This window comes from Notolepis coatsorum, assembly GCF_963971535.1.
Source record: "Notolepis coatsorum genome assembly, chromosome: 8".
Classification (NCBI taxonomy): Eukaryota; Metazoa; Chordata; class Actinopteri; order Aulopiformes; family Paralepididae; genus Notolepis; species Notolepis coatsorum.
The window spans coordinates 17,530,575-17,657,495 of record NC_140172.1 but is presented as its reverse complement, the minus strand read 5'-3'; the positions used below and the strand labels follow the sequence as shown (position 1 = coordinate 17,657,495).

The 126,921-nt window shown below is 44.4% G+C and overlaps 1 protein-coding gene across 1 annotated transcript; it reads right to left on the bottom strand.

Annotated features, from left to right (window-relative positions):
* Positions 1–26,574: 26,574 nt before the first annotated feature.
* On the bottom strand, positions 26,575–73,397 carry LOC311233004 (uncharacterized protein). The gene is made up of 3 exons (XM_084319857.1): positions 73,272–73,397; positions 63,961–64,028; positions 26,575–30,496 (listed from the first exon to the last, which is right to left on the bottom strand). Exon 3 carries the CDS (start codon positions 30,399–30,401, stop codon positions 28,998–29,000), a length of 1,404 nt encoding a protein of 467 aa, XP_084175983.1. The 5' UTR covers positions 30,402–30,496; positions 63,961–64,028; positions 73,272–73,397; the 3' UTR covers positions 26,575–28,997.
* Positions 73,398–126,921: the final 53,524 nt, after the last annotated feature.

Below are 126,921 nucleotides of genomic sequence, written 5' to 3'. Positions count from 1 at the left end.
AGAGAGAAAGAGAGAGAAGGAGAGATAGAGGGGGATACTAATTAATTCCGCCCCCCCCCCCCGTGAAGAATTCACGAGCCGCCACTGGTGGGTGCTGCAGTGGGTTGATTGTTTAAAGTGAGTGTGTGCATGTGGATGTGTGTGCTGTGGGTGCATTTGATGGTTGTTGCATAGTGTTATTGTTCGTTGAGCAACCTGATGGCCTGGGGGTAGCTAAGCTGATTTGGGATAATATTGTAATAAAAGTGGGTTACACCACAAGCAGGAGAAACTGCTAGTTAGCAGGGGAAGCTGCTGTTTGTCAAATTCCTTAAATAATCAAATGCACAACCGGGGTACAAAGGGTAACAATCTGATCTGGATGGTTAGCATAAATAATGAGACCAAAGTTCATATTCCTACCAGGGAGAACGGGGTTAACATGGGGGGCAACCAGCCACAGTAAGGCTTCCCCTGTGTTCAATAAAAGATTCCAGGGCACCCCTACATAAGATAGAGACTTTTCCGGTCCTGTCTTTTTTGCTACAATGATGACAAAAGTGCTTGCTATCAAAATAATGTTTATTTAAGAAACCGGGAAACACATTTGTGTGTATATGCAGGCTATATAATGCATTATTAACAGGTGTTTCAGGTCTAAATTGCTTAGTACTGTTGACATTACACTGCTTGTAGTAGTAAATCAAATAGCATATTTCTTTAAATAAAATTACAGAAAATTATCACTAAAGTGCTATCTGTTGCAGCTGCACACTTTTCCATAAAAATTGCATATTTGGATAAGTGTGACCATTTCTCAAAAACTGAAAATCATGTATTTTTTTTAAATACAGAAAAGTATCACTAAAGTGCTATCTGTGAGATCTTTGACAAGGCAATGAATGAATGAATGAATGAAAACTTTATTTAACAGATTGCAGAATGGGTACAATACAGTACGGCTCAATACACACAATTGTTAAGAGGATGCAGACCTGAGAAAGATGTTTGTCTTGTTTACATCAGGGTTCCCCATTTTCAATTCATATCGACATTTATGACATACATGACATTTATGGCATAGGGACATATAGGTATTTAGTACTGATACATTTGTGACATAAACGGTAATCAATTATACAGTACTGTTACCCATATATCCTGACAGAGTATATACATATGATGGGGAGGGGACTGTACATTAGGAGGTGGTGGGTGGGTGGGAGAGAAATATACATACGGTGGGGTGGGAATATATACATGCGGTGGGGACTCGGAGGAGACTGTCTATTAGGAGGTGGTGGGGGGTTTGGGCATTTATGGTGGCCAGTTTCGAATTGCAGCCTCCCGTAGGTGCTCTTTAAGAGCGGTTTTGAATGTGGGTAGGGATTCACATTCCTTTACAGCTTTGGGTAGGGCGTTCCACATTGATGTGGCATAATTGCGAAACGTGTTTAGTCCCTTGTTTGAGCCGAATCTGGGTTTAACATGATTTGTTGAGCTTCCTCTGGTGTAGTGGTTGTGGTATTCACTGACCTTTGGGAAGTATTTTGACATATACATGGGTACCTTAGTCGTATAGTGTATCTTGTAGACCAGGCCCATTGCAAGTTGCTGTACTCTGTCGTCTACTCTAAGCCATCCTAGGTTGTCAAAGTGGGCAGGGGTGAGGTGGGTTCTGGGGGTAAGGTCAAGTAGTAGTCTGACCAGTTTGTTTTGTGATGTTTGTAATCTTGTTTTTAGCGCCTTTGAGGTGCTTTGGTACCATGAGGTGCACACAACACGCATGTCATCCTCAAGGCTCAACTTGGCCCTACATTTTGTTTTCAGAGCTGTCATGGATGAAAAGCCAGCTTCACACAGATATGTGGTGCTGAACAGGGGCGGGGCTAGGGGGTGGCTACTTGGGCTCAAGCCCTGAATGTTTTCTGAAAAGCCCAGAATCTATTTAAAAATAAAAAAATTAATCATTGTTACATGAAAATATGTTTGCACCAGATTTAGCAGAAGCTAATTTCCATCTGTAGTCTATCCAGCTGCTAACTGTATTTGAGTGAGTTAAGTCTTGGTGTTATGGTAGACTCAGACCTAAGCTTTAAATCACAATCAACAAGTTGACAAAAACATAATTCTTCCACCTTAGAAACATAGCTAAAGTACGGCCATTTATAAATCAAAAGGACGCTGAAAACCAGATCCATGCCTTTATCTCAAGCCGACTCGACTACTGTAATGCACTCCTTACCGGCCTCCCAAAAAAATACGATGATAACTATTTTATTGCAATGCACTATTGCATTATTTTATTCTATTTTACTAACTATTTTATTGCACAGCACTATTTTACTTTGTATCAGTGATAATCAAACCGTAAACAAAGACGCATATTAACACTTTCAGCGCCAGATGGCGCTGTTTACTGTTACTGTTGAAAGGCCAGCGCCTTTTAACATGGGGATACGTGGCTGTGTTTGCAGGCCTAAAGCTATATTATATATTATAGCTATGGATCTAATAATATAGTCGATTGTCATTGAGTTTCTTCTGGTCAAGATGCAAAAAACAGATAATTTTTCCATCCATACATTTCCGTTTTATACCGTCGTGAATATGAGTGTAGTTTCAGGGTGGTCTGGTGTCATTTCCAAAATGAAAACATTGTTTCAAATGGAGTGCAATAGCGGCCGCAAGGTGTTAGGCGGCGGTATTGGACTTTTGAGATCTCAGACCCATCCCCAATGATAACACAGGCTGCCGGCATGTCTTTATGAATGGAAATATCGAATAAAAGAAACAACGATGAAAACCCGACTATACTCTGGTTTTCGGGGGTCCTGGCGCTCAACGTTCGGCGAGTTAACGCTAGATCTTAGATCCTAATATGAAAAACGATGTGATTTAATGTTCTATGTCTTACCTTGACTTTGTCTATTTTACTGCTATCTATTTTATGCTTTATGTCTGCACTTTATGCATTGCTCTTGATCTGCCAATGTTGTGCTCATTTTATGCCTGTCTTTTTGTACTGCTGTGAAGCACTTTGAGCTGCAATTCTTGTATGAAAGGTGCTATACAAACACAGTGTATTATTATTATTATTATTATTATTATTATTATTATTATTATTATTATTATTATTATTATTATTATTATTATTATTATTATTATTATTATTATTATTATTATTATTATTATTATTATTATTATTATTATTATTATTATTATTATTATAAATTATTATAGTTTGCTTCATTAATTAAAGGATGTGAATTTAAGTGTTCTCTAGTGCCTTTTGTCCGCTTTAAGGTGGTGGTATAAGTTAAAGGTTGTGGTGTCGAAGTAAAAAAAAATCTGGGCTAAGCCCCGGATCTCCTACAATCCTAAATCCGCCCCTGGTCTCGTGTATTCTTGGGTTTGGTCATTTATTGTACATTGGAGGGGGTTGGGTTAGGACATTACATTCACATCACTCAGCACTATAGGAAATGAACGACACACACACGCGCGTGCACACAGAGGCCAGGCCACAGCGGACCCACAGCCAATGAATCAGGGAACAAACTTAACTTTTTGACTTACCAGCCATTTGGCTGGTAGATTTTAAAAACTACCAGCCATCCAGATTTTTTACCAGCCAAAAATTATAAATAGCTTTTTAGTATATCGCCATGTGTTATTATTACTATATAATACTCTCGTATGCTATTTACAATTAATATCATAAACAACATAAGGAATATTAGCATAATTTTAAACAATATTAAGATACAAATGTACATACATTGGCCTTTATTGAATATTCAAATTATAGTTAATTGTAACATTTTCATATCAAGTTTGAATTACCATTCTAAATTAATTCTCTGATCATTTAATTGAGAAATGTTTTTGTCTTGGTGATCATGCATTCCACTGGGTAGGCCTTACAACCATAATTAGCTGAAAGTGAAAGCCGACACACCTACATGCTGGACTAACGTTATAAAAAAAACACAATAAACTTACTCGCACATCCAGGCGAAGTCCCTGTATGGTCTTGATTTTTTCGCTATAGCGTGGGCGTTACGGAATAGTATCCGCATTTTAGCCAGAGTCGACTCTGACAGCTTGGTCAACAGTCGTACAGTCGGAGCAGCCAGGAGCGGAGTAGACTGTGCTTTGTATCTAACAGAGCAGTCCCTGTGACAGCGTGACGTCTCGTGGCTTTTGATGGCTTCCAGTTTCATCACCGACGTCCCGATGACAAATGAATTTCGTTTTCTTTTATCCGTTGCTTTGGCACGACATGGTATACAAAACATTACCCCCCCCTCAAATTTAAGCCATTCTCGTGGTTTCCCGGAATCAGATGTGTACCATTTCTGGCAAAATTTGCTAACTACACCGACGCTAGTAGCAGGTGCAGTGTTATCGGTGGTGCTGGTGGTAGCAACGGACTCGTCAACGTTAATGTTGTCGCCTGTTTTTCTTAATTTTGAGGGGGGACCCGGGGGAGCTACTCCGGGAATATGCCTCCACATATTTGGTCAAATCAAATGCAAAATTAAATATCAGAGCACAATCAAAAACGCGATTGCAGGTTTTTTTTGTAGGCTAAAGAACGGATGAAGACAGACCTCATGTGCGTCTCATGTTACAAACTTGATCTCGTGAGCAGAGCGCATCTCATTTACATTTAAAGGTTCATTGTTTGTAAACATTAGAACGGACACGTGACACACACACACAGACACAGTTTCACTTTCGTTTCAACTCACCGCCCGCATCCAATAGGGTCCAGCTGCAGCCCCGGAGATTGTTCCAGATTGGGCAACTTCCGCCCGCTCCCACGACATTTCTCCCGCTCAGCTGGAGGCTACTCCCTGCATCATATTAATGCCGACCCATGCAGTGGATTTTGTTGGCCGCCAGATGGCGCCCAGGCCTTAATTTATGACGGCCAAACATTAAATCTACACGCCTGTGGCGCTGGGCGTGTAACTATTTTGTACCCTGCAATGAATTCATAATCAACACAGGCTCCAACTCAATATCAATAACCACGGCGTGCGTCGCCAACACACACTCACGTGTGCCGCGTGTCGCCAACACACACACACACACACACAAGGACGGGATGGGTTAGGCGCATAGACTCATCGGCGACTGAGGAAAGACAATGCATGTGTGTGTGTGTGTGTGTATCCCGGTGTGTGTGTGCCGCTCCAATTGCATGTCCAGTTTGTTGCATGCCGAATAAAGACCCCCTAAAGAGGTCCTGCATTACACACGCAAGGCCACAGCGGGCCAATTAATTCATAATCAACACAGGCCCGCCCCACACAGCTACTAAATATAAAAAAAAAGGTACACAGGTAAACACATGTTTCGCGAATCCTCCCCCAAACTCCTTATACTACCTCCGATTCCTGTACAAAGAGTCGTGTTGACGCTTCCGCCCTAGCCGTCTCATTAGCTGGCGCCAATCTCTGATTGGATCTTAAGTTTGTCAACACAATGTGGCACGGCGTGAACGCCAATCAATCAAGTGTGCCTAACCTCACTACCCGCCTTTTTTAAACTCAAATACCCTATTTTGATTGGATAATTATATTCTTAAGCCCAACCCGTGCAATCTTTTTGCAGTGACTGATTGACAGCTGGCCATTATGTGTTACTGTTATGGGATCAGGCCAAGTCAGAGAGCTCAGAGCTGTCACTTGGACATTTTTGAAGAAAAAAAAAATTCACTGGCATTGTTTTCTTCACAGAGGAAAACATTTCTGGTTGAATGGCGTAGTGGGCAAGGCGCTAGCCACTAACGCAGGAGATGCTGGTATCGAGCCCAGCTCTCGGCGTTGCTACTGGCTTGGCCGGCCGTCATACTAACACAATAGCAGTGTTAGAGGGTGGGAAAGCCGGTGGGTGGGGATTGGACGTTGTGGACAGCGACTCCTACACGTCGGTTGGGTGACGACTGTACAGCAGAAACAGGAAGTATCGGGGGCAGCGTGAGCCTCCCACGCGTTACTCCTCGCCACTGAGAGTTCGAGCTGTCTGGTGAAAAGATGCGACATGCTGCCTCCTTGTGTACCGGAGGGGACACGTGATGCAAGGCTTCTATCCTCACTACAGCCGACCAGTGGGAGGCATAGTCTAGCAACGTTCAAGACAGGGGAGGGAAGAATTGGAATCACGAAATTGGGATGGGAGAAAAATAGGAGAAAAAGTGGATAAAAATAAATAAAAAGATATGTGAAGGCCACCTACCCTAGGTATAAATATCTGTGTATTATTCTCATTCGGCAGCACTCCAGGAACAGACTGCCACTGTTGTACTCTGTAACTGTGTTTGCTCTTACTGGCCAGTAACTTCAAATACACTTCTAGTCTATCTCTGACCTCTGACCTCTGACCAACCATTAGTCTCAGCCGGACTCTTGGTTTCAACTTGGCTCCATCGACCGGCGGTTTGCCCTGTGAGCTTCACATGTGATTATCACTTATTGATGAGGTGGATAATCTTCCTGTCAGTCACCACTGGTCTCTTCACATGTAGATCTGTAGATAAAGATGATGTCATAGAAGCAGACAGCAATCTGAGTCCATTGAGCCTCCTGAACAGGCCATTACAGTTTGTTTTTATGAGCTTTAGCAGGTGTGAAAAGGAATTCAGTACCTGGCTTTCAATTCTACCTGTGGTCGGTTGCAGTACTGGTTGATTGTGTGCATTGTTTGATGTGCAGTGCCTCTAGAGCAGCGGTTCTCAACAGGGGTTCCGTGGCACCCTAGGGTGCCACAGAGAGCTGCCAGGGGTGCCTTGAGATTTAAAAAAGAAAAGATTTTTATTTTTATTTGTTTTAATTCTTTTTGGATTACAGAAAATTATCACTAAAGTGCTATCTGTTGCAGCTGCACTGTTTTCCATGAAAATACCATATTTGGATAAGTTTGACCATTTCTCAAAATCTGAAAGTAATTATTTAATAAAACACAGAAAAGGATCACCAAGTTACTCTGGATAAAAAAAAACTTTACAGACAACATTGAGACAAAGCTTCCTGACACATCTCCATCCAAACTCTTGGAAGAACTCATTGAAATGTCATCTGATACCACCTGGAGAGCTAGTTTCAGAGTGTGGTGCTGAGTACCAAGTATCTCATGATGCAGCAGTTAAAAAAAAAAATCTAACCCCGACTAACCTTAATGTCATGCACTTGTCCTAATAAACTAACCTACACTGTAACACGCAACACTTTGATGAACATTGTTACTCAGCTGATAGAGTTATACCCTTCTTGCTGTCTTGTCGCACAGAACTTGTAAGTCGCTTTGGATAAAAGCGTCAGCTAAATGACTAAATGTAAATGTAAATGTAAGGTGTTGATACCATTCAGCAGCACCACATATCTGTGTGAAGCTGGCTTTTCATCCATGACAGCTCTGAAAACAAAATGTAGGGCCAAGTTGAGCCTTGAGGATCATGATACCAAAGCACCTCAAAGGCACTAAAAACAAGATTACAAACATCACAAAACAAACTGGTCAGACTACTACTTGACCTTACCCCCAGAACCCACCTCACCCCTGCCCACTTTGACAACCTAGGATGGCTTAGAGTAGACGACAGAGTACAGCAACTTGCAATGGGCCTGGTCTACAAGATACACTATACGACTAAGGTACCCATGTATATGTCAAAATACTTCCCAAAGGTCAGTGAATACCACAACCACTACACCAGAGGAAGCTCAACAAATCATGTTAAACCCAGATTCGGCTCAAACAAGGGACTAAACATGTTTTGCAATTATGCCACATCAATGTGGAACGCCCTACCCAAAGCTGTAAAGGAATGTGAATCCCTACCCACATTCAAAACCGCTCTTAAAGAGCACCTACGGGAGGCTGCAATTCGAAACTGGCCACTGTAAATGCCCAAACCCCCCACCACCTCCTAATAGACAGTCTCCTCCCCACCGCATGTATATATTCCCACCCCACCGTATGTATATTTCTCTCCCACCCACCCACCACCTCCTAATGTACAGTCCCCTCCCCATCATATGTATATTGTAACTGAGGGGTACAATTCCCTGACTGTATTATATAAGTATGGTATCATTAAACCACTACTGTCTTATGTACATTACTACTGGCCATACAGTACACAGGTATCTTAGATGAACACTTCCCACAATGACACGGTTCCACACAAAACTGGGTTTAAGAATATTTATTAGCAGCAATAATAGTATATATAACAATACTTTACTTAGGGTGCGCTTATAAGGCAAAAGAATGTGCGTAAGCAAATCAATAACGTATGTCCATTCTCATATTACGCAGGAGATAATGAATACAACCTGAATCTTAGGAATTATATCTATGGTACACTAGTAAGGCAGCGGGAGATACTGGTAGGGTCCCTCCGGTTGTAAGCCAGCAAGGGGAGAGGATTTGTCGGTAGTAGAGTCTGGGTCAACGATGAATAGAGAGACTCCAAGTACAGGAGACGGTGCAATAATCTCTTGATCCGCAGACGAATAACAGCTGTTCTCCGTGGCATGCAGCTCCGCATGGAAGAAAGCTAGCCAGCCTCAGGCTTCTGAGAGGCGGGCTCGACGTTGCTCCTCACAGGGTAAATCCCACACAATTGTGGGTGTAGGCGATTCTCCGCTCCATCAATTACAGGACCAAAGCAAATATAATCCAGCCGAAAAGGGCTATGTAGTCGTCGGGTAGATTATCCAGTGTACATGTCCACACGGTCCTCGTCTAGGGCTCCTCGGGTGAAAGCGCCAGGGTAAGCAGCCCAGCCTGGATAAGCACACTAGCTGGTACGAGGAAACGTTGGTGATGCTGGTCACTGTAGAACGGTAGCCGCACGATACACTATACATAAATAGACTATTACTGAATTAATAGAATAGGTCGAACTCGACGGTACAGCGTTAAACTCTGATACTTCAGTTATTAATTCGCACGCGGTCTCAATGCTCTATTTGGGGCCAAACAGGCCATACTTCACCGCACGTTGTATCGTGGGTGAGGCTTCAACTTATTGGGTAACTTAACTTCTGTATTCACCTGCGCCGTATTTATAAGTTAGGTGAACAAACTAGTACCAGCCCTATTCCTGTCTCGTATCCTTGCGCAGAGCCGTTCATGTCCAGGCAAGTCTTTGGCGGTGACTTTGAACCAGACCTTGGGGGTATGGCAATGGCGCCTAAGGGACCGCTGTCCAATAGGAGAACGAAATATTATGGTCTGTACTAGGTTAAAGGGATATTCCGTGTATATGTACAAGGAATACACAAGGGATATCAAACGATATACAAATATTATGCAATATATATCAATCAATAAATATATATATTCGGTTTAATCTGATCCTTCGTAACATATATACTCTGTCAGGATATATGGGTAACAGTACTGTATAATTGAATACCGTTTGTCACAAATGTATCAGTACTAAATACCTATATGTCCCTATGCCATAAATGTCATGTATGTCATAAATGTCGATATGAATTGAAAATGGGGAACCCTGATGTAAACAAGACAAACGTCTTTCTCAGGTCTGCATCCTCTTAACAATTGTGTGTATTGAGCCGTACTGTATTGTACCCATTCTGCAATCTGTTAAATAAAGTTTTCATTCATTCATTCATTGCCTTGTCAAAGATCTCCCCACATATTGACCGTATTATTAGCCAGCAGCAGCAGACCTCGCATTGAGCTAGAAATGTCCACTGAGTGAACGAGTGCTTATTTTCTGTATTTATTTATATTTTTTGAGAAATGGTAACTTGGTGATCCTTTTCTGTATTTAAAAAACTACATGATTTTCTGTTTTTGAGAAATGGTCAAACTTATCCAAATATGCTATTTTTATGGAGAACAGTGCAGCTGCAACAGATAGCACTTTAGTGATCCTGTTCTGTATTTAAAAAAAATACATGATTTTCAGTTTTTGAGAAATGGTCACACTTATCCAAATATGCAATTTTTATGGAAAAGTGTGCAGCTGCAACAGATAGCACTTTAGTGATAATTTTCTGTAATTTTATTTAAAGAAATATGCTATTTGATTTACTACTACAAGCAGTGTAATGTCAACAGTACTAAGCCATTTAGACCTGAAACACCTGTTAATAATGCATTATATAGCCTGCATATACACACAAATGTGTTTCCCGGTTTCTTAAATAAACATTATTTTGAAAGCAAGCACTTTTGTCATCATTGTAGCAAAAAAGACAGGACCGGAAAAGTCTCTATCTTATGTAGGGGTGCCCTGGAATCTTTTATTGAACACAGGGGAAGCCTTACTGTGGCTGGTTGCCCCCCATGTTAACCCCGTTCTCCCTGGTAGGAATATGAACTTTGGTCTCATTATTTATGCTAACCATCCAGATCAGATTGTTACCCTTTGTACCCCGGTTGTGCATTTGATTATTTAAGGGCTTTGACAAACAGCAGCTTCCCCTGCTAACTAGCAGTTTCTCCTGCTTGTGGTGTAACCCACTTTTATTACAATATTATCCCAAATCAGCTTAGCTACCCCCAGGCCATCAGGTTGCTCAACGAACAATAACACTATGCAACAACCATCAAATGCACCCACAGCACACACATCCACATGCACACACTCACTTTAAACAATCAACCCACTGCAGCACCCACCAGTGGCGGCTCGTGAATTCTTCACGGGGGGGGGGGCGGAATTAATTAGTATCCCCCTCTATCTCTCCTTCTCTCTCTTTCTCTCTCTCACACACAGCGCGACGTGGAATCGATTCGTTACACAATCAGACCTAGTATATGTAGTATTATATACCAAGAATAACTTCAGTATGAGTACAGGGCTGTACACATATTTTGCATATTGTTAAACGAGCCAAGGCTAGCTATTAAACTATCGATATGAATCGAAAACGGGGGACCCTGATGTAAACAAGACAAACGTCTTTCTCTGGTCTGCATCCCCTTAACAATTGTGTTTATTGAGCCGTACTGTATTGTACCCATTCTGCAATCTGTTAAATAAAGTTTTCATTCATTCATTCATTCAAACATAGACGATATTGAACAAGCCATAATCCACTTATTTTCAATCCAAAAGAAACTCCACTCTCTCTCTGATCAGTACAATAATGAACACATTTGTATAACTTGTCATTTTAAACAAGTTACCATTCATTGTCTGGTTGATTATGATCCACCCACGACGAAATTAATGACTTAGTTCAACAAAAACACAGCATAAAGAGAGCGAGAGAGAGAGAGAGAGAGAGAGAGAGAGAGAGAGAGAGAGAGCGAGCGAGAGAGAGAGAGCGAGCGAGCGTTCTGATGTGCCATAGCAGCCCATAGTTTACCAGACCAGGATTTTGTCAATGTCAACACAGTTGGAACCTGGAAGCGATATAAAGAAACGAATTGCCAATAAATGTGAAGTTATCAACCTCTGTTGTCAAGCCTCCTCGGTATACCCCCCCCCTTTCCTCACTAATGGAACTGGTATCGCGGAATCACGTTAGTTAGTTCGTTTAGCATTAGCTGAGTGGCTAACAGCGGCTAATGTTAGCTGAGTGGCTAAGAGAGAGAGAGAGAGAGAGAGAGAGAGAGAGAGAGAGAGTGAGAGAGAGAGAGAGAGAGAGAGAGAATTAACTCACTTTGTTTAATTGAAACGTGGTCCAGCCGGAGGGCTTGATAAAGTGTATGTCCACTGACTGTCCCCCAGACTGTTGTCGATGTATATCCACTGCCCACTGTCCAGACTCGAGACTGCATCACAACACAACACACAGCATCGAACATCCTGCAAACTACCTGGCGTTCTATCGTCCACTTCTAAGCAAAACCGAGAAATGCGGCTACGGAAAAGTACTGTCGTCGCCGCGTCGGCCAATCAGAGAGCGTCTCCGAGAAATGCGGCTACGGAAAATACTGGCGCTGCTTGCTTAAATGATAATAGATCGCTTGGAAAAGCGCCCGACTTCCATCATAATACATCATATTTCAACGCACAGCGCGTTACGCACTGATTGGCTGCGACGGATACAGCAATGAAACCAGTGCACGGCATGCACGCCCACTGTAAGCGCTGTTGCGTCTAGCCCGAGAGAAATGCGGCCGAGAGAAATGCGGCGACGGAACGTATCTCTATAAGACAGTCACTTCCTGTTCATGGAAACAATTATTTATATTTGATATATTAACATTATATTGTGCATTGGAAACACAAACGTACTTAAAATGAGTAAATATTATTCATTTTAAACATGTTTATATTATTTATAGGGCTATAAAAAAAAATTTAAATAAAAATTCTTATTCTTCTCTCTTTTAACCAGGGTTAACCAGGGGGGGCGGCGCCCGAGCGCCCCTAGTGGCGAGCCGCCACTGGCACCCACTCTACACACTTTAGAACACCTAGACACACTTTATATTTATTGGCAAAGAATTTGCACTACAACACATACCTCAGGACACCTTACTGTAAATTTTACCTAAATTGTACCTCATCCCATTTCTCCCACTATATAGTATATTGTATATTAGTATATTGCATAGTATATTGTATGGTAACTCAGTTACTGCTATCCTGCACTGAACATTGTACATATGTATATACTGAACACTTGTGTCTACGTACGTGACTTCTATTTTTTATAGGGATGCTCGATATTGGCTTTTTTACCGATACCGATATTCCGATATTGTCCAACTCTTAATTTCCGATACCGATATCAACCGATACCGATATATGCAGGGTTTCCCACCCCAAAAAACGGAATAATTTCAGGTAACTAATAATTTCACTGGATATATATATAAGAAATATTGTTGTTGTTTTATTTATTTTTTAAACCGATACCGATATTTTCCGATATCACATTTTACTGCCGATATCGGCCGATAATATCGGTTGGCCGATAATATCGGACATCCCTAATTTTTTACTTTTACTTGCTATACTTATTTTATTTCACACTTATCTTTGTCTAGCACAGTCTCTGGAGCGTAACAGAAAGAAGCATTTTGTATAAAAGTATTCTGACTGTACTTCTGTATGACAACTATTAAAGAAACTTGAACTTGAAACAAACTGTTTCCATTTGCTTCATTGATTATGCCAATAAAAACAGATGCCTTTGCCTGTCTCAGTTCTTTGGTCACTTTATTTCTTAGGGTTGTATACGTTTGTTGTGTTCCTTGTTGGACTTAAGGGCTACTTTTAGGGCATGATCCCTTTCTTTAATTGACTTTCTTATATTTTCGTTTATCCAAGGGAGGGTGCTCTTTTGGACGCATTTGGATTTTATTTCTTTAAGAAAGCTGTCCATTGTAGATTTGATAGTGGAGAGGAAGTATTGCTGCTTCAAAGTGACCTTGGTCAGCCTTAGGGATTATGAGGTAGGTCTGCTTTTTGGTGGTAGTCAGATTAAATCCATTCTTAGACAGTTTTCTAGATACAATTGTTAAGGTCAGATAGGCCAGTGACTAAATGTAATGATTTAGTAATCCTCTCTGGCTTGTTAATAAACACTAGGTCAGGGGTCTCAAACTCGCGGCCCGCTGGATGATATTTTGCGGCCCCCCCAGATGATTTCAAAAAAAAAAAAAAAAATCCCCCAATTTTTTTTTCAGTCATGTCATCACAAACACTGGCATTTAAAGCGTACAAATAAAAAAGTCCTGCACCAGAATGCAGGAAATTAAGTCTTTGTAACACAAAATCTCCTGGTGGGGGACCCCCCGCTTAAAAAGTGGCCTGACTGGGGCTATATTTCGCACTATATTTCCTGGCCTGAATGATTTCCCCAGTCTGGCCCTGGTTAAAAGCCTCCAATGCTTATTAGTATGTGTGCGTTTGAAAGTTTGCATGTTTCAACCATACATTTCCATAAAAATAAATACTTGAAACCCTTTTTGTGTGGAATATTTGATGCAGCCCAGCCTCACCCAGACTCTACCTCCAGCGGCCCCCAGGTAAATTGAGTTTGAGACCCCTGCACTAGGTAGATTTGGGTCTTATCCTAGTTGGCCCTTTAATCATCTGAACAAAATCTAATTTAATTTGTAAGTTGTTTGAGGGCTTTTCTACCACGTTTATCTTCCAAGTTTATGTTGAAATCTCCCATCAAAAGTACTTCTTTGTCAAAGTTGCACTCTCCAAGTATGGTGTTCAGCTGGTCAGAAAATATAGCTTTGGAGTCTGATGGTCGGTACAGGCCTAGGAGGGTAAAGGACATTTGGGGAGACACTCTAATTCCTTATCTGAAAAGTGGATCTGTGTAAAGTGGATGTTATAACATATTATACAATGGCATGCACATTTCTTGATTCTGATTGGCTGAAACAGTGAAATTGCCGGTTGTTATTTAGTATAACACACTCCACGTGACCCCAGATCCCTCCCACAACCGAATTACTTAATTTTTTCTGTCTGAATCAATCCGCCATAGATAGAAAAATGGAAGTATGAATAGCTTTTAAACGAATCCTCCAAAAAAGATACACTCAACTGGAATATGTTAGTTTGTATACACATGGATTATGCAATTAATTTCTCATGACTCATTGTGAAACAAATGAAAAATCGCGGAGATAAAAAAAAAAAAAATGGCTGATGTTTTTTTTTGTTGTCAGATTTGATTGATTGAAAATTGTATTACCAGATTGCAGAATGGGTACAATATACAGTACAGCTCAATACACACAATTGTTAAGGGGATGCAGACCAGAGAAAGACTTTCGTCTAGTTTACATCAGGGTCCCCCATTTTCAATTCATAGTGAAATGTATCTTGTGTTATTAGGAGCCCTGCTACATTAACGTTAGCTAAAGTTGGTAGCTAACGTTATATTGATAATGTTTCAGATAGCAAGGTGGAGAGCTACATAATAATTAGTGTTGTGAATCGATTCAAATATTTAATCACGATTAATCGCATGATTGTCCATAGTTAACTCGCGATTAATCGCAAATGAATCGCATTTTTTACTTTTTATCTACCTTAAACGGATCTTTTTCAAGTTCCAAGTTTTAATACTCTTATCAACATGAGTCAACAAATGCTTGCTTTATGCAGCCATTTAACACAAAATGATGACCCTCATGCATTGTAAATTTGCATAATGTGATGCACAAAATAACTTAAAAGAAAATAATAATTTAAAACAATGAATAAAGTGTGCATGAAATAATAGGGGAAAGACGTTAGGAACTTGTTACATTCACCCACACAAGGGCTGAGTAATCACACACACCCCCCCCCTCTCTCTCTCACACTCTCCCAGCTCTTTCTCCCTTGCCCCTTCCTCATCTCTCTCACCCCCCTCTCTCTCTATCTCACACACACACACACACACACACACACACACACACACACACACACACACACACACACACACACACACACACACACACACACACACACACACACACACACACACACACACACACACACACACACACACACACACACACACACACACACACACACACACACACACACACACACACACACACACACACACACACACACACACACACACACACACACACACACACACACACACACACACACACACACACACACACACACACACACACACACACACACACACACACACACACACACACACACACACACACACACACACACACACACACACACACACACACACACACACACACACACACACACACACACACACACACACACACACACACACACACACACACACACACACACACACACACACACACACACACACACACACACACACACACACACACACACACACACACACACACACACACACACACACACACACACACACACACACACACACACACACACACACACACACACACACACACACACACACACACACACACACACACACACACACACACACACACACACACACACACACACACACACACACACACACACACACACACACACACACACACACACACACACACACACACACACACACACACACACACACACACACACACACACACACACACACACACACACACACACACACACACACACACACACACACACACACACACACACACACACACACACACACACACACACACACACACACACACACACACACACACACACACACACACACACACACACACACACACACACACACACACACACACACACACACACACACACACACACACACACACACACACACACACACACACACACACACACACACACACACACACACACACACACACTGAGAATGGGTTTTAACCAGAGCCCAATCGCTGAACACAGGAGAGGAGAATGGAGCGTTTCAGGTTGTTATAATGGTATTCCCAAGTAGGCAAGTATTACATCCAGAAATGTACAACAGATATGCATTGGGGGTAAAGGGAGCAGGTGCACTCCAGTGCTAATGCGGACGGAAGACATGGGTCCGTGTTGAGAGAGTGAGCAGGAACTCCTTGGTAAGCTCCAGGGGGTCCAGACAGGGGCACGCTGGCACGGAGGTCCTGGGCACAAGAGAGGAAAGTTAGAACAGGGAATAATCACACAGGGATGTCTAGCAGGTCTTCAGACTGAGGCGTTGTACCTAGGTAATGATACTAACACCACGACGACTTCTGGTCAGCGTCGTCCGGTAGAAGTAGGGTCTTCATCAACAGGGGATGGGATACAGCTGTGAGGAGTGAGGTGCCTGGCAGCGTGTGAATCAGGGGATGAGGTGCAGCTGGGTTGGGTGACGGGAGGTGAAGGGGTGCTGACCATATAAGGGCGTGAGGCTTCCGTGGTGGATGGAAGGGAGGATGAAGAGGAGTGCGTGGTGAATGTGAGGGGAGAAGGAGGGGGAGTGAAGTACGCGCTCGCTGTGATTATGACACACACACACACTTCAGAAACAAACATAGTATCAATGAGAGCATCAATAATACACCTGAGTGAAGTCTGAATAAAAAATAAATAAAAGAATTAATAAAATATTCGCAAAAGTTAATCTTGAGTTAAAAAAAATAGTGGCGTTAATAGAATCAGGCGGTAACGCGTTAATACCGCGTTAACTTTGACAGCCTTAATATTAGGTTGATAATGGTGTCAGTGTTTCAGATAGCAAGGTGGAGAGCTGCTCTTTGTTGACTAGTAGAGTTTTGGTTGAGAGCGATTACAGTGCTGTCTCTTAAAACTCATAAACAAGTATTGAGCAAGACGAGTTAGTCTGTTGTGTTGTGCGTATTGTATGGGAGGGATATGATGACTGTGTGTAACTAGGAGGGATATGAGGACTATGTGTATGTGGCACTATATGAATTGAAAATGGGGGACCCTGATGTAAACAAGACGAAAGTCTTTCTCTGGTCTGATGAAGCGTTAAACAATATGAGCCGTTTGTTTGTTGTGTACCTTGGGTAAGACATGGTCCTATAATCAAATGTGAAATCATGCTTATTTGTCTGAAAACTCAAATGTAATTTTTCCCCCGTTTTTTGCCATGGGTGCCGCCATTTTAGATTGAGCTGGATGGTGACGTCACGGTGATGGTTTGGGCTGGGTCCCGGTTTACAGTGCTGGTTAGATAGCTACGTAAATATGGAGTGTCGTGAAAGTCAGTCAGTAAATTGTCAACCAAATGTAACGTTACCTACAGAAAAAATATATATTATATAATTATACTATTGTATTATCTGCGAGACACCCCCCCCCCCCCCCCCCCCCCCAGAGTCAGAGCGATAGTTCAACTTGACTAACAGGGTGAAGTAGGTATCAGTTTCCTTTTTTTCCTCCCTCAATAATGTTATTTATGTACGTTATCATTATGTAAACAAATGCACATATGGATTGTTTGCTGCAACTTTTCTGAAAGAATTGAAGCATTAATAAATAAGCAGATAATTAAATTAGATGTTCATAACATTTGTGTTTTTAATTAGCATAGCCTAAATAAATATGAATTCAAGAAGTTAAATACTGAATTAACGACACATTTATTAACAGGCTGAAAGTTAAAATGAATAAAAAAAACAATTAGCCTATTTAATAGGCTAAACAGTACTGCGTAAAATATAGGCTAAGCGGTGGTAAAAGGCAACTTTTTTAGGCTATAGCCTAAAAAAACAGGCTAAACTTCGTTTTGGCTTCTTGAGTTCACATTTCTTTGGTTTGCAGTGGTGCATGTGCGGGCCAATGTTCCGAGACATATTACATTTGATTTGTTAGGCTATTTGAATACACCAGCCCTAAATGGTAGATTCAAATAGCCTAACAATTATACAAATATATAAATATGTCTCGAAAATTGGCGGGGACACTGGACAGCCAGCTGAAGTGCGTGGGGCATACATCCCAACTTTCATGCATTTGACCACGTTTCGGGCATTATCTCGGAGTATGACATGAATATTTTCTTTCGGAATATGCCACGTCTGGAACATATTCTTGAATGCTGTTGCCAGCGCTGCAGCAGTATGGGAGCCGGAGAACTCTTGGGAATGCAGGAGCGCTTTATGGAGTTGGAAGTCTGCATCAATCCACTGAGCTGTCAAACTCAGCATTGACATGGGGCTGACATCAGAGCTCCAAATATCATTGGTAAAGCTAATTGAAGAAATGTCTTCTTTCAGAAGGCTATCAATGTGCGAATACACTGCCTGGTAGAGCTCGGGTAGGGAAATGTCTGAAAAATACGTGCGACCTGGGAGAGTGTAACGCGGTCGTCGAGCCCCATTATTATTTTCTCTCTCTCTCTCTATATATATTGTTGTATTTGTAAGATATATATTTACTGTTGACCTGATAGTGTTTTATTGTTTTATTGTTCGCCCGTATATGCTCCTTGTATCGCTGCTGCTTACAGCGCGCATTGGAACGGAGACAAAGTTATACCGTTAGTTTTGTATACAGCCGAGCCACTCAACACATATTGAACGGAGAAAAAGATAACCGTTAGTTGGAGAATAAAAGTGAGGAGAGAGAGGTGTTTTGCTAGAGCGCTGTGTAACGTTGGTGTTGTGGTGTCGCCAAGGGAGAGGAGGGAGGGATATAACTACTCCCGCATCGATCTGCCGACGGCGATGGGCAGGGGATAACGGAGACAGAATAGACCTTTAGACTGAGTTCGGTTGAGGCTGAACTCATATAGCAACCAACGGAATTTAGGTGATAGCCTAATCTATACCTTTCTGTTGAACTCATTCTAATTATTAATCTGGACCTTCAGAACATGCAGTATTATTAATTTGCTCAAATGTCGTGGCCTCACACAGTGCCAACTGCAGGTCTCGCCATCTCAAAGATGACAGAGCATACATAATGCAGCATCCCCCTGTTGGGGTTGCTCAATGCTGTAAAATATTACATAAATGTGTTTTTATGAATAACGATATTTGAGGAGCCTAATAATATTGCTACAGCGTGCAATTCTCTCAGGTGGGAGGCTCTACCTCCGGGCGAAACCATCTCTGTGACGTCAGCAACAAAATGGCGGCGTCCATGTTGATTTATGCTACATAAATGGACATAACTCGTTTTTTCTTAGAAACACCTTATTTTTATAACGTGATTTTTTCTGTGGTTTATCTAAATACTAATTTGATGCTATGACTATGTTTATATCGCTATGCTTCATCTCCCCTTTAACAATTTTGTGTATTGAGCCATACTGTACCCATTCTGCAATCTGTTAAATAAAGTTTTCATTCATTCATGTGTAGAAAGAAGAACTATAACATTCTCATTCTCAAAGACCAGTCTTAAAAATATGCACACACAAAAGATACATGGACTATTGTTATTGGACACAAGCCACAGTGCACCTGCACCATAATACACCTGTGATTATAGTATACTTGTTATTACACACATACACACTCCCTGCACCTTAAGATTCATACACTTTCTTAAAAAATTAAGAAATAAACTTAACTTAACGTTACATCACAATGGATCACATGTGGTAAATAAGCTTTGAGCTCCAGGACCTTTTCAAATTCCATGTAGTTTGCAGCATCCTAAATGTCTCTATTTCTCTCTCACTCCCTCCCCCCCACACACACAAAGGCAGTACATGAAAGACACATCACAGCTGCCCTGGAGGGATTACACACACCTCCTCTTCTCATTGTTTTACCATTCTTTATATGATCCTTGCGTTTGTTTGATTGATTGATTGAAAACTTTATTAACAGATTGCAGAATGGGTACAATACAGTACGGCTCAATACACACAATTGTTAAGGGGATGCAGAACAGAGAAAGACTTTTGTCCTGTTTACATCCGGGTCCCCCATTTTCAATTCATCATAACATTTATGACATACACAACATACAGATATACAGTACTGTTACATCCAGACATTTATGACATACAAGATATACAAATATACAGTACCGTTTAAGAGACCGTTTCAGGGTGGGGGGTCAGACCTCCAACACCATCACCCTGAGCATCGGGTCCCCCCAGGGCTGTGTTCTAAGCCCCCTGCTGTACTCACTCTACACACACGACTGTGCGGCCAAGTTCAGCTCCAACTCCATTGTGAAGTTCGCGACGACACGGTGGTGGTGGGGCTGATCTCGGACAACGACGAGAAGGCCTACCGAGAGGAGGTTGAGGTACTGGAACGTTGGTGCCAGGACAACAGCCTGCTCCTGAACATTGGTAAAACCAAGGAGCTGATCGCGGATTATAGGAGAGGACAGCAGGAGACACACACACCACTGACGATTAACGGGGCTACCGTGGACAGGGTGAGCAGCTTCAAGTACCTGGGGTTCCACATCTCAGAGGACCTGACATGGTCAACACACATACACAGTAGTAAAGAAAGCGAAGCAGCGCCTCTACCACCTGAGACAGTTAAGGAAGTTCAGAGTATCGGGGAAGATACTCCAGTCCTTCTACTCAGGAGCTGTAGAGAGCATCTTGACCGGAAACATCACTGCCTGGTATGGGAACAGCACGGCACAGGACAAGAAGGCCCTACAGAGAGTGGTGCGCTCAGCCGAGCGTACCACCGGTATTGCGCTACCTCCCCTGCAGGCTCTATACAACAAGAGGTGCAAATCCAGAGCCTGCAGGATAATGAAAGACCCCCACCACCCCAATAACAGCCTGTTCCAGCTGCTGAGGTCAGGCAGACGCCTGCGAACTCCAGCTACTAGGACGGAGAGGCTTAGGCTAAGCTTCTTCCCCCAGGCCATCAGAGCCTTGAACAATGAACATTGAGAGACACAGAAACTGAACTATCCACACACAAGCACATACACGACACGCACGCTGAGCACGCTCACACACTAGCAGCCACTTTAACACTCATGCCGCACACACGCACACTTATGGCCAGAGGAAAGGCCACTTAAAGTAGTATAGCATCAGGAACAGTGTATTGCACTACTAAAGCTACCTAGCATGTCCTATATGCTCTGTAAATACTAATGTACAGATACCGAGATGGCACACCATGTACCTGTTTATTGCACTGTTTTATTGGATTCTATTAATATGTTGTACCACTGTATTTTATTGGATTCTATTATATGTTGTACCACTGTATTGCACATCGTCGCGGGCAAGACCAGCCGCATTTCATTGTATACCTGTATGCCGTGACAATTAAAACTCTTGACTTGACTTCTAAAAAGAGAATACATTTGAGGGGGAAGAAACTGTATATTGGAGGGGGTTGGGTGGGCGGGGGTTTGGCCATTTACCTGGGCCAGTTTTGAATTGCAGCCTCCCGTAGGTGCTCTTTGAGAGCGGTTTTTAAGGTGGGTAGGGATTCACATTATTTTACGGCTGTGGGTAGGGCGTTCCACATTGTTGTGGCATAATTGCGAAACGTGTTTAGTCCCTTGTTTGAGCCAAATCTGGGTTGAACATGATTTGTGGAACTCCCTCTGGTGTTGTGGTCATGGTATTCACTGACCTTTGGGAAATATTTTGACATGCAAATGGCTATCTTGGTGGTGTAGTGTATCTTGTAGACCAGGCCCATTTCAAGTTGCTGTACTCTGTCGTCTACTCTAAGCCATCCTATGTTGTCAAAATGGGCAGGGGTGAGGTGGGTTTTAGGAGTAAGGTCAAGCAGTAGTCTGACCAGTTTGTTTTGTGATGTTTGTAATCTTGTTTTTAGTGCCTTTGAGGTGCTTTGGTACCATGAGGTGCAAGCATAGTCATAGTACCCTTGAATGAGTGCTCCCGTTAGTCTTCAATGTATTCTTCAGAGAGGAGATCCGGTACAAGAATCTAGTTTGTTGGTTGACTTAGTTTTATTACATTGGATGCCATTTTGTCACGGGAAAGATTTGCCTCTAGGATGGAACCCAGGTAGGTAATTTCATCTTTCCTTTTCCTTGTCACCTTCACCTAATATGTTTTCATCTGGAAAGGTGCGATGTCACCCAATATGTTTTCATCTGGTCAGGTGCGCTGTCACCTAATGTTTCATCTGTGTTTGGTTAGGTGTGCCGTCACACGTCACCTAATATCATCTGTCTGGTCAGGTGCTCCGTCACCTAATATGTAATTTTTTGCATCTGTGTCTGGTCAGGAGCGCCGTCACCGAATATGTAATTTTTTGCATCCGTGTCTGGTCAGGTGCGCCGTCACCTAATGTTAATATGTTTTCATCTGTGTCCACTGACCACTGACACACACAGTGGGGGATGTTTTCAAAATATAATTTAATATATAATATAATAATTTGTGCTTCACCAAAAAATTTGGTCAGCAGCCACCACTGCATACATGACATACAGATAGACAGTACTGCTACATCTTGTTTAAGAAGCACAGTGAAGGGCGGTCAGGTGGCGTAGCGGAGATTGCGCTCGTCACCAATGCAAGAGGCTGCGGTCTCGACTCCCGGAGTCAGCATTGCCTTGGCTTGGGCTGATCGTCATACTAACTCGTTTGGCTGAGTTAGGGGGAGGGAAGTCATTGGTGGGAATCTGGCGTTGTGGACAGCGATGCCTACAGGTCAGGTCTGGGGGCTTGTTCAGCGGAGGCAGGACTTGATGAAGGCAGCGTGTTACGCTTCACCAATGAGAGTCCTCGCTGCCAGGTGAAAAGAGTCACTGGCTGTCGCCGCGTGTGTCGGCGGATGACTTCAGGGTTCCCTTGTACCGACCAGTAGGAGAACATGCTCACAACAACCAGGCAGGGGAGGGGGGGAATTGGCACAACGACTAAAATTGGGACGGGGAGAAAAACAGAGATAAATCGGAGAAAGAGAGGAGAAAAAAAAAGAAAAAAAAGCAGTGAAGTTACCGGTTGTTATGTGATTGATTGAACATTTTATGACCAGATTGCAGAATGGGTACAATACAGTACAGCTCAATATACACAATTGTCAAGGGGATGCAGATCAGAGAAAGACTTTCGTCTTGTTTACATCAGGGTGTCCCATTTTCAATGCATCATAACATATGACATACATGATATAGATACAGTACTGCTACATCTATACATTTATGACATACCAGATTTACAAATACAGTAGTTTGTGATATAAGAAGAGTCTAAAAAAGAGAGTATATACATTTGACGAAGAAACTGTACATTGGAGGAGGTTGGTAGGTAGGAGATTGGTAGGTGGGGTGGAGGGGTATTTCGTATAACACACTCCACGTGACCCCAGAACCTCAATGTAAATAAACCATAATCACCCTACAAAAACAGTACTGTATTTGTAAATCTGGTATGTCATAAATGTATAGATGTAGCAGTACTGTCTATCTGGGTTTGACATGGTCTACTAGTGGATCTACTATTGGATCTACTTTCTCTGTGGATGGTTTTGTGAATAAATCTCCATTATGCTTCAATTACTGTGCATTTATTCTATAGCAATAAGGTTGGGTGAATTCGGCCATTGTATAAAAGACATTATACAACTTTTAGTCGTGTTATAGGAATTAGATCATGCCTAGGGAGTAGGGGGGTCTAACGACCCTTCGCTGCATGTCGGGCCTAACAACCACCCCTAGGCATGATCTAATTCCTATAACACACTCCTGTGAATGAATGAATGAATGAAAATTTTATTTAACAGATTGCAGAATGGGTACAATACAGTACGGCTCAATACATACAATTGTTAAGGGGATGCAGACCTGAGAAAGACGTTTGTCTTGTTTCCATCAGGGTCCCCCATTTTCAATTCATATAGACATATATGACATACATGACATACAGATAGTCAGTACTGCTACATCTATACATTTATGACATACCAGATTTGCAAATACAGTACTGTTTGTGATACAGAAGGAGTCAAGAAAAGGGAGTATATACATTTGACGAAGAAACTGTACATTGGAGGAGGTTGGGTGGGGGGGGTTGGGTACATTGGGATATTGACAACCATACTGGGTAATTTACATTGGAGGTGGTTGGGGGGGGGGGGGGGCGGGGGGCACACTGTATAAACAAGTAACACTGTACATTGAGGGGGGGGGGGGAGGAGACACTGTACAAACAAACACAATTGTACATTGAACTATTGACAAAACCATACTAGGTAAATGACTGTACATTGGAGGGGGTTGGGTTAGGATATTTACAGGGGCCAGTGTTGAATTGCAGTCTCCCGTAGGTGTCCCTTGAGAGAGGTTTTGAAAGTGGGTAGTGATCCACATTCCTTTACAGCTTTGTGCCTGATGTAATGCTTAACACATTGGGCGCCGGGCATTGTGCCCATCTTATACCACTCTCTGGCAGCACTGTAAGCCTATGGAGATGTTTACCTTCTTTGCAGGGCTATAACTTTTTAAATTGTATTGCTATATTGACATTACTATGGCCCATTCAACATCGATTATCTATCGTTCCGGATGTGGGTTATAACGTTATATTTTTTCATTCATACATTGTTGTGTTAATACCGTCTTGAATATAAGTATGTTTATAAGCTTTTCTGCTGTAATTCCAAAAACGCTAGTTATAGGCCCAAACGCATATGACAGATTATCGATTGCAGTTTCTTTCCTATACGCTATATTAAAAAATTCAAATGTATATGATCGGTATACATTATGCTTCATCATGCATGGAGGAAAGGGGGGGCGGGGGTCGTCTATAATTAATTCATTAGCGGCTTTATATAGTATGGGTTGATATATTGATCAGACTGTTTGCAAACAAAGAAACACAAATCAGGCTGAAAATAACGTTACTGTCCTCTTACCGTTCGCCGATGAGACTGGAAGAAAAAGATCCCAATTATTTGACGCCGATCGCCTAGATCCATTTCTGGTTTGTATGGCGAAATAAACGCCGAAATCATATCGATTATTGCGTTATGGAAGCGATCCATATGCATGCCAGTGTTTGTCTGGACCCACATAACAAGATATTACTGCCGGAGGAATTTCCTCAACCCACCGATCACAACTTCAGGTTTTGAGAGTGTAACTCGCCCGACCATCCACCAAGCGGCGGTATTGAGGCGTTGCAATCTCATTCAGGGTCCCGCTGCAGCACCGGAGGTTGGCTGGATGAATTATGAATGCCATGGCAAAAAATGAAATATTGATTTCAAAAACGGCTTACGCCGTTGTTGGTGAACAACGCATGGCGGCCAAAAAAGGCATAACGTGTTTATGGCGTCCAGTGTTAAATACATCACACCTCCCCATCTCCCTTCTGGTCGCTCTAAATATATTATAGCCAGGTAGTCAGAGCAGCAGCTGGGGAGTTATCATGAAGCCAGGTTTCAGAGAAAAATAAAGAATACAAATTTGATTCTAAGAGTAGTACATAGATACACCATAAACTGCCTTAATGCCTCATATCTCTAGTTTCAGAGTAAAGGTTCATGATGTCATTTTATAAATATATCTACAGCTCATGTATCTCCATTACACGAATGTGGAGGTAGATGTGACCTAAATAACTGGACCAAACTGTCCTGTCCAGCAAGAATCATGGATTCATTGGTAAATAATCAACCCAAAGCATTTCTCTGAGGATGGGTGGGTTTATCTTTGTTTGTTATATTTTTTATTTAATTGTTTAACTGTTTGTTTAAAAAACTGGGGTAAAAAAGGAAAAGCTCTACTTTTTGATACTTTATATATTTCCAATAAAATATCTCGACATTTCAGTTCTGAAAACATGCCGTAATCCTTATACACTGTTTAATAACCTTTTTCTAAACTGTGGCCGATATTAAATGTTGATTGAATGTAATTTCTCACTCGAAGATGACCTTTCTGACCAGAATTCAAGGTTGAACCGTTTTAACAATATTTTCCTCAAATGTACCTTATTTCATGTATGCAAGGGCTTGTTAAAAAGTTATTCGATATTTCTCAGTGACTCATCAGGATAAATAAACAATGACAATGAAGTTTTGAATTCTCACATTTTACAATTTAGCTGAGACTTTTATCCAAAGTGACTTAGACTGAACAGCATGTCACCATGAGGTACATCTGTGGCAGCTAAGGGTCAGTGGCATTGTTCATCAAATAACATCAAGCTTGACTGTTACACTCTGAGTGCATAGTAATATAGACATATTAGCAACATAGGTATTTTATTTCTTTATTATTTCAGATATTGTTTGAAGGCGTTTCTAGTAAATAGCAGAAGATTTTCAAAAAAGTATCATTGTTGCACTCAGAAGATGAACCCTTTCATACAAAGTAGGTTAAGATGTAATATTTAATTTTCATACTTCTGAGTTAGTTACTTCTAAGACATCAATTCACACCTTCCCACTTATCTTGACGGTTACAATTCATCCATATTATTAGCATATCATACATTCTAATGAGAATGTTTCAAAGTTGGGATCAATTCACTTTTTAATTCAAGATGTATTTCATAAAAAATATTCTGTCATGAAAAGGTTTTACTATCCAACCTAATGACAAGTAAATGTGAATGGATGTTCCATCATCAGAAAGTAAACAACCATTTGTTTTAATTGATTGAATTTAAAGTGAATTGATTTCAACCCCAAAACGTTTTGATAGTTTCATCAATACTACAGCCATTACTCTGTCAATATACACAAAATAATGACAAAATAGTTAGTTACTTGTGCAACAGGTTACTCTGCAATTCCCATAAACCAACAAGCAGTTAGATGGTAGAAAAACCACCATAAATTCATATAAAAGGAACATCCATTATTTTAATAGAATACCAATGAAGACAATACATGGAACATTACTCTAAAATAAACACTTCTTGTGAAAGTAAAAAAACATGTCCTACTAGGAATGTTGACAATATGTGTGACATTAGTTCAATACATCACTAGTGTCCACATCAAAATATAAAAGTCCATACCAGAAGCAGTTTCCCCCTCAGTGTGTACACCACATGTCTGTTAACTATCTTGGCTTTTGGCTGGTCACCACATACTGAGGTCAGAAAGTTACTATGATAATCCCAGTATTTAAAACACTAGAACAATGTGTGTTCACTCTTATACCGTTGGCATCTCCGGAATCCCCCTCACCTTTCTCCAATCATACCTCTCACACAGGCACCAATTCATCTCCATCAACAACTGCAAATCCCCCACTGCCCCCATCACTCATGGTGTCCCCCAAGGCTCAGTACTTGGTCCCCTGCTCTTCATCCTCTACATCCTTCCACTTGGTCTGATTCTCCGCCAACATGGCCTCCGTTTTCACTGTTATGCAGACGACACTCAGCTCTACCTCTCCACCAAGACTATCACTCCAGCCACTCTCTCCACCCTCACCACCTGCCTCACAGACATCAAAACATGGATGCAAAATAACTCTCAAATTAAACTGCAATAAATCAGAAATCATCATTATCGGTCCAAAATCCCTCACCAGCCACACCCAGGATTTCACCCTAAATATTGATAGTTCCATTGTCACCCCCTCCACTCACGTCCTGTAACCTTGGCATCATCCTGGACTCCACCCTTTCTTTCCTCCCCCATGTGAACCACATAACCAAATCGGCCTTCTATCACCTCCGGAACATTGCTTGTCTCCGCCCCTCCCTATCACTCTCCGCTGCTGAAACACTGGTTCATGCATTCATATCATCAAGACTAGATTACTGTAACAGCATCCTCTACGGCTCACCAAACACTATTCTCAATAAACTCCAATATGTCCAAAACTCTGCTGCCCGCATGCTCACCTCCACCCGTCGCTCTGATCACATCACCCCTGTCCTCCACGACCTCCACTGGCTTCCAATCAAATACAGGATACATTTTAAAATACTACTCATCACATTTAAAGCCCTCAACAACCTTGTCCCTCCCTACCTGTCCGACCTCCTCCACCGTCACACGCCCACCCGTCGCATTAGGTCTGCAGATGCCAACCTCCTAACACCTCCCACGACCAAGCTCCGGACCTGGGGCGACAGGGCCTTTGCTGCTGCTGCCCCCTCCGTCTGGAATGCCCTCCCCAGCCATATCCGTGATGCAAACACCCTGACATCTTTTAAATCAGCCCTCAAAACTCACCTTTTCAATCTTGCTTTTGACCTCTAATTCTGTCGGTTTTATTTTATTTTGTCATGTATTATTTCTGTTCTGTTTTGTTCTGTTTTTTTGTTTTGCCATAGTTTGTCTCTCCTGCCCATGTAAAGCGTCTTTAAGCACCTGGAAAAGCGCTATATAAGATAGATGTATTATTATTATTATATTGTCCCAAGAACATCCACACCGTCTGTCTCACTCCTCAGAGCGACAGAAACACAACTGTTGTTGTCAATGAAAACTGTCTATGCTAGTACTGCTTCTCTCTCACAGAGGCTTCTGTGCAGGTCAAAAGCTCTTGGTAGTAGTTTTTCATTTCAAAAGAAGGGTAAAATATTACTACCACTATTATTCTCATGATTGTTGATGGACTGATAGCAAACACAAACTCCAACGCATCATCAAGACAGCCTCCAAAATAATTGGCTGCCCCCTCCCCTCTCTGGACTCCATCTACAACGATCAACGATCCCTCTCACCCAGCACACCACTTATTCCAGCGCATGCCCTCAGGTCGCTACAGGTCAATTTCCCTGAATCTTCTCTCCCAAGTGAATTTTCTCATGTTTTCTGAAATATGCTAATGTCCTGAATCTCTTATCACACAAACCACAATGATGTGGCTTCTCTCCTGTGTGAATTATCTGGTGTGATTGCAGACTTTTCAGATGACTAAAGCTTGTCTCACACTGGTCACAGGAATAGGGCTTTTCTCCTGTGTGAATTCTCTGGTGTGTTTGCAGATTAATCAATTTACTAAAGCTCTTCTCACACTGGTCACAAAAGTAGGGCTTCCATCCTGTGTGAATTCTCTGGTGTGTTTGCAGATTACTCAATTGACTAAAGCTCTTCTCACACTGGTCACAGGAGTAGGGCTTCTCTCCTGTGTGAATTCTCTGGTGTGATTTCAGATGACTCAGTCGACTAAAGCTCTTATCACACTGGTCACAGGAGTAGGGCTTCTCTCCTGTGTGAATTCTCTGGTGTGATTTCAGATGATTTCCCTGACTAAAGCTCTTCTCACACTGGTCACAGGAGTAGGGCTTTTCTCCTGCGTGAATTCTCTGGTGTGATTGTAGATTATTTTTATGACCAAAGCTCTTCCCACACTGATCACAGGAGTAGGGCTTCCATCCTGTGTGAATCTTCTGGTGTGATTTCAGACTAGACAGTTGACTAAAGCTCTTCCCACACTGGTGACAGGAGTAGGGTTTTGTGTGAATTTTCTGGTGTGATTTCAGACTACTCAGAATACCAAAGCTCTTCTCACACTGATCACATGAGTAGCGCTTCCATCCTGTGTGAATTTCCTGGTGTGATTTCAGACTAGACAGTTGCCTAAAGCTCTTCCCACACTGGTCACAGGAGTAGGGTTTGTAGGGTTTTTCTCCTGTGTGAATTTTCTGGTGTGATTTCAGACTACTCAGAATACTAAAGCTCTTCTCACACTGGTCACAAAAGTAGGGCTTCCATCCTGTGTGAATTCTCCGGTGTGTTTGCAGATTACTCAGTTGACTAAAGCTCTTCTCACACTGGTCACAGGAGTAGGGCTTTTCTCCCGTGTGAATTCTCTGGTGTGTTTTCAGACTACTCAGATGACTAAAACTCTTCCCACACTGGTCACAGGAGTAGGGTTTCTCTCCTGTGTGAATTCTCTGGTGTGATTGCAGACTACTCAGTTGAGTAAAGCTCTTCCCACACTGGTCACAGGGGTAGGGCTTCTCTCCTGTGTGAATTCTCTGGTGTATTTGCAGATGAATCAGTTGAGTAAAGCTCTTGCCACACTGGTCACAGGGGTAGGGCTTCTCTCCTGTGTGAATTCTCTGGTGCGTTTTCAGATCACATGGCTGACGAAAGCTCTTCCCACACTGGTCACATGAATAGAGTTTCTTTCCTGTGTGAATGCGTTGGTGTTTATCGAGATTCATCTTTGAACTGAAGCTTTTCCCACACTGGTCACAGCAGATACCTTTTCTTCCATCAAAGCCTCTTGGTTTCTTCTCAGGCCTGACAGGACAGATATCTGGATGGAGAAGAGTGTCAGAAGAAGGAGAGATTTGGTGATTTTATTCAGCTTTCATTTCCATGCAAGAGGTTTATAATGGTACAATGGTTTTATCGTTTAAGAACACAGTGTAGTCCAGAGTAGTCTACAGTTCTAGACTTAAACCACTTTGTTTCAAGCACCAGTTAGTCAACACTTTCTGGAGCAGGAGTGGTTACATCATGGCTATGGTTAAGGTCGGTTTAAATTTTGTCCGGGACTAAAGCCCCTTTAGTCTCAGGTTATGACAGATTTAAGTGTCACCTTATGGATCAAACCTTATATCACGCTATGGAACATTTCATATATCTGTAACGATATATACAGGGAACAAAATTTACTTTTTGGCGGCCGGTAGATAAAAAAAATAAAAAATAAACAGCCAGGCAGATTTACCAGCCAAAAATGATAAATAGCTTTTTAGTAGAGGTGTGGACTCGAGTCACATGACTTGGACTGGAGTCAGACTCGAGTCACGAATTTGATGACTTTAAACTTGACAAAATAAAAAAAGACTTTCAACTCGACTTTAACACCAATGACTCGTGACTTCACTTGGACTTGAGCCTTTTGACTTGAGAAGACTTGATACCTTCCCCCATGCCCAACGATTAAAGATTGTTATTAAATGTGCCGTGAATTAATTCATTTCCAGCTAATAGACACTTCCCAGATCCACTTTGTTTGAAACAATCCGACAGCATCCAATAAAGTTGCGCGAGAAAAACACACAAAGAAGAAGTAACGTTACAATTCAGAACGACGGATCCAGTGGAAAATGATACCAAAGATTGCTTTGTTTGCTTAAAAAAAACGATATGGTGGTCAACAAAAAATTTGCAGTATGCAAAACATGCAGGTCGAAAATCAAATGTCGTTCGACATTTGACGCTGCACAAAGAACGGTAAGTAACTTGGCTTGCTAGCTACAGTAGTTAAATCAATGAGCCATCGACACAGCCAATGTGGTAATGTTATCATTACATCCAAGATTGATACACGGCTGGCTAGGCAGTTGGTAGTCATAGTCTTAAAATAAATAAACAATCAGCAATGTCTCGCTTGATGAATGGCCAGCAGTAGCCTAACAGTACTGCTGCTCCTAAAAAAAACATTAACGTTACTGTAACGTTAACCACACAGAGGGAGAAGAGAGAGAGAGAAAGAGAGAGACAGAGACAGAGACAGAGACAGAGAGAGAGAGAGAGAGAGAGAGAGAGAGAAAAAAAGTACTCGAGTACTCATACACGAATTAGGCTCTACCTAATTCTAATACATAATAAACTACCATTTACCATCTAATATACGAAATGCAGAGATGCCTGGTCATTTCAGTATAGACTTTTTAGACCCCAAAATTGATAAAGGGTTAAGGTAGACTAGTTAGTTGAACAGAGGTCTGCTATTATGGATCATGTGCCATAGACTGTATATACAGGGCAGGCAGACGTTAAATAAATGATTGGTCCAAGTGGGAAGACAATATGTTGGTTATTGTTATCCTACCTTTAAAATGGATATGGTGATCCTTATTATTTCTTTCCCAATATACTCCTGAACTGGTTTTCTCAAGCAGCTCTTGCCCAAATGTATCTAGTTGTAAGACTAACCCCGATTCTGAATATTATTACATTTATAGAAATTAGATTATGTTTTTATGATGTTTTTGAAGTTGATGAAATGTTTTGGTGAAGCGCGCATTATGACTTGTTTAGGACTTGAAACTCAAAGGTTAGGACTTGGGACTCGACTTGGGACTTGTCAGTCTTGACTCGGGACTTGCCTGTCTTGACTCGGGACTTGAGTACCAAGACTTGAGACTTGCAAAACAATGACTTGGTCCCACCTCTGATTTTTAGTGTATAGCTATGTGTTATTATTTATTACTATACAATACTCATGAGATTTTCAATAAATATTATAAACAACATAAGGAATATTAGCATAATTCTTTGTGGACTAGGGCTGTCACGGTAACCGCATCACCGCAATACTGCGGGTATCAAGGCACCCGCGGATGGAGAACCGCGACAACCTTGGTAAAAAATATATATATATATATATATATATCCCATATGGGGCCATCATTTCTAACTCAGTTCATTTACAGGGTATCTGCAGGTTTAGCCCAGTCAGATTTAAGGCTTTTTAAGACTTTTTAATGCCACTCAGAATAAAATTTAATACCAATTTCACAATAACAAAATGGCAAAAAAATCACGCAACGACACCAATTAGTTTAAGTTTAGGGACACATTGGTCCAAATATGTTTATTAAAACATAACTTGGAAACTTAAAAAAACTTGAACTTAACTGGATTGGATGGATTTCAACAAAGGGGTGATAAACATAAATAGCAAATATAGCTATACAAAATATACCAGGGACCAAGCAGCAAGTGCAACAGCCACATTTCCGTCAGAACACATACTACCATATTACCATAGGACTGATACCTGTCAGAACACATGACTATTACCATAGGACTGATACCGGTCAGAACACATGACTATTACCATAGGACTGATACCTGTCAGAACACATGACTATTACCATAGGACTGATACCGGTCAGAACACATGACTATTACCATAGGACTGATACCTGTCAGAACACATGACTATTACCATATGACTGATACCTGTCAGAACACATGACTATTACCATAGGACTGATACCTGTTAGAACACATGACTATTACCATAGGACTGATACCTGTAAGAACACACGACTATTACCATAGGACTGATACCTGTAAGAACACATAATTATTACCACCCTCCCCAGGGTATCAAAAAAGTTAACCAACAAACAAGATTCTTGTGCCGGATCTCCTCTCTGTAAACAAAAATACCTTGAAGACTCCAAAAAGAGCACTCATTCAAGGGTACTACGACTATGCCTGCACCTCATGGTACCAAAGCACCTCAAAGGCACTAAAAACAAGATTACAAACATCACAAAACAAACTGGTCAGACTACTGCTTAACCTCACTCCTAAAACCCACTTTACCCCTGCCCACATTCAAAACCGCTCTTAAAGAGCAAGTACGGGAGGCTGCAATTCGAAACTGGCCACCGTAAATGTCCAACCCCCCCCCCCCCCCCCCCCCCATCTAATGTACAGTCTCATTCCCATGATATGTATATATTTTCTGTTAGGATCTCTGGGTAACAGTACTGTATATTTGCATATCGTATATGTCACAAATGTAAGGTCGCTTTCACATATAGTTTTGGTGGACTCGGTGCGGTTCTGGTGGTGAAGTTGCAACATTGTTGCATTCTTCATTTGGTTCGCCTGCGTTCACATAGCAATCTGTCAGGCGCACCGAACTTTCTGAACAATGTCACGCGGTCGAAAAGGGCGCTCGTCTATTGGACAGTGGAAATGTGTGTGTGGCTGCGAGCCTGTGTGTGTGCGCGCGCGTGTGGACTGCGAGCCCTCCAGATCAGTGGAGGCGAGTTTTGACGTGGCATTGATACATTGAAGCTCATTACCACCATCCTCTCGCTAAACAACTTGTACACCACGTTGTTTTTATGAGTGCCCACAAGTAGCTGTTTTATTTGGTCTTCTGCCCATATGTGTAGGTGTGCTTGTTTTGCAGTGAATGCCGTGCGCCTCGGTAATAATATAATAAGCTGCGTTTTTTCTTCCTTCTTCCCAAGATGCACAGTTAGATATATAGATAGAGATATATATGCAGTGTGCTTGTTTTGCAGTGAATGCTGCGAGCAGTGGTAATAAGCACTTCCTATATTTGGTCCGCGTTTGGTCCGCTGAAGCGAACCGAGACCTATGTTTTTGGTCGGACCAGAGTTTGTGTGTTTGGTCCGCGGACCGAGTTCGATTCACACAAACCCGAAAAACCGGACTATCGAATTCTGGTCCGATAGTCCGGACGAAACAGCCCCTGTGTGAAAGCGACCTAACAGTACTATATACCTGTATGTCATGTATGTCCCTATGCCATAAATGTCATGATGTCATGTATGTTGTGTATGTCATAAATGTCACTATGAATTGAAAATGGGGGACCCTGATGTAAACAAGACAAACGTCTTTCTCTGGTCTGCATCCCCTTAATAATTGTGTGTATTGAGCCATACTTTATTCTGCAATCTGTTAAATAAAGTTTTCATTCATTCATTCATTCATCCAGTTGTTTTGTTTTTGTGGTTTGGTTGAGTGAATGAAAACTTTATTTAACAGATTGCAGAATGGGTACAATACAGTACGGCTCAATACACACAATTGTTAAAGGAAAACTCCAACATTTTGGGAAATTAGCTTATTTGCCATCTACCCTGGAGTTAGACAAGAAGATACATATTTTTCTTCTCTGTGCATGCAGTAGGAGTAGGCAGACGTTGGGAACTAGGCTAATGGAGGAACCTACTTCCAGTGACTGACGCTAAGCTAGGCTAATGGTGAGTGTCTTCCTACTCCTACTGCATGCACAGAGAAGAAAAAAGGTATGTATCTTCTTGTCTAACTCCAGGGTAGATGGCAAATAAGCTAATTTCCCAAAATGTTGGAGTTTTCCTTTAAGGGGATGCAGACCAGAGAAAGACTTTCGTCTCGTTTACATCAGGGTCCCCCATTTTCAATTCATAGTGACATTTATGACACTCAACATACATGACATAGGGACATACATGACATACAAGTATATAGTACTGTTACATTTGTGACATATACGATATGCAAATATACAGTACTGTTACCCATAGATCCTAACATATATATATATATATATTGCTTGCGTGGACCTATATATCCCACAACGCATCACTCTTAAAGGAGCAGGCAACACCCTACTACTTTTATCACATTTCAGAATGTTGAGGGACAAATGGATAGATTAACAAACATGTTTGAAATAGTTTCGAGACTCCTACGACCTTAGAATTTGTTTCTAATCACGATCGCGGATAAACTAAATGGCTTAATAATAAAGAATAGGTATATTATAAAAAAATAAAAAAAATAAAAAAAATGTGCAACCCGCGGTGATTAGCCACACACAACCGTGGTGAGAAAATGTCATACTGCGACAGCCCTATTGTGGACTGAAGGAATGAGTCAGCGTTAATAGTTTAAAATGCAGATAATTTATTAAAACATATATTTAGTGTCAATCACAAATCATGAGTGTTGGCTACCATTCTGTTCCATCTGGTAGCAACCAGAGACCGTCACCGTCAAATTGCGTTGGCAACATGCATTCTGAATCAGCGTTGTACTACCAGTATGCTTCTGCGTGTATAGACAGTTGTACTACCAGTATGCTTCTGCGTGTATAAACAGTTGTGTGTGAGACTAGGAGAAGTGGGGTCGGGACACACACATTGTCGAGTCTTGACTTTAGGCACATAGCGGACATTTATGCATATAACGTAGAACATTTGCGCATACTGCTGCGGTCAAAAATAGTTAATAAAAGTTAAGACGTATGTAGTACCTACTTACTGGTCACAGGAGTCTTCAATAACGTTTTGGATGGTAATCCATTTTGTGAATACATTTGTTGAAACAACATATTTGTTGGCAGATGACTCCTTATAAACACTGCTATCTAATGTTAGCAAACTAAGCATGCATAGCTCGACCTGTGTAAAACTTGTGTTCCGCTGGGAAAGACCATTCATCACAGCATACAATTTGAAGTAAGCGGTGCATGAATCTCATGCTACGAACGGACACACACACGTCACGTATAGAAGCTATTTCTTTTAATGAAAAAATAAAATTCAGAAAGTTGGCTCCCAATTCTTTTTACACGCCACAGTGGCTGAGTAACCTCCGTAACTAATTTACCAGCCAAAGAGGAAATCTACACGCCATTGGTGCTTGTTACATTTTGTTCCCTGAATATATATCACGATATAGTATGTTTTCTGTAAATTGGATGAAACATTTGTCTACAAAATGACCACATAATACATGACTACTTTTTAATAATCGTGAGTGTAAACTAAATAAAAAAATAAAGGCACTTCGTCTTTTCTCCTTTTATTTGGAAGCAACGCATGTCAGAACCATATGCTGAATACCTCTTCACCTACGACTGAACTCCTGTACATGGCACCAACACTAAGGATGCAACTAAAGATGATTTTGTTATTGATTAATCTAAACGATTATTTTACCAGAAAGACAACAACAATCGATTCTATTTGCAATTTAATATTTCAAAATGTTTTACTAGTATCCTCAGGTCAGTTGCCTCTTTGACACCACCTTCTGAATACCCAGAGTAGGAGATGAGCCATGAAGTTTATGTCTGTAAATGCTGTGTAGTGTGGATTCCTACTAGGGATGGGTACCGAACCCGGTACTTTGAAGGGTACAGACGTTAGATCAAGGTGCCACATTTTGATACCCAAGACCCGCCCAGTTAGAAAATAATCTGAATTCCAATGACATGCAATTGTAATTTCATTATAGACACAGACCAGCGCGGACCTACAATAACTTGCAATTGTTATTTCATAATAGACACAGACAAGCGCGGACCTTCAATAACTCGCAATTGTTATTTCATAATAGACCAGACCAGCACGGACCGTCAATAACTCAAAATTGTTATTTCATAATAGACAGACACAGACCGCATCCCATCTCTGGTCTTTGGAAAGACCAGATGAGGTCAGTGTAGGGCCCTATGGAATCCGCGATTACGGAAGATTTCACAGAATTGAGATATTAACACTGAATTATTGCGGAATTTACATACATAAATCGGTTTTCCTATAAATCAATCTTCACTATGACTTTAAAACGGTGATGCGGCACAGTCTACGGAGACGCAGAAATGACAGTTACCAAATCCATTCCGAGACAACGGAGCGCAGTGCGCATAACGAGTAGGGGTGGACGGTATTAACGGTATAAACGGTATGAATGAACTGAGTTTTTCTCCACTTGCTCACGGACCTTGCCATATAGTTTTGGCATTTCAATTTGGCTAAGGAGGCTGAGAGGAGACTTGCTTTAGCACAGCAATGGGCTAAGCTAACGTTCTAACGTGACTCTGCGGCACCAGATCCATTAGTGAGGAAAGGGGGGGAGGGGGTTATATTGACGAGGCTTGACAACAGAGGTTCAAAGATAACTTCACATTTATTTGGCTATTCGTTTCTTTATATCGCTTTATCCATCGGGGCTGCTCCCGTTTCCAACTGTGTTGACAATCCTGGTGTGACATCATCACATACGGCAGCTTAGAAAGCTCAAACTTACATCACGCTCTCTCTCTCTCTCTCTACGTTGTCAAACATGTACACTAAAGTTAAGTTATGTTGGAGTTGTATTGTATTTGAGTTGTTTGATGGAAAGAAACCTCCTGTACTGCTGTAGTTTTTATTTTCACTTTGTGCCGCTTGATTTGATTGTATTTCATGAAAAAAGTATTTTTCAGAGATGGAAGTAACTTGAGAAAAGGTTTTGCATTTTTCTATGGCAGTTTTGCACAATAAATGTTCTTAAAATACCTCTGTACTATGTGAAATATGCCCTAGTAATACAATAGTACAGTAATAGCTGCCAGTGTTTTACCCCTTCAGAAGCATTTATATAGACATTTTAAGATAAATGAATATACCGTGATATATACCGTTATAGTCTATGCTTCAAATTATACCGTGACATAAATTTTAGACCATACCGTCCAGCCCTACGAGAGAGTCCCTTCTCTCTCTCCCCTTCAAGTAGCCAAACGTTACACTATAAAACTAACTGGATAGTTGTTTTAACTGCATTCATAAGCCATTCTCCCTTTTTGTGTACACACACACACGCACACATAGAGCTGCCGCGGTATTGATATTTTCCTTACCGCACAAATTTGCGAAATATTTCGTACCGCAACGATAACCGCAAACAAAAAAAAATTTAAGCATTTTTTTCCCTTCTACTCTTTATAGCATATAGCCTGCCTCTAGTCTAATGGCGCTTTTCCACTGCATAGTACCTACTCGACTCGACCCGCTTTAGGTACCTGGTACTTCGTTCCTTTTCCACTGCAGGTAGTACTCCGTTTGTCTCCGTGTGGGGATACAGGCGGGGCCGCTTGTGTACACTGAAAGCTCCGTGGGCATAGCTATGTCCGAGGGCTTGCAGCAAGCCAGAGTTTAACACAGTTTCAATCAATCAATCAATAACAACATTAACCAGACTCTCGTTGTGTCTATTCTGCTAAAGCTAACGTTACCTCTCATTGTGTCTATTCTACCAAGCAACCCAGGTTTAACGTTACCTCTGGTGTATATCTGCTGACGTTAGTATTAGGCTAATAACAACAACAAACTTAACACATCAGCGATCTTGTTGTGATACTAAACTCTCCGCTCGGTGGTAAATTGGGTTGATGTCGGTTTTGTTTCATCAATAAATGAGGCAGAATACACAGTGAATCCATCCTTTTTTGTTTATTGCACTTGGTACTGTCGCAAACAAATCCTGAATGAAATGCATCCTTAGCAAGGCAGTAAAGACGGCGGCTTTCTGTTTTTGTTCAGAGGCTCCAACGTGTGACGCGTCTCTCTTCTGACCAATCAGTGGTCTGCAATGTTTCATGTGACTTTTCTGGTAACACTTCTACCCAATAGGGTCGCTTGGAACCGAGTAGGGTACATCTGCAGAGCCGCAAGCCCAACGTCTGGGCGCTACTTTATTATTATTATAAAAAACAGCGGTGATGCGGTATTCAGCCAACTCTGCGGTGGGCATGATGCAACAGCGATACCGCGGTAATGCGGTTATCGCGGCAGCTACACACACACACACACGTCCCAATTCTGGTCTTTGGAAAGACCAGATGAGGTCAGGAGTTTGATAGTATTTACTGAGGATGGCCAGATAATGTTGATATTTAAACTTAAAAAATAATAATACATGATAAATGTATACGTGATCATGCAACATTAAACAATTGTTGTAGGAACGGTTTGGGAGAGGGAGAGGGGTTTTAGTTTGTGTGGTGTGATAACAATGTTGAAATTGAGAAGTTTAGACTTTAGTTTAACAGAAATAACATTTTGTTATAACGAATGTTCTGAAGGTCCAGATTAATAATTAGAATTAGTTCAACAAAAAGGTAAATTAGGATGTCACCTAAAGTCCACGTTTATTATTTTCTATATATATAGTTTTATTTGTATAAGATATATATTTACCGTTGACCCGATAGTGTTTTATTGTTCGCCCTTATATGCTCCTTGTATCGCGCACTGCATACAGCGCGCACCCATTGGAACGGAGAAAAAGTTAGTTAGTTTTGTATATACAGCGCGAGCCACTCACCACATATTGAACGGAGAAAAATATACTGTTAGTTGGAGAATAAAAGTGAGGAGAGAGAGGTGTTTTGCTACAGCGCTGTGGTGGTAATGTTAGTGCCGTTATTAGTTGGAAACGGTGTTGTGGTGTCGCCAAGGGAGAGGAGTACCATACTCCCGCATTGATCTACCGACGGCGACGGGCAGAGGATAACAGAGAAAGAAGAGACGTTTAGACTGAGTTCGGTTGAGGCTGAACTCAGATAGCAACCAACGGACTGTTTGCTAGTTATCCCCAGTATAAAGGGCTAACTAACTACTATACCAGAAACTCTGGCGTTGTTTGGACAATAGAAACCCGGTCCGTATGAGACCCTCCTATCAAGCAGCAACTACTCGACGGTCTTACATCAGCCTCTGGACCAGAAATCCAGAGATCATCGTCTCCATTCTCCTCCGGACAATTAATCATCCACCTCCATTCAGAGCTCCAATGGCCTGGTACCATTAATTTAGGAATCATAATAATTCGGAAATAGTTATATATATATAAATTATATAATAATTAGGATACTGTTTATAAGAAAATTGTATTAACCCCATTATATTTGTTGTTGTTTATATTTATTTACATTTGTCTTTATGTTACACATTAAATGTGATTATTCAACCTGGTACCCTCTCACCATTTAATAATAATAATAATAATAATGCATTCTATTTATAAGGCGCCTTTCAAGGCACACAAGGTCGCCGTACAACAATTTAAAAACAGTTAAATTCATAATCACAGTGGGTTTTGAGGTGGGTTTTAAAAGAAATGATGGAGTCAATGTTCCTGATGTCGGGGGGGAGGGAGTTCCAGAGGCGGGGGGCAGAGCAGCTGAAGGCTCTTGACCCCATGGTGGACAGACGGGCTGGGGGGATGGTCAGGTTGATGGAGGAGGCAGACCTGAGGGACCGGGTGGGAATGTTAATATGAAGGAGGTCGGACAGGTATGGAGGGGCAAGGTTGTGTATGGCCTTGTATGTATGGAGGAGGATCTTGTAGACTATGCGGAGTTTAATGGGAAGCCAGTGTAGTTGGCGTAGGACGGGGGTGATGTGACTGATGACAGGGGTTCTGGTGATTATACGGGCAGCAGCGTTCTGGACCAGTTGGAGCTTATGGAGGAGTTTGTGGGGAAGACCAAAGAGAAGGGAGTTGCAGTAATCTAAGCGGGAAGTGACGAGGGCGTGGACCAGGATTGCGGCGCTGTTGGGAGTGAGTGAAGGGCGGAGGCGGTTGATGTTGCGAAGGTGGAAGTAGGCGGACCGGATGATGTTATTGATGTGGGAATGGAATGATAGGGTGCTGTCGAGGACGACACCCAGACTCTTGACCTGGGGGGAAGGGGAAACCAAGGAGTTGTCTATGGTGAGGGTGAAACTGGGGTGCTTGGTGAGTGTGGACTTGGAGCCAATGAGGACTACCTCTGTTTTGCCACTGTTTAATTTCAGGAAATTTGAGGTGAACCAGGATTTGATTTCCTGTAGACAGGCACAGAGGGAAGAGGGAGGGAGGGTGGAAGTGGGTTTGGAGGAAACATAGAGCTGGGTGTCGTCTGCGTAACAGTGGAAATTGATGCTGTGTTTACGGAGAATCCGACCGAGTGGGAGGAGGTAGATAATGAAGAGGATAGGGCCAAGGACAGAGCCCTGGGGAACACCGGAGGAGAGGGGGGATGGATGGGATGTGAATGATTTTAGCTGAATGAACTGAGTACGGCCAGAGAGATATGAGTGGAACCAGTCTAGGGATGTGTGGGAGATTCCAATGGAGGCTAGTCGGTTAAGGAGGGTGGAGTGAGATATGGTGTCAAATGCGGCGCTTAGATCGAGGAGGATGAGGATGGATAATAGTCCGGAGTCAGCTGCCATCAGTAGGTCATTCGTGATTTTGAGGAGGGCTGTTTCTGTGCTGTGACGGGGGCGAAAACCAGATTGGAACTGTTCATAGAGGTTATTGTTGGAGAGGTGAGCATGAATCTGAGAAGCTACTACTTTTTCCAGGATTTTTGAGAGAAATGGTAGGTTGGAGATGGGGCGGAGGTTATTGAAAATGTTGGGGTCTAAACCAGGTTTCTTTAGAATCGGTGTTACAGCAGCGGATTTGAGAGATGATGGGACAGAACCAGAGGTGAGGGAGGAATGGATGATTGCAGTTATAAGGGGCAGGAGAGAGTGGAGGGAGGCTATGACCAGGGAGGAGGGCATGGGGTCAAGTTGGCAGGTGGATGGCTTGGATTTCCGGATGAGTTTTGATATCTCGGCAGCAGAGGGGAGATGGAAGCAGGAGAGAGGTGCAGAGAGGGAGGGGTGTGGAGCTAGGGGAGATGGACAACTGGACATGAGAGAGGTCAGTTGCTGGTGGATATTGGCTATTTTTAAATTGAAAAATGACATCAGTGAGTTACAATGTTCAGTGGAGTAGAAGTGTGAGGGAAGGGAGTCAGGGGGGCGGAGTGAGTTGTTGACCACTGAGAACAGGGCCCTGGTGTTCCCAGCACCTGCAGTGATTTTATCTGCAAAATATTGGGATTTGGCTGAGGAGAGGGCGTCTTTGTAGTGGAGGATATGGGTATGGTGCATTTGTTTGTGAACAGTGAGTCCGGTTTTTCTGGAAAGCCGCTCCAGCTGACGTCCTTTGGCTTTCAGCAGACGTAGGTGAGGGGAGAACCAGGGGGCGGAGTGGGGGAATGACACAGTCCTGGTTTTGAGGGGGGCAAGTGAGTCCAGCAGAGTTTGGAGACTGTCGTTGTAGTGGGAGACGAGCTGATCCGGGGTGCATGGGGGGATGGTGATGGGGAAACTGTCGATGCCTGAGGTGAGATCAGCTAAATTAATGTTTTTGATGTTGCGGAAGGACATAATACGTGACTGTTTGGTTTGGGATAGTGTCAGACTTAAATTAAATGAAACAACCATGTGGTCAGAGATGGGGAGATCAACAGCAGAACAGTTGAGAGGGGTGACACCAGAGCAACAGACCAAGTCCAAAATATGACCTTTAGAATGGGTTGGGAAATCTATGTGTTGTTTGAGACCATAACTGTCCAGGCAAGAGATGAAGTCCTTAGTGAGAGCATGATTCGTGTTGTCCATGTGAATATTTAAATCACCCAACAGAATTATGTTGGATGAGAGTGAACAGATGTGGGTGAGAAATGTGTTGAATTCATCAATGAAATCCTTGTTTGGTTTGGGTGGGCGGTAGATATTTACTAAAATAGTTGGTGTAGGTCCATTTAACTGTAGAGCTACAGACTCAAATGATTGAGACACTGGTAGTGTAACAGATGAGACCTTCCAAGTCTCGCGGTAGATTAGCGCGAGACCTCCCCCTCTGCCGGTGAGACGGGGTTGGCAGATGTAAACAAACCCAGGTGGTGTAGACTCGTTCAGCTGAGAGAAGTCATTGGGATGTTGCCAAGTCTCTGTTAAACAGAAAAAGTCATACTTGCGGTCGAGGAGGAGGTCCTGCAGTAATTGTCCCTTGCCAGTGAGGGAGCGGATGTTAAATAATCCAAGTTTGACGTCGGAGTGCTGGTTGGAGAAGCTAACGTTAGCCGACCTGGCTAGGCTAGCTAACGCGCTGTGGTCCACCTTCCTGCGAGTGTTTCTCAGAGGGTGGCGGCGGGTGGAGGTCCAGATGGAGTTTATTTCGGTGGAGTCATCGATGTGGTAGCTTCGTCCGGCACTGCGATTAATAGAGTGTCCGCCATTTTTGTGTACATTTAGAACGGGTAATTAATAATTTAGTATTTGTCAATCTCATTATTTAAATACAGTCAGGGCCCCTCAGCTAAAAACAAAAGTACCTAAAAAAGGTACAGCCTTTTCTTTTTAGCTTTAGAAAAAAATATTACCAGCCAGAGATATTTTTACCGGCCAAACATTTTAAATAGCTTTTTAGTATATCTACATGAGTTATTATGTATTGTGTTCTATCTCTCCACTCCACGCTATGGTAGTGCTTGTGCCAGCACAGGAGATACGATACAAATTTGTATATATGGGCTATAAACATTTAAATCAATAAAAATCTTCCTTTTGAATAAAATAGGCTCAGGAATCAGGACCGTTAAAGCTAATTAGCCTAATTCATGTAAAAGAAAAAGAAAAAAATAGTAGCCAAAAGTACATGTATTATGAGGGAGGTCTATCCGCAGCCGTGGAGGTGGCTGAAACCAACGTCGCGGGAATATTGTACTTGGAGGACAAACTACGGGCTTGTGAGATGAAGTCGGCGGATCTGGAGGACCGTGGCAGGAGATGCAATGAATATACGGGCTACCCGATGAGATGGAGGAGGACGAACCGATCAAGTACCTCGAGGATATGATACCGAAATGGTTCCCGAAGCTAGCCCGCCCCGAGATTGAGAGAGCTCACAGGATCTTCAGACCCGCTACCCTGATGAAGGGCGAGCGTACAAACCCTCGCACATTCATCTTCTGCTGCCTGAGATTCCAGACAACTTCAGTGACTACACAGCGAGACGCTGGAGAGCCTTTGCCGGGGCCATGGATTTAGCACGGGAGAGGGCGGTGTAAGTATACCTACTGTTCCCAGCAACGCTGAAAGTGAAGACGGGACGGGGAGAGGTGTCGTGCAACCGTCTATTCAAGTCACCATCCGAGGCGGCGGAATTCATTCGGAAAAGCAATACAGTCATTCCGGCTGAGCGGAACAGACCGGCCCCGGTGAAGCAGACTCCGAGTGACGGAGAGTGAGAGGCCGAAGCAGGTACCTGAGGCTGGCTTCACGCGTGGCCTGTTAGCATGCTGGCTATCCAAACGAGGCGGCGGAATTCATTCGGAAAAGCAATACAGTCATTCCGGCTGAGCGGAACAGACCGGCCCCGGTGGAGCAGACTCCGAGCGACGGAGAGTCAGAGGCCGATGCAGGTACCTGAGGCTGGCTTCACGCGTGGCCTGTTAGCATGCTGGCTATCCAAGCTAGCGGCCCTGATGTGTGGTGCTTTGGCTCGCGGGGGGCCGGGCTGTGGGTCCTCCGGGGTTGTGGCTTGCGGCTGCCGGGCCTGGAGGTGGAGGGGGCTCGGGAAGCCCGTTTTATAGTAAATGTTTTATTTTCCTTTTATTTTCCATTTTCGTAATATCGCAAAAATTCGCCCCATTTTAACTCTGGCTGATGCTGAAACCCTGATTCATGTTTTTGTCTCATCACGTCAGGCCTACCTAATTCAAGCATCAAAAATCTTCAACTCGTGCAAAATGCGGCTGCACGGATACTAACTAGAAAATTTGATCACATCACACCAGTTTTGTCCGCCCTACACTGGCTTCCTATTCAAGCCCGATCTGACTTTAAAGTGCTACTCCTCACCTACAAAATGTTTAATGGGCTTGCACCGCTCTATCTATCCGATCTCATCTCCCGATACTCGCCCGCTCGTGCTCTGCGCTCACAAAATGCGGGGCTTCTATCGATTCCTAGGGTTAAAAAGGAATCCGCTCCTTGGAGGGAAGCAACCGTTGTCATTGGAGATATGTCAAATCTGTCATTTAAAGAAAAAAACAGCATTTAAGAGAGCAAGGTGGCAGAGTAACGACGCGCATGAGAGTAGCTCCGTGAGAATTTAAGTTTTACTACAGCCCATTTGACTTGGCTCGAACTGAAAGTAATACTTTATGTTCTCTGACTTAAACAGACGACATTATCAGACATTTGGTATGTCTAAAAAACCAGCAACAAGATACGGGCGAAAGACAGAGATTGAAGAGGTAGAGGAAACGGGCTCCAGTACAGGCGATAAGATGGCGGAACCAACAGAGCTGACGCCAGCGATAATGAAGGAGCTGATTACCTCTACAATTCGTGCCGAGGTAGCTTCCCTCCGTACAGAATTCCTGTCCGAGCTCCGTACCTCCCTCTCGGTCCTCCAGGCCTCGATATCTACACAGACGCAGAAAATACAGCATGTGGAGACTTCACTGGCGGATGTAGACGAGAGACTGACCACAGTAGAGACACTGTGTGCATCCACAGTAGAGACACTGTGTGCATCCTTAAGCGAAAACATCAACCTACGACTCAAACTGGATGACCTCGAAAACCGTTCACGCAGGCAGAACGTAAAAATAATTGGAATCCCTGAAGGAATCGAGGGGCAGAACTCCATTACATTCATGTCCGCCTTTTTCATGGAGCTGTTCGGTGAAGAGGCCTTCGACAAGCCGGTAGTCCTAGACCTCCTAGACACATGCTAGTACGGTTCCATTATTCCCAGACGAAGGAGCTGGTCATGCGGCTCTCGCGTGAGCGGGGACGGCTAACATTCAGGGGATCCACGGTACACATTTTCCCGGATCTTTCTGCGGACCTGTCCAGACGTCGAGGGGCATACAAAGACATCAAGAATCTGCTCCGCGAGGCCAACGTCAGATACGGCTTGCTTTACCCGGCTAAGCTGCGCCTGACATTCGGTGGGGACGGCTACACATTTGACTCTCCAGAGCTGGCAGCTGATTTCTACAAGAAAAAAATCCTGCCTACACTAAAGGACTAACAACGCATGGATGTGATACACATCAGTGGACTCGGGTCTTTCTTCCTGCACACTCCCGGCTGAAGTGGATCTGAACATTCTGGCTGACCGGAAACGTTCTTCACGGTCCTAGCAACTAGCTAGACTAGGGATGTCCGATATTATCGGCCGACCGATATTATCGGCCGATATCGGCAGTAAAATGTGATATCGGAAAATATCGGTATCGGTAAAAAAAAAAAAAAAAACAATAACAATTTTTTTTTTTTTCTTTTTTTTTTTTAACATTTATTTAACCTTTATTTACCCAGGCAAGCAAGTAAGAACCAATTCTTATTTTATTTATTGTCAAAAGTATGCATGTTGGTTTAAAATGTTCATTTTTACTTTTTTAATGATCATATTTTGCACAGATAATGCTTACATTTAGAAAGCCTTTTGAATGCATCCAGTGAAATTATTAGTTACCTGAAATTATTCCGTTTTTTGGGGGGGAAACCCTGCATATATCGGTATCGGTTGATATCGGTATCGGTATCGGTATCGGAAATTGGAGTTGGACAATATCGGAATATCGGTATCGGTAAAAAAGCCAATATCGAGCATCCCTAAGCTAGACCGTTATTATTACTACTATTATTATTATGATTTATTTTATTTGCATTCGTCTACTATCAGGGGAGCCACCACTTTTCGTAATTTTTCACATTGGGATTACCTAGGAGGTAATGGAACACTATGTAAAAAAAACAATCCGCTATTGCTCCTATTATATACCATACTGTTGACGATAAATCCTGCCTACACTAAAGGACTAACAACGGATGGATGTGATACACATCAGTGGACTCGGGTCTTTATTCCCGCACACTCCCGGCTGAAGTGGATCTGAACATTCTGGCTGACCGGTAACGATCTTCACGGCCCTAGCAACTAGCTAGACCGTTATTATTACTACTATTATTATTATGATTTATTTTTATTTATTTATTTTATTGTGGGGCGGCGTGGCTCAGGGGTAGAGCGGGTCGTCCAATGATCGAAGGGTTGGTGGTTCGAATCCCGCTCAAGCCCATGTCCATCCCACTGCCGTTGTGTCCTTGGGCAAGACACTTAACCTACTTGCCTCGTATGAATGTGTATGCATGTGAATGAATGTTGGTGGTGGTCGGAGGGGCCGTAGGCGATGATTATTCGCCACGCTTCCGTGAGTCTGCCTCAGGGCAGCTCTGGCTGCAATTGTAGCTTACCACCACCGGTATGACTGTGTATGAATGAATAATGGACTCTGTGAAGCGCTCTGAGTCAGAGAAGAGCGCTATATAAATCCAAGTCATTATTATTATTATTATTATTATTTTATTCGCATTCGTCTACTACCAGGGGAGCCACCACTTTTCGTAATTTTTCGCATTGGGATTACATGGGAGGTAATGGAAGACTATGTAAAAAACAATCTGTTATTGCTCCTATTATATACCATACTGTTGACGATATTGATGTGGGTAACAACATGGTATGATTGTTGCTATGCAATTGTTGCGTACAGTGGCCAATTAGCTCATTATAACCGGCCGGCTAGTCTTAACCTACTAAAGCTAATTTATTACTACTATTTTTATTACGTAGAATACAAGCTGAATGTGAACCCGCCGGTAACCGTCACCTATTTTTTTTTTATTATTATTTTTGTATTTCTTTTTCTTCCGGGTCACTGCCGGGTTGGTTGGATTACGTCACTTGCTATAGCCGGTTGGCTAACTTAGTTCACGTTGAATTCATTACTACTATTATTACTATTATTATTACTTGCTAAAGCTAACTTGTTACTATTATAATTTTTTCGTTAAATACAAGCCGACTGTCATCCCGCTGGCGACTAACACGTATATTCATTTTCATCCGGGTCACTGGTGGCTGACTTGATTACGTCACTTGCCACAGCCAGCCGCCTGGCTAACTTTCAGTCAGTTTACGTTGGGTGCAAGCTGACGGGTTTACTCGCCCATACCCCACTCCTGGGGATATCGTATTATTTATTATCACTACATTAAATGCGCCGAATTGGCTGCAGGCTGACGATTTATCTTTGTCATGCTTATTCAAGTTAGCTATAGCTATATACGTGGTGTGTGTGTGTGTGTGTGTAAGTGTGTGTGTGTATGTGTGTGTCAGGGCGGTGATCAACTGGCCCCCGCCCCTGTGTGTGTGTGTATGTGTGTGTGTGTGTGTGTGTGTGTTAGTTATATGGAAAAGACGGGTTTGGTGCCACTATTCACCCTTATAAAATAACATACCACATGGCCCAAATACTTGCCGTAGAACTCTAACCAAAGAGAGATATCTTACATTCTACTGGTCTAAATAGGTAGTACCCGTCTCTTGAGGGGGTGGACTACAATGAGATTCCAAACAGGGGTTCAGGTGTATACACTGTTAGAAACCTGTCTTGTCTAACCAAGCTAGTTACATATATATGGCCACGTGTCGAGCATTTATTTATTTTTTTTTATTATTATTATTACTATTATTATATATATAAAAAAAATATCTTCTCTTTTTTTCCGGTTCTTGCCATGTGTAATTAAGAATCATAGTTCTCACGGGGTGCTCGTTTAGAGCACAGGGTGCACAAGGTTAGCTGTAATGCTAGGCAGTCAGTGTTACTATGGCTGTGAGTAGTCACGCCCCACGGGGACGTGAGAGGGTGTTCTATGTTTGTTTGTTTTTCATTGCTAATATTCACAGTGAATATTTTTGTCTATTTTTGTTTATTGTTTTTTGTTTCTATTCTTATGACTTTTTCTCATCTTTAATTGTAAGCACCCTGGACCACCACTCTGCCATCTCAAATGTCATGAATATTTTTTCACTTTGTTATGCCAGTGTTTAATCCTAATAAGGGGCCAGGGGGTAATACTAACATAATTAGTTGGAATGTGAAGGGTGTAAATAACCCCTTGAAACGTACTAGGATCCTTACTCACTTACAGCAGCTTGGGGTTGGCATTGCCTTTCTGCAAGAAACTCACCTCCGGCGAGTAGATCACCGTCGAATACACACAGCTTGGGTAAGTCAAGTGTTCCACTCTGGTTTTCAGAGCAAAGCCAGAGGAACAGCCATTCTGATTAACAAAAACACACCCTTTACTCCATCTGATGTGATCTCTGACCCTAATGGCAGATTCATTATAGTTTCAGGAACTCTCTATTCCACAAGGGTAGTCCTAGTCAACGTATATGCTCCCAATTTTGGTGGCACGCATTTCATCAATAAACTTATCTCTTCACTCCCCGACCTGAACTCTAATCAACTGATTATGGGAGGTGACTTTAATTGTGCTCTTAACCCAGCCTTAGATCGATCATCATCTAATCCAGCTCCACAATCTCAGACTGCTAGAGCCATAGTGTCGTTCCTGAAGCAATACGGTATTTCAGATATCTGGCGCTTCCTTCACCCCACCGCCAAACAGTACTCTTTCTTTTCACTAGGGATGCACAATATTGATTTTTTGACACCGATACCGATAACTTTATGCTCCTCAAGCCGATAACCGATATTTATTGTATTATAATATTTTTTTTAATATATATATATATATTTTTTATCAAACATTTTTTTTTCTTTGAGTATTTATAAGCTCCGACGTCATCGGTACAGCTATCGGTACTCGAGAAATTATGGATTTTTTTTTTGAGGAATTTAAACGTCGCAAACTAATCTTGTTGGCCGTTGTCTATCTCTCCTGCCTCTGTGTCTCTCTGCCTGCCCGGGGAGCGGGCTGCCTGCTCTCTCCTCTCTTCCCCTCCCACACACACTCACTCACACACACACACGGGTGCTGCGCTGGAGTACAGACAGCTCTGCTCTCATAATGGCGGACAGAACGAAATGTTCAAAAGTCTGGGTCTATTTTACTAAAGTCGATGCGGACAACGCTCGTTGCCACAAGTGCAACAAGACATTTGCCAGTAATGTATAAGCGCTGGTACTTGTCAATGTGGCTGGCGGGGAGATAACGTTAGCTCCGAGTAGAGTAATGGCTGACAATCCGGAGGTAAATAAACGAACGAGAGCTTCTGATTGGTGGTAAGAAGAAGAGGTGGGTGCAAGCCGTGGGACGTAATTGGCAGATCGACTGTCTGTCTCCGAATGTAACGTGACTACGTCACAGCCAAGAAAGGGAGCGCTGGATTTGTGAAAAACTCCCTGTTCCTAAACCACACGCTATCAGTTTTACCACAGTACTGGCAAAACGGGAGGAGGCTATAATAAAAACAAGCGCCCTTCATCCAAATCCACCCACACCGGATTTCTTTTAACCAAAAAATTTATTATATGTTATCGGAGCTATCAATAACGTTATCGAGTTTATCGGGATGACGTCATAATTGCTGATATCGGCCCGATAATTATCGGCCCGATAATTATCGTGCATCCCTACTTTTCACCAGTTCATCATACATATTCTCGAATCGATTATTTGTTTATCGACAACACATTTCTATCTCAAGTGTGTTCCTGCTCGTCATTGTTATTTCAGACCATGCAGCAATAGTCTTAGAGCTAGCCTTCCTGGACAAATGTCTATCATTCAGGCCGTGGAGACTAAATCCACTATTGCTATCTGAGGACTCATTCTCGTCGTTCCTGTCCACTAAGATCAAATTTTTTATTGAGGTAAATTCTACCCCTGGCATGTCTATGTCCATCATTTGGGAAGCTCTTAAAGCTTTTCTCCGTGGAGAAATTATTTCTAATTGTGCTCGATGTAATAAACTGCGCAACAGCAGACGCTCAAATTCTTAAATTGGATTATTCATATTCAGTCTCTCCGACACCTTCACTTTATAATGAAAGAGTGACTTTACAGACAGAATTTAACCTCTCCAATTTGAATTTGGTGACAAACCTAGTAAAGTGTTGGCACTACAGCTAAAACACCGCACCGCTCAGAACTTGATCATGCAAATTAACTCTGCCACTGGAGAGATCTATACAGACCCATTGGAAATAAATAGTCAATTCAAAACATTTTATTCTTCACTATATACCTCTGATTCCCCTAAAGACCCCTCTCTCATGAATAGTTTTTTCGCAGATGTGGATATACCAGTCATAGACAATGATTCAATGATGCTTTTGGAAGAGCTCATTAGCGCTGATGAAATTCAACAGGCTTTAACTATGATGCAGAGTGGGAAAATCCCAGGCCCAGACGGGTTCCCCGTGGAATTCTTAAAAAAATATTCCACCCAGTTATGTCCCATTATGGCTTCAATGTTTGAGGAATCATTTCAATCCCGCTCGCTTCCTCCGACTCTCTACCAAGCCTCAATATCCCTGCTCTTAAAAAAAGATAAGGACCCGAAAGACTGTGGCTCATATCGTCCTATTTCTCTCCTCAACAATTAAGCAAAGATCTTGGCAAAGGTACTCGCTCGACGACTGGAATCTGTTATACCAAGTATTATCCATCCAGATCAGTCTGGTTTTGTGAAGGATAGAATGGCTTTTTTCAACCTGCGGCGCCTTATGAATATAATTTACTCTTCCACCGAGTCTCCCGTCGCAGAGGTCGTTGTTGCGCTAGACGCAGAGAAGGCCTTTGACCGGGTTGAATGGGACTACTTATTCTATACTTTGCAGAAATTCGGTTTTGGCGAGAAATTTGTGTCGTGGGTCAAACTTTTATACTCCTCTGGCATCAGTTCGAACAAATGATGTGACTTCGGAATATTTCTCCCTACATCGCGGTACAAGACAGGGTTGCCCTCTCTCCCCGCTACTATTTGCGTTAGCGATCGAGCCACTAGCTATTACCTTTCGCATGGACCGCCATGTCCAAGGCATCATTAGAGATGGACAGGAACAAAGAATCTCGCTATATGCGGACAATGGCCTGCTGTATATCGCGGATCCAGTGGCCACACTTCCATGTGTCCTTCACATACTACACGAGTTTGGTGTCTTTTCTGGTTATAAATTAAACTTAAACAAGAGTGAACTTTTCCCCATAAACTCTTTAGCTAGAAATATCCCCCCCTCTATGTTCCCCTTCAAGCTTTCTCCAAGCTGCTTCCGTTACCTTGGCATAATGATAACACAAACATTCTAATCTCATAGCGTCCAACTTCACCCCTCTACTGGAGCGCACCAAGCAGGATTTTATCAGATGGTCGTCACTTCCTTTATCACTTGTTGGCAGAGTGAACACTGTGAAAATTAACACATTACCGAAATTTCTGTATTTATTTCAAAATATTCCAACCTTCATTCCAAAGTCATTTTAAGCCCTCGACAGGGCAATATCAGATTTTATTTGGAATAAACGCCCAGTCCGAATAAATTAAATGGCCCTCCAGAAGCCTAAATCGCAGGGAGGCTTTGCACTACCCAATTTCTTGGCCTACTATTGGGCTGCAAATATTCACAGCATTCTCTATTGGAGTCATTCCCATTACGGACTCTGTCAGTGGGTACCGGCATGGGTGGACATGGAAAGGGCATCTTGTTCTAGAACATCTTTGCAATCCTTAGTTTGCTCTTCGCTCCCAGTCACAACCGCCCAGTACACCAACAACCTCTTAGTACAACACTCCCTCCGGATCTGGTCCCAGTTCAGAAAACACTTTGGTCTCCACGCAATGTCACCATCGTCACCTGTCCACAAAAACTTCCTTTTCCCTCCCTCTATGGTGGATGAAACCTTCAGCAACTGGTTTAAGAAAGGCATTCTGAGCATTTATGATTTGTACCAAGACAGTTCATTTATGTCTTTCACACAACTGTCCCTAAAGTTTAACTTACCAAAAACAATTTTTTTTCAGATATCTACAGATACGTGATTTTGTTAAGAGCAAATTTGCTCAGTTCCCCCATACACCTCCAAAAACTGTGATCGACCGCATCTTGGAGGTGAAGGTTGCAATCAAAGGCTCAATATCTAAACTATATAACATCATATCCCTTTCCCTACCCTCCTCAGTATTGGCTATAAGACAAAACTGGGAGTCCGATCTAAATCATCAATTTACAGACAAAGAATGGGAAAATGATCTTGCCCGAATACACTCTTCTTCAATATGTGCCCGCCATTCACTGATACAGTTCACGCTCCTCCACAGTCTATATTGGTCAAAGACTAGACTTGCGAAGATAAATCCTGGCATGGATCCCACATGCGACCGGTGCCACCAAGCCCCTGGCTCACTTATTCATATGTTTTGGCATTGTCCAGCACTGGCCCCTTTCTGGACTTTTTATGAATGTTGACCCATGCCCTCTTATTGCATTATTTGGTCTGACACCGGAGAACGCTGCAATATCTATTGGGCAATCCAATGCCATGGCCTTTGCCTCACTCATTGCCAGACGCCTCATCCTATTCAACTGGAAGGCAGCCACTCCCCCTTCACACTTACACTGGATGAGGGATGTTATGTCTCTTATACATAGAGAAAATCAGATTTATAACACAAGGCCACACAGATACCTTCCACAAAACATGGCAGCCCTTCCAATCTCATTTCAAAACCCATATGACTCCTTCCAAACTTGGGACCCCATGACCCCCCTCCTCCCCCTATCTACCTTCCTGACACTGCTAGCCTACGTATGGCTGGGGAGATGGCATTGTGGTGGTCTGCTAAGGGTGTTAAATTTACTTTCCATTTTATTTGGTTTACCATCTGGAAATTACGCTACTAAAATGGAGAGTATTGCTTATATTATATATTATTATTACGGTATTTCCTATTTATATATATATATATATTCTTTTTTTACTTCATTTCTTTTTGCGTAGCTTTGTCTGTCACATCTGTATTTATGTTTAATTATTTAAAAAAAAAAAATGTACATGTATGTTTGTCGTCGCCCTCACTGTGTGGGATGGGGTGGGATTAGGGGATAGGAATGGGGAAGGAAATGGAAGTTGTATAATTTGGATAACTGAAATGTATAAATATGTACTAATTCTTCCCAAAAAAAATGAAGATAAACCTAAAAAGAAATCCGCCGGCCACAGAGCCTTTGTCTACCGCGCTCCCTACCTAGGGATGGGAATTGATAGGATTTTATCTATACGATTCCATTATCGATTCTGCTTATCGATTCGATTCTTTATCGATTCCCTTATCGATACCTGATCAATTTATAATTTAAATAAATAAATTGGAAATGCAACAGAACTACATTTAGTCATTTAGCTGACGCTTTTATCCAAAGCGACTTACAAGTTCTGTACGACAAGCCATCAGGAAGGGCACAACCCTATCAGCTGAGCAACAATGTTCATCAAAGTGTTGAGTGCTACAGTGTAGGTTAGTTTATTAGGACAAGTGCATGACAGTACGGTTAGATATCTTTTTTTTTATTCAGATAATGGTTGAAGAAGTGCGTCTTTAGTCGACGGCGAAAGATTGGACGTGATTCGGCTGTCCTAACTGGGGTGGGTAGTTCATTCCACCATTGTGGGGCAAGGACTGAGAATAGGCGACTTCTCTTTGATGACCCTCCCGGAGCTCGGATAGGAGTAGGTCTGAGGCGGCCAGAAGATGCAGAGCGTAGGGGTCTAAGCTGGTTAGAATAACAACATGCAACTTGACATTTCTGATTGTCATTTATTGTTGAGCCCCCATGTCAGAAAAATACAAAAACTGTAAAAAATAAAACATTAACTATAGCCTACACTTAAATAAAATAATGTATTTGAGATTCTCTTAAAATGTATTTATTTTTTTTATTCTTAAACTAATTTAATCTATTGAATAACAGGTCGTTATTCCTCTGACTTCGGACACACACACACACACACACACACACACACACACACACACACACACACACACACACACACACACACACACACACACACACACACACACACACACACACACACACACACACACACACACACACCTCCCTCCCTCCCTCCCTCCCTCCCTCCCTCCCTCCCTCCCTCCCTCCCTCCCTCCCTCCCTCCCTCCCTCCCTCCCTGGGCCCCTGTCCTATAAGGTATTGGCTTGTGTTGCTACACGGACACATTTGTATGTTGCACCACTGTACTTCCTGGCTTACAGACTTGTAAACAAACATTCCGTCTCTCATTATATGTGAACTAAAGAGTACAAGGTTTACACAACAGCCCCCACCTGCTGTTTTATTGTATTTGTACCTGTACTATCCGCTGTCAGCTGTTTCTCTCTTTGTGAGCTTGATTAAATAGCGTTAGCTCACGTTAGCTCCGCGGCTAATTTTAGCTCACCCTGATCTAAATCAATGACTAGGTTGTAAAGCATTCAAGTAGTTTTCACTGCACATAGAAGTAGCCAAACAGCGGGAGCATTTCGGGAGCATATTACCAAAACCCAGGCAATTTCGAGCCATTAAGGAATCAAATAGAGTCTGCCATGGCTACATGCTAACGGCTAACATTATTGCGCAACTGTAGGCAGCGATAAGGGAATCGAAAGTCACGGGAGCCACACGGTTCCAGGCATCGGCCAATTAGGAACCGGGAACCGGTTTTCGATTCCCATCCCTATCCCTACCTGTGGAACAAATTACCTGCAGTCGTCAGGGGCGCCTGCTCTGTCGAAGCTTTTAAATCCCTGCTTAAGACCTATCTTTTCTCTCTCTCCTTCAACCTATCCTGATCTCACCTGGTCTGAGACTGAGCTTTAGATTAATCTGTCTAGTTTGATTTGATTTGATAGTTTATTTGGTAGGGACAACACACGTCAATGAACATCAAGTACAGAATACAAAATGTAGACATGCAGGGTTGTAGCAAGAGCTAATTTAGACCTGTAGTCCCTAAACAGGAGACATAAAAAACTCTTTCAATAAATATAGCCTGCTTAAGGTAAAAGCATTGTGACAATCAATGATAAAAACAACAATAAAACAAGTTGCATTACTAAATTAGATAAAAAAATTATCACAGTTCTGGTTTGCCTTGAGATGCAGTTTAAGATGGGTCTTGAACATGGAGTATGTGGGGCACTCTCTAATCGCAACTGGTAGGTTATTCCAGTAGTTACCACCTTTAACAGAGAACACAGTTTTTGCAAAGGTAGTATACCGAAAAGGCACCTTACAGTCCCCTCTACTGATGGCCCTGGTGGCAATGCCAGTGTCTCCTTTTTGTTGGATGAACTCATTCAATGGGGGAGGGGCAAGTCCATGCAGAACCTTGTACATGAAGCAAGTATATTTAAAAACTTGGAAATTCGCGAAACTTAGCATGTTATGTTTTTCTAAGATATTAGTGATGAAATGAATTTGGTTTCCTATCAAATACTTTTATGGCTTTTTTGTAGAGTAATTCTATTGGTGTAAGAGTAGTGACATATGAAAGAGACCAATTAATAAAACAGTACTCAATGTGTGATAGAATCATTGAATGCATGAACATCCTTGCAGCATTAACTGGTAGGCAGGGCCTGATCTGCCTGACGTTTTCTATGTTAAACTTTGTTTGTTACTTTCTTTACGTGAGTTTTGAAGGTCAATGTAGAGTCCAATGTGACCCCAAGATACTTGAACTCCTTTACAATGTCCAGCTCCGCCTCTCCCAGAAACACATTAGAGTGAGTGACCTCTACTGGTGACTTTGTGAACATCATACACTGTTTTCTTGGTGTTTAGTGAAAGACTTGATTTTGTTAGCCAGTTTTGAACATGGGTCATTGCAGATGTCAGAGTTGCAGAGGCGTCTTGTATTGATTTTGCAGATGTAAAGATTACACAATCGTCAGCATACATTTGGACATTGGTGTTATGGCATGCATCGGGTAGGTCATTTATAAATAATGAGAACAGTATTGGCCCAAGACTTGAACCCTGTGGAAGGCCTGTATAACAGTCAAGGTAGGGAGATTTGACACCATCAACACAAACTAGGGATGCCCCGATCGATCGGCCACCGATCGTTATCGGCCGATAATCAGTATAAATATGCGATCGGGGAATTCCGATAATTAGTCATATTCGCTGATCGCGGAAACTGATCAAGTGGATATCTCACTCGCTTGTCTCAGACGCACAGGACCTGCAAACTGCTCCTCCTCCCTAGCCCCGCCCGTACCCGTGTAGAGTTTGTAAACACAGAGGAGGCGGACCTCCTCTGCTGAGTCTAGATAGTGCATTCGACCTGAGCTAACATTAGCTACCTAGCTATCGTTACTGTTTAAACAAAATTACCCAGTCAACTATTCACTTTTAGTAGGCATTGTCTAACGGTATTTAGCCGGCTAGCTACTGATAGCTCCGGATATCAACAAATGCCCCAGGAAGTCTAGTAGCCCATGTTGATATCTCCGTTAGCTTGCGTTAGCTTGCGTTAGCTGACGTTAGTTCACGGTTCAAAACGAAATGTCCGATTGAACTAAATAGTTGTCTTAACGTCATCTAGCCGGCTAGCAGTAGCTACAGATAGCTCCTGATATCAATGTCTTATAACATTGATTGAATGCGTATTCGAGCTGAGGGCTTGCTGAATGTGAAATGACCAAAGCATAACGTTACCAAGGCAATAGGGTCCCGCTGCAGCGCCGGATAATCCTTTTTGGAGCTAGGGCTACTAGAGTACACACAGACAGTGGAGCTGTTTGCAGATAGCGAGCATTTTGACTTGTTGCGTGGTGGCGATGTCTCGCAGATAATACAAGTACAAGTCTAATTATATAATATATATATTTTATTAAAAAAAAATAAAAAACTTTTTATATAAAATCATTTTTAATTTTTTTTTTTTTTTTTTTTGGTCTTTTTCCCCCTCCATTTTCCTCCGATTTTCTCCCATCCCAATGTTAGTCGTATGCCAATTCCCAGTCCCTTCCTGATCGCTGCGCACTTACCCCCCACAGTCAGATCATCTGGGAGAGTGGAGGCTACCACGTGCTTCCTCCGACACACGTCCAGCCAATCACCGCTTCTTTTCACCTGGCAGCGCGGATTCTCATTGAGAGGGCGTAGCGTGTGGGAGGACCACACTATCCCCCTCACGTCCAATCCGCGCTTAGCAGGCGCCCCGACCGAACTGTAGGAGTCGCTGTTTACAACGACCCGGACCCACCCCGCCAGCTTCTCCCACCCTCTGATACAGCCAATTGTATCAGTGCAGACGGCCAGCCAAGCTGGTGACAACCCCGGAGCTGTGAGCTGGATTCGAACAGGCGAATCGAGCTCACAGCTCCGGGGCTGGTGACGAACGCAATCTCCGCTCGGCCACCTAACCGCCCCTTTTTAATTTCTTTTTAATCAAAAACGATCGGTATCGGCCGATATGGCTCACGACGATCGGTGATCGGTATCGGTGGCAAAAAACGTGAACGGGGCATCCCTAACACAAACGCATTGCTTTCTACTGGATAGATATGATTTCATCCACAATAGAGCTCTTTCAGAGAAATTAAAATGTCTGAGTTTGGACAATAGAACCTGGTGGTTGACAGTATCAAATGCCCGCTTCAGATCAATGAAGACGGCACCAACACAGTAATGTGTGTCCAGTGAGTATTTCACTTTTTCTAAGAACATACAGTTAGCTGATTCTGTTGAATGATGGGCGCGGAACCCGAATTGCATGGGGTGCAATAGGGTACAGCTTTTATTTAGATGTTCATTCAATAGCTTTACTACCCACTTCTCAGCTACTTTAAATATGACCGGGAGAATACCGATTGGCCGGTAGTTAGCAATGTCATTTTTTTCACCAGATTTAAAGATTGGGGCAACCGTGGCCACCTTCAATGCTGAAGGAACAGTTGATTCCCTGAAGGACAGATTGACCAGATGTGTGATTGGGGGGACCAAAGATTCTATATGGGTTTTCAAGAAATTGGTATCAAGCCCATAGGCGTCCTTAGCTTTGGAACCGTTTAGTGTACCAATGATATTGGTCACCTCCAGCTCTGTTATTTCCTCTAAATTAAAAATAGGTTGTGCATGATTAACCCTTTGATCGCCAGGCTTAAATTCATAATTTACCATCCTCCGCCAGCCCTATTTAATATGGAGAAGTTCCCCTTCTTTGCAGGGCTATAACTTTTTAAATTGTATTGCTAAATTGACATTACTATGGCCCATTCAACATCAAGTATCTATTGTTCAGGGTGTTGCAACGTTATACTTTTTCATTCACATATTCATACTAAAATACGGTCTAAAGTATAAGTATGTTTTTATCGTTTTCTGCAGCTTTCTCCAGAACGTGATTTATAGCCCCAAATGCATTATATTGATGAGCAAATACAGTTTGATAGGAATCTGTGCGAGATAAAAAATGTCAAATGGACGTGCTTCTAGAAGTTACTACTGATCATCTGATGTTGACCGGATGAGGGGGGGGTCGTTTATAATTCCGTGGCCAACGTTAGATGATTCATCTAGTGTGGGTGATATGATCATTAGAGCAGTTAGTATCGAACACGTTAAAAAATAACGCTGAATCTTACCGTAGCTTCCTCATAGCGTTGGGCGATGAGCGTGGAACAGAAATGTTCCTATTATGGGATGTAGAAATATGCGATCCATTTCCAGGTTGTATAATAGTATATACGTCCAAATCATGTTGTTTATCGAGTTATTGGTAACGGATTGCTATCCGTTGTGTCCAGCTCGAGTCCTGGGACTATTACAGAGTGATCGGACCGAATTGAAATGAGCACCAGCTTCCATTTCGTTTCCGGTCTGGGCGATCCGCCGATCGGCCACCAGATGGCGCTCTTGAACCGTTGGAGAGTTGAGAGGGGAGCAACAGTAGATCTCAAGTCTCCGGGGGAGAAATAGGATTTCGATCACAGATTTTTGAAATATTGATATCAAAGACGTGGTACGGCGTCTTTGGCAGAAGGAGCATGGCGGGGAAAGACGTGGTACGGCGTTTTTGGCGACCATAGTGTTAATAGTGCTATGGATGGCATCAGATGGGGTAAAACACTGTTATCTCCTGGACATAATCCAAAAAGAAACAGTTGAATTGGGTGGCTAGAGTTAGTGGGGTTTTCACTAATTCATTATTAATTTTGAGTTCAAATTTTTTGTCGTTATGTTTGTTTTGTCTACCAATTAGTTTATTAATATGTTGCCAAATTATCTTTCCATTCCCTTTAGCATCTTTGATCATGTCCATAAAATAATTTGCTTTGGCCATTCGCATAGTATATATTACTTGATTCCTCATTGAAGTGAATTTCTGTCTGTCTGTCTGCCTGTCAGCCAGGCCAGAATTCAGAAATGTTTTGAGCAGAAGGTCTCTTACTTTCATCTGTCTCCTACATTCATCATTCAACCAGGGCAACGTGTGCTTATTTCTTCTCTTTTGACTCCTCATCTTGGTGAAGGAGGACACAACTTCATTAATTGTTGCCAGGAATGACTCGCAGCCACTCTCTATGTCCTTATTTAGGAGAATTTTACTCCAATCCTGCTCTTTAAGAGCTGCCACAAGATGGTGCTGTTGATTCTTTGGAATTCTTTGGAATCTAGTAGGTCTAGATTTGAATGAATTAGAGAATCGTTGTTTTGTTAGCTTTCTTGAAAAGAAATTGCATTGTGATCTGATATACCGGTCAAAAAATTATAGGTCTTAGTTATTCTTTCGGGTCGATTGGTAAACAATAGGTCTATTCTAGTTTTTGAGGTAGGAGTTATCCTAGTAGGCTTTTCTATAAATTGAGTAAAACCCAAGTAATCTGTAATCTGTTTAAGATTTTTCCTTTCCTTATTTACATCCCAGTTAATGTTAAGGTCACCTACAACAATTATTTCTTTCTTAGAATCAGTGATTGAGGGCGACCTTCAACTTATTATAGAAGTCTACCTTTGTTGAGGGTTTCCTATAAATACAAATGACACAGAAGGACATTTCGGGGGAGAGTGAAATGTTCACACCAATACATTCCAAATCTACTTCTCTTGGCCATTCAATTAGAGTACATTTCAAGGAGCTTTTAACATACAGCAGAACCCCTCCATGTCTGTCTTGGTCTCTGTCTTTCCTAAACACATTATAGCCAGGCATAGTTATTGCTGCCTGTAGAGAGGAATGGGTTAACCAAGTTTCTGTCAGACCTAAGAAGTCAATATTAGAATTGCAGAGTAGATGCTCTAGTTGTTCACGTTTAGGTATCATACTCCGAATATTTAGGTGTCCCCCAAATAGCCCTTTTGTTTTACATTGTGGGTTCCAGACTATTTTGGATGCATTCAGTGTTTAGTTAGGATGTCTATTTTCTCCCATCTCTGCTTTTCCGCAGCACTACAAACATGGGAACTATCTAACCCCTGTCGTCGTCATCGTCCCGTCCCGTCCCCCCCATCTCTCTGAGTGCCTGCTGTCTCGTAGTGCTGACCAAGGTGATGGATGTCTCGGGGTCTTGGCCAAGATTGCAGAGACTGCTCTACATGCACCACCGAGGCCACGGATCAGCTCCTTACCATCTTCTGTCCGTGGTCTGTCAACGTGGTTTCATTGCTGGGTTAAGTACTTCTATTCTATTCACATAATATCCTTACTTCATATATCTACTCTATTCACACATATGCTTACCACTTGTATCTATTGCTATGTCCGCCCACTACAATCACGCAAGCTGTCTAACGCCTGTCCTGTCTCCCTGTGAGTTGCTGTTGTGTTGACCGGAGTGTCGGACGTCCCGTGATGAAGGCCGGGAGGATGCGACCCTCTCTGCATGCCCTCCTGTCTCCCTGTCTCCGGCAGTCTCGTAGTGGTGACCGGAGTGCTGGACGTCCCGCGATGATGTCGGGGAGGTTGCGACCCTCTCTGCGCCGCCCCCCATCTCCGGCTGTCTCGGAGTGATGACCGGAGTGTTGAACGTCCCGTGATTAAGACGGGGAGGACGTGACCCTCTTTGCGCCGCCCCTGTGCCTCAGCTCTATCTTTAATCTTTCAAAATGTTCAGTTGCTATCGCTATCAGCTCTATCTTTAATTTTTCAAAATGTTCAGTTGCTATTGCATGCACTCATCTGTGTTTCACTACACACATGAGTGCATGCTTACCAACTGTTAGTCTGCAACACTACTATCACCGACATCTAAGAAGGGAGATCCCCCCTTGAATGGCCCTTCTAAGGTTTCTCTCCTCCACACTGTCTGTGGTGCATCTTTCCCTATTGTTAAGTTTTAGTGAGTTTTTCCTTACCTTCGCGTGGGGTATGTCTGGGAGTGCTTGCATTCATTCATTTATTTGCATTTATTTTAAATTTGTTTGACCTTATGGTGTTCTTGTTTTGTTCTTGACTTATTGTTATGTTTCTTCTTGACTTGTTTTAAGAAGACGTGTCCGGCCCATGGGGACATTAACGTGTGTTTTCGGGCCTTACAAATAAATTTGATTTGATTTGTGACAGCCCACTGTTAGGTGGCACCTCAAAAGGAATAGACCTCTAGTGTTATTTAGGAGAGCGATGGATGTAGGAAGGAAGGATAGCTTGTAGCGGTTGGTCTTATATCTACTTGCTCTGAACCGTCTCCCTGAGGGAAGAACTTCATATTCGAGATAAAGAATATGAGAAGGGTCCTGTAAGATGCTCTGTGCCTGGCTGACCACTACTTTCTCGAAGATAGATTGGAGTGACGGATACTTGGTATTTTCGGTCACCTTCATCGCTGCTTTCACTAGCCTTTCAATCTTCGACTTACACTGTACTGTGAGCGTACCAAATCACGCTGCCATCCCATATCTCATCAGGCTTTCTAGGACAGCTTTATAAAATGTGGTCATGATCGCTGTGCTCACACAAAACAGTCTGAGTCTACGGAGGAAGTGCAGTCGTTGGGCTAGTTTGGAACACAGAACATCAACATGTTCAGACTCTGGAACTCCCTACCCCCACACATCCGACAGTCAGACTCACTCATCATTCAGATCACAATTGAAAACCCATCTGTTCAAACTCGCATACTAACTATAACCTCTACTATAATCACTGCCCAATACCCCCTGCTGTTTGTTTGTCTGTTATTTTAACTTCACTGTTTTTTATCTTCTTGTTGTTTATCTTATTATTTTCTTAACCTCGTCTTTTAACTGCCTTGCTTACTGGGCATACTCACTATAACTGCACCCTGTGTGCCACTGTTTTATATTTCATACGTTTACATTGTTTGTCTTGACACTTTTGCAAAGATCATTGTTTTAATCCTGATTGTTCTGTTCTTATGCCCTGTAAGGTGACCTTGGGTGTTTTTAAAGGCGCCTCCAAATAAAATGTATTATTCTTATTACATGTACATCTAATTTCAGTCGATTATCCATGTGGATTCCTAGGTATTTATATGATGTAACCTGCTCTATATCACGGTCACCAATTACCACAGGGTCATGTACTCTCACTTCTCTGGGGTCATAGATCATCTCTTTGGTTTTGGTGGTATTGAGAATGAGATGATGTCTCTCACACCAGACCTGAAAGGAGTCGATCTCTTTAAAGTAAGTAGCGGGACAGTCGCCAGCCTTCAATAGGCTTAGAATAAGTGTGTCGTCTGAAAATGTCAGGACATGATTGTTAGGCTGACTGCTGCTACACTCATTGGTGTACAGTGTAAATAGGAGAGGGGAGCTCACCACACCTTGAGGCACCCCGGTGCTGCAGAATTTGACCTCAGAGAGTGTGTCATTCACCTTGACTTGTTGTGTCCTGTTGGTGAGAAGAGAATAGAACCATTAGATTATTGAGGGGTTTATCCCCATAAGCTTCTGGACAAGCAGGTGAGGGCGAACAGTATCAAACACAGAGCTAACATCTGAAAATAGCACCTGTTCGCAGTTATATTATTTCAAGATAATAAAGTAGCTATAATCAGTCAATAGATAGAAAGCAGTAATGGCGTGTAGGTTACTCACCCTACTCATGTACAGTACTAGGCATCCACACTACACAGCATTTATAGACATAATTAATAAACGTCATGGCTCATCTCCTACTCTGGGTATTCAGTAAGTGGTGTCAAAGAGGCAACTACCCATGTGACATGAGGATACTAGTAAAACATTTTAAAATATTCAATTGCAAATAGGGCTGCACGATAAAATCGTGATCTCGAGTCATACATCTATGCGATCTCATTTCTAAATGACGACGATTCTGATGTATTTGTCAAAATGGAGATCAGTTGCATAAAAACACTCGCTCCTATTCCCCTATGCATTCACGTCACGCTGCATTCACGTGTTGACTTATTTGCTTCGGAACAATCCCATTTGCGATATCAACCACACGATGTAAAGCAAAACATGCTATTAATTCAACATTTACGTTACACACGTTGCCATCATTGCATCTGATAACCAGTGGCGGCTGGTGAAAAAATATTCGAGGTGGGGCAGTGCCATATTCAATCAGTTTCAGTAACTACTAGGGGTGGGGGGGGGGAATCGATACATAGTAGGATCGCGATACTTTGCGTGGCGATACTGTATCGATACAGGGACGGCAACGTATCGATATTTAATTATTCATAAATTAAAATAAATAAATAAAATTATAAGGAAGTTGCATTGTTCATTTCAATACCTGTAATAGTACAGTAGTCCACACACACACACATGCATTCAGTTAAGTTGGAATATGACTGTAATACAAACAGTTCAGTTTGTTAGGTACATACATGCAACACAGATTACAGTGTTTACATCTGTCTGCTTGAGAAAATACCATGTTCTGCAATAAAAATGATTGAAATGAGATGGACAGACTGAACTTTATTTTATTGTAAGTGACTTTCATGAAGAATTGGAAAAAAAAGTATTGAAATTGACTAGAGATGTTCCGATACCATTTTTTCCTTCCCGATCCGATTCCGATACCTAAGCTTTGGGTATCGGCCGATACCGATACTGGTCCGATACCAGTGCATACATTAAAAAATAAATAAATAAAAAAAAATATATATATAAATTATACCTTTTTTAAAACAGATACGGTTTTAAATATACTGTTTTTAGTAATAACTAGAAAGTAATGCTATTTATTCAACAACAGGTGATTGTATAGATTAGTATTAGTATCATTAATCAATGAGTATGGTATGGGGCTGCGGCACTGCAGATATACCCTACTCCAATGATCCGCACGGACGTTAGACGGTGTTGCACTCGCTACCCAGTCTGTTAGTAGCAGAGGCTCTGGCTAGTATTAACGTTGATGTTGTGATTTTCGATGCAAAATAAATATTCAACATTATCTTTTGAGACTCCGCCTCAGACTCTTATCCTTTGGCACTTGGAACTTGCTGTACTTTGCTTGCAGGTCTGCAGCCATTATGGCTGGATTATGAATAGCACCAACCTTAGCCACGGTACCGTTATCATGCTAAGCTAGCTGACCTAGCTCGTCTTCCCCGCATTGCCATTTGATAACGTTAGTCAGCTAACGCGGCTAGTCAGTAGCTACTTGACTTAAATACGATTGACCGTGGGTGCATTATTGTTGATAGACGGACAGTGTCAGGTCCTGGAGAAAGGACAGGCGATCATCTGATTTGATGTAAGTTACGTTAAAGCGGATGTTGTTCCAACTAGCTAGCTTTTCAGCTAATGCTATCATAACACCAGCAAGCAAAACACATCTCGTCCGAGCTCCCCGTCACACCGCACTGTCGGGGTAAATGGAATTTAAGAAAGTGTATCTGCTGTTAAAAAGACAAACAGCATCACACTTTAAAACACGTTCATTTTATAATCCTCACTCTCCGCAGGAGATAAATGACGTCATGGGATCGGAGGCTAGAATTTACGTGTACTCGCCGATACCGATACCAGCATTTTAGGCAGTATCGGTGGCATTTCCGATACTGGTATCGGTATCGGAACAACTCTAAAATTGACCCAGTTTTAGCGTTTTTATCAAAACATTTTGTCTGCCCAACACAATCACCACGCACGTGCATATTTTATATAATCATGTCCAAAGAATCGATATCATATCGTGATTAAACTGGTGATTCCCACCCCTAGTAAATACGCTGATGTTATTGAGCGTGTAACTATATAACGTTAATGCCACAAAACGAATGCCTTTGTTAATAATAAGTAGTAACTTTGATGCAGTAGCGTGTGTGTGGGGGCGGCGTTGTTCAAACATTTGAACGGGTGTGGACCAGATTGACGCGACACAATCCTCTTGGTCAAAACATCACGATATCCACGATACGTTAAAAAAGTGTATCGTTAATGAACTGTACCAGGGGAGGAAACTAACTTTTTGGCTTACCAGCCAACTGGCGAGTATCTGATTTTTTTTACCAGACAATCTGATTTTTTACCAGCCCAAAAAAATCGCTAATTGTGATAATTACTTCTTTGTATGTCTTTGTCTAAATTGATTTTCAATCATAGTAAAAATCACACCGTGTCTCTACTCTTTAAAATATTTATTAGCATAAAACATTAATAACAGTCTCTACTCTTCACAATATTAGCATAAAACATGTATTAATCACACTGTCTCTACTCTACTCTTCAAAATATTAGGATATCACATATTAACATGAAAGAGGGAACTATTCTGGACTGGGTTGGGCTGAACTAGGCAGTGAAAGATGCTGGGCTGGGCTGGTCTAGGTTGGACTGAGTTGGGCAGTGAAAGAACCAAGCATTTCACTGTAATGTAATAGCTAAATAAAACAACTTGACTTGTTACATTTGCACTCTGGTTGTATGCCAAATGTATTCTGGTTGTACTGTACTTGTGCTGTAAGATGACAATACATTGGAACCGAATCGACAACGCTAGGGGTTCAGCAGGTGTATTCTGAATGCCAAGTATGACAACATCACCGTTGTGAAGGGCATATGGGCGAGTGGTGATATGGGGGGAAACCCGGTAATAATAAAATGTCACTCGGCTGCATTTAAGCAAAGCCGCTCAGTATAGTCCACTATGTTGAACGCGCGTTATGGTAGCTTGTTACATGCTAGGTAGCTAGCCGGCTAATGCTGGTTGACTTGTCATTCTCATCCGACTCGAAGGAGACGCGTCGCATGCTGTTGTTCGCCCCCATGTCAGACCGCACTGATATCCGAAAGCGACGACTCTACATGCAATTATTTTCATCCACTGATGTGTTTTTGTCTAAGTTTGTCTACGTTGTCAAGCCGGTGGCAGGAGTCTGTAGGTCCGCGCGCAGTGATCTGTCCACTTCCCCTAGATGGGCGGCATCTTCTAGAAAATGAGTGTTCATTGGAGGAGCTTAGAGCGCATCTGTACAACGATGATGTTCATTGGTTATGGTTGGATTATTATGAGGGGCAAATGGGAGGAATCAAGGGGGGAGTCAGAGTTCGGCTTGTGCCAGTGAGCGAATCAGCAGATTGCAGAATGATTTTTTTGTTTTGTTTTGTAATTACTAGTACTCGCCAGACTGGCGAGTGCTCTTCATGAATTACTCGCCAAACGTAAAAAAATACTCGCATTTGGTGAGTAAAGTGGCCTAATTTCCTCCCCTGAACTGTACCCGATATTTATATAATATCGTCATATCGCCCAGCCCTACCCTCATAGTAAACTAAGGATGAGTCGGTAGCAGTCAACCAGCACCTGCTAACGGGTCGGACTCTTTTGCTCAACTGGTTAGTGCGGCTGCCTGTGGATCCTATGGTCACGGGTTCAAATACCCAATACACAGACTTGGCTGAGAGAAGGAGCACGTTCAGTGCTAGACTAAGACTACCAAGATGTAGCACTGAACGGCACAGGAAGTCCTTCATTCCAACAGCCATCAGACTTTATAACGCATCACTGTGCCCCACTGCATCACTGAGCACAGGGTGACAGTACTATCTTCCTAGACTTTTAATTTTACACTTACTGTATATTTTATATTAGAATGTAACATAGGGCTGGGCGATATGGCCTAAATATGATATCACGATATTTTCTGACCTTTCGGCGATACACATCACTATGTTTTTCTTTTTTACCCCAAACAATTCATTATGAGGCTTACCAAGACAGTATTTGAGTTTGCAAGCTAACATTAAAGACAAAATAAAATACCCATGCATTTAGCATTTTTATATTAGATTTAGATTATATATTGCATATGAGATATTATATGATTTAGATATGAAATATGATGAATTGAAAATGGGGGACCCTGGTGTAAACAAGACTAAAGTATTTCTCTGGTCTGCATCCCCTTAACAATTGTATGTATTGAGCTGTACTGTACCCATTCTGCAATATGTTAAAGTTTTAAATCAATCAATAAATAGCATTTTAGCATTTTTATGAAACTACTGTATATATGTATGTCTCTAAATGTTTTGATGAATTGAAAATGGAGGACCCTTATGTAAAAAAGCCGAAAGTCTTTTTCTGGTCTTCATCCTCCTGTACTGTATTGTACCCATTCTGCAACCTTTTAATACAGTTTTCATTCATTCATTCTGACGGAAACATAATCATTTTGATTGACAGTCGAGTCTGCCAATGACGTCACACCGCTTGCACCCGCCCTGCTGTTCTTAGCACCAATCGGCAAGCGCCATTAGTTTTTGACTTCCTGAATGTCCTGAACATCAACAAACCTACTAACGTTAGCTCCCCGCGGCCGTCGAGTAGGAGACCAGTGCTCCACAGGATGACTAAGGCTGAGGTTAGACTAGTGTATTCCTGGCGTTTTTTTATACGTTTTTGACGACGTATCATGTCCTATCTACACAGAAACGCGTTTTTTGGCGTTTTTTTGTGGATACGGCTGAAACGCAAAATTGTGTTTGCGTTTGGAGATACGCAAAAAAAACGCCAGGAATACAGCGTGTAGTCAGCACGGAGCAGTTGTTGCGAAAACGCCCATGCGCAGTAGATACCATCTGCGTGCCCTTCCTGTGTACAGTGTGTGTGTGTTTGGGACAGAGCTCCGTGTGTTGTCAAGTTATTGTTATAAGGACCCCAGTCCAAGCTACAACAGTCTGCATTCCCTTAACAATTGTTTGTATTGAGCCGTATTGTATTGTACCCATATGCAATATGTTAAATAAAGTTTACATCCATTCATTCTGCTGGCATTACCGATTGCATGAGCTGGCTAACGTGAGCTATCAGGATTCAGACCCTGTTAGCTCAGAGTTCCTCTTTCAACTTAACAAGCATTAAACAAAATGGCCCAGTCATCTATTCACCTTTGTTTAATACACACAGCGTTGTCTCTAATGTTATCTAACTACTGATAGCTCGCGATATCATCAGTTTTGATGCTGGCTAAGTAGCGTGAGCTAACAATGCTACCGATCGTTTTTTAGCCTAAACTATCCGCTCTTGGTGGTCACTTGTGTTGATGTTAGTTTTGTTTCATCAACAAATGACAGGCAGAACACACAGTGAATGTATCCGTTTTGTTTATTGCACTTTTATTAGGCTTTGCTGAAAAAAGAATTGCTGCATTGAGCAAGATGGTGGCGCGGCATAGGCGCCTGCCTTGTTGACATTTTCTTTGCTGGAGCTTCCAGGAAGTGTATTGGCACATTCGTTCTGATTGGTTGAAATTGCCTTCATGTTTGCCACCTACTGCCACCTACTGCTTTGGCAGTGTACTACATCAGTGTGCTTGGCTGACAAAAACGAAAAAAAAACGAAAGTGTGACTCGAGGCGCATGACGTCGCGGCGATACGCGGCGATGCGTATAAGAAAACAATACGAAGATGATACGAAAGGTGTAACCTCAGCCTAAATGAGGCATAATGATTTTACTACAACGAATGTTATAATAAAAGCCTTTCCATACATCTGTCTGATTGAAAACTTTATTAACAGACCGCGGAATGGGCATATCTCAGCACGGGCTGAGATATGAACGAGTAACGTGTGGACAGATTGACGCGACACAATCCTCTTGGGCAAAACATTACGATATCCACGATATGTTGAAAAAGTGTATCGTTAATGAACTGTACCCGATATTTATATAATATCGTCATATCGCCCAGCCCTAATGTAACATAGGAAATGTATATCCCGGACCGTATTTTATTCTTTAGGCTTATTTTTATTCGTGACTTGTTTTTGTTTACCTAAATGTTTACTGTGAGCGATTTGTAGTGCCAAATGTCCCTCGTGATGAATAAAAGTATTTCTATTCTATTCTAAATATCTCGGTTACAGTATTGTTAACGCAAATGACACCTTAGAAGACATACCAGAGGAAGACAGCCGGGGGCAGTTCACAATCTAATATTAATTTTCACTACTGCTGCTATTTTTTACATAAATGCTACACCAACGCTGCTCAACTGCTGCATTAATGTTCTTTAAAGACGTGCTATGGTAGATTGTAGTTCCCAGACACCTCTCTGGAACTTAACCCACTAGCTGCTCCGCCTAGCCCCATGATGAGTGGACATTACTCTGTGGAACGCCCTACCCAAAGCTGTAAAGGAATGTGAATCACTACCCACTCTCAAAGAACACCTACGGGAGACTGCGATTCGAAACTGGCCCCTACAAATGTCCTAACCCAGTTGTACAGTAAATGACCAAGTATGGCTTTGTCAGTATTCCAATGTACAGTGTCCCCCCGCGTCTATATTAATCCCAGCCGAAGAGTGCAAGAGCGCTTCCGCATTCTTCGCCGCGCATGAGGTCCCTGCTTAGTTCAGACGCCCCATTCAACACGGTTAATCACAGATATAATATAATAATAATAATATATATACGCGATGGACGCAGCAGGCGATGTTTGCATACTTCATATATGTGTCTACCTCTTCTTGCTGTCATTACATCCATGTATGTGATTGATTGATTGAAAAGTGTATTAACAGATTGCAGAATGGGTACAGTACAGTACAGCTCAATGTGCATCTTCTGTGTTTGTTTCCTTATTTGATCAATCGCAGAGAGTGCTGGGCACTCAGTTACCGGGGCGCACGCGGTCTCCTCACCCGGGGAAATAACACAAACAATTATGCTGAAGCAGCTACGAGGACCACATAACCGCATCGCTGCTTCAGCATAATTGTTTGTGTTATTTCCCCGGGTGAGGAGACCACGCGCGCCCCGGTAACTGAGTGTCCATCGCGTATATATATTATAATATATATACTGTATGTGAACACAGAAGATGCACATTGAGCTGTACTGTACCCATTCTGCAATCTGTTAATAAACGTTTCAATCAATCAATCACATACATGGATGTAATGACAGCAAGAAGAGGTAGACACATATATGAAGTATGCAAACATCGCCTGCTGCGTCCATCGCATATATATATTATTATTATATTATATCTGTGATTAACCGTGTTGAATGGGGCGTCTGAACTAAGCAGGGACCTCATGCGCGGCGAAGAATGCGGAAGCGCTCTTGCACTCTTCGGCTGGGATTAATATAGACGCGTCCCCCCCACCCAACCCCCCACCCCGTGACCTACCCAACCATCTCCAATGTACAGTTTCTACGTCAAATGTACACTATTTTTCTGGACACTTTTTGTATCACAAACAGACAGTACTGTATTTGCAAATCTGGTATGTCATAAATGTATAGAAGTAGCAGTACTGTCTATCTGTATGTCGTGTGTGTCATATGTTATGAATTGAAAATGGGGGACTTGATGTAAACAAGACGAAAGTCTTTCTCTGGTCTGCATCCCCTTGATTGATTGATTGATTGAAAAGTTTATTAACAGATTGCAGAATGGGTACAGTACAGTACAGCTCAATACATACAATTGTTAAGAGGATGCAGACCTGAGAAAGACTTTCGTCTTGTTTCCATCAGGGTCCCCCATTTTCAATTCATCATATGACACACATGACATACAGATAGACAGTACTGCTACATCTATGACATACCAGATTTTCAAATACAGTACAGTTTGTGATACTAAAAAAATCCAGAAGAAGAGTATATACATTTGACATAGAAACTGTGCATTGGGGGAGGTTGGGTAGGTGGGGTGGGGTAGGGGGGGGGGACACTGTACATTGGAATACTGACATACATTTGACATGGAAACTGTACATTGGAGGAGGTTGGGTAGGTGGGGTGGGGTTGGGTGGGGCTGTACATTGGAATACTGACAAAGCCATGCTTGGTCTTTATTGTACAACTGGGTTAGGACATTTGTAGGGGCCAGTTTTGAATTGCAGTCTCCCGTAGGTGTTCTTTGAGAGTGTTTTTGAAGCTGGGTAGTGATTTACATTCCTTTACAGCTTTGGGTAGGGCGTTCCACATTGTTGTGGCATAATTGCGAAACGTGTTTAGTCCCTTGTTTGAGCCGAATCTGGGTTTTACATGATTTGTGGAGCTCCCTCTGGTGTTGTGATCGTGGTATTCACTTAACAATTGTATGTATTGAGCTGTACTGTACCCATTCTGCAATCTGTTAATAAACTTTTCAATCAATCAAACCCCGCGGATATGTCCCCCTGTAAAGACTAAGTGTGTGGACATCTACAGACCAGTGTCCCACTGTAAAGACTACTGTGGACATCTACAGACCAGTGTCCCCCTGTAAAGACTACTGTGGACATCTACAGACTAGTGTCGGACTCGAAACGAAAAGAAGAGAGACGACGATACCATGGGCACGGTGAGACAAGAGGCTAACGGTGAGACAAGCTAAGCTAACACTAGGCCGAGATACAGCTGTACCAGCTAAGCTAACACTAGTTCCAGCTACAGAAGGAAAACTAGCTACCGAAATATACCAGATAACAGTAACGAAAATAACTATTGGAATGAACGTGGAGCAAGACCGAAAACAAATAAACCAAACGAGAAGAGAGAGAGCTAATGGCTGGCTATGCTAACTAGGCCACATCAACCACCAGGACTATAAGCAGCAGCTGTGGACGCTGCTAACAACACAGTAAGAGGAGAACTCCCCTCAAACACTGAAGACATACAGCTAGAAAACACATTTCAGTCACTACCTGACGACGAGCCTCCATCACCAGGAGGACGGGGCTCAGATGTTGGTCCCACGCCGAGCAGCAGCAGCACAGAGGAGCAGACTCACTGCAGGAACCGCGGCGCTACTGCTGGGAACTTGGCGCGCCGGAGGCCTGAATGCCTTCTACAACAGAACTGCGTTTCCGCGTCTCTGATTGGCCAGGTCATTTCTGGTCATGTGACATGTACGCCCAATCGTGGGACCGCAAGTTTCTACACTGGTAAGCGGCGCACGTTCGAAGTTGGTTAAGGTTAGAGTTTGTCTGGGCAGTGGGCATGGGATATAGACGGTGGGCCGAAGGTCTCTAGAGGCTTCCGTTAATGAAATGATTGATCTGGTTAAACAGACTATATGTTATTGTAATATGAACTACATAATATACTATAATAACACATTTCCGTTTGTTGGCAACGGTTGTTGGGTCATATCTTTATGAAATTAATGTGTTGATAAGATAAAAACTACCTTTGTGAAAAGGGGCGTTGCTGCGGAACCAATCAAAACGCGTTACAACGTCAGGTGACTTGATTTCTCCCAATGACATTCTTCAAGCCCTGGAACCAGGAAGTAAATATTGCTACTCGTCTGTTCACAACACTGGATAGCTCTGCATTCGGTAAGCTCTCAATTCATTACTATTACTATTGAAATGCATTTTTACTTAACTTTACAGCATTATTCAAACGTGATAGGAAGTTATGAGTCATCAGCAGTTTATATAGTCCGTTTTGACGTCCGATTACACATTGGAAAATGTTGTAGCCACAGCTCACAAAGACTAACGTTACCTACGTTAGTGTTACAAAGGATCAGATTAAACCGAATATATATATTTATTTATTGATATATATTGCATAGTATTTGTATATCGTTTGATATCCCTTGTATATTCCTTGTACATATACACGGAATATCCCTTTAGCCCAGACCATAATATTTCATTCTCCTATTGGACAGCGGTCCACCGGCGCCAGGGACCGGCCTCCGGAGTCAGGTTCAAAGTCACCGTCAAGACATGTCTGGACATGCCCGGCCTTGCCCAGGGATACGCGACAGAAATGAGATTGGCACTAGTTTGTTCACCGTACGTATAAATACGGCGCAGGTGAATACAGAAGTATGTTACCCAATAAGTTGAAGCCTCACCCACGATACAACGTGCGGTGAAGTATGGCCTGTTTGGCCCCAGAATAGAGCATTGAGACCGCGTGCGAATTAATAACTGAATTGTCAGAGTTTGGCGCTATACCGTCGAGTGCGACATATTTCTATTAAGTCAATAATAGTCTATTTGTGTATAGTGTATAGTGTATCGTGCGGCTAAAGTTCTACAGTGACCAGCATCTCCAACGCTTCCTCGTATTAGCTAGAGTTCTTATCCAGGCTGGGCTGACCACATGGCGCTTTCACCCGAGGAGACCTAGACAAGAACCGTGTGGACATGTACACTGGATTAATCTACCCGACGACTACATAGCCCTTTGCGGCTGGAATATATTTGCTTTGGTCCTGTGATTTATGGAGCGGAGAATCGCCGACGCCTGCACGTGTTGGATTTACCCCGCGAGGAGTCAAGTCGAGTCGGCGCCTCAGAGAGCCTGAGGCCGACTAGCTTTCTTCACTGTGGAGCTACAGTCTATGGAGAACAGCTGTATTCGTCTGTGGATCAAGAGGCTATTGCACCGGCTCCTGTACCTGGAGTCTCCTTAGTCATCGTTGACCAGACTCTCTACTACCGACAGATCTTCTACCCCTGCTGGCTTACAACCAGGGGGACCCTTCCAGTATCTCCCGCTATATTACTAGTGTACCATAGATATAATTCCCTAAGATTCAGGTTGTATAATTACCTCCTGCGTAACCAGAGAATGGACATTCATTGTTGATTTGCCTACGCACATTCCTTTGCCTTACAAGTGCATTCAAAGTATAATAGAAAGTATATTATGTACCTTTTGCTCCATTAAATACTTGATTATACCTTTGTGTGGAACCGATTTCATTGTGGGAAGTGTTCATCATATTCATATATCGTGTACTGTATGGCCAGTAATTAAAGTACATAAAGCGGTAGTGGTTTAATGATACCATACTTATCAATACAGTCAGGGAATTGTACCCCTCAGTTACAATTGGTCCTTCGAGCCGGATGGTAACTAGTGTAATATTAATATAGTGGTATTAATATTGACATGGCCTATGATGAACACTCCACAAAACGGTTCTCCTAAAGTAGATCGCCCGCAGCGTAGACGGCAGACACCTCAGTACTTAGAGGATTACGTTGCCAATATACTACCTAGCCTTCTACAGACGGTAAACGCGGAAAAAGTAGATAGTAAAATTATGTCCGACCCTATCGCCCAGGCTACCCCGCCAATAGAGGCCCTAGTGGGTTCTAACGTAACTTACCAAGCTCACGGTAGGGACCAGGAGGGACCTGACACGACTTTACCCCCCGCCAAGACCGAAGAAGTAGTCCCCGGAGAGCTCCAGGATAAAGACAGCTCTCCAGGGATGGAACTCTACCCGCTACAAGAAGAGGAGAGCACCCCGGAGATGGATCTCCAGGACTCGCCACAGGAGAACAGATCTCCAACGAGTACTGCCAGGAGCGGATCACCTCAACCAGCGTCTTCCCCCAGCGAGGCGGACAAGATGCTGGCACAGGCATTCCTCGCCAGCCTAGCAGCCTCAACAGAGCGCGATCGACTCCAAGCACAGACGCTTAGTGAGCGCGAACATTCTTCCATGGAAAGAGAACGCCTTCAAGCGCAGCAACGGAGCGACGAAGATCGTATACGTCTAGAGATTAGACGCCTTCAGACGGAAGAGAATATGGCAAGGGACCGGGCCGATGCCCAGCGCGCCGCTGCCGGTGCCCAAAGAGAAGCCGAGCGCGACCGATTACAAGCGCAGATAATGGAGCAGCTGATCACCAGGGCAACACCCCCTCCCTCCGCACGGGGTTCCAGGGCCTCGTCAAGACAAGGGTCAAGGGCACCCTCCCCTACCCGATCAAGCGACCCTGAGCCCGACCACCAGAGAGAGCCTATACCCCCCTCCGAACTCCTTCCCCGACCGGTCCACGCGAGACCCAGCTACAAGGAAGAAACGGTCTACACCGCGGAGAGGCTAAATAGACGACTACAGGATCTAGAGGACCTGCCAGAGGAAGAAGAAGAGGGAGAGGAGGAGAGTCAAGCCCGACAGCAGCACAGCACTCCACAGGACCAGGAGGTCCAGTACAGCCCAGGCTCTAACCCCGTGGCTCTGCGCTACAGACCCCCGACTCAATTCACGGGTGAGCTTGACGCACGACCAGCCCAGAGGAATAGCACCTGGATACGCGGGCCATGGTACCCAGCAGGTACCAGCCCACCAAGAGGCGTAAGAGGAGACTCGCCTAGGAGGCCTCTCTTCCAACGCTCACCGATGTGCCAGCCATCCATGACATCATACATTGGCACACCGACGTTTCCGGACTTCACCCACGAGAACAGAGCACAGTACACGGAGCTACGAATGTGCTTAGAGACAATGATGTCCGATGTAGCTGATGAACCGTACAAGTATGCTATCCTACTGAAGCACCTCAAGGTGCCCCGAGCGCACAATATAGCGCTGGCCTATGCCACCTCTACTACCCCATACACAGCGGCTCTAGCAGCACTCGACCAAAGATATGGACGCATATGGGACTACGTAATACAAGAGATAAGGCATATTGACCGCCTACCCCCAGCCACAGACAATCGCTCACTAGATGACCTGTCTATCAAGGTACAATCCCTGGTAGGGATGCTGGGGGCGCAAAGAGAAAAGGGTATGCACGAACTGTACGCAAACTCTAATGTCGAGAGGATTTTAGAGAAGCTTCCGCCCGCCCGACAAGAGCGCTTCAGGCGGCAAAGAGACCACCGTGATCCTAACGGTCCCGAGCCATCCCTCCTAGACCTAGCCGACTTCCTGGCGAGAGAAGTCAACAGCCTACGGTTGGATACGTTCATGCGGAGCACCCCAAGCTCCAGAGAGGGACCTAGGAGAGCAAACGATGGCCGAAGATTGGTGACCGTCATGCACCAATCAGAATCAGTACCGAGCAGCAAGAACCACAGTACCCCCTCGATGAAAGAGAAGTGGAAGATGGTGTGCCCGTACTGCGAAAAGGAACACTGGTTGTCACAATGTGACACGTTCAAGAAGATGACCGCCGACGAGGTGAGTCAATGGATAAAGTCCAACCGACGCTGTTACCGATGTGCGCGCAGTCACATGGCAGCCGATTGCCGCTTAAAGAAGAGGTGTAGTCGGTGTGACGGAGCCCACCTAGATGTCCTACACGACAGTAACAGAAGAAAGCCTGCACCCTCAAGCAGCACAAAGGCAAGTGTTATGTACATTGACCCCGCCAGCAGCGGGGGCGCCCGGGTGCTCTTAAAGGTGGTCCGCGTAACACTGAGTTACCAAGACAAGGTCATGGACACTTACGCCGTCCTTGACGACGGGTCAGAGAAGACCCTTCTCCTCGCGTCCGCTGCGGCCCAGCTGGGGCTGCGGGGGAGCGAAAACCAGATGACGATTCGGACAATAAGAAGAGATCTAAAGACGATAAAGGGCGAGAATGTCTCCTTCACTATCGCAGCAAGCGGGCAGCCAGAGAGACGGTATAGGATTACTAATGCTTTCACCAGCCAAGAAATAGGCCTGTCGCAGTACACCTACCCCATCGCCAAGCTGATGGATAAATATGTGCACCTGCGTCAACTACCTATCCCGCTCATAGACGGTGCCACCCCGACCCTGCTGATAGGCTCCGACCATGCAGACCTCATCGTCCCGATTGACCGGGTCCACACAGGGCCCAGAGGCTGTCCTGCAGCAGTCGAGACCCGCCTAGGATGGACATTACAAGGCCCCCTCGCTAAGTCTCTTAACCGAACAGCAGCCACTAGCTGCCTCCACTCCAGAGTGACAGAAGAAGACACCACCCTCCTACAGCATGTCGAGAGGCTATGGACACTAGAGACAATGCCCTTTAAGAACGAAAAGAAAGACATTCGTTCCAAGGAAGACATTTACGCTATAGCCCTCCTCGAGCAAGGGACAAAGAGAGTCAAAGTCAACGGAGTGATGAGATACGCAACTCCACTCCTGAGGCGAGAGGGTATGCCTACCTTCCACGCCCCAAAAGAAGCGACGGAGCGGTATCTATTGAACACAGAGCGGCGCCTAGCCAGAGACCCCGCTCAAGAGACGGTGTACCGCGCTGAGATTAACAAGCTAATCACAGCGGGACACATAAAGAAAATTGACATTAAAGAGGCCGATCAGACGACCGAATCATGGTACGTGCCGCACCACAAAGTCCACCACAACGGCAAGGATCGTATTGTGTTCAACTGCAGCTACCAGATCGGATCACAAAATCTGAATAAAGAGCTCTTGCCCGGCCCAACACTCGGCCCCTCTCTACTAGGCGTGTTACTACGTTTCCGCCAGGACAAGGTGGCCATCAGCGGCGACATCAAAGGGATGTTCCTGCAGGTGAGACTAGTGGAGGAGGACAAGCCCCTGCTGCGGTTCCTATGGAGAGAGAGGATCGGGGATGAGCAACCAGCCATCTATCAATGGGAAGTCCTCCCTTTCGGAACCACATGCAGCCCATGCTGTGCTACATTTGCACTGCAAAAACACGTCGCAGAGGACCCAGCAGCTGATGAAGAGGTCCGACAAAGTGTAGGAAATAGTTTCTACGTGGACAACTGTCTGCAAAGCGTCTCGACGCCAGAAGAAGCCGAGGCCCTTCTACTCAAGCTCCGCGCCTCCCTGATCAAAGGCGGCTTTGATCTCAGGCAGTGGGCCAGCAGCGACCCGCAAGTATTGCGCAGCCTCTCCCCCGAGGACAAGGCAGCAAGCAGCGAGACCTGGATGGCGACCATCCCAGGAGAAGCCCAAGAAATGACATTAGGACTAGTCTGGCGCTTCAAAACAGACTCGCTCCATTATAAACACACACCCCTGACCAAGGAGCAGGGAAGGTCGACTGCACTACCGACCACCAGACGGAGTGTATACAGAACACTCGCCAGACAATATGACCCGTTGGGATGTATTCTACCTTACACCACCAGGGCAAAGATGATTGTAAGAGCGTTATGGGACAAGGACCAGGGCTGGGACGACCCCATACCCGAACACCTTGCATCCACATGGAGAGAGTGGGAGACGGAACTCAGCTCACTCCCAGGTGTCAACATACGCCGCAGCTACTTCCCACCCACAGTGAGGCCGGAGACGTGCCAGATGGACCTGCACGTCTTCAGCGACGCCTCCGAAGTAGCCTACGGTTCGGTGGCCTACTTGCGTGCCCGAGAGGAGGGAGGAGAAATACATACTGCTTTCATCCTGGCTCGCTCAAGAATAGCCCCACGAAAGCAACAATCTATCCCGCGTCTAGAGCTCTGCGCAGCCCTAGCAGGAGCGCAACTCGCCACGTTAATCCAACGTGAACTCACCATTCCGGTGCAAAGAACAATCTTGTGGTCAGACTCCACGACAGTACTCACATGGATCCGGTCTGATTCGTGCAGATACAAGGTCTTCGTGGGAGTCAGAGTCACAGAGATTCAAGATTTAACAGAAGTAGCAAGCTGGAGGTATGTGGACACAAAACACAACCCAGCTGACGTCATCACCCGGGGAATGTCCCTGGATGACCTCACCCGTCACAACCTATACAGTGACGGGCCAGAGTTCCTCAAGCTCCCGGAAGAAGAGTGGCCTACACCCACCCCACGGGAAGCGAGTAAAGAGGAGGCAGAAAACAAGAAATCTATGTTCTGTGGATTGAACACACTCGTCTCCACAGACCCCGACATAGACGATTGCCTCACCCTAGAGAGTGCGCAGCTAAAGACATTCCTGTGGCACCACCCAGAGGTTCAGCTCACTACTGACATTACAGCAGCTGACTACGAAGAAGCAGAACTTCTTCTACTACAACGAGCCCAGAGAGACTCGTTCCCCGATGAGCTAGACTGTCTACAGGGAGCAAAGCCCGTCCCATCAGACAGCAGACTGCTCCACCTAGCCCCCGAGAGAGACGCCCATGGTCTCATCAGAGTGGGTGGTCGTCTGCGGAGAGCTCCAGACTTACCGGATGACGTCAAGTACCCGATAGTCTTAAACAGCCGACACAAGGTCACAGAGCTGATCATAAAGAAATACGACGAGGATGTGCATCACGCCGGGGCAGAGAGAGTCTTCGCGGAGATCAGGCGTCGTTATTGGATACTGCAAGGGAGAGAAGCAGTGCGGCGCTTCCAGCGAACCTGTCTAGACTGTCGTAAGTGGCGAGCGCAGCCCAGTATACCCCGGATGGCTGACCTACCTCCCTGTCGCCTCCGACTCGGCGACAAGCCTTTTCACTCCACCGGTATGGACTGTTTCGGCCCGCTGTATATAAAGAAAGGAAGAGGAACCGAGAAGCGGTGGGGTATTGTATTCAAATGCATGACCACCCGAGCGATGCATATAGAACTCCTTCCAACCATGAGCACAGACTCATTCCTTATGGCCTTCCGAAGATTCACATCGCGGAAAGGCAAACCGTCTATATTATTGTCTGATCACGGGACAAACTTCAAAGGCGGAGAAAGAGAGCTGAGAGAGAGCTTCCAAGCTATGGGCCCAGAACTTAAGACCCACCTCGCTCCATCCCAGATTGACTTCCAGTTTAATCCCCCGAACGCACCTCACTTCGGTGGAACTTGGGAACGAGAAGTACGTTCAATAAAGACAGCCCTGTACGCCGTGCTTGGGGCCCAGACCGTGGCGGAAGAAGTCCTAATGACAGTCCTCACGGAGATCGAGTATTGAACTCAAAGCCCCTCGGTTACGTCTCAAGTGATGTAGCAGATGTCGACCCAGTCACCCCCAACACACTCTTGATGGGGCGGCTGGACCCCGCGCTACCACAGACAATGTACAGGCCTGAAGAAGCGAACGGCCGAAGAATGTGGAGGTACAGTCAAGTATTGGCTGACAAGTTTTGGAACAGCTTCCTACTCCACTATCTACCGTCTCTACAGACCCGCCAGAAATGGGTGAAAGAGAGAGACAATTTGACAGAAGGAACAGTCGTCATGATTATCGACCAGTCACTACCCCGAGCTATGTGGCCGGCTGGCCGCGTAAGCAAAGTGATCACCGGTGCCGACGGAAAGGTCCGAGCAGCCGAAGTGCTCGTCCAAGGGCGGATCTACACCCGACCCGTGGCGAGGCTAATAGAACTGCCAAGGCTCCCCGATACTATCGATGACGACCATGACCCCATGACTTTGTGAACTGACCGACCCCTCACAACAGACATTGAGTAGTGGACAGTGCGGTTAATCTGTCTCTGCTTAGCTAATTAGGTGGGACTAATTAGGGTGCGGCTGTTACAAAGGATCAGATTAAACCGAATATATATATTTATTTATTGATATATATTGCATAGTATTTGTATATCGTTTGATATCCCTTGTATATTCCTTGTACATATACACGGAATATCCCTTTAGCCCAGACCATAATATTTCATTCTCCTATTGGACAGCGGTCCACCGGCGCCAGGGACCGGCCTCCGGAGTCAGGTTCAAAGTCACCGTCAAGACATGTCTGGACATGCCCGGCCTTGCCCAGGGATACGCGACAGAAATGAGATTGGCACTAGTTTGTTCACCGTACGTATAAATACGGCGCAGGTGAATACAGAAGTATGTTACCCAATAAGTTGAAGCCTCACCCACGATACAACGTGCGGTGAAGTATGGCCTGTTTGGCCCCAGAATAGAGCATTGAGACCGCGTGCGAATTAATAACTGAATTGTCAGAGTTTGGCGCTATACCGTCGAGTGCGACATATTTCTATTAAGTCAATAATAGTCTATTTGTGTATAGTGTATCGTGCGGCTAAAGTTCTACAGTGACCAGCATCTCCAACGCTTCCTCGTATTAGCTAGAGTTCTTATCCAGGCTGGGCTGACCACATGGCGCTTTCACCCGAGGAGACCTAGACGAGAACCGTGTGGACATGTACACTGGATTAATCTACCCAACGACTACATAGCCCTTTGCGGCTGGAATATATTTGCTTTGGTCCTGTGATTTATGGAGCGGAGAATCGCCGACGCCTGCACGTGTTGGATTTACCCCGCGAGGAGTCAAGTCGAGTCGGCGCCTCAGAGAGCCTGAGGCCGACTAGCTTTCTTCACTGTGGAGCTACAGTCTACGGAGAACAGCTGTATTCGTCTGTGGATCAAGAGGCTATTGCACCGGCTCCTGTACCTGGAGTCTCCTTAGTCATCGTTGACCAGACTCTCTACTACCGACAGATCTTCTACCCCTGCTGGCTTACAACCAGGGGGACCCTTCCAGTATCTCCCGCTATATTACTAGTGTACCATAGATATAATTCCCTAAGATTCAGGTTGTATAATTACCTCCTGCGTAACCAGAGAATGGACATTCATTGTTGATTTGCCTACGCACATTCCTTTGCCTTACAAGTGCATTCAAAGTATAATAGAAAGTATATTATGTACCTTTTGCTCCATTAAATACTTGATTATACCTTTGTGTGGAACCGATTTCATTGTGGGAAGTGTTCATCATATTCATATATCGTGTACTGTATGGCCAGTAATTAAAGTACATAAAGCGGTAGTGGTTTAATGATACCATACTTATCAATACAGTCAGGGAATTGTACCCCTCAGTTACAGTTAGCATTTTAACTTTAACATTACGTTAGTGTAAATCAAACAACTCTAACCCAATACTAATAATAGTAACTTGTTTCACATTCTTGCTGTGTGTTACACTATGGTAATAGCGGTCTTTGTTTTAGATGCTGTTGTCACTATGAATTACAAATGGGGGGCCCTGATGTAAACAAGACAAACGTCTTTCTCTGGTCTGCATCCCCTTAACAATTGTGTGTATTGAGCTGTACTGTACTGTACCCATTCTGCAATCTGTTAATAACGTTTTCAATCAATCAATCAACATTTATAACACAATAACAAGTGTGAAAATAACATGTTATTTATTTTAACAGTAACATGTATTACAAAAACATATTCCCTGTTGTCCCAAATTACTGCTCCTTAATGATGATGATTCTTTAGCTTGGCAGGAAGTACTGCTGAGAAAAAAAATTGGCACTTTGATGGCAAGCTCCACATTCTCTGCCCTTTAATCACTGGAAACAGTTATTAGCTGATGTTGTAACAATGGAGCTTTCTACAGCTAGATTAAATGGTGCAAACTATCAAACAATAGATAGCTGGAACCAACAATGTCCATTGTATGCCTGTACCTGTGCCTTCCAAAAAAGAAATAAAATATATGAAAAAAAGAAGATAGTGTTCTGACAGTCCAAACACAGACACATGTCTGTACATGGTAGGTTGTTTGATTTGCATGTGCATCGCCCCTTCATGCATTGTGTTTTTTTTTGCAGGAGCAGTATACAAGTTCCAGGATTGCGACTGTGGCTGGAGGAAGTGACATCCAGTCAATCTCGAAGAAATCTCTGGACTGCTGATCACCACATGGGAACTGTATTGAGAGGCATGAGCACAGTGAAGCAATAGTCGGGTGTCTGCTTCCTCCTGTATTGAGAACAGTGTTTGTAGTGGTAACACCTCCACCCCTGTGCCATCAGGGACTTCAACTGTGGCGGGTGGATTTACTGATCCCTCGAGAAAGTGCATTAACTTGGCTTTATCAGTTTTCACCATAGAGCCATCCATGTTCGCTATGGCTGCAGGGAAGGGTCCCAGACTGTAGACTAACATTTCCCCGATGTCAATCTTCCTGACTGTTCCCACCACTATAAGCCTGGCGAAGAGGTCTCGGTCTGCTTTCAGGGCCATCTCCTTGCCTCTCACCTTGGTAACACTTGATGTTGTTGTGTCCTTGAAGGTTTTGAGTTTCATCTTTTTTACAGGAGCATGGAAGTCCACCTCATCTGTTAGGAGACGTTGTTTAAAGAAATCGCCAAATGCCTTCTCACTGTACTAGTTACACATTACACACATACAAATGACAATAACACTATGTAACAACCATCAAATGCACTCACAGCACACACATCCACACGCACACACTCACTTTAAACAAACAACTCACTGCAGTACCCACTTTAGAACACCTAAACACACTTTATATTTATTGGCAAAGAATATGCACTACAACCCATACCTCATTACACCTTACTGTAAATTGTACCTCATCCCATTTCTGCATTGTACTGTATAGTATATTGTATTGTAACTCAGTTACTTTTCTACTCTGCATTGTATATTGTATGTATATATTGAACACTTGTCTACGTACTTGACTTCTATTTTTATCTAGCACAATCTCTGGAGCAAAACAGAAAGAAGCATTTTATATAAAAGTATTCTGTACTTCTGTATGACAACTAATAAAGAAACTTGAACATCAAAAAATCAACATTCTGTTCTCTATGCCAGGCTAGATCTGACCTTGACTCATGTTACAGGATTAATACACACTTTATACACAAATTGCATATAGCATTCTCTTTGGTAGCATTCATTCTGTGTTTATTGTGTCATACTGGGGAATAATATTAATATTATTATGTCCTATTGGGGACATCATTTTAAATTCTGAGCAATTCTATCGTTTTTTTTATAGACGTCTGACATTGATTGAAAACGGTTAACAGATTGCAGAATGGGTACAATACAGTACAGCTCAATACACACAATTGTTAAGGGGATGCAGACCAGAGAGAGACCAACAAAGTGAGGTATGTAATACATTTCGAATCAAATTGTGGTCGGTTAGATCTAACGTTAATATCACGTTATCCATCTAATGGATAGCAAGCTCACCTGACGTCGGTATGGCTTGCGAAATACAATCTTATAGTAAGAAACAAAACACAAGTTGAACATAGTTTTGAACGTTTTATTACAATAGTATTTAGGTCGGACCGTCGGATAGATAGCGTTAATATCACGTTAACCATCTAAAGCTCATCTGTGACGTTGTTATGGTTAATACAGTGCGAAATACAATCTTATATAGTAACAAAACAATACACAAATTGAACATAGTTTTGAACGTTGTATTACAATAGTATTTACTGTCTCATGTTGTGTATAATCAGCTAGCGTTCCAGTCAGATGCATTCTCCGTTGTTCATGTTGACAATTTTGGGGTCCCGAAATCCCGTTTCTGTATCCTGATTGGTTTATCAGCTAGAGGTGTCCAAAGATATGCATGAGAAAACATTTAATTTAAATGTAAGATTACGAACACCGATGACCAACAGACTTATTTTGACTCAACATAATAATTAGATATTACACACAAAGAATTGTGTAGTCTGCCAACATGGATCAATCAAGTTCACTTTAGACTGACTCGGCCTCCCCTCTAATAGAACGCCAGGTAGTTTGCAGGCTGTTAGACCCGGAAATAGGCGCAGAACTTGCTGTCCCACGATTGGCGCACATGTCACATGACCTGGCCAATCAGAGCTCAAAACTCGAACGCGGAAACGCAGTTCCATCGTAGAAGGCATACACGCGCCCGGATGGCAATCAGAGTGTTTGAGTACCTTGAATGTGAATTTGAAGTTTTATTTGTTTAATGTTAACAACCATTCCTAGGTGCGTAGAAGTTTAACGACCAAGGCCAACATTCACAAACTATTTCAAACGTTAGATTTGTGTTCACCGCGGCAAACCTTTGTTCAAGTTCAAGTTTTGTTTTACTTGTCACATATAAAGTACATTATTACAGTGAAATGCTTGGTTCTGTAACAGTATGAGCCCTCCCACCCACCCCCTCCCAATGTACAGTTTCCTCCCCCGCGTCTGTATATATTTTCTGTTAGGATCTCTGTTTAACAGTACTGTATATTTGCATATTTTGTATGTCACAAATGTAACAGTACCTGTATGTCATGTATGTCATAAATGTCATGATATATATCTGTATGTTGTGTATGTCATAAATGTCATTATGAATTGAAAAATGGGGGACCCTGATGTAAACAAGACGAAAGTATTTTTCTGGTCTGCATCCCTTAACAATTGTGTGTATTGAGCCGTACTGTATTGTACCCATTCTGCAATCTGTTAAAAAAGTTTTCAATCAATCAATCAATCAATCAGCCCCCTGAGAATGTGCTTCATACAGTAAAAAAGTTAAAAGAATAAAGTCCAAACACTATACAATGTATACAATATACAAATTAAAGTACAACCTATAAGTAGTACAAAATGCAAGCTATGAAGTACAAAAAAATAGGTAGGTAGGGATGTAGTGCAAATCTTTCTGTAATAAATTGATTTAAAAAAAATATGGTGTAGTGTTAAAAAGTGTTTAAAGTGTCTAAAGTGAATGTTAAAGGTGAGTGTTTGTTTAAAGTGAGTGTGTGCATGTGGCTGTGTGTGCAATGAATGTAGATGGATGGGTTAGTGTTACATAGATTCATTGAGCATCATGATAACCTGGGATAGAAGCTCCTTTTGAGTGGGAAGCCCACCTCCAATTGTGTGTTTGGCTGATCGAGCCACTCTCTGCAGTCTGCTGCGGTCGTGTGCGGTGCTATTCCCAAACCAGGAGGTGATGTTACCAGTCAGGATGCTCTCTATTGTGCATGAGTAGAAGTTCTTTAAGATCTTCTGACTCCCTTCGAACTTCCTTAGGCGCCTAAGGAAGTAGAGGCGCTGCCGTGCCTTCTTCACTACACTGTCTATGTGTGTGGTCCATGTCAAGTCCTCGGATATGTGAACTCCGAGGTACTTGAAATTGTTCACTCTCTCGACCGGTGCCCCATAGATGCTGAGGGGGCTGTAGTCCTTTGCCCTTGACCTCCTAAAATCCACAATCAGTTAATTGGTTTTGCTGACGTTCAGGGAGAGGCTGTTCTCCTGGCACCACAGCGCCAGGTTCTCCACCTCTCCTAGGTAGTGTGGAATAACTGTATCTCCCCCCTCCATGTGTGAACTGTTTTCAAAGTTGTCTATAATTGTTCAAACACAGCAATAAAAAAACCTTGATCATACAAATTTTACTTTGGAGGGCAAAAAACTGTTTTTTGAACTTAAATGTGCTTACCTCTCAAGCCAGGTGTCTCCCTTCTCTGCAGGTTGAGTGAAATGGATGCCTCTTCAAAAATATGTTGTCACATGACCAACTTCTTCTATGGTTTTCTAGATAACAGGGGTGGAACTATATGCCCCTTGGCACTACTCACCCCACTCTCCCCTAACCGAAGTTTGAAAAAAATAAACCTCTGTCCACACAGGTGAACAACCGCATATAATTGCGTTCCCACGGCGGCAGGAAAAACCAGCAACCGATACATGTAGTACAATGCCAAAACAGTAGGCGGCGATGTTGTTCAGACATGAAGGCCATTTAAACCAATCAGAAAAGGTTGAACGCTCACTAAACTTCCTGTTTAGAAACACCATAGCCATCATTTTGCCAACGGAACATATATTTTCAGCAAAGAAAGAAACTGCAATAAACAAACGGATACATTCACTGTGTGTTCTGCCTCTCATTTGTTGATGAAACAAAACCATCAGCAACACAATTTACCACCAAGAGCGGATAGTTTAGTCTCACAAAAGACCGCCGGTGTTGTTAGCTACATGCTAATGTGAATGGCTATATCTATGTATAGTATATAGCTTAAATGCTAACGTAATGTGGTAATGTTACCGCTATGAATGGATGCAAACGTTATTTAACACATTGCAGAATGGGTACAATACGGCTCAATACAAACAATTGTTAAGGGGATGCAGTCTGGACTGGGTTCCTTATAACAATAACTTGACAACACATGAGTTTAGTTTAGCCGCAGCTACATGTTTACTCTGAGCATCAGGTCAGGAATGCGACAACAGACATCAGTCGATCACAACACTCTTCAACACAGGCGATACGTTTCGAACTAAAGTTTGTTACAATCATTTTCATATAACGCTACTTGGGACAGCTCTGCTGTAAACACTGGTGTAGCTGGCTCTGCTCTAATCTCTCTACCCCGCGCTCGGTTGCTAACTTGCTATTGTTTGACAGTCTGCCGTGAACATGGGAAATAATTGCGACAGCTCTGCTGTAAACACTGGGAATAACCTCGGTTGCTATGCCCACACGCAACTGCAAAACCGCAAAACTTCACCCTGGGCTCCGGTTTTCAAGACCGCGGTTGCAGTGTAGCAAATCCCCGGTTGTGTGTGGCCGAACAGTGCAACTGCGCACATACAATCATGGTTATATTAAATCCAGCGCTCGTGTGGACAGGGCCTAACTCACCCCACCCTTACCTCGTCCCCCTCACCTGAAACCCACATTCCCCCCCTCCTCCTTCTCCTAAATACAACTCCTCCCCCCTCATAGAACCACCTCCAACCCCGACCTGGGACAAGCCTACCCTCTACATCCCCTAACTCAGACCCCCCCATCCAATCCAATTGTCTCCCACCTGGACACACCCACTCCCAGACCTATATAGACCATCGTTTTCCCTTGTGAGAAGAGCCGGTGTAGGGAGGGGGTGGGTGGGGGGCACTGTACACTGTACATTGGAATACTGACAAAGCCATACGTGGTCATTTACTGTACAACTGGGTTAGGACATTTGTAGGGGCCAGTTTAGAATTGCAGTCTCCCATAGGCGTTCTTTGAGAGTGTTTTTGAAAGTGGGTAGTGTGATTCACATTCCTTTACAGCTTTGGGTAGGGCGTTCCACATTGATGTGGCATAATTGCGAAACGTGTTTAGTCCCTTGTTTGAGCCGAATCTGGGTTTAACATGATTTGTGGAGCTCCCTCTGGTGTTGTGATCGTGGTATTCACTGACCTTTGGGAAGTATTTTGACATGTACATGGGTACCTTGGTCGTGTAGTGTATCTTGTAGACCAGGCCCATTGCAAGTTGCTGTACTCTGTCGTCTACTCTAAGCCATCCTAGGTTGTCAACGTGGGCAGGGGTGAGGTGGGTTCTAGGAGTCAGGTCAAGCAGTAGTCTGACTAGTTTGTTTTGAGATGTTTGTAATTTTGTTTTTAGTGCCTTTGAGGTGCTTTGGTACCATGAGGTGCAAGCATAGTCGTAGTACCCTTGAATGAGTGTTCCATGTAGGCTAATAAACCTTATCAACTGAGTTCACCTGACTGTCTACAACATTCATTGATCGGGTTAAATTCCCTAACAGTAGGCCCTCTCATCGTTTGCAGAGATCAGGCCCACCACAGCTGTGTCATCAGCAAACTAGACGATTGTGTTGCTGTTGTGCTTTGCCACACTCATGTGTGTAAAGTGAGTAGAGGAGGGGGCTCAGAACACAGCGCTGGAGGGCACCTGTGTTGAGAGTGATGGATGAGGAGGTGCAGTGTCCTGCTCTCACCACCTGGGGTCTTCCTGTCAGGAAGTCCAAGACCCACTGGCAGAGGTCGTAGTTCAAGCCCAGGTCTCTGAGCTTGACAACGAGCTTGGAGGGGACTATGGTGTTGAATGCTGAGCTGTAGTCAATAAATGGCATTCTCACATAGTTCCCTTCCTCTTGTCCAGGTGTGATGCTGCCGTGTGCCGCACATGGGCTATGGCGTCCTCCGTGGACCTGTTGGGGCGCCAGGGGCCGTATGCAAATTGCAGGGGCTCCAAGGTGTTGGGGAGGGAGGAACAGATGTAGCCCTTCACTAGCAGTTTTGCTCTCCTCCTGCTGTCTCCAACTCTGGGATCTCTCCTGCCGGCCTCCAGCTTTCCTCTCATCAGCACAACGCACCTCTGGACACTGCTGTGGCCAGCGATGATGACATCACCTGTGATGATTCGCGGCCGTCTTCCTGCCCAGGTGAACCGCATTCAACTACTGCTCCAGACACCGCCCTAACAGTCAGACTCTTCTTCACCCCAAACTCTCTATTTACAAAGGGGGCTGCAGGAATGGTCAACCTGAAGTGCTGATCATTGGCGACTCCATTGTTAGATCTGTTGAACTCCCAGGTGCTGTCACTTTCTGTCTCCCAAGCAGTAAGGTTTCTGATATCACAGAACTGATTCCAGTGCTAACTGACCTCCATCCCTCAGCTCACACACTGATTATCCATGTTGGTACTAATAACGTCATGCGTGGTCAATCTATTGATCTCCGTGACCAGCTGGATTCTCTTGCAATGACAATACAGAGCCTGGGTAGAACCTGTGTGTTCTCTGGTCCTATCCCAGCTCCCTCAAAAAGTCCAGAACATTTTAGTCGTATCTTTAGCCTTCACGAATGGCTAAAATCATTTTGTACTGCAACTGCACATGGTTTTATTAGTAACTTTGATTACTTTTGGACCAGAAATGACCTTTATAAACTGGATGGCCTGCATCCCAGTCTAAGGGGCATTCAACAGCTTACACGTAATTATATCCAGTACATTGCTTTTAACTCAGATTGATATTGACCTCAGCATGACCCTGCACTAGAATCTTCTCCTGGTCATTATGAGGAGCATCCTATAATGGGTCCTGCTGAACACTCATCCTCCAACACTTCTGTTATTGTGTTGTCTGCTTTTACTCTGATCTCCCTCTACCACCTATTACTTTTAATATAGAAGTCATGATTTCTGATAGGGTTCATGATCATGATCATTACCCAACACATTGGAATACTGTAAATCACTCCAACTTAATATCAGTCACTTTACAGTCTTCTATTTCCTTATCACGTGAGTCAGATTCCACACCACTTTCTTTAAATAATCCACATACCTTTAAAAATGTTTGGGATTGATTCACCTGAACATTAGAAGTCTCCTTCAGCACCAGAAGTTGGACCATCTTAGAATACTGGTAGCACAGGCTGATCCAGATATATTGGTCATATCTGAGTCCTGGTTGAAGAAATCTGATTCTGACTCCACAATAGATCTACATGATTTGAATGTGTTTAGAATTGATAGGGTAGGTAGGGGTGGTGGGGTAGTTATTTATGTTAAATCTTGTTTTTCGGCTTCTGTTATTAAGAGCCCCGGTACCAGACTTACACATGTGCTTCTGTGGGCCAAAACCTAACCCAGTTGTAGATCTCAACGACACACACAACCCTTCATCACAACAAAAAATGGCAAAAGTACACTCTTACTACAGAGGAACGCCGTTTTTCATAACGAGAGAGACATAAGTCCTCGATTACGTATTGGCCACAGGCCTTGCTAAGCACACATGATAGTGACCAAACAACCTTTTCCCTAGGAAAATAATCGTTTCTCAAGTAGAAGCACAACCCCAGCAGCTTAAGCTGAGGGTTACATCGTATCCCCACAAACACAGTGACACAATATATTGTAAACAAACATGTCTGAGAGGAGGGGGGGGGAAGCCCCAGGGAAAAACCGGGGGGGTCACCCCTCCTACCTTACCCTTGATATGACCAGGTTGAACAGGTACCCCTGTTAATATGTGAACACGCTGTTCATTGTCATCACAGGCTGAGAAAAGGATTCATTCCTCAATCACATGTCACTAAGCATAGCTTCACAGGTTAATTAACCCACTTAGTTGTGAGTTCACCCACGTTACAAACATTACATGAACACACATGTTCTCATCACAACTAACCAGTTCATTTTTACACATGTAAAAAACAACGCCGATTTTCTATGTAGAGAGAAGCTATACCAGTGACGAGACAATTCACACACAACACGCGTCGTATCCTCAATGTATTGCAGCAACACACGTTTTGGAAAACATCGTTATTACAAAACATTTAGAAGGGAAGGAAAGAAGAAGTGTTTAAAGTCCGGTCAGGACTCCTACCTCCACCCTGAGCGCAGGCCGAGAGGACTGCAACACTGGTTAACGGGCCTGCGTCTCCTGCATTGGTGACGAGGATAATGTCCGCTGCGCCACCCAGCCGCCGTTCTCCATTTTGAGGAAGTCCTCGCTGGCATGGCCCCCGGTGTAGGGTCGACTAACATCCTCTGTCAAAGATGACGTCGTAGTCAGAGTGTTTAAGGCTTGTTATACTCACAGTAACATTCAACAGTGTAGCATTAAGCTAACAGCCGCTCCCGCCTGATAGCAACAAGCTAACGTTCCCTAGCCTAGTGAACACAACAAGCTAGCACCGCAGCTAACAGCTGACTGGCTAACAGTAGGCCACAAACTAGTGTAGTAGAATTCCAGCCAAACTGTGTTTATTGTACTGTATACCATGAAGCACAGAATGGCGAAAACACAGAGGTAAAATACATACACTTTTCTTCCCCCGCTCCTAAAGTACAAGAAACGAGACACACCGCTGATTTAGTAATGCAGCTGCTGGTTCAGGCTTCCTCTAATCTCTGTGGAGGGGGGTTGAAACAGGCAGACGCTTATTGAGTAAGAGATAGTGTCTCGTTTGATCCTTCCTGGGAAAGTCAATAACATGGGTGATTTTACAACCCAGGGCCCTAGGCCCATCTGGTCCAACAAAGAAACTGCCATGAGAGATGCCAGTTTGTCTCTGCTGAAACAAAAGATCAAAGAAAAGACCATTTGAAGCCACTCCGTGACCTAAAATTAGTTCAAAACGTCACGGTAGTGAGTTAGCCAATGAAAGCCAGAGATATTGTTTCTCCAATCAGAGAGCTCGGTATGAGTTTGGAAAACGCCCGCTTGCCGTAAAACTAGAGGCGGAGCCTAAATTTGATATTAGCAAAGACTCCGTGCCAGGAGGATCACAACACACCCGAACAGGACCCAGGAAGCAACAAAGAACACACACCCTTTTTCTCCACAACAGACCCAGCAGGAGGAGAAATCGACGCAGCAGAATCGAAGACGAGACGAGACGTGTTTTTAGACAGAGCTTGTTATTTGAGAATTTAGACTGAATTCTACTGACCTTCGGCATAGCGAATGCTACCGGTAGAATTCATTGCACCATTCTTTCAAAGATTTCTTTTGTAACATCTAATTGAAATCCTTTTTTCATTAAAAAACGGGTTCTTTTTCAAACTGCTCAGACCTCGCTTCATTTCAACGGCCGCGCCGTATTTTCAATCTGGGTAAATAGAAGGCAGTAACCAAGTTAAAACACTGGTTATCTGCATTTAGAACAGAGTGGATCCCAAGAGCTTGTAAAAAGGTTTAAATCACAACGCAGAAAGAAGTAATAAATAGGGAATTTAAGCTGGGAATTCACTTCAATTGTGGTGCCGTGACAAGAATCGACGCGCTCGTTTTTTTTTTCTTCACAACAAAGAGAAGTTATTATTTTTTTTTCTCGCCTCTCTTCGCTTTCTTCACGAACGGTCGAACGAGGAATCAACTGGTCAATCGATCCGTCTTCAAGTGACTGGAAGTCGCTAAGAGGTGAGTGTGATGATGAAAATGAGGGCTCTATTCGAACCAACGGGGGGTTGCTAAAAGTATGACTGTAATTAGATATTAAATGGAATGTTCTGACCAAAGGGTGGCGACTCGAGGCTGTGTGTGTGTTTATAGGTCCTGTAAGCAGGATTTTTAACCACACTGTGCTATCGTATACCTTACAGTAATGGTGTTAAGCACAATTTTGCGTTGTACGTTCTACAGTAGAATTTTAGCACAAGTGAACGAGACGCTGCCCGAGGTCGGAACATTAAAAAAAGGTATGGAAGTATTTAGAGACAATGTCTAGGTTTGTGCTCAGGGTTAAGCAAGGGGAACATGTGCATAGTACGCCTTATAGTATTGGCTTTAGCACATTTGCGTGGTATTTTCTACAGTAGAGATGGAGCATAAATAGAGCCTAGTTTAACCTTGGGCACCGCCGGACGTGTTACATTTAAAACAACGATAGGCTGTAACATTAGAATAGTACTTAAAGTAGACTCGTATGTTGCAAGCTATGGTTAAACAATTGTAAGTGTATGATGTTTGTGTATGAGTGAAAGGACTTATGGTTAGGATGAACATGTGTGATATATATGGATTAAATCTGTAAGTTGGCACTTACAATATGACTAACAACGGTTTTTAATATTGAATCGGGTACACACGCGACGTCCAAAGCGCACACACGCAACGGCAAATGCGCCACCCAGCTTGTGCTGGACAGAGCGCGTTCTCGTTGGAACTCGTGCGTGTCGTAGCGCGCAACATGCTACAAACGATAGCTCGTTGTGGCTCGCCTGGGACGGTTTAATAATGTATGTTGTGAATGGGGCGATAGGGGTTTAATACTGTATGTTGTGATTGAGGCGATATTGCAGTATAACTGAATGGTCGTTTGTGATGAATGAGCTGGGTGAGTTGCAGTGTGGGCTACTGTTTGCAGAGTATTGGCTGAAAGTTTGAACGTATGCATGGTGAATGAGTGGGCCGCTTCAGAGTGCGCGCATGCGCGCTTGTGAGAAGGGACATTGTGTGTGTGAGACGGGTGAGACTGAAATTAATTATGATGTGGGTAAGAGACCACTAGATGGCGTCAGAGTACACTGGGGGGCGGTAGAGGCATTGGAACTCCCGTCCTAACCAGCGTGTAATTATGATGTTGATATGAGACCACTAGATGGCGTCAGAGTGCACTGGGGGGTACAAGATGTGTGTACTGTCTCTCTCTCTCTCGCTCTCTCTCTTTCTCTTTTTCTTTCTTTCTCTCTCTCTCTTTCTCTCTCTCTCTCTCTCTCACTCTCTCTCTTTTTCTCTCTCTCTCTCTTTCTATCTCTTTCTCTCTTTTTCCCACACGTGCCATTTTCTTCCCCCCCCCCCCCCCTCCCTTTCCCCCTCCTCTTCCTCTTCCTCCCTCTTTTTTCTAGCCCCTCCTCTCTTTTGCCCCTCCTCTTCCTCTTGCCCCTCCTCTTCCTTTGCCCCTCCTCTTCCTCTTGCCCCTCCTCCTCTTCCTTTGCCCCTCCTCTTCCTCTTGCCCCTCTTCCTCTTCCTTTGCCCCTCCTCTTCCTCTTGCCCCTCCTCTTCTTCCTTTGCCCCTCCTCTTCCCCTTGCCCCTCCTCCTCTTCCTTTGCCCCTCCTCTTCCTCTTGCCCCTCCTCCTCTTCCTTTGCCCCTCCTCTTCCCCTTGCCCCTCCTCCTCTTCCTTTGCCCCTCCTCTTCCTCTTGCCCCTCCTCCTCTTCCTTTGCCCCTCCTCTTCCTCTTGCCCCTCTTCCTCTTCCTTTGCCCCTCCTCTTCCTCTTGCCCCTCCTCCTCTTCCTTTGCCCCTCCTCTTCCTCTTGCCCCTCCTCCTCTTCCTTTGCCCCTCCTCTTCCTCTTGCCCCTCCTCCTCTTCCTCTTGCCCCCCCTCCTCTTCCTCTTGCCCCTCCTCCTCTTACCCCCCTCCCCTTCCTCCTCCTCCCCTTCCTCCTCCTCCCTTTAGCCCCTCCTTTTCCTCTTCTCTCTACCCCCCTCCCCTTCCTCTCCTCTCTTCCTCCTCCTCTCTCCTTTCTCCTTTCCTTCCTTTCCTCCCCTTCCTCCCCTTCCTTTCCTCCTCTTTCCTCTCTCCTCTCCTTCCTCTCCTCCTCTCTCCTCTCCTTCCTCTCCTCTCTCCTCGTCTTCCTCTCTCACTCCCTCTTTTCTCTTTTTCTAGCTATCTTGCTGTTCTCTCTCTCTCCCTTCTTCTCCATAGGAGACATGGGGGCAGTGCAGGGTATGATAAATGTGTTTTATGGTGTGGAGCAGGTCTGTTCGGGACTGCGAAACCCAAACCACCCCCCCCCCCCCCCCCCCCTCCCCCACTTCCCTGCTGTTCCTTTGAACCCCCCCTTCTCTTGATTTTCCTTTGAACCCCCCCCCCCCTCCCCCACTTCCCTGCTGTTCCTTTGAACCCCCCCTTCTCTTGATTTTCCTTTGAGCCCCCCCCCCCCCTCCCCCACTTCCCTGCTGTTCCTTTGAACCCCCCCTTCTCTTGATTTTCCTTTGAACCCCCCCCCCCCCCCCCCCCACTTCCCTGCTGTTCCTTTGAACCCCCCCCCCCCCCCCCCACTTCCCTGCTGTTCCTTTGAACCCCCCCCCCCCCCCCCACTTCCCTGCTGTTCCTTTGAACCCCCCCCCCCCCCCCCCACTTCCCTGCTGTTTCTTTGAACCCCCCCCCCCCCCCCCACTTTCCTGATGATCCTTCAAACCCCCCCTCCTTTTCTCTTGCCCCCCCCCCCCCCCCCCCCCGCTCCATCCTATGCCCCACTTGCTGTGCCTCTCTCCACCCTCCCCCCTCTTCCGTCTGTAGACCGACATGGAGTTACATGTGTTCCCTCTGGCCTGGTTCTCTCTTGGCCGGTGGGCGGCTACGTTGCGGCCTTTTCTACATGTCCTGGTGTTGTGTTTAGGTTGGGGTCTTCATGTCAGTAGACTGAGGGTATGTTCGGTTATAAAGTTGTGTTGTTGTTTGTGGGGATTGCAGGACATATTAGGATACGCGCCGGTGACGGAGGGAGGAAGAGGAGGACGGAACAGACAAACATGGTTCCTGGTTTGGGAGACAGTAGTAGACGGGTGCTTCGGGGGGGTGCCGTGGCAATGATTTGGTTATGTGTATTGATCGGTACTATAATGTATGATCCATATCTGCGACCTGAACAGCCAGAGGTGGTGGTAGTGGGTAGGAGGTCGCAGCCAGACCATCACGGTAATCTGTTTTTGGGGATGGCGAGGACTGTGGCTAAGGTAGCCAATAGGTCGGATTGTTATGTGTGTGGCTTAGCCCCGCTAGCAGGCGACGCAGGTCTTCCCTTGATTGCACACCCCTTAACGAAGTGTCATGCCAATGTGTTGAGGGACGAGCCTCTGCTCGGCCTATGCGACGGGGTGGGTCATGATAGGATGTTGAGGTATTTGGGCCGGGAACAGGGGTCGAATAAGGCAGTGGGTTATGGGGGTCTTAAGGACACTAGCCCCATTCCGGTGGCGTTTAGGGCGGCTGGGTTTGAGATGTGCGTAGAGGGGAAGTCAGGTGGTAGGGACGTGGGATATTTGGACGGTTGCAAGGGTGAGAGTGGAATATGGGGTAAGAATTCGGAGGCGCCGGCCCCTAGGGGGGCGTTTTGGATTTGTGGTGAGTATGCTTACGCAGCGTTGCCTATTAAGTGGAGGGGTAGGTGTGCGTTGGGGTATTTGGTGCCAGCTATGAGGGTGTCAGATGTTTTGCCGACGATTCCCAAGTCAAGGAGGAGGAGGTTTATAGATGCGGACCACTTTTTCAGGGTGGCGTTTCCCTGGTGGGGGACGTATGCAAACATGGGTGAACTAGACCATCTAGCTCGTGTGTTTGAGGATATGACGGCTACGACCGCCAGAGGTATGGCCCTGGAGGCTCAAGAGTTACGGTCCTTAAGACTGATGGAGCTGCAGTCAAGGACGGGTTTGGACTTCCTGTTGGCGAGTTCAGGGGGCACGTGTGCATTGATTGGTCAGGAATGCTGCACATTTATCCCCGAAAATGACATAGGCGGCATACAGGAAGTTATAGAGCATTTGAAGAATATTACTAGGGAGATGCAGCCCACGCAGGAGGACTCGTGGGAGGGCTGGGGCCAAAGTTGGTTAGGTTACATAGGATGGACAATTGCTAAGTATTTGCTGTGTGCTGTGGTGATGTTTGCGGTTATAGTAGTTTGTGTGAATGTTATCAGGGTATGTGTGACGTACGTGTTCAAGACTCTCGGCGCGGCTGGTTCTGCGTCTGGGGACCCACACCGCTCGGTTGCGCCTGCGTATGCAATGATGGTAATGAAGGTTGGCGCGGAGGGTGGCAGGGTGGGTGTGGGCGTTCCGATAAAGCCGTGGTGCCCGGCGTCCGCGCTGGCGACTATTCTCTGATCTGGGTGGTGGACATTCAGGGTTGGGGAGTGGGAGGGCCGGGGCGTGCGTGTGGGTGTGAGGCGGGGGACGTTCCTGGACGACCGTGCGTTGCAATTGACGGGATAGGATTGTGTGTACAATTGTGGTTTTTTTTTCCCCATAGTAGGTACGTTTGGAGGGCTGTGTGATGTGGGGCGGTGTGCCCGGGGTTCGGTGTTGGGTCTGGTCGGCTATGTGTGGCCGTCCGGCAGGGCACTGGACTCTGGGGATACTGGCCTGGAGCGCAGGAGAGGTTGCCGGGATGCTGTCTGCTGTGTACCTGTGGTGAGGTGGGTTTAGGCCGCTGTGGAGAGGCTGTCAAGGTCTTTTCAGAAAAACAGGGTCGACACCTCACGGCGTGCGTGGCGCGGCGTCTGTGGCATTCTTTAGATTACCTCTGGGGGACACGTGTCTGGGTGACAGGTGTCCCCTGGGGGGTGTGGTACTGAATAATGAAAAAGAATGTGAAAAAATTAATGCAACTATATTAATCATGATGTTTTTGCTTTCCGAGGGGTATCAGAATTGGAGCAGAACCAAGCGGAAGTAAAGGAGAGCGGAAATTCGAAACATAGGAACCCAGTGTGTTGACAGAGATCGAACGAGAAGAAAAACAGGGAGTAGAAACGGGTGGTATCACACACATGTATCAATTACAATTGTCTCATGTTTAAGAGTGTATGAGGAAAGTAAAAAAGATACTCGTACAGTGAATGAAAGGAACCTCTCAGGAATTTGATTAAAAAGACAGAGTAAAGTACAAGTCCGGTTGATAAATTAACAAGAACTGTTGTCATTGTGTGCTCTGATCTACAGCAGTTCGATTGGACACGCGGAACACCACAAATCAGGTAAGAATAGTAATTTCAAGGAGGACAGGAGAGAATAGGAAGGGCCCACAGTGCCACTATTGGCTGTCCGAGTAGGAGATAGTCACAAAAGCCTAGACACCTACACTTAGATAGGGATTACACAAGCTATTGTTCTGCCTGTTGCCATTGTTACGAGATAAAAGAGACAAGAGAAAAATGGGGCGGAAACGAGACAATCTAAACGCATATAAAAAGATAAAAGACAAAACCGACGCAGGTAAGTCGACCGTAATTGGGTGGATGGAAGAAAGTCCAGTACAAATTATTGCAAATGAACACGACACGACAAAAGGTAACGAATATTATTTGGACAAAGCAATTTATATATCAAAAAGATGGAATAAAAGATGGGAGCTTTGGCCAGTCGATGGTTCTTTTGATTTGGAGTTAATAGCTAAAATAGGAACACTAATTGAGGCATACACCTATCAGGGTGACGAGAAGGAAAGAGCAAAGAAAAGGTTGCAAGAAAATAGCTTTTTAAAAGCTTATAGACGGGAAGGTGAGAAAAGGGAAAATGAAAGGAAGGCCATTGCAAATGGCAATGATGCAGACAAGCCAGTAGAGGGGGTAGTCCAGGTCACCAGAACTCCCCAGGCCCCTGAGACGACACCTGTCACCGCCCAAAGTGCGGTGCAGTTAGCCTCACCCAACCCAGCCTCCTATCTTATGGTCCAACAGGAAAGAATTGAGGAAGCTTTAGCACCCCCGCCATATGCCAGTGAGAAGGGGGAGCCGATATATCCCATCCTACCTTTGTTAGAGATGATAAGCCCTTACCAGTTGACAGATGATCTGGGGAACCTAGAGAGGGGACAAGCAAAGACATCTATTCAGCTGACAGCTAGGCAACCAGATAGATCAGACTGGAATAGGTCAGACAGAGGGGGTGTGGACGCCTCATGGCAACCAGATAGGTCAAGGTCAGACAGAGGGGGTGTGGACGCCTCATGGCAACCAGATAGGTCAAGGTCAGACAGAGAGGGTGTGGACGCCTCACGGCGACCAGAAAGGTCAGCCCAGACTGGGTCAGGCAGAGAATATGTAACCACCCAACGACCAAGGGATAGGATAGTGATGTTTGAAGAGCAGACGGAGCGAACAAGAGTGATACAAGCAGCTGAGAGAAAGGGTAATGAAGGCTATGAGGCAATGTTAAGAGAGAAAGAGTGGGAAAGGGTGAAGAAGGCCCATGGTCAGCCTCAGAGAGAGTGTAACCCCCAGAGAGACTACCAGAGAGAGCCTGTCCACCAGCGGGAGCACCCCCAAAGCTCCCCAGCTCATATGCCCCGTACTATATATCGAGAGCTCATTCCCCCCCAGCATTATACCTCCCCCCAACCACAGGGCCACAAGGGGGTAGCACCTGACAGTCACAAGATTGATCTCACAATACCACCACATGTGACTATGGTTGGAGTAGGTGAGGATCTGGAGTCTCTCGACATCGTACTTGGGGTACAGATGGGACGGATAAAAGATGATCTGACGGAGATAGAGCGGGGGCTCATGGACTTGGACCAAGATCAAACGGTCCTAGCAGGACAAAGACCCGGCCCTGAGGCCATGCAAGAGGAGGGGGAGGAATATCAGACGTTCATGAGGACGCAGGCTGGCATTGAGGGGAAGCAAAAGGACCTGGAAGACAAAAAAGGAGAGAAGCAAGAGGCCCTTATGCGGATACAAGAGCGTGTACAAGAGCGTGTACAAGAGCGTGTACAGACAAGAGCCCAGACGAGAAACATGCAAGCCCCTATCCGCATGGCTCCTATAATAATAAGAGGACAGGACCTGGAATATCACCCCCTGAAGGTGTCGGACATGACACAGGTGACTGAGAAATTGCCACCCCTCGAGAATGGGGCCAATCCTTGGATTGCCAGACTGGAGGAGGTAATGGTTGGCACGGAAATGGCAATGGGGGATGTCAAGAAAATATTGACAACCGTGATGGGAAAAGACTCCATGGAAAAGATACTGGAGGCGGCTCGCCTGCAAGGCCATGTGGGGACTGGAGCGCATGATGCGGACCTGTTCCTAGCGTACAGGGGAGTAACGTGGGCGGCCCTACGAGAAGCCTATCCAATGAGACTGCACGCAGACCAAATTCCGATTGGTCCTTTGGAGACATCAGGGCACCCCAGGCAATACGTACAAAAAGCCTACTCCACGTGGAAGAACACAACTGGTCGGGAGGCGGGACTTGACCCTATGCATGAAGCCCAGTTGAGAACCAAGATTGAGAGCGGTCTCCCCATAGAGGTAAGGCAGAAATTGGACGAGGTGGTGTCATTGTCAAAGATGGCCGTGGAATTATATATAGATCAAGTAGAGCATTACGTTGAACTGTATCGGAAGAAAGAGCAAAGAGCAAAGGAGAAGGATGCAGAGCAACAACGTAAGATCATGTACCAACAGCCAACCGAGGCAGGAAAGGTAGTGGAATACCTTCAAGCCTTAGTCCAGGCGGCCCCACGACCAAGAAATGGGACAGGATATGAAGGGGAACCACAGGGACAGAGACGGGCTCAAGTGGGAACACAAGAGGGTTATGCGCCGGACCAACAACAGAGGCCGAGAGAGTGGCAACCACGGCCGAAAGGAAGAGGACAACCCCGGAATCCGGGAGGATTCCGGCCACGGGTGGTGGTGTGTTGGACATGTGGCGTGACTGGTCATATCGCACGGGACTGTAGACAGGCTTGTCAACCCGGAGAGGGAGACCAGGAAAGAACTTGGCAAGGCCAAGGTCAACCCCGAGTCCAAGACCGAAATGAGAACAATGGCCCGGTAAATCCAGCAAGAGGGCCAAATGAATCATCACTATGAAGAGGCCCAGAGAGTCCAATGGGGAGGTGTCAGCTGTCAGTGTCGTCTTTAAGGGAGGAGCCTATTGTGTGCGTAACGGTGAATGATAAATCTGTCGAGATGATGGCAGACACCGGCGCGGCTTACACGGTAGTACAACCCCAAGACGCGACGCACCTAACCTTGTCCGGTCGATATGTACGGACAATTGGATTTGAGGGAATAAACCAGCTGACGGCTGTTACCGAACCTGTGACTCTGAGATATCAAGGCAGGGAAGCGACTCTCCCTGTGCTGGTCTCGGAGAGCACACCTATTAACTTGCTCGGCCGAGATGGGCTGGGGTTACTGGGGATGGACATTAAATGTACTGCGGAGGGTTGCGTGATAGCCGAACGAGAAGACCAGTACTATCAGATGGTACAACGAATTGACAGTGAACCACCAGAGATCTATTGTCTAGGGGGATTGGACCAAGAGCTACTTGGCCCCGCCTTACAATGGGAGAAATTTATCACTGCCAATATGCCTGAAGCAAGGGATCCAAAGACCCCCTATCACTGCACTCTGCAGTATCATAGAGATGCAGACTCGTCACAGACTAAGGAGTGGCTGAGGGTGCAACCTGACAAAGTACAGCTGAATGCTACCAATATCATATTGGGGCCACAGGGAGCAGCGTTACGTATTGCACGGAGTGACTATCTGAGTAAAGAGCACGGCATAATGGATAGTGTTCCCCATGTGACTTTGAAGGTAATCAGCTCATGTGATCAACAACACATAGGCGAAATGATGAAAAAAGCTGAAGGGATAGAATTTGAACAGATGAAAGAAAACAAACGGATCTGGATAAGCCCTGATAGAAGGTTTATTAAGATCATGGTTCAAGGCACAGGGATGGGTCATCCCCAAACTGTGCAATTATCCCAAGAGACACTGGGAGAACTCCCTAATGCATCAAGCCTCCAAGAGGACATGATGGAGGCGGTGCCTGAGACGCTGTGGGCAAAGAACAGCACTGACATTGGACTAATCAAGTCCGCTCAACCTGTGAAGGTGGAGCTTAGACCTGGGGCCACCCTGCCTTGGAAGAAACAGTATCCATTGAAGGAGAAAGCAGTGGCTGGAATCGAGCCACAAATTAAAGGACTTTTAGCTGCGGGAGTCTTACGGAAAACAACTGATCCCCAGAGCAACACGCCGTTGCTACCCGTGGAGAAGCCGGATACCTCTTACCGGCTGGTGCACGATCTGAGAGCGATCAACGAGGTGTTACTTGACTATCCGTCCGATGTCCCCGACCCCCATGTGCTATTGACATTTATCCCGTCGAAAGCCGAGTACTATACAGTTATAGATTTGTGTAGTGCATATTTTAGTGTGCCCTTGAGCGAGGAGTGCCAGCATTTTTTTGGGTTTACTTATAAGGATGAACATTATGAGTATACTAGGATCCCGCAGGGACTAAAACATTCGCCACACATATTCAACAAAATCCTAAGGGAGGATTTAGAGGGGTTGGATAAAGTCATGACCTCTAGGGTCATTCAGTACATGGATGATCTGATACTGTGCGCGGACGATCAGGAAACATGTCATCGCGATTCCGTGGTACTGTTGCAACTGTTGGCGAAAAACGGCCATAAAGTGTCGTTGAAAAAGTTGCAATATTGTAAACCTAAAGTGGTCTATTTAGGACAAACAATTTCACAGGGCCATCGGGCTATTTCAGAAGAACATTTGGTGGCCATAAGGACGGCACCCAAGCCTGTGACGGTACGACAGCTAATGGGATTTCTGGGTATAATGGGGTACAGCTCTCCGTGGGTCGAGAACTATACGGAAATAGTGAAACCATTGAGAGAGATGCTGAAAGAAACGGGCGTTGATAAACTGAGCAGTAAAGTGGTATGGACCGAAGAGGGCTCACGGGCATTCGAAACAATCAAGTCCCGACTGTTAGAGGCGCCGGCCTTGGCGTTGCCCAACTATACCAAGAAATTCATACTATACGTCTCTTCTTCACCAGATCAGAAGCAGGCGTGTGCGGTGTTGGCTCAGGACACAGGGGTGGGGGCGCGGCCACAGCCGATGGCGTACTACTCAATTGCCTACTCGGAAGTAGAGATGGGGATGGCTCCATGCTACCGAGAAATGGCTGGAGTATATACGATGTACGAAAAAGCCGCAAGTATTACGATGGGATATCCAGTGGATATCATGGTAAGGCATGACTTGAAGAGTCTGTTGGAGTCCGGTAAATATGCACTGACGATGCCTCGCATTAAACACTACTACAGACTTTTGGAACAGGAAGATGTGACGCTGGTCAGGTGTTCCGTAACGAACCCGGCAGCTGACATCCCTACGCCTGAAGATGGAGAGCCCCACGACTGTTTAGTCGAAGTCGAGAGGTACTCTAAACTCAGAGCAGACTTGCAGGCATTTCCATTTGACAGTCCAGATCTGGAATTATGGACTGACGGCTCTTGTTATCGTGTTGGCGAGGGACTAAAAGCAGGTTACTCCGTGGTAAGGTCACAGGGCGAAGGATTTGTGGTGGAAAAAGCCGAAGCATTATCACAACCTTGTTCAGCCCAGTTAGCAGAATTGGTCGCACTGACGGAAGCATGTAACATGGCAGAGGGCAGAACTGTAAATATCGTAACAGACTCCGCCTATGCACATGGTACCGCCTTCTTGTTTGGCACAGTGTGGAAAGGGAGAGGATTCAAGAAAGCCGATGGAAGCGCCATAAAACATTGTAGTCAGATTAAACGTTTGTTAGAAGCAATTATGAAGCCAAAGCAGGTTGCGATAATCAAGTGTGCTGCTCATCAGTCAGACGAGTCCAAGATGTCTCGAGGGAACAGAAGAGCGGACGAAGCTGCCAAGGAAGTGACAGGGGCTGACAGAACAGGCAAGGTATTGGTTATCACACACGGAGTTGAGTTGGAGGACAAGATAACCTACAAAGAGATTTTGACTTTCCAGGAGGAGGCTAGTCAGGTGGAACGGAACCTCTGGATAACCAGGGGAGCTAGTCAGGATGATTCAGGTTTGTGGCGCGACGCCGGTGGATTTGTGGTGGCTCCTGCTGGCCTGGTCGGACTGCTGATCCACACGGCGCACGACTTTTGCCATGCGCATAAAGGAGAGGTAAGGAGAAAAATCAGAGAATATGGCTTTTGGGCGCCAGATTTGGGCAGTCAAATTGATCATGTGTTACAGCGGTGTGTAATATGTTTGAAAAACAATATACGTAAGGGGATTAGTGTGTCACCAGGACATATCCCCACGCCCAATGGCCCAATGCGAGACCTTGTAATTGATTACATTGACATGATTAAGCCCATTAATCAGAAGAGATATATTCTTGTCGTTGTCTGTCGTTTTTCAAGGTGGGTGGAGGCGTGCGCCACCCGGCACAAGGATGCAGCATCTGTGGCTAAGTTCCTGTGCCAAGAGGTAATTCCCCGTTTTGGTTTACCAGATAGAATCTCGTCGGACAATGGAAAAGAGTTCGTTGACAAAACTGTACGTTTGATACTCCAACACTTAGGCATAAAACAGCGATTGGGGGCCGTTTATCATCCGCAGAGCCAGGGGTTGGTGGAACGCATGAACGGGACACTAAAAAACAAATTGGTAAAGATCTGTCAACACACAGGCTTGAATTGGCTAAACGCTCTTCCTTTAGCTTTGATGGCTTGTCGTTCGTGCGAACTTCGCGGTCTGCGTTTGACACCGCACGAAATGATGCTAGGTCGCTGCATGGTAGTACCAGGTTTGCGCGCGACAGGCAAAGGTCCGAGTTTGGACATCCTGGACAACGACATGCGTGAGTACGTAAAATACATGTCAGAGATACATAAAAGTATTCTGGTTCATGTCTCCAGTAGACAGGAGCATGAAACCGGGGAGGAGGTGAATAGGCAGACTACACCTCAAATCATACCAGGCGACTACGTTTATGTCAAAGTATTTAGACGCAAGTGGTTTGGCGCGAGACGGGAAGGGCCATACAAAGTCGTTCGAGCCACCGAGAGGGCTTTACAAGTTGAAGGATCGCCTATGTGGTTTCACGTTACTCATTGTGTAAAAGCAACCAATACGGACCAAGAATGGGAACCTGAACCACAAGACCTTGACGGTAAAACCGGGGCGTCGCAACCGTTACACGAAGGCGAAGTGAAGGCGGCGCTAACCCCAAACGATGGGGAAGACCCGGATGATTATGGCGAGCCAGACCGAGGGGGCCACGATTGGCCACCAGTAGAAGATGAAGGTTTTTTACAGGAACCAGACAGAGGAGAGGATTATGAATTGGAACATAATAACTTCTCCTCTGTGGACATGGAGAAGGTACCAGAAGAGCCAGAGGAACCAGTGCTTAGCACAAGCCCGGAACAAGATACTCGACCACAACGAGTCATCAAGAAGCCTAAACGATATACATAGGCAAAGGAAGGGATAGTGTAACTGATAGGCCTTGGAGAGGGCGTGTACATATTAATTTTTGATTTTTCATTAGCTAAGCTCTCTCCTTTTTTAGAAATGTTTAGATAGTAAATGCAATGTAAGGTCTTTTCTTTCAGAGTGAATTGCACAAAACAGACACATTTGGATAAAAAACACATAAAGTATAGTCTAAACCTGGTAATTGGTACGATCATCTTTTTGTATAAAGGGACGGACCTAGACGGAAGTGAAATTGATATAACTGATAACATTGTATATAACCTGCAAAATGAGTGGAAATTGTTAAACGGTGTGAGTGAATAGAGAACTGTGTAAATAAAAGATGGGTCCATAGTCGGTCAGTAGGGGAGGGAGTAATGTGGGTGTTGAAAGCAAATGATACTAACAAATATGGAAAATGAGTCAGAAGGATTCTGGAAAGGTTTGGCTCTGAGGTAATTAGGTTAAACAGTAAGGTTAAGGTAATTGTAAACAGTTTGTTTGAGGAATTACTAACATGTATCTTGGGGATCATCAATCCCCAAACCGGGGAAACTGTAGTAGAATTCCAGCCAAACTGTGTTTATTGTACTGTATACCATGAAGCACAGAATGGCGAAAACACAGAGGTAAAATACATACACTTTTCTTCCCCCGCTCCTAAAGTACAAGAAACGAGACACACCGCTGATTTAGTAATGCAGCTGCTGGTTCAGGCTTCCTCTAATCTCTGTGGAGGGGGGTTGAAACAGGCAGACGCTTATTGAGTAAGAGATAGTGTCTCGTTTGATCCTTCCTGGGAAAGTCAATAACATGGGTGATTTTACAACCCAGGGCCCTAGGCCCATCTGGTCCAACAAAGAAACTGCCATGAGAGATGCCAGTTTGTCTCTGCTGAAACAAAAGATCAAAGAAAAGACCATTTGAAGCCACTCCGTGACCTAAAATTAGTTCAAAACGTCACGGTAGTGAGTTAGCCAATGAAAGCCAGAGATATTGTTTCTCCAATCAGAGAGCTCGGTATGAGTTTGGAAAACGCCCGCTTGCCGTAAAACTAGAGGCGGAGCCTAAATTTGATATTAGCAAAGACTCCGTGCCAGGAGGATCACAACACACCCGAACAGAACCCAGGAAGCAACAGGAAACACACACCCTTTTTCTCCACAACAGACCCAGCAGGAGGAGAAATCGACGCAGCAGAATCGAAGACGAGACGAGACGTGTTTTTAGACAGAGCTTGTTATTGAGAATTTAGACTGAATTCTACTGACCTTCGGCATAGCGAATGCTACCGGTAGAATTCATTGCACCATTCTTTCAAAGATTTCGTTTGTAACATCTAATTGAAATCCTTTTTTCATTAAAGACGGGTTCTTTTTCAAACTGCTCAGATCTCGCTTCATTTCAACGGCCGCGCCGTATTTTCAATCTGGGTAAATAGAAGGCAGTAACCAAGTTAAAACACTGGTTATCTGCATTTAGTACAGAGTGGATCCCAAGAGCTTGTAAAAAGGTTTAAATCACAACGCAGAAAGAAGTAATAAATAGGGAATTTAAGCTGGGAATTCACTTCACTAGCACGCAAGCTAAGCAGCTATCACCTGAACTGTACACAACGACATAACAAGCCACACTTCAGACAGGCCGCCGCCTGAAACCCTCCTCATCCTAAGAGAGAAGAGAAAAAGAAATGTCAAACACAGTTTTCCACTGTGATTTACCAGACATACAGCGGAGTCGGCACAATTCCCATACGGGCTGCAGCCGACTTGAGCATGGAACTACCGATAAAGAAGATCCAGACCCACATTTCCTCGTGTTTAGGGTGTACTCTCACATTCATGTGAAAGATGGGGCCTACACGGGACAGAGAAGCATCGGCTTGTCCAGAGAATCCCGGGTTCAAACCAGGTCTCGGTCGCGGCCCACTAGTTTGACCATCATGGGCGTCAGACCAGGACCCTCTGTCCATCGCCTAAGAAGCCGAGCAGAGGACCCCAATCTGGGGCCGGCCTTTGTAAAATTGTCAGCCAACCCCCATAGCATTAGCAGACAACTGGCGCTCGCAAGCAAAACATTACTCACCCAACCCGGAAGCAACCAGTGTCTCACAACAGCCGGTGCCTCCTACAGTCCAGCTGTATAACCGGAGGTTCAATACCTATCCAGCCGCAGCAAGGAGGACTGCAGGTGGGGAGTATATCAGCGACGCGAGCCCCTAATACGAAAAAGCCGGTGGAGGTCAGAATGATCATCATCTTCCAGACACCCCAGTGACGAAGACATTATCGCCGTATTTTCTCGAAAATAGTGAGAGAGAAAATAAAGATATAACGTCAACGTATCTCCTTGTTCTTCTGTTTTCCTTTCTTCAGCTAAATACTTTCTTTTCCCACGTCAAGTGGTGTATACAGGCACTCTCTTGTGGTGAAATTTGAGAAGGAGATGAGCGTGTGGCCCCACCCCTGCTTATGTAGGTAGCATATGGGGGTGTGGCCAGACGGATGTTGGTATGTAAAGGTACATTGTGAAGTTTTTATTCAGTGCACGTCACTGGAGTGAGATATGTGCAGTTGACGCTGAGCGGACACATGAGTCGTTTGTTGCCACCAACAAAAGGACCTTATCTGACCACGTTACATCCACCTTATCTGACCACGTTAATTTCATTCACTAGAATCCCAATGAATGACAATTAAGATCGTATAGGATTCACTCACGCTGTTATCTGCCCTACAGTACAGACAGTTATGGGCTCATAACATCTAACTACAGTCTTCTCAGATGGTCCCTGGGATAATATCCTATCACTATGCACCAATATGGTGGTTCTTGACATGCTGAGACTAGAGAACCACTGTACATTTACAGTGTAAACCAACAAGCCTTGCTATAACATCTCCACTCCACTAGGTGTCACTGTAGCACTCATTATTGGATTCCATTTTTAACACAACTCAAGCATGTGATGGGACCGATGGATGGGACCTGTCTTGTAGTGTTTCTCTGTATCCAGTAGAAGAACGGTAAACACCATGCAGGACACACATCTCAGACATCACACAACTGAAGAGTGGACATTGTAACTGGAGACACAGAGGACCTTGCTGATGGACGCTGGTGGTGGCCACAGATCTCCTAGTCAACATGTTATCATTTTATAGGTTCTATTTTGACGTTTCCTTGTTAGGTTATGGTTAGGTTAAGGACTAGGAGTGTTAAGGTTAGGCTATGGACAAGGTTAGGTTATAGACAAAGTTAGGCTATGGACAAGGAGTGTTAAGGTTAGGCTATGGACAATGTTAGGCTTAGGCTATAGACAAGGAGTGTTACGGTTAGGCTATAGACAAGGTTAGGCTATAGACAAGGTTAGGCTATAGACAAGGTTAGGCTATGGACAAGGTTAGGCTATAGACGAGGTTAGGCTATGGACAAGGAGTGTTAAGGTTAGGCTATACAAGGTTAGGTTATAGACAAGGTTAGGCTATGGACAAGGTTAGGCTATAGACAAGGTTAGGCTATAGACAAGGTTAGGTTATAGACAAGGTTAGGCTATGGACAAGGTTAGACTATAGACAAGGTTAGGCTATAGACAAGGTTAGGCTATAGACAAGGTTAGGTTATAGACAAGGTTAGGCTATGGACAGGGGGTGTTATGGTTAGGCTATAGACAAGGTTAGGCTATGGACAAGGAGTGTTATGGTTAGGCTATAGACAAGGTTAGGCTATAGACAATGTTAGGCTATAGACAAGGAGTGTTAAGGTTAGGCTATAGACAAGGTTAGGCTATAGACAAGGTTAGGCTATAGACAAGGTTAGGCTATAGACAAGGTTAGGCTATGGACAAGGTTAGGCTATAGACAAGGTTAGGCTATAGACAAGGTTAGGTTATAGACAAGGTTAGGCTATGGACAAGGTTAGGCTATAGACAAGGAGTGTTATGGTTAGGCTATAGACAAGGTTAGGCTATAGACAAGGTTAGGCTATGGACAAGGTTAGGTTATGGACAAGGAGTGTTATGGTTAGGTTATAGACAAGGTTAGGCTATAGACAAGGTTAGGTTATAGACAAGGTTAGGTTATAGACAAGGTTAGGCTATAGACAAGGTTAGGCTATGGACAAGGTTAGGCTATGGACAAGGTTAGGCTATAAACAAGGTTAGGCTATGGACAAGGTTAGGCTATAGACAAGGTTAGGCTATAAACAAGGTTAGGCTATAGACAAGGTTAGGCTTGGTGATTTATCGGGATTTAAGATAAATTGGCCGAAGTCGGCTTTCCTTCCACTCAACACCCCTGCAAAAAAAGATACAACCCTCCCAGGACAGATACCGATGGTAAAACATTTCAGATGCTTGGGAGTGGAAATATTCCCTACCATAAGACAAACGGTGAAGCACAACTACACAAAAATCCAAAACAAAATCAAAGACGACCTTGATAGATGGGCAAAACTTAAGAACACAGTACAAGCACGGATATCAATAGTTAAGATGGATGTACTACCTAAAATCAACTTCTTCTGTTCAATGCTACCGTTACCCCCTCCAGAGGGTTACTGGAAAAGATTACACTCCTCCACATACAAATTTATTTGGAATAACAAACCACCACGTATAAAAAGATCCACCGCACAGAGAAATAAAGCAGATGGTGGCATGGCATTTCCAGATTTTTTCCTATATTTTAAGGCGTACTCATTAAGTCCATTGACAACATGGTTTGACTCCCAAGCATTAGCATCTTGGAGAAAAATAGAAGAAAACATAGTAGCCCCACATAGACTGAAGGACATAGCATACACTAAACTACCAATCAAGCACTGTGAGCGAAAATTTGGCCCCATAATTACTCATGCGATCCGGATATGGCGTGAATCACAAAAAAATAATCCTAACCCACAAGAATGGCACAATCATACTCCCTTATTCAATAACAATGCTCTCTTAATTGGAAAACGACCTATAAGATTCCCTATATGGGAAGAGCAAGGCATACACTCATTAGGGGATGTTTTTAACAAACAGGGTTTTTGTAGTGATAAAGAAATACGCAAAAATTTTTATCTCACCAAGTCCACATGGCTTTTTCACAAACAGTTAGAGCTATGTTTGAAGTCTCACGGTGTTCCATTAGACAGACCAATTGAACACCACAGATACCACAAATTCTTCTACTCAAGAGAGACATCGAGAGGTTTTGTTTCAGAATTTTATCATCAATTACTAACGTCCTCGTATGAAACCCTCCAACTTGACTCTGTCTGGAGGAGGGATATACCAGACCTGGAAAATGACTTTGATTGGCAAGGAGCCTGGGCAAATGTCCGACTTACATCAAGGAATCCGGATCATCAACAAATCAATCTTAACTATATTCACAGGACATACTTGACTCCTATAAGACTGTGCCGAATGGGGCTCAAACAAGATTCCAAATGCACCCAATGTACAAATGGGGACGAAGGGACATTTATGCACATGTATTGGGACTGCTCACCAGTTAAGGCATTCTGGAAAGATGTGACCCAACAAATATCAAAACTCGTATCTTGGAATATACCTGTACACCCCTCGGTATTGCTGTTGAATGATGTTTTTGAGTTTGCAGTGAATCCACAGCTAAAGAGATTGGTTTTATCGGGTATCACAGTAGCCAAAAAGCTGATCGCATCACGCTGGTTTCAACCGGAAAAAATGTGCCGTAAAGTTTGGTTTCTTACATATCTCGATGTAATTTACCATGAAATATCTACAGCAAGAATTCTGGGTCTCAATGAATCCAAAATGTCAATGTGGTTAGAAGTGGTGGAGAGAATAAAAGCTAGCTTATAATGGTAGTGTCTGGTTAGGTGCGAGGGATAGTGGAGGTACTTCTCAAGGTGGGGTCCGGGAGGGGGGGGTTCGAGCTGAGCATATGTGTGTAGGTTTTTTTTTTAGATAACAGGTATTATGGGTATATCTTATATAAAACAACTAACCAAAAGGTGATCTCATTGGATGTGCCCTGACAATTAATGCTTGTATATCTTATCGTGTGTTGTCATGTTTGTTTATATGTTTGTTTAAAAAAGAATAAAAAAATAAAATACAAAAAGACAAGGTTAGGCTATAGACAAGGAGTGTTAAGGTTAGGTTATAGACAATGAGTGTTAAGGTTAGGTTAAGGACAAGGTTAGGTTATAGACAAGGAATGTTATGGTTAGGTTATGGACAAGGTTAGGTTATGGACAAGGTTAGGTTATAGACAAGGAGTGTTATGGTTAGGTTATGGACAAGGTTAGGTTATGGACAAGGAGTGTTATGGTTAGGCTATAGACAAGGTTAGGCTATGGACAAGGAGTGTTAAGGTTAGGCTATAGACAAGGTTAGGCTATGGACAAGGTTAGGTTATAGACAAGGAGTGTTAAGGTTAGGTTATGGACAAGGTTAGGTTATAGACAAGGAGTGTTATGGTTAGGCTATAGACAAGGTTAGGCTATGGACAAGGAGTGTTATGGTTAGGCTATAGACAAGGTTAGATTATAGACAAGGTTAGGCTATGGACAAGGTTAGGCTATGGACAAGGTTAGGCTATAAACAAGGTTAGGCTATGGACAAGGTTAGGCTATAGACAAGGTTAGGCTATAAACAAGGTTAGGCTATAGACAAGGTTAGGCTATAGACAAGGAGTGTTAAGGTTAGGTTATAGACAAGGAGTGTTAAGGTTAGGTTAAGGACAAGGTTAGGTTATAGACAAGGAATGTTATGGTTAGGTTATGGACAAGGTTAGGTTATGGACAAGGTTAGGTTATAGACAAGGAGTGTTATGGTTAAGTTATGGACAAGGTTAGGTTATGGACAAGGAGTGTTATGGTTAGGCTATAGACAAGGTTAGGCTATGGACAAGGAGTGTTAAGGTTAGGCTATAGACAAGGTTAGGCTATGGACAAGGTTAGGTTATAGACAAGGAGTGTTAAGGTTAGGTTATGGACAAGGTTAGGTTATGGACAAGGTTAGGTTATAGACAAGGAGTGTTATGGTTAGGCTATAGACAAGGTTAGGCTATGGACAAGGAGTGTTATGGTTAGGCTATAGACAAGGTTAGATTATAGACAAGGTTAGGCTATGGACAAGGTTAGGCTATGGACAAGGTTAGGCTATAAACAAGGTTAGGCTATAGACAAGGTTAGGCTATGGACAAGGTTAGGCTATAGACAAGGTTAGGTTATAGACAAGGAGTGTTAAGGTTAGGTTATGGACAAGGTTAGGTTATGGACAAGGTTAGGTTATAGACAAGGAGTGTTATGGTTAGGCTATAGACAAGGTTAGGCTATGGACAAGGAGTGTTATGGTTAGGCTATAGACAAGGTTAGATTATAGACAAGGTTAGGCTATGGACAAGGTTAGGCTATGGACAAGGTTAGGCTATAAACAAGGTTAGGCTATAGACAAGGTTAGGCTATAGACAAGGTTAGATTATAGACAAGGTTAGGCTATAGACAAGGTTAGGCTATAGACAATGTTAGGCTATAAACAAGGTTAGGCTATAGACAATGTTAGGCTATAGACGAGGTTAGGCTATAGACAAGGTTAGGCTATGGACAAGGTTAGGCTATAGACAATGTTAGGCTATGGACAAGGAGTGTTATGGTTAGGGTATAGACAAGGTTACGCTATAGACAAGGAGTGTTAAGGTTAGGCTATAGACAAGGTTAGGCTATAGACAAGGTTAGGCTATAGACAAGGTTAGGCTATAGACAAGGTTAGGCTATGGACAAGGTTAGGCTATAAACAAGGTTAGGCTATAGACAAGGTTAGGCTATGGACAAGGTTAGGCTATAAACAAGGTTAGGCTATAGACAAGGTTAGGCTATGGACAAGGTTAGGCTATAGACAAGGTTAGGCTATAGACAAGGTTGGGTTATAGACAAGGAGTGTTAAGGTTAGGCTATAGACAAGGTTAGGTTATAGACAAGGAATGTTATGGTTAGGTTATGGACAAGGTTAGGTTATGGACAAGGTTAGGCTATGGACAAGGTTAGGTTATAGACTAGGAGTGTTAAGGTTAGGTTATAGACAAGATTAGGTTATGGACTAGGAGTGTTTTGGTTAGGTTATGGACAAGGTTAGGTTAAGGACTAGGAATGTTATGGTTAGGTTATGGACAAGGTTAGGTTATGGACAAAGAGTGTTATGGTTAGGTTATGGACAAGGTTAGGTTAAGGACTAGGAGTGTTATGGTTAGGTTATGGACAAGGTTAGGTTATGGACAAAGAGTGTTATGGTTAGGTTATGGACAAGGTTAGGTTAAGGACTAGGAGTGTTAAGGTTAGGTTATGGACAAGGTTAGGTTAAGGACTAGGAGTGTTATGGTTAGGTTATGGACAAGGTTAGGTTAAGGACTAGGAGTGTTATGGTTAGGTTATGGACAAGGTTAGGTTAAGGACTAGGAGTGTTATGGTTAGGTTATGGACAAGGTTAGGTTAAGGACTAGGAGTGTTATGGTTAGGTTATGGACAAGGTTAGGTTAAGGACTAGGAGTGTTAAGGTTAGGTTATGGACAAGGTTAGGTTAAGGACTAGGAGTGTTATGGTTAGGTTATGGACAAGGTTAGGTTAAGGACTAGGAGTGTTATGGTTAGGTTATGGACAAGGTTAGGTTAAGGACTAGGAGTGTTATGGTTAGGTTATGGACAAGGTTAGGTTAAGGACTAGGAGTGTTATGGTTAGGTTATGGACAAGGTTAGGTTAAGGACTAGGAGTGTTATGGTTAGGTTATGGACAAGCTGGTTATGGACAAGGACCACGCTGTGTGTCAAGGTGAAGAACTCCTGCATCGGGTCATCAATGGAAAACACTGCAGGAAACAGGTAAATGGTAAATGGTGCATTTACAGAACAGCTTTTATCCAAAGCTTTACAATTTGTTCCTCACATTTTACCCATTCACTCACACATTCACACACAGATGGCAGAGGTGACCATGCAAGGTGCCAACCTGCACATCGGGAGCAATTAGGGGTTAAGTGTCTTGCTCAAGGACACTTCGAGATGCTGCCCGGGAGGAGTGGGAAGTGAACCAGGAACCATCCGATTACCAGACGACCGCTCTACCTCCTGAGCCAAGCAGGTGAGAATGAAACAAAACAAACACAACAGGCCCAGTTAACCCTCATCAAAGTAGTTTCAGACCTGAGCCTGAAACAAGACCCAGCGGCTGCACCATCCCAGCAGCGCCAGCAGGGGTCCCGGAACCAGGGACAAGGCCAACAAGATTACACTTAGGAGGGGGCGGGGCAACTTCCAGGGAGGACGAGGAGGACGTGGCAGATTCACTCAATCAGAGCTAACATCTGTTTCAACTGTGGAGAGGAGGGACACTGGTACAGAGACTGTCCACAGAGAGACCAGGCAGAGAGGAGCGACACTGGTACAGAGACTGTCCACAAAGAGACCGGGCAGAGAGGAGGGACACTGGTACAGAGACTGTCCACAAAGAGACCGGGCAGAGAGGAGGGACACTGGTACAGAGACTGGCCACAAAGAGACCGGGCAGAGAGGAGGGACACTGGTACAGAGACTGTCCACAAAGAGACCAGGCAGAGAGGAGGGACACTGGTACAGAGACAGGGGGCTCCACCCAATTGGGGGGGGGGGGTGATGGCAGAGAGGAGGGGCTCCACCTTGTTTCCAGACATATGCAGACTCCCTTGTACTACCAGATATGTGAAGGCCACCTACCCTAGGTATAAATATCTGTGTACTATTCTCATTCGGCAGCACTCCAGGAACAGACTGCCACTGTTGTACTCTGTAACTGTGTTTGCTCTTACTGGCCAGTAACTTCAAATAAACTTCTAGTCTACCTCTGACCTCTGACCTCTGACCAACCATCAGTCTCAGCCAGACTCTTGGTTTCAACTTGGCTCCATCGGCCGGCGGTTTGCCCTGTGAGCTTCACATGTGATTATCACTTATTGATGAGGTGGATAATCTTCCTGTCAGTCACCACTGGTCTCTTCACATGTAGATCTGTAGATAAGGATGATGTCATAGAAGCAGACAGCAATCTGAGTGCATTGAGCCTCATGAACAGGCCATTACAGGTTGCTTCATGAGCTTTAAAAGGTGTGAAAAGTAATTCAGTACCTGGCTTTCAATTCTACTTCTTTTGACCATTTAAGATAACTACTTAGCGTCACTTTAACAGAAAGCAGGGCCAGCCCTGTTACATTTGGTACCCTAGGTGAGTTTTTATTACATTTATTTGAATAGGGACAGTGCACATTATTCAACAGTAATGAGACAAAGTACCACCACTGTAAATAAATTATGCCAGTGTTATCTGGGTAGCTAGTTTTCAACTGCAGTCCCTATACAAGATGTTAAATGCCAGGTAAAAACAGAATAGAGAGAGACATTTTAAGAACATACTTATAATATAGTATAGTATTTGAATATAACAGCATATGTGAGGATTGGTCCGTTGCCGAACGCTCACTTCTAGGTCAAGTATCAATTACCATCACGCACCTGATGTGTGTTCTAATCAGCGCTCCAGAGGCTTCATATACTCTGACCTTCTGTCATTCGATGTCGGGTCGTTTTGAGTACTACTGTTTTGAATACTTCTGTTTCTGCCTGTTGTTCCCCGTTGCTGTGCCTCGTCTACTCTCCCTCCAGGACATCTGTGGATTGCCGCTGGTGAAGACCTTGTCCCCCCGTTTTTGAGCGGCGCCTCGTTTACCCGCTTTACTCTTGCGCTTTGGTGAGTTTGAACCAAACCCCTTTTTGGACTATTCTGTTTTGTGTGTTTTGAAGAACACTGAAGAGTTCTATTTTTGCTTACACTTGACTCAGCTAAGTTGTGTGTTAAAGGAGACACTGAAGATTATCATTTTGCTTGCACTGGACTCAGCTGTGGTGTGTGTTTAGAAGAGACACTGAAGATTATCGTTTTTGTTTTGCACTGACCCTCAGCTAAATTGTGTGTTGTGGTGAACACTGAAGATATCATTTGTTTGTTCTGGACTCAGCTAATGGAGGAGGAGACCGCACTGCCTCTGTGTGATGTGGACTGTTATTGATCTCTCTCTCTCTCTCTTTTCCACCTCGAGTTGAAGCTGGGAGTATCTGCAGAGCCGCTTCGGCGTCAACACCGTTTCCCCACCTCGAACACCAAGAGGATCTGCAGAGCCGCAGATAACTCTGCTGAAGGCAGTCTCCCTTTGTTTCAAGATTGTTACTTGCTCCTTTTTGACTCTGAAAATAAATACGCCCTAGTATTTGGCTAACTCTGAACTACCTGTCTGTGCCGTGCGTTTGAGGTCGGTTTCAAACCCTAACATTACGACCCGACCATGACGACCTCAGCCGACACAGACAGGGTCAGGGCAGCGTTGGCGGTCCAGATCGTGTTGGTCAACGACCACACCCAACAGTTGGGTGCGGCTGCGGCTGCTTTACAGGACCTCCGGGCCGAGGTCCAGCTTATTCTGGATGCCATTGACACTCTGGCCACCCAGCAGACTACCCAGGGGTATCAGCAGGCTGTTGTTCTGCACCAGCTACAGGCTCTCAGTACAGCATTAAACACTCTGCTTTTAACCCCACCTGTCCCAGGAGTCTCAGCCAGATTGATTGATTGATTGATTGAAAAGTTTATTAACAGATTGCAGAATGGGTACAGTACAGTACAGCTCAATACATACAATTGTTAAGGGGATGCAGACCAGAGAAAGACTTTCGTCTTGTTTACATCAGGGTCCCCCATTTTCAATTCATCATAACATATATGACATACATGACATACAGATAGACAGTACTGCTACATCTATACATTTATGACATATCAGATTTGCAAATACAGTACTGTTTGTGATACAAAAGTGTCCAGAAAAGGATTGTATATACATTTGGCGTAGAAACTGTACATTGGAGGAGGTTGGTTGGGTGGGGTGGGGTTGGGTGGGTTGGGTGAGGGCTGTACATTGGAGGTGGGCGGGGGGGGGGGGGGTTGGGTAGGGGACACACACACATTTTACACTGTGCATTGGAATATTGACAAAGCCTTACTTGGTCATTTACTGTACAACTAGGTTAGGACATTTGTAGGGGCCAGTTTCGAATTGCAGTCTCACGTAGGTGTTTTTTGAGAGTGTTTTTGAAAGTGGGTAGTGATTCACATTCCTTTACAGCTTTAGGTAGGGCGTTCCACATTGATGTGGCATAATTGCGAAACGTGTTTAGTCCCTTGTTTGAGCCGAATCTGGGTTTTACATGATTTGTGGAGCTCCCTCTGGTGTTGTGATCGTGGTATTCACTGACCTTTGGGAAGTATTTTGACATGTACATGGGTACCTTGGTTGCGTAGTGTATCTTGTAGACCAGGCCCATTGCAAGTTGCTGTACTCTGTCGTCTACTCTAAGCCATCCTAGGTTGTCAAAGTGGGCAGGGGTGAGGTGGGTTCTAGGAGTCAGGTCAAGTAGTAGTCTGACTAGCTTGTTTTGAGATGTTTGTAATTTGTTTTTTAGTGCCTTTGAGGTGCTTTGGTACCATGAGGTGCAAGCATAGTCGTAGTACCCTTGAATGAGTGCTCCTGCTAGAGTCTTCAGGGTATTCTTGTTTACCAGAGAGGAGATCCGGTACAAGAATCACGTTCGTTGGTTGACTTTTTTTATTACATTGGATGCCATTTTGTCACAGGAAAGATTAGCCTCTAGGATGGAACCCAGGTAGGTAATTTCATCTTTCCTTGTGATAATATTGTCACCCACTGTAACCGAGAAGCCGTCGGTCTTGCTGAGTTTGTTATTTGAACCGAAGAGAATGGACTCTGTTTTGCCCATGTGTAATGATAGTTTGTTGTCGGCGAGCCATATGCAGATTTTGCCTAGTTCCGAGCTGAGGGCTTTTTCAACCTGTAACTTGTTCTTGTCAGAGACCAGCAGGGCTGAGTCGTCCGCAAACAGGAACAAGTTGCAGTCACAAGCTGACGACATGTCATTTGCATAAATTAGGAATAGTAGCGGTCCTAGTATGCTTCCTTGTGGAACACCACAGCTCACTGTGAGGGGGGGATAGGGTACCGTTTACTTCCACCATCTGTTCCCTCCCCTCCAGGTAGGATTGTATCCAGCTCACTGATAAACTATCAAAACCAATTGCTTTTAGCTTGTCAATCAGAATGGTGTGATTGACAGTGTCGAAGGCCTTTTGTAGGTCCAGCATGACCATGCCGCAGTATTTGCCCGCGTCCACCTCTTGTTTGATGTGGTCGTTCAAGTAGAGAAGGCATGTGTCAGTGGAGTGGGATGTTCTGAAGCCAGATTGGAATTCGTAGATTAGATTTTTTTACGCGAGGTACTTTTCGATCTGTTCGTATACTATTTTTTCCATGACTTTCGAGATGGATGTAAGGATAGAAACAGGGCGGTAGTTACCCGGGTCTCATTTGCTGCCCTTTTTGTGCAGGGGTGTTACTCTCGCAATTTTGAAGTCCTTGGGGACGTGTCCCTGTTTTATGGAGAGGTTTATTATGTGTGTGATGACTGGGGTGATGGCTGCTGCTGAGTCTCTGAGGAATTTGGAGGGGATGTTGTCATGGCCAGTGGCCTTGTTTGGTTGGAGGGCGCTCAGTTTTTTTAGTACCTCATCTGTAGTTACCATTTCCAGTTTGAAGTCGTCTTTGTGGACGCCTAGGTTCTTGTAGTATGCTACTATGTGTTCTACCCCATACTGCCCTGAGTGGGAGGGTAGTTTGTTTACCAGTGTTGTGGCTATGTTTGTGAAGAAAGTGTTTAAGTAATTGGCTACATCCAGCTTGTCTGTGATGAGCGTGTTGTCCGTCTTTATGTTTATGTTTGAGAACCTGGTTTTGAGTTTTTTACTGCAGCCTAGTTGATTGTTGAGTAATTTCCAAAGTTCACGTGGTTTATTTTTGTTTTCCTCGGTTTTGTCATTGATGAATTTTTTTTTAGCAGTTTTGATCATGGAGTTTACGTCATTTCTTAGTCTGTTTCTTTCTAGTTTGAGTTCAGTCACGTGGTCTTGGAGTTCACTGCTCGTGCTTTTGGTAAGCTTTGACTGACTTTTACGAAACTCAGAGCATTTTTTGTCTCTGGCTTTCATAGCGGTCAGTATTTCAGTGTGCATCCATGGCTCAGCGCGATTTTTTACCCTGGTGGTTCTTAGGGGGGCCATGTTGTTTAGTATTGATGAAAATTTGGTTTTGAAGCCAAGCCAAGTTTCTTCAACCAGTGTACCATTGAGTTCATCTGACCAGTCCAGACTCTCCAGTTCAAGGTTAAAGGCCTCGCTAGAGTAGGTTTTGAGGTCTCTAGATGTGACTGTTTTGTGACAGCCAGCCTTTAGTTTTAGCTTTTTGCGGGTACAGAATATCATATAATGATCACTTAACCCACATGCTATAACCCCTTTATTGGAGATCTTGGACTTGTCAGAGGTCAGTATGAGGTCAATGGTAGTCTGAGTTGATTCACATATCCTTGTGGGTTGGGTGATTAGTTGGCTGAGGCCGTGCAGATCACAAAACCTATTGAAGGATTTGAAGACGGGTGCATCTTTTTGTTGCATATCCGTGTTCCAATCCCCAATAAGAATTTTTTCCGCATCCTCAGCTCCAGCTAAGCACACATCCAGAGTATCATAAAAGCCAGTTTGATCTGGCGGTCTGTATATTGTGCCGACTAGAACAGATTTTGCCCTTTCAAATAAAATTTCCACCCATACGGTTTCAATTGTTTCATGATGAAGGTCAGTACGGGTAATGAATTTGGTGTCCTTATGTATGTACATACAAACACCACCTCCATACTGGTTTCTGTCATTACGGACTATAGTATAGTTCTCTAATTCTATTTCAGGGTCTGTTACAGATGGATCAAGTTTAGTTTCAGTAAAGCATATTAAGTCTACCTTACCGCTCATAAACAGGTTTCTTATTTCGTCCAGCTTATGCTTAATGCTGTTTACATTAAGGTGAAAGATGTGTAGTCCGTTTTTATTTATTTATTATGTCTTCAACTTCCAGGTAATTGTCTTCTGGTGCTGCTGTGGGGGAGGGAGGGGGGGGGCTTTGTTGTTGTCTCCGTGAGGTCTGTGTGTTGGTGTGTGGGGAGGGGGGAGGGGGGGTCCTTTGTCCTGTGTCTTCTCTGGCGGCAACCCTTTGTTCTCCTGGGCTGGTAAACATAGCCAGCCTGGCTAGGTTGGCTAATTTATCAGGCGATTTGTCCGTGGGGTTGCCGGTTGGGGGGGCTTTGTTGTCGTGGGTGGGAAGGGGGGAGGGGGGGGGTCGGGTCCCGCGCCGTGCTGGTACAACAAAGGACTCGGTCCAGAGTCCTTTGTTCCTGGATGTTTTCGCCGTTAGCTCCGCTGGCTAGCCGGCTATCGGGCGTTGAGATGTTTAAATCCCGCGTCGAGATGGTCGTCATGGTTTCGACCCTCGGTTCACCTCCTCTCGTCTCTGCCTCACGTGTGCTCGTCTGCTGCGGCGTCATTTGGGAAGAGTTGCCGTCCGTGCAGTGGATGTAGCCACAGGTTGAGTTGTTGATGTTGTTGTTGGTCGCGATGGCAACCTCCCTCGCTTCTTGCGCTGCCAGACCAAGTCTTCTCGCCTGAGTTCTGGTCAAGACCGGGCCTGGGTTTAGATGAATGTCTCCCGAGAGTAGCAGGATAAGGGACAAAAAGGTCTTTCGGTCCATTCTGCCATTCGGGGGTCTGTTCTTTCTTTCAGGATTGGCCGTTAATGTTGCATGAACGGTCGCTGTCCCCACGGCCAGGTGCTTATGCTCCATGCCGTTTTGGAAATAAAAGTCGCTGTGTACCTCCTTTTCTATTTTTGCTCTTCTCTCCTCTTCTCACCACCCGTGGCAGACCTCGCACCTCGGGAGCCCCGTCTCTCCGAACCACGTCTGTTCGAGGGTAACTTCGAGGATTGTGCCACATTCATCATGCAGTGTGAGTTGGTCTTCCTTCATCAACCCAGCTGTTTTTCGTTAGAGGGAGCCCGAGTAGCCTACATGACTAATCTGCTCACGGGCCGAGCAGCACAGTGGGTCACTGCTTCCTGGGCTATGAGGGCCGATTTTTGTTTCTCCTACCCAGACTTCGTGGCAGAGCTCCGAAGGGTTTTCCACCACCCAGCTCGTGGCCAGGACCCAGGAGCTCGGTTGGGCACCTTCCGGCAGGACAGTGGCAGTGTCAGAGACTACGCGCTGGAGTTCAGACTGGCCGCAACGGAGAGCGGTTGGAACGATCAATCGCTTCGTCTCACCTTCCTGAGGGGGCTCAACGACGCAGTAAGAGACCAGCTCGCGACCCAAGAGGAGCCCGATTCTCTCGAGGGCCTATCAGCCTCGCTATCCGCATCGACGGACGCCTCCGGGAGAGAAGGCGTGAGCGAGCACGACTAGGACCCCCAGACGTTCCCCAGACCCCCCGTCCTCGGGACCGTTCTGCTGACCGTCCTGCCCCCTCCGTGACTGGTGGGTTTTTTCCCTCCCGGGCTGTGACCGAGGAGGAACCCATGCAGCTGGGACGCACCCGCCTTAGCCCGGTCGAACGGGAGTCCAGGCTCAAGTCGGGCCTTTGCCTCTACTGCGGCCGGGATGGTCACCGTGTCTCCAATTGCCCTACCCGGCCAAGAAGACCAGGCTCGCCGGGACCCCGGGAGATCCTGGTGAGCCGTTTTTCCTGTTCCCCCGCCCGTGCACCACCTAACCGTCTGACGAGCGTCACCCTAGCCTGGGCGGACCAGCGGGCGACGGTGGGTGCACTCATTGACTCTGGTGCTGATGGGAGTTTCCTGGACGTTGAGTTTGCCACCCGGGCCAACATTCCACTTGAGGACCTCGAGAGGCCCTTGGAGGTCTTCGCGCTGGATCATCGCCGCCTGGCTGACATCACTCAACACACCTGTCCTGTCCTCCTCACTGTGGCTGGTAACCACGTTGAGAGACTCCAGTTTTTCATTACCAGATCCCCTCTTGTCCCGGTAGTCCTGGGTCGGCCCTGGCTCGCGCTGCATGAGCCCCACATCGCCTGGTCCTCCGGCACCATCAGGGGGTGGAGCCCCTCCTGTCATGCCCAGTGTCTTCAGGCGCCGTCCAGTCCTTCGCCCCGGGGTTCCCCTTTTGTCCCCGTCTCCAGCCCCCTCACCGGGCCCCTGCCTCCGTCTCCGGCCCCCCTCGCCGGTTCCCTGTCCCTGTCTCCAGCCCCCCTCACCGGGTCCCCGTCTCCAGCATCCCCCTCCGGGCCTCTGTCTCTGTCCCCCTCTCCGGGGCCCCGGATCACCGGCTTCCTTCGGTCCCATCCGGGCTAGCCGGGGTCGGTTGGGTCGCCGGGTGGCTCCCGTGGAGGGGGGGGGTACTGTGAGGATTGGTCCGTTGCCGAACGCTCACTTCTAGGTCAAGTATCAATTACCATCACGGACCTGATGTGTGTTCTAATCAGCGCTCCAGAGGCTTCATATACTCTGACCTTCTGTCATTCGATGTCGGGTCGTTTTGAGTACTACTGTTTTGAATACTTCTGTTTCTGCCTGTTGTTCCCCGTTGCTGTGCCTCGTCTACTCTCCCTCCAGGACATCTGTGGATTGCCGCTGGTGAAGACCTTGTCCCCCCGTTTTTGAGCTGCGCCTTGTTTACCCGCTTTACTCTTGCGCTTTGGTGAGTTTGAACCAAACCCCTTTTTGGACTATTCTGTTTTGTGTGTTTTGAAGAACACTGAAGAGTTCTATTTTTGCTTACACTTGACTCAGCTAAGTTGTGTGTTAAAGGAGACACTGAAGATTATCATTTTGCTTGCACTGGACTCAGCTGGGGTGTGTGTTTAGAAGAGACACTGAAGATTATCGTTTTTGTTTTGCACTGACCCTCAGCTAAATTGTGTGTTGTGGTGAACACTGAAGATATCGTTTTGTTTGTTCTGGACTCAGCTAAGGGAGGAGGAGACCGCACTGCCTCTGTGTGATGTGGACTGTTATTGATCTCTCTCTCTCTCTCTCTTTTCCACCTCGAGTTGAAGCTGGGAGTATCTGCAGAGCCGCTTCGGCGTCAACACCGTTTCCCCACCTCGAACACCAAGAGGATCTGCAGAGCCGCAGATAACTCTGCTGAAGGCAGTCTCCCTTTGTTTCAAGATTGTTACTTGCTCCTTTTTGACTCTGAAAATAAATACGCCCTAGTATTTGGCTAACTCTGAACGACCTGTCTGTGCCGTGCGTTTGAGGTCGGTTTCAAACCCTAACAGCATAGTTAAAAGTGGGTAAGGTTATTAAATACACAATTTGCTATTGGCAAAGTGGGGAGAATACTGTGATGTGTATGAGCTGCAGGGCAATGACGTCAGGAGCAGGGACTCCCTGATTATGGGATGAGACGCTGAACACTAAAAAGACAGTGGGACTCTCATGTCGGGGTGGGAGCACCTCGCTACAGTGTCAGCACTCTGTTGGATGTTGGGGGGAGTGAGGTCACGGTCAGTTAGGACCGCCGGCGATGAAGACAGACAGACAGCGGCCCCCAGGTTCCTGTTAGTGCCGAGGAGGGGAGGCTTAACCTCCAGGAGCCAGACATGGACGGGGAGAGAGAGCGCTGCGCTGCATAGCTCCCATACGCTGCACTCGGGACCTTCTTGTGGACGCAGAGTGAGATTTCTTGTTTGAAGCCTACAGTCTTGTGGTACATGCCGTCCAGCGAAGCCGTTTTCCTGGGGAGTTGGACGTGTTGTATAGCATATTGTATTTTGTATATGTATAGCTGCTATAGTATGGGCGGCCGGGTAGTGCAGCGGACTAAGCGTCTGTCTACCACCACAGAGACAGTGGGATCGAATCCAGCTGTGGTGCTTCCGGGTTGGCCGACCGTCCATACTAACACAATTGGCTGTGTTAGCGGGTGGGAAACCCGGCGAGGGTGGGTCCTGGTCGTTGTAAACAGCGACTCCTACAGGTTGGTCAGGGCGCCTGCACAGCGAGGGAGGGAAATGGTGAAGGTAGTGTGACCTCCCACGCGTTACACTTCACCAATGAGAGTCCTCGCTGCCAGGTGAAAAGAGGGTGCTGGCTGTCTCCTATGTATCGGAGGAAGCATGTCATAGACTTCAGGGCTGCCTAGACCGACCAGTGGGGGGCACATGCGCACAATGACCAGGAAGGGGAGGGGGAATTGGCATACAGACTAAATTGGGATGGGAGAAAAAAAAAAATAAAAAATTTATTAAAAAAAAATATTGTATAGCATATTGTATTTTGTTGTATTGTGGTATATTTCAGGCCTGTTACATTTTAACTAATTGGAGGGTGGCGGGGGGAAGCAGATGAGGAAGGGGTAACTAGTACCAGGAGGTGGTCCCCTGTGTTCACATTGGACCAGTGATGGTCGGTTGCAGTGCTGGTTGATTGTGTGCATTGTTTGATGTGCAGTGCCTCTTGTAGAGGGTGTTAGCGTGCCGTGGTTAGTGGTGTGTGTCGTGTATTATCAAAATAAAACATATGTCCTCTCCCAAGAGGTGTACAATGATACCGAACGAGATGCTGGTTGTAAGTGGTAAGTTGTGGGGAGATGTGCAATACAGGGGCGACAGGGGCTCAGTGGGAAATGGTGTCAGCTCTGGCACAAATGTCTAACCCACCGTTGTAAAAATACCTCCCCCCACAGCACATTCCAAACTGAAAATGGCCTGCGGCAGGCACTAGTATCTTTAAATAAACAGATAGACTGGCCTTGAGGCAGTAGGTAAAACAGATGGGGTTTGTCAGATAGGAGTTATAAACCAGAGAGAAACACTGAACACAGCGATGAGGGAGGTCAGATTACCTCTAAAGATGGCCTTAGGTTAAACATTTCAACACACATGGCCAAAAGTAAGGTTTATGGTATTTGAACAGCTGCAACAATCACCAATCCTGGGAAGAGGGACTTGAGAATAGGGCATGAGGTCCTTCTGAGTCAGGAGAGCTGTCTTTAGAAAACAGGGATTGAGAACTGGGGTAAAAACAATCTAGTCGTAATAAATAAGATCTAGACAAAAGTGAAAAATAAGGTATTAAGTATTACAAGTCAACTAGATGGGATTAGGTTATGATATAACTTGGTATGAAACTATAAAGATACAGATTAATTCATTAAAAGCTTAGTTATACTATAAAACATTATGAACCAAAGATTAGAAAACTAAACAAGATACTTAGTGTTCAATTAAGCTAAAAACAAGGTTAAAGATTACTTTAGAATAGGAATACAATCAGTATGATGAACAATCAAATAAGGTTCAATTACATAAGTTATAGGTGGACATAACTCAAGGAAAAACTATTAGGAAACGGTAGTCAAAATAAAGAATAAATCTCTTAATGCTAAAAGATAAGACAACCAGGACAAGTACTGTTAAATCAAGAAGCACGTATGCTATTCTCTGTTCAAGGAGAGAAAACTGTAGAACTTCCCAATAAGGTAATGAAATACTAGAATAGCCTATAGATGTAAATAGTATCATGTCCCGTTAAAGAGTCAAAATGGCCGAGATCATCTTTAAGCCAATAGGAAAACAAGTGACGCCCCTAGCTATCGTCACCAGGATGACGTAGGAAAAGGGAGGAGAAATGTCTTTATATACAGATACACGAGAGGAGAACATCATCGCAGCAGGGGA

Coding starts and splice junctions, on each gene's coding strand:
- LOC311233004 (XM_084319857.1), bottom strand. CDS start 30,401: ATGAATCTCGATAAACACCAACGCATTCACACAGGAAAGAAACTCTAT.